Raw genomic sequence first — 144,179 nt, 5'->3', positions numbered from 1 at the left:
ATGTCAAAAAAATATATGAAAACATGAAAATAATATAATGGATGATTTATTAGTAAATGATTGCAACGCAGAATTAGCTTTGACAGACTATGTGACACAATTCGGATGAATTTGTGTGAATGACCTACACTTAACCCCGCCCCTAAACCTAACCGACACTGGGGTCTATACAAATCGTATAAAATTGAGGTTGTACAAATTTGTACGAATTAGCCACCTCATAAAATACGTAGATTAAAAATTGGTCGTGAGATAGCGTTGGAAAGCTAGAGCTATTTTGGCTTTATTGTGGTCATTTTGACCAGTTAGTTGCTGTCTTACATTCTTACATCTGTAATGTCAGTCTTTGTTTTGCATATGAACAATATGAAACCACTGGGTATACAGACTAAGCTTATGTTTATTTAGCACGTATAATAGCATAAAATGTTGTTTTCAAAAAGAATCAAGGTGAATCTCTGTAAACTGTCTGTGGCAAAAAAAAGGAAGCCAGAGACTAATAATTTACTATTCATTAAGGCACTGGCACGAGATGAGAGGCTATGCGGGAAGTTGAAAGGAAGTTGCTCTAGCTTTTAATTTCCTGCAGTGAGCTCCTGCTAACTCATGGTTAAAACGGATCCTGTAATTCATTCAGCTCCCACCACTGTACTGCATCAGACAGCAACAAACAGATCAAATCACCAGGCAACCTGCTATTCATCTGGAAATAAAACAGTACATATGATGTATGATGACTTCAGGTTATTTTTAAAAGTGAAAGTTGTAGGAAAAAGAATATGAACCATTGGATTTACATTGAATTTATGTATAAACTGGTCATAAAATTTGATCCAATCTTCAAGTCATAAAGACAAATACTGTCTGTTAAACAATATACACACAATGATACACTTCCATGTCTTTATTGAAAAAAAGGATGTATTGTTGATATGGCTGATAACCCACAAATAGGCTTTTTTTGTAAATCAGCATTATGTTAAATTAAAACTAAAACATTAAAGATTTTTTTATAGTAAGAAAAATTGACATTCATTTCTTGGATATTTTTATAAATACGAACAGTATTTGAGTGTTAAGTGGTAGCAAATGTCATCTAAATGTAAAAGCAGAAGAAATGAACATACAGAATTATCAAAATTATCCAAATATCTTCTGTCTGGTGTCATAAAATGGAGAATCTCTTAATATCAGCTGATAAGTATGTGATACCGATACATCCCAGTCAATTTTAGTATAAGTTTAGTACTCCAATTTAGACTTATTTCTTTTTGTTGCAGTCACCATTTTTAATTTTTGTTTAGTTTTCATCTAATAATTATATTTGATTTGATTTCATCTTCATTTATATTATAGCATAGGATTTTAATAGTTTCAGTTTTAGCAAACGATAACACTGGTTCAGATGTTTTCTTACAATTGAAATGTGGCATCCATTCCACAGAAATCAGATATTACCACCAATCATATCTATATGCAACAGTAACTTGAATACCTAGTTTAAGTTCTCTCATAGTTTGCCACAGATGATTTGACTTTGACAAACAGAGCATCTAAAAAATATACATAAAACGAGATGATGAATTTTTAGATCTAAATAGTTGCTGAGCAGTGAAAGGAAGACTTAGGCTTTAGCAAGGCAATGTTGTTACCGTTTACAGCCACACACTGCCCTCACAGATGTGTGAAATACCAGGCTCAACTGCCACATGCATACATCCCAGTCATCTTTTGTTTCAGGCCCAGGAAAAGCTGGGCAAAGCTGACAGGGTTGTGACATCATATGCTCGCTGTGTGACAGACAGCTGAGAAGTTATTACACGTGTGTAGAGATCGCCACTTTCAGTCACCTTGAGAAGAAATGCAAGTCATAAATGGACACATTCATTCTGGTCTGACAGAACAGATAAGCTCTCTGTATAACCGCTTTCCATAGCATAACACACTTTGGGGACTATATTATGACACACGTGTCCATATTAAAGTAAACGGCATCTCTTTAAACAATATCAGGTTTCACAGCTCGTATAAACACACAGTACTCACTACTCACTAAGTATGGGGAGATATTGTACAACACTGGCCATCAGATGCTCTGTACAAACGCTACTAAACAGTAATACTGAATAACTCACATGTTAGATAAAAAATATGGTTAGGTATTTTTGTTGATTTTGTTTCAGGCAGCAAAAATGGTTGAAAAAGATACCACAGAGATCAGCCGTCATGTCTCCGACAGACACATCATAGTGAATGAATCACTGTTCTTGAATGAATCGGTTGAGTGACAGATTCAATGACTCACTTCGTTCCTGAATAATCAGTGTTATTGACAAATTGGTTTAAGGACTGATTCAATAACTCATTTGTATGTTTTGAATCAGTTGAAAGAATGATTCAACCCACTCGTAAAGACAGTCATCTACTGGTGTACTGACATAACCTGCATGAAAAAAAAAATCTCTTACCACAACAGGCTTCAACTTTTAAAGTATAGATAATACCAATGAGTGTGGATCAAGATAGCAAATATATATCTGAGACATCACCCTAATATGACCCAGAAATGAACCCCTTACTAATCAACCCCAGTCTCCTCAGTTTTAACAATGAGTTTCTTTAAAGTCAAACAATTTAACTTGTCTAAACTGTCTTTCTGATGATCTAAATCACCTCAGATTCTGATTTCTGTTAACTAAGCCCTGAAGCCAGATCCTCTAGTGTTTGAACAGTGGGCAGAGCAGACTGTCCGGAGAAGATGGATGAACTGAGGTGCTTTGTTACATAAGGTCTGGCTAACTTACAGTGTGCACTTATCAGGGATCTGACAGCAGCTCATCTATTAGTGACCACCACAGACAGCTGAGAGATGCCTCTGTACCACAGTATTTACCATGCAAATGTTTCAGTTTCCATGTTTGCAACTGATAAAGAATTGCACTGTATACTGGTTTAAAGCTTTATTTCAAAACATGTTAATTAAAAGAGCTAAATGTGTGCCCTTGTTTTTCCTGATTTTATATTTTTTATTATTAAAATTATTATTATTGTCATTATTATTTTAACTTTTATTATATATAAGTATTTCTTTATATGTTTTTCCTATGTTATGTTTCAGTGCTTTTTAAATGTTTACTTTTTCAAAGCTTTAATGCAAAAAGTTAAATAAAAAATATATTTATTTTAATTATTATGTATGTATACCATGTGTATAGCATATTTAAAATAATAAAAAGTACTGTAATTCCAATTAAACTATATGTAAACGAACAGATATTGATTTATCTTTCTATATAAATCTAAAAAACTAATAATAATAAAAATAAAAAAGAATGGGCAAAAGTGCCCTGGAAATAGAGCTAGCATTAGGATGTATATTCCTATTAATTAAACAAGTTTATATATAAACCTGTTTAATTAATAGGAATATACATCCTAATGCTTGATCTATTTCCAGGGCACTTTTGCCCATTCTGGCAGAGATGATTTCAAAGAACAGAGGAGCAAGTGAACAAACATGGGGGCTAATATTGGGTTGCGCACATCCCTATTTCCCCAGCAGTCTCTGTGGGGCAGGACAAAAGGCCCACAGAAATGTGAGCCTGTTGAGTGCTGGTCTCTTTGCCTCAGATGCATGAATGAGCTCCTTTTGAGTGTGAGGATGGAGTGAACACCTCACAGCAACACATAGTGCTGAGGGAGATAAAAAACACTCACTCTCACACACATAATCCTCCTTAGGCTTGCACTTGAACAATGAACATTAGACCTACAACACTGCCAACACTTGCTGCTCTGCAGCTGTGCCCATCTCATTCAGTCGCTCAAAGAAGAACGCTGCATATCCTACTTTAATATGAAACCAGAGCTTTGTCTGTACAGTTACTTTTCTGAAACAAATACTTGTTGCTGTTGTAGCCACTGTTCAGATCAACACCACCTATTGATCCAGTTTCTCAAATACACTTAGCAGGAACAGGCACTGAAAGAGAATAGCATAGTCTTTGTCCACGCTGTGGGAAATTTCTGCTAATTTCACTAAACCCCAGAATGGTGCCAACCAGGTGAGAGCTCTATAAAAAATATGTCAGCAAACTCTTTGTTCGTGAACACCTGGTTTGAGCATGTTTAGACATTAAAATTCAGTGTTCATTTTACTATAATGTACTGACCTGAAGAACAGAGTATGACAGTTTTTCTTGACAGTGGAATTATTATTATTATTATTTTGTCTATTAATCTATACAAAAATAAATAATTTATACATAAAATGAATTGAATACACTTGTTCTATCACAAGCATTTTCTTTTCAAAGGCATTTGGTCATAAAAGTCCTAACGAAGAAATAAATGAAAAACTATTTTAAACTATATACAAACGGGGCAGTTCTAGGGTGAGTGGATATCTGGGGATTAGCCCAGAAACATCTATATATGTGTACACAGAAAAATTCTCTTTATAAAAAAATATGGCAGTTTTTCAACTATAGGGTGTTGCACAATATACTTATAAAACCCCAAAGAAAGAGGATACAATTTTGAGCCACACATTACCCCTTGTGGACTGAATTCAAACAATCGTTCGTGACACTCCAATAATTCACCTTTTGAAATTAAACCAACATTTTTGCAAAGTCTCCATCAAACCTGTCTGAGCTCAATTTACAGTCCCACATGAGCAATATCACACCTGGATCTGAAACATCTGCGCACATTCCTGCAGCTTTCTCCCAAATGGAAGTGTTTGAAAGGAACGAACTGATCGAAACAAGAGGCCCATATGGGCTTAAACATTAGCATAACATGAGAATTTGAATGCTGGGAATGTTATCACCAGCATTTCAAGTCCACTGCTGATCACCTGTACCTTCACCTGCAGAGCTTTGCTTATCGTCACCCCCCATCATCCAACCATCTTTCCAAACACAGCCAATCTCTACAGTAGATCTCATCCGCTCTCATCTCATCATATCTCACACCTGTGGAAGATAACACAATGTGGGATGACATAAAAAGGAGCAGAAAATTTGGATGTTTTCATTTAAACTGGATCAATATACTAAAATCTATTTATTATCACCTGGCTTTAAAATATCAGATGCAACACAGATATTGCATGCTCTGTATATGTTGTTAATTGCTAACCTGCTTTCAGTATCTAACCTTTTGTTTTGTTCATGTGGATTTACTGCCCAATATGGTCCTAATTTGTGGTCTATGCTATGATATTTACCACTGAGAACAAAAAGAAGACAGCTGCTGATCACACGTTAGAAAACCAACACAAACCACAAATAAAACCCTTTCACACAGAGATCAGCTGTGTATTTTTGCAGATTTTCCAAAGCCTGTGATTACAGAGCTAATTACCAGCATTCCTTGCGGGCTACTGCTTAGAGAGCAGCACAAACACTAGACACCCTTTTATGAGCCTTGAACTCATGCACTTTTGAATGCTTTATCTGCTGTGTAACAAACAAGGACAATTTTTTTAATTATTGTTATATATTATATTATTGCTTGCTATTAATTAATGATTTGCTATACTAGAAGAAGCTATATACTTCTATACTAAAGAAGCATCAAATAACATAGAACCTATACATATAACCATTGATACTTAGAAAGCAATAATGTAGTCCTATGGCCTCCATGAGTGGTTCTCCAGTCACTGAAGTGTGTTTGATGGCCTGTAATTTAACAGGTCACTAGCACAGTAGATACTAAAAACTAAAGATTACCTCATATAATAACAGTTTTCTTTCCATTTAGAAAGTTATTAGGGTCAAATACGACAAAAACTTCAAACTTCACTTCATTTTGAGGCCCAGATTATTTTTAGTTGCAATGCTGAGATTAATGAGAGAGGTGAATCACAAAAGCCTTTTCACAAAATACATCCGAAAACCCTGAATGGCCATAAAAACTCTCTATGACTGTTATGTTGTTGAGGTGATGAAGTCAAGGCTGGTGTTAACTGGTTAGTCAGTGGTAAGGTTCTGCTTGACAAAACCAACAGTCCCTGTAAAAGGGTCAGTATAGAATCACTGGCATCACAGCTGCATGCTAACAGTAACAACAGCAATTTACTTGAGTCTGCTTGATCCGTGAGCCAGACAGCACAAATACAAACTTGCATGCTTTCTATTTTTAAGTCTGGTGTTATAAATGGCATAAAAGCCCTCTAATTACACTGTTTATAATATTTCAAGTGTTCCACTTTAGTAGTGCAGCTTTTGTAGAATTATCTGCACATGCATTTTAAAATTAAAGAGGGTTTTTTTTTATCTTGCCAACCACAACACAGCATTTTTTTCTCTTTCTCTTTAAAACTGTGCTGAACACTCTTGCCATACAGCTTTAGTCAGACAAACACGCAGACAAAAAAAGTTTATGATTTTGTCTTTAGTTGCATCCCTAAGCAGTCAACAAAAGTTCAGATTAAGGCTAACACAAACATCTGTTAACCTTGTTAAAAACATAAATGCATTCTGAAACAAATCATATGATTTTTAGTTCCATTGAAATTTCCTGCTCACTTACATTAGAAAGATCATCTTGTGGGTGAGCAGATGATTTTCATTTTAAACAAAATATAGCCCAGCAGATCTATCTAATTCTAGACTCTTTTCTTGACTTTGCTGTTTATATGCTGTGAAGCATGTTCAAAACATGAGTTTATTCAAATTATAGTAATCTGAAAACCTCTGCGGCTTCTCCTTTGGTTGAATTTTGGTTCTTTACAGATCCCAAATTAAAATCATGGTTAGGTTTAGAGTAGGCTTAGGCTTAAGAAAAATGCAATGCTGGAACATAAAGAAAAAATTGTGTTAAATGTGTTGGTTTGTGTTGGTTAAATTATTTGTTGCATTGGGAATAACTTATAAAAGTCCACTATTAACTAAATTGATCTATATGGCATTAATTTTCCAACAATTTCAAGGATTTGTAAATCTAGTCATTTTAAATAAATTTGTCTTTCTCACCTACAGTTTCACAAGGGCTTAGTTTTTTTATTTTAATAAAATATTATAATTTAAGCTACAGCTGTATGTCAGAGGAGCTTAAGTTTTATTTAATGCACATTAGTAAGGACAGTGTACACAACACAGTCATTTTTTATTCATATCTTTGGTTGGAAAGTCGGGAAAGTTTACACTTTAAAAGAACTAACCATTGCCTTCCCCAAGTATGCCTAATGGCTGATGTTAAAATTGTCTTTAAACAATGACATTAAATGTTCTGTCATCAACAAAGCAGGATATGACATTTAAAATCAAATAATTCACAAAAACACACTCACAAAATGACATGTGCAACTAATACACAGTCTGAGAGCTCATTTGGAATGGAATTATTATTACTGGTTCCCAAAGGGAGCAGTTGATATTAGTGACAAAACATGAAGGAGGTTCCCAATTAAAGGGGAAAGGAAATGACATAAACAGGCAGAGTGCTTGAATGCTCCAGTGCAGCTAAACCTAGTGTGGCCTATGTCAATGTTTTTTTCCTCTAGCCTTCACGCTTATTTATACTTAAATGCACATGCAAGCCTTTGAGGGAAGCCCTTAATGCCCTGGACGATTGGTGTAATGACAGTCTGGTTAGAAAGCGAGCCAACACCATTTCAACAGTAAAGCCAGAGAGGCACATTTTGCTGTTCAAAACACAATAACATAGTTAAAAAGTACATTTAACATTTAAATAAATTAAAAGATAGTTATTGCATTAATCTATGACAAGATAATAAGTCCAGGCCAGAGAGTCACATCATGCTATGGGCCTGACAAAGTGGCTTATATATTTTTCACAGGGATTAATGTGGAGGTGATTGAGAGGTGACCTCTCACATCTCCTTATTAAGAATTATAAATATTTCTATTGGATCTGAGAGCTTATTTCAACAGGAAGCTTATGTGGCAACACGATTGTACCGACTGAACAGACTGTACAGACCAGTTAACTTACGTCTCAGCAAATGGTTCAGCCGTTCGTTATGTCAAAACTGAGCAATTACAAAAATCTATAAATCTTGGGTTTTTAACCACCACAACGTGTTCTGTGTGAATAGCCTGGACCTACACGTGTGATTTTTGCATCACGAAGACTATGTAAAGCCTAATTCTAGAAATTTCTAGATAGACATTTCAAGAAATATCCATGCATTTCATGATTTGAAAGCTGCTTCTTTGTTTTGCTCTTGAACGTTTTTGAACTGGCCAACAGAATCTCTTTAGCTCTCTTTACCATCCACCTTGGCATGCAATGGGATCATCACAATTGAAATTCAGCCTCTATATGTTCAGTGTTCTAAAAACATTCCTCATTTTGAATCTTGGCAACCAAGCCTTTTGGGAGCCACATCAATTGTGTCCAATCTCAATGTCACAGGGAGCAGCTTGGAGTAAGGCGGGGCTCGGCTCTTCCCAGGGGACCCCTGTCGGACGAATATTGTGTGAATACAAAAATAACTGATTTGACAGCTGATGAATGAGACTAATGAACCTGTGGATCATCCAATTAAAGGAATTTTAGGCCACAAAGGCAATGAAATGTAGAGGAAATGTGAATGCTACTTGAGAATTCAATTCAAAGATATGTATATATATACTATATTTACTATACTATACTCTTAGATATCTTCTAAGAGTTTATTTATAAACATAGAAAATAAAAAAGCCTTTTTGCTTTCATATTTTTTTTATTAGTTTTATTTGTAAAAAAAAAAAAAAAAAAATATATATATATATATATATATATATATATATATATATATATATATATATGTGTGTGTGTGTGTGTGTGTGTGTGTGTGTGTATTTTTACAATTTTATATGTATTTTATAAATATTTTATATTTACACTTTACAATTATAAATATAGATTTACAATTATCATTTTACTCTTTTCAGATATGTTTAATTTAAAATCTAAGGAGAGGGAAACTGAGCAAAAAAGTGTATTTTTCTTTTGGTTAACATAGCGTGTTACCGTGCAAGTTTCAAAAAGGCATGTTCATCCAAAACATCACATATGTTTGAGGCATTACAGTTTTTCACTGGTTTATTTTAGAAATAATAGCATATTCTAAATTGAAATGGTTGGATTTCTCAACCAGTGATTAGCACCACTGTTGTAACTATAGAAAAGGAATACTTGGGTTGATTACAGCCAGACATTATTTCATCTTGTTCTCCAGCATGCTATTTTTTACTCTTTTTGCCATGGAGCAAGGTTAAACCATTCCATTCAATCTAAGGGTCATATTTAGGTGACCACGATTATAGCCCTTATGATTTCATATAACTAGCTGATTTAAGCAAGAGGGCCTCACATCAGCCACAAATTTCCCCTTTATTTAGTGAAGCTTCCGTCTTGCATCTTGCTGACCCTCAATACAACCTTGCTGAATGGGCAGTTTTGGTTGTACTCTCTGGTAGTAACCACACTGCAAGAGGGTGTGTAGTTTGGCAAAACCTAGTTCCAACATATAAGACCACAAACACTCTCCTGCAAAAATATTATCGAACACCAGAAAAGAAGATTGTGATACGTTTCTACTTGGTCAACCACACTAAACCAGTACCTTTTCTTGCACATTGTGTACTACTCAAAATGTTACATTTGATAGCTTAAAGTGGAAAAATAAGTGGTACATCAGACATGTTTCATGTGGTTTCACTTTCCTGGAGCATGTGGCCTCCCTGCTGATTTATACCATCCAGGTTTCTCACTCTGCCAACTGGCTAATTGTTTCAGGCTTCCGATTATCATCTGTCAAAGAGAAAACTGAATAATGGAGAATGTAAGTCTCCTTCTACGTAGTATTTATATAGACAGTATGTAACACTAGTAAGGAAATACTTAGATCCTCATGTAAATAAATAATCTGCACTCATATTACAGGTTCATGCCAAGCTGTCCTTCAATCAGTAAACGCAGCCCAATGTTTTACTAAAACCAGGACAACCAGGACAACAGTCCAAGCCACATTAATACTGTTTATTAATATAAAGCAGAGAGTGAAAAACATACTGTAGTCCATTAACCAACACAGTAATATATTAATGCAAACCTATTCTGCTCAGCCACTTCCTGTGGAGAAATTACTGCAGCATACATAAATGGCAAAGCAAAGAAATGTAAACTTAAATGTCGCAAATATCTTCAGGACAGCATAGAATATGCTGAAAGCATATTTACTAGATCCATACTTCTGCCTCAGTCTTATTGAACATAATTGCTTGGGCAAAAAGAGTTTGGACCAGTGCCACTTTGCATCAGTAAGGCAAATGGTTTTGCTGTTTGCTGTAAATTATAGAAATCTACCTTAACCTTTAATAGTGTGTAAAAAATATCTTTAAAAAAAACTGTAATCAAAATCAAAACTTTGGAGCAATTTTTTGCTTCAGTGTAAAAAAAAAAATCTTTATTTTTCTTCATTTATTATTATCCTCAAGATTCCAAGCATATCATCAAAGCGTCACTTTTGGCTGCTATTGTGAAACAGTCATTCAGAAGGCATGTTTGCTGGAAAATGGCTCAGATACTATTCTAGAGTCTTAATATTTCTGAATGGTGGCAAAGAGAGGACTTCTCTGTGTGGGTTTTATCTGATCCCTGAGAGAATGTGGCCAGTCTGCAGTCTGCTTTATTCCAGAATGGAGGAAAGCTATAGCTTATCTGGGAACGCCTGGCATTTCCTCTGGTCTGGGCTCCATCAGAAACATTGCTACAGACAGGGATGACTTCCACAAATAGTTTTCACTGGCAGAAATAAAAAAAGAGTGAGAAAGCTGTGAAAGCAATTTTCCTAATAAGAATTTAAGGAACAACGAGTAAAGACTTCCTGGTCAGGAACATTGCGAATCCAAAGTGTGTGAATTCAAAGGAGTTTGAAGTAATGATGACTGTGAAAGAAAGACAGGACCCACTTTATATTGTTTCCTTAATACCGGCGTCCTTACATAGTAACTAAATGTGTACGTATGCATTCGTAAATAGGATCTACAGCTGTAATAGTTCTAGAACTACTGTACACACATGTAACAACCCTCAGGATGGTTTGTGTAAGTACAAAAGTGTAACAGGACATTGGTAGCAACACTGTAGTTGGAGTTGGAGTTGGTGCACATGATTACTCCTCAGCAACTCTCCATTAAATATAAAGTGTAACATTCTGGACACTAACCACAATTTAAATGTAAAGCCTATGCAAATCTATGGAAACTAGTTAAATGAATGAGGTTATAAATGTAACTGCACAAAGGAACTTGCTTGAGTACTTTCATAAACCTAAGTTAAACTAACTCCAAATCCTGCAAAAGAAAAGAAACAAACAACTAAAGCCACTGCAGACGCTATCATTCAACAAAAATGTGCTTTATTACTTTGGGGGGAAACTCCTCAGATAAGCATCAAGGCCTTCAGATATTAATTCAAACCATGATGCAAAACAGCAGCATAAGTGAAGGGTTATATACAGAAATGGTGACTGGTTATAAACTAGACACTCATCCTGATCATCTTTGGAAGCAAGTTTATGTGTCAGCTCAAAATTTCAGAGAGGAATCCTGTGCTGTGGAGGGAGAATCTCAGTCCCTTAGAGGGAAACAGTAAATCTCAGGGCCTATAAAAATGTAAAGAGGCATGGTAAACCTTCTCCATGACCTGCATTTCCACCCATTGAAAGTATTTCACATTTTGTTTGCACCTGGTCTGTATTCTCTCCTTACAATCTGATACCTGGGTCTGGTCAGGAGGGACTGTGGGAGGGTGTGTGAACCCTGAATGACTGACAATGGCATGAATGCACGAGCAACAGCTTTTTATACTAAAAGACTCACGTGCCCTTTCTAAGAGCTTAACACATTCAACAGGTCAAAAAAATAAAATAAAGAAATAAAGAAACAATACGTTTTTTTAAATGTCAAGGAGAACTGGGGTGTCATGCCTTAAAGTGTAAAAAAAATAAGTATTATGAAAGTGATTCATACTTGATTCATATACTTGAAACATACTAATTCTTTTTTCATATCATCTCATTTTAATAACTTTTTTTTTTCTTGTTATTTTGGAACTTGACAGTCTCTTATTCACTTTCATTGAATGGAAAAGGGCAGCATGGACATTCTCCAAAAATTCTCTTAGGTGTTTCACATAAGAAATATATTTAGGTTTGGAATAACATTAGGGTGAGTAAATAGCATTTTCACTTTTAGGGTGAACTATCCATTTAACCCTCAATATCTCAGATAAAATATAGTTCTAAATGCTGCATGAGCATGTTATTGTGTGATTTGCCCCAGACAGTGTAATGCTCAGGGGTGGTCTTCCAGGGTTCGCTGCATGGTGTACTTGTGCACTGAGGTTCTGGAGTTCAGCCTGGAGTCTGGCACAGGGGAAAGATGAGCATGAGGCGAATCTCAACACTATATACTTCAAACTAAAAGAAATCTGCTCTTAATGCCGCTTGCCACGTGGCAGAAGAGCGGCTGCCATGTATTAAGAATTGAGCAAGTTTGAGAATGCAGGATCTCAGAGCAAGCCAGATTGCACTGCTCATGCTTGACAAGTGTTCGGCCAATCCTGTGGTTTGTGCACCTCTGCGTCAGTTCAGAACCAGTTGAAGCACAAAAGAACTTGGAACAAACACTGCTTAAGACTGTCCAAATAACACTGAGTAAAATTATAGCGCTGGCACTCCTGATTAACTTGATGGATAGGGTTTTTTCAGGAACTGTTTAAATCAAGCCAGTAATAAAATAATGAATAATATGCCACCCAAAGTAAAATTCTTCTCAGAAACAATGTTGTTTTAATGACAAACTCACAGCATATGAGAGCCATAATTTCTCCACTCCAGAAATCCACTCAAAGTAATGCCTGGCACCAGATAAAATACCATGAGCTTTCGAAAAGACATTAATGTGACATAACAATGATTTACCTAAGAGGCTTTTCATACAACCTAAAACAGATTTAGTGTCAGAAGAAAGAGGAATGTCACATTCAGTAAAGCACAAAAAAATAAATCAGTAGACAAAAACAAGTTATTCGAAGATTCATCTTAAACAGCTGATAACAGAGCTGCCAGAATTGACAAGCACAATTCAGTTCAGAAATATAACCCCAAAATATTATTATGTGTATTTTTCGAAACCATTTTGATCAAACTCATATGTGCATAATTTTCAAGACATGTCAATCTGTATTATATTTGCAGACACACATTGTTGAAGCTTTACAGCATCTTTTCATTGATGAGCCATTACCTTTAACGGAGGAAATGAGATGACTTCACTCCCACAGAAGCCATTAAAGCAACAGTAATAAAGATATGGTAGATGCAGAGCCAGGTCTGCCTTATAATGACATTTAAGCCTTTTGGAAGTGATCTGGGGAACGCTTCAAACTAAATGACTGCATGCTTTTATGAGCAAGGGCAAGTGTCCCGATGTAACACAATTCTCCAAGAACTGTGAGAGAGACAAACGAAACGGCTCACGTGGACTCAAGAGAAACAAGCACTAACCTGTGACAGAGGCCTTTGGATCAAGTGAATGAATATTATTGTGACTTTCTAATGTTGGGCTGGAAATTAAGGGTTTTAGACATCTTTCTGACTCAAATTTGTCACAGACTAGGCAATTAATTAAGAGAAAAAAACATGGTTGACATGCCAAGTAAAGACTGGAGCAAAGAGCTGCTTAGACTTTAAAATGACTTTGCTGGAATCATTTGAAATGTCACAGGACTTAATGTGAGAGTTCAGTTTAAACCAGTACCCATCTGTGAAAACAGACAATTAAAAAAAGCTTACTGTAAAATTATTAGATCTGTCAATCAGGTAAAATGGTGACTTCAAATTGAACTTTTTTGTACTAGTTTGTACTTAATGTGTGTAAACTGACTGTGATGTTGTGGAAATGACAGTAATGAAAATATATGCGAATACTTGTTCTCTACATTTGCAGTTCCTGCTTCATTAAATTGGTCTAAACCAGAGTTTTACATGTAACTAGTAAATTAGCAAATAATGACCAAAATTCATACTAATGGTGGTCATCCGAGCACACTTTGGACAACTGATCAAAGCCACGGAGTCTAATCCATATTAACGTAAGACATTTAGAAACCATTAATACTTCTCTTGACCACTGAACCACTGGGTGATTCAAAGTACTAAAGTGGTCACATGGCATGATGTTCTCCTTCTTTGGGATTTTACAAAGCAGTATTTGTGCATTTACATTCTACCACTGAAACGTAATCCAAAGTTTCTTGGCCTGTCTCCATGTTTTGCTTTAGCAAGCATGCCAGCTGTGGCAAAAATGGTTCAACGGGATGACACATGCGCCTTGGGCTTTCCACATTGCTGGATGGATTATTTTTTAACCACAAAAGAAAACAAACAAACAGACAAGTTAATTCTGTTGTGAACACTAATTGGTTACTGCATAAGGTGCAGTCAGGTTCTGGGAGTAAAAATCCCCCTTCTTTTATCCATATGGGAACTAATTTTTAAATGTAAACCTTTTGAACACAGACAGAATGTGAGCTACGAGGATGTTAATCAATTTCATATGCTTTTGTTGAAGCCATTAGCTTGCAATATTTACATTTTTTATATATATAATTTGAAAAGGGTAATTGGACAGTGTAATTTTTGGTGCAAAACGACATAACAATGTCCACCAAACCGAGAGCAGAGTCTAGCAACTCACGCCAAAATATATTTTTTTATAATTTATCATTGACCCGCTATTATGAAGCACTGCAAATGATGTAATAAAGTTTCCCTAATAACTTAAATATTTATTTATATTTGCATATCTCACAATAAGATATTGTGTAAATTAATAGTCTATTTTCTATGAAAGATGACATATTGTCACAAATAATCACATGTATGCTGTTACAAGTTCAGAAAATCTGTCTGGAGGTGTGACATCACAGTCATCAGAACGTAATGGTTGGGTCCTCAGTGGGTTCTTCAGCTGAGGGCCCCAGGAGACAGATGCCACTGTGGATTTCCCCACACTTCTCTCTGCCAGGTTGACCCTAAGCAGCAGCACCCAAGCAAAAGAACACAACAAACCACCCAAATACTGGGTGAGTGAGTGAGAGAGAGACCACACTGACAGATGTTCCCCAACACAGCTTCTAAAGGCCTGGTCCTAGCTCAGTGTGTGTGGTTAATAAGCTCAGTAGGGCCTCTGCCTGTTTACTAAAGACCTACGATGGATAATTCAACATTTAAGCGATTTCTTTTGTGTTTCATTGATGCTTTCGACTAAGACAGCTTTAAGCTCAGCTTGCCCCATATCTCATAAAGTATTCTCTTTAAAATACTTCAATTTTTTTTTTCTTAACTATTAAAACAATTCAAACAAAGCAGCTTTTAACTTGTTCGTCAACTGTCAGTGACACAGCACGGTCACAAGTCAATAGGGTTTTGATAAAAGCGGCAGATGTTCTTTCAATCAAGTAACTAAAACCAAAGGTCTATATAGTGAGTCCAGATGATCATGAATACACTTTATTGCAACATGATCACAGCCTGGAATTTCAAGAAGGTGCGGGGTTTTTTGCTTAGACTTGAAATGAGTTAGTGATGTCAAAGACTTGATCTTGGGGGGCACTTCAAAGAAGAGCAGTATTACTTTTCTGAACTTCTTTATGGTGCTGGAATGCATGGGCTAAGAGCAAGAGCTTCTCTAGTTTAAATCAAAACCACAGAATATCTTCTAACAGGTTAAGCTGTTTTTGAATAGTGAGACTCTGATAGGCTTAAGACAGAATACAAATAACCCTTGACATGTTGTGTATGAGTCCATTTTACAGTAGATCTTTTTAACAGTCATTATTTATACGACTTTATAAATTACTTAAAAAATTATTAAATTAAAATGAGATAATGTCTACATATTCTCTCATCACCATCAAAACACACACAAAAAATCATGCATCTTTCCTGTGATAGAGCTCCAGAAGCTCCAGGCAAAAATAACTAGAGGAAAGTGTAACAATGCTTTAAAATCCACTCAGGAAAACATGTGCCTCCATGTGAGGTTAGCAGTTTAAATCGGACTTACCCAGCCACTGAATTGTTCAGGCCTGCGTTTCTCAAAAACATTGCAAGAAACCACAGATGCAAATGCTTTCAGGACACTGCTTTTGGGAAACAAAGCCCAGGGTCTCTAAACGCAAGCCTTTTTCAGGTGTGTTTGATTCAAAATAAACTGGGAACGTTTACTGCAATGCATGAAGAGAGCCAGGTGCTTCTACTGGTACATCTTGTCCATTTCAACAAGGAAGGAAATGCTTTGAAAAATAGTCATAGTCAAAGTACTCTTCCTGCTGTTAAGTGCAGGTCGGAATGTGTCATTACTTCAGCTGAACACAATTTTTTCCTTTTCACTCAATATAAAGCTATGGTAGCACGTACATTAGTTTAAAAATCCTGTCCAATCTTCCAGGGACCACTGGAAATAGTGAGTTAATCATTTAAGGGAAAAAGAGGCTAAAGCCTAGTCATATTGAAACTAATGTACAAAATCTGTGTATAGGAGAACTACAGAGAACAATAATAAGACTCGGAGTCAAGAAGCATGGATTCCTGGCCCTTGATTTAATACAATATATTCTTGTTCACCAATAAGCTTCTCATCATTGCTCTAAATCAATATACAGTGTTGGTACAGATAAAAAGGCTTATAATCATTCTCAACATGAACATTAGGCTGAAAATGTTATCCTTTGTGGTTCTTGAAGAAAACATTTTCACTAGTTCTGAACTTGTAGCAGCAGAAATAACACAGAAATGGAGAAGATAATAATGATGATAAATGCTTTCCCTTATGTATGAACTCTATGAGATGACAGATGGGCGTATTTCTGTGTACTGTATATTGATGGCTTTTTAGGTACCTGTTTTATGTTGCATTTAGATCCTCTGACTCACTTCTGTGACTGGTTATTGTCTGAACACCCATTGTCTCTTATTTAGCTCTGTTTGACTTTTACATCAATACATTCAACACAGCTTAACTAAAAAAAATGAATTTCTATAAAAAGCATGACCAGATTTTCAGAAATATGCTCCGGTCAAGTTCAAGCACTTAAACTAAAACCACAACATCACAGAATTAATCAAATGATTATGCTAATACTCACTGATGTCTGTGCTGATGTCGTTTTCCCATCAAACATAATGCCACTTCCCCGAGGATGGCGTCATCAAACTAAAACATAATCAAATTGTAAAAAATTAAAGTGAAAAAAAAAATGATAATATTTATAGCTATCACTCTTTAAAGAGTGAGACATCTAAGACATTAGATGGGGCCTATATATCCCTTAAATCTTATAGCATGTAAAAACAGGGACAGATGCATGTTTTTCAGGATTCATTGAGGCATTGATTGCATGATACCTAAACATCAGACTTTAAGTTAAGCCTTAAATTTTATATTGGGATTGCCAACGTTGTTGATCCACTGTAAACCTAGCATTCATACGGTAACTCTGCACTTAGCATATGCACCTGATAATACCCTTGAAGCTTAGAAACCTATTCCTGTTTTTGTGTTAAAGAGGGTCATTTCCAATCAAGAAAAAGGTTTGCTATCAGGTCAATGGCCTGACTGTACCCTACAACCTCAATCTGTTGCTCCATCTCTCCCCCTTCATTATTTGAGCTCATTCTTTCCGTAAACCATTCCTGCTAATTAAAAGAAAGCTGTTACCACCTATGAAATAATCATCTGTGGAACGACAGCTGTTTCATTGGGCTGTACAATGCTCAAAGTTGAGATGTGTGAACCCAAGTATGAACTCTGAGTAAACAGGATAACTCTTAGTTCTATAAGTTGCTTCCCTTCATAGAAACATAACCATTTGTATATCTTTAAATTAAAATTTTGAATCAGACTTTCACATATAGGCTCTATAGTTCCACTATGCTCATGTCACTGAACTGGAAAATGCTCAAAATGAACCCATACAAGAGGTTGTGGTGCAAAATACAGCGTATGTGTCGACAGCTTTGAACAATAATGTGTGTTTATTAAAATATGGACACTGTAGGAACATCAGCTGTCCCATGGCAGTGGCCCAGTACCTGAGTTTAAACAGACTCAGCAGAGCTGATCCCAAGCCAGACACCCAAAACAGATAAGGCTACTACAAAAGAAATATGAGGAGAGATGAAAGAAAGGTCTAAGCTTGTCTTCAAAATAAAAATATGAAAAAAACCTTATGGTGGTTTATTCTGACAACTCCATAGAAGAATGTTGTCAAAAGAAAATCAAACGGAAATAGTACATTCAATGTAACTGAATTTTGCTTCTGCAGTGTATAAAGACTATGAAAGTGCATCTTAAGTTTGCTGTGGTCAGTACATGCTTTGTTTGACCTAAAAAATAAACTTGCTGATGCCCAGTTGTCAGCTTTACAGGGGAATAAAATGGATGGTACGATGGCTGTTCTTGAAGCAGCTAAAGAAAAATCAGATGCTAGGTAACAGCACATCTTAAAAATTTAGGAAAAAAAGGTCTCTTTTGTTTTTCCAAGCAAGCCATAGTCAGGTGCTAAACCTTTGTCTTTTATTCCTTAAATGATCACTAGTACATAAAACAAACTAGCAATATACTACAACTAAATATAGCCTATTAGGTTTTATTGCACTGTAAATTTTGAATAAGCTGAATAAGGATATTTTATGCAACTTCACCTGAGTTTATCCAGTCAAGCTTGTCTGGGTTTGGGGGTTACTACTACTGTTGTTCAGTTGTTAAGGGTCTTTTGTGTAACATTTTATGTGTGAAACAGTAAATATAAAGTAAATGCAAATGATGCCTGACAGCATTTTAAAAGGAATTCACTTGGAGAGAGTGGCTGTGCGATTGGACCAGCAGGTTGGCTGAATGGAAGGTGTGACTCATCTTTTGTAGACAAAGTAATAATGTGGGAATGTTGGAGCTCTTTTGGAAAATGGGCTTTGTTTTATGAGAGGCTCAAGTACAGACAGTGAAAGAGCTCTTTAGGACAGCTTCTTCAGAGACAACACACGCTGCTACCTGCTAACTGTCTGCGTGACATGCACCACTGACTGCAGTGAACTTAAGCACTCTTCATTTGACTCAAACGGTAAGTAACAGACCAACTATACAATAAAACAGAAGATTAAAAAATAATAATAATAAAACTTTTTATGGTTACGTTTTTTTTGTATCAATGTATCAATTCCAATGAGGTCACACATTTTGTGTTATGACTCTTATTAGATGATTCCCATCTGTCAATAACAGCCACATACTGATTGGCTGATGACTGTGGACTGCTTAACAAAACTTGGCAAAAGAGATACACTTGGCAGTCTAATACACCATGACTTTTCACTTAGCCTTTTTTGTTGTTGTTGTCTTTCCCTAATCCAGAGCTCATTACATCTTATTGATACATCTTTCTTTTAACCTACTTTTGGATTTTGAGTTTTATTCGTAACTAGTGGACAGCATTTTGTATTGAAAAATAGAGTCATCCTTAGTTTGCTCTGCTCAAAACCTGCCAGGTCTTGTAGTGTGGATTGCAACACAACTGTGGTTCATATTCGGTAAATGACAGCTCTTGCCCTTGGTATGTTAAGATGAAAGGGTTATATTATCTCAGTAGGCTAATCTTCAAGTGCTTAATGTCCATCTTTAGTATACGTTTAATTTAGTTTAAGCCCTTTAAATGAATTTGCAAGACTTTCGATGGTAATCATAATTTGACACTGTAATATATGATCTTCAGTTCAAGCCAAAGGCCTGCTATTGATTTCCAGCTGAATGACAACCTGAAAGAAAGTGGACAACCTTCAGTTTGACAACAAAATCCATCATTTTGTATATATATTTGTGGCTAATTGTGATAATAATAATGTGAATTTATTCAATTAAGCTAAACTCAAAAACAGTTTTTTTTTTGTACTTCAGCACTAAAATGGTAAAATGTATGGTAATACCTTGATTATTTTGATTAGAAACTGATATGCTGTTTATTGGTGTGAGTCATGTGACAAGTTCGAGTTGTTTTATTTGAGGTCTATTAAGGATTTTGTGGGTTGACAGAGCCTTAAGCATGTAAATTATATATGAATCATTTTAAAATGCAGAGAAGTGGATACCTTAGGGCATACTTGGCCTGAAATAGGAAATATTATAATCCTAATTCATTTCACAACATGTCAGCCTAAACAAATCTACTTTTTCATATGACCAAATTTTCTTAGGTTGCACTGCCCTCTAATGCAAATAAATGGAAGTACTGGCTGACAGCAGCAACCTTTTATTATATTTTTCCCAAGTTTTGTCCTGTGTTCATGAATGAGACAAATTCTTAATTATTCTTGATTAAATCAGATGTATTTATCCAAATTCTATTTTACAAAGTCACTCAAGTCACTCAGAATAATTATTATTATTATTTTCATCAAATACGTGCCGAGCGACATAGAAAACTTTATCTCATTCATGCAACCCAGACATCTAAGCACTTGTAAAATAACTGTCAATGTAAAGAGAGGGGGTCATAAACAAATACATGAAATTAGCTTATGTCATTCAAACTGATTTATGTCAACAATATAGTGGTTATGAAAGACCCCGAACCAACAGATATAGAAAAGGAACTATACTTCCTCACAGAAAGAGCAAAAGATGCTGAATGCATCATAAAACGGTCCAATTTCCCCAGATATATGTTTCTGATTCCTGCAGCCACAGATATTCGAAGGTTTTTTCCCCTAAACTGTGTATGATATAAATAAAAAACACTTACATCATATATCCCCACATAAAGCAAAATGTTTATGTTGCTTCTGGTAATTGGTGTTGTTTTATGCCTGCTGTATGTGGTCCAGGTCTCTCAAGCCCTCATTGATTTATGACTCAAAGGGAGGCTGCCTCGGCAAATGTAATCTACAGAGTGGCCCTGGGTCAGCCATTTACACTGGATAATAGTGTTTACTTAACAGTCATGACTGGCTGAGGAGCCTTTTTAGGAGGACAGTCATTTTTCAAAACACCATAATCACAAGAAGAATATTGCCTATATTTTCGGATACGAACACAGTGCTCTGAAGGCTTTATTCTTCCCCTCTACCAATTTCAAAAGGGACATCCAGTGCATTTTTATTTTATTGAAATGTACTTGCAGTGGGTATAATTCATATAATTCATCTGGCTCTTTTTTGAGGAGGCAGGCTTAGGGTGTCATTGAGATCCACGTTTCCATTCACTGAAGTGAATTATGAGGATATGGCATCACATTCTCTTGTGTTTTTCCCAGACAAGATTAAAGTGAACCAATAAAACAGTGTTTTAAGTTCCTGTCTAGCCATATTGGTCACAGCATTGCATTTTAGAGATTATGCTAGACCCTGTAGATATTGTTGATGCAATATCTTCAATATCAGTTGTTCAAAAGAAAAAAGGACGGTTACTTCAGAAAGCCCAAATGCACATATTGGATCTTCTTTTTGTGTGCTAGTTTCGATGAGAGCCCTTTTGTCACCTTGTCCATGGATCCAGATACTTGAGATGTAATGATGATACTCCCTGCAATTGCCTTCAAGGATCATGCCGGTGGGTAGGCTGAATTGAGATGGGCTGTATTTACTCTGACAATACACTTGTCTAGGAGTCTAGCCGTGAGCCTCCATCAGATGAGGCCAATTCTGCTGCTGAGTTCTCATGTAAAGAGCTGACATCCTCAGGCCTAGCTCGTCAATGTGCGATTGATAACTCTGCAGAACGCTGCCAAGACCACTCATGCTGCCAAGACCATATTTTGATTTTGATATGCTATTAATCTCACAGTAAATACAAGATATTTTATATAATTAGGGTGATCATGTGTCCTCTTTTTCCCAGATATGTCCTGGCTGATATTTCTTATTTGCCTAAAATCTCAAGGTTTTGGCTTTGTTTTCCTATTGACGTGCTCGCTACAGTCCTCATACATTATGTTTATGCATATTTGTATTGCTTTGAGCATTCTCTGTAAATCCAACCTTCTTGAATGCCACTATTTGTCGATCATGTACACTGTAAAGAATTGCCAGGAATTTACAGAATTAAAGAGTATTATTTTACGATATATTATGGTAGTCAGAAATTTGCTGTGAAATCAATGCATCCTGGATCATTTTCTTACAAATGACTGTGAATGAATAGCAGAATGATGCTAACATCACAGGAATGTGACCTAGAAGTTGGAATTTAGAAATCCCAGCCAGGACAAGTCCATGAATGAGAGGACATATTGTCACCCTAATTAATATAAATATGTCTCCATCCTTATATAGAAGGGAGTTTCATAAGCAATTTGCCTAAACTGATTTACTGTATTTTCGACTTCAGCTTTAAGTATTCACTTAGAAACAATAAAGTCCATAAAATAAAAACATGTAGACTAAATGTTATTTGTCATTATGTTATTTTTTTTTTAAGAATCAGAAAGAGCTTTATCAACAGGTATTTTTACACATACAAGGAATTTGTTTTTGGAGACAGAAACTTCTACAGCACAAAAAGATTAAAGTGGCAAAAAATAGATAACAAAATAGAATAAGCAAGGAAATAGAGGAATAGGAAATAATAATATACAACAACTATTTTTCAAAAAAATACACAATATACAAATAGACAAATGGCATTTGTGTGTAGAGGTATAATATACAAATGAAGTATGGAGTTTTAAATAAATAAATGTATAAACTGTGTTGCACATTACATTTAATGCCAAGTTAACTGTTCATAAGGTGGACTGCCTGAGGTAAGAAACTGTTCTTGTGCCTGTCTGTTCTGGTGCTCAGTGCTCTGTAGTGCAGACCAGATGGCAATAGTTCAAAGAGGAAGTGGCCTGGGTGTGAAGGACCCAGAATGATTTTGCCAACCCTTTTACACACTCTCCAGGGTTTCCCACACATTGATTTATTTGTGGCGGGCCGCCACAATATCAAAACTGACTGCCACAAATAGATTTTCCAAAAGGCTTTGACTTCAATGAATAAACATAAGCACTGCACATTTCAAAATCAAAAACCAGTGTGGGTGTTTTCATAATACTTCAGAAGGAAACCGACTGTATTTAGATTTTTCAATTTATCTTGCATGAAATGCTTGATAAAGCAGCATTTGTGAACATGTTCAGCACCAGGTTGTTATAACTGCACCAGACAGTCAGCTCTTTAACCTCCTGTCTGTAAGCAGACTCGTCACCATCCTGGATGAGGCCAATAAATGTGTTGTTGTCTGCAAAGTTCAGGAGCTTGACAGAGGGATCCTTTGCTGTACAGTCGTCAGGAAGCTGGTAATCAGGTGGAGGTGGGCACAGAGAACTGGGTTAATTTGGATAGGAGGAGGTTTGGGATGATCGTGTTGAAGGCCAAGCTGAAGTCCACAAATAGTATCCTCACAAGAGTCCCTGGTCTGTCCAGATGTTGCAGGATGTAGTACAGTCCCATGTTGATCCACAGATCTGTTTGCTCGGTATGCAAACTGCAAGGGGTCCAGCAAGGGTCCAGTGATGTTCCTCAGATGGTCCAGCACTATTCTTTCAAATGACTTCATGACCACAGATGTTAGGGTTTTTTTATACCTGCAATAGAACTCATACAAACCGTCGGCCAGCTGTTGATTCAACACAGTGCTGGGGGATGGGGTCCTGTAAATGGTGATGTCTTTCAGTCCTTTCCACACTGAGGCAGAATCATTGGCTGAAAACTGATTTCTCAACTTTTCGGAGTAGTTTCTGTCTGATCTCCTTTGTCAATGTGACTTTGGCCTGTTTTTACAAGACTCTGTCCCCATTCCTGCAAGCATCTTCTTTAGTTCTTTTGGGTGTCTTGAGTTTTGCAGTGACCCATGGTTTGTCATTGTTATAAATTAAATGAGTTCTGGCAGGAATGCACAAATCCTCACAGAAACTAATGTCTGTTATTACAGTCTCTGTGAATTCATCCAGATCGGTGGCTACAACTTAAAAAAAAATCAAATTTGTGCAGTCGAACAAGCTTGTAAATTCTGCTATGCTTCACTGGTCCATCTTTTTACAGTCCTTGTTAAAGGTTTAGCTGACTTCAGTTTCTGTTTGCAGGTGCTATAACAGTGATCAGAGAGCCTCAAAGCTGCTTGTTGGACAAAGTGATTGTAACAATTCACAATTACGCCGGGGGGTACCCACGAGACTTGCGCTCTACTTCCCCTCCAGGGGATGCCTTCAAGGATGGCAGCAGGCTCCGGCTCCCTGGTTAACGGCCCGACTCCTCCGATTCCCTCATGGATGGCAGCTGCCCCTCCACACCACGGGCGGCCGGCAGCACGTTCATCTGTCCCCGGCAACTCACTCTAGCCCACCACCTCGAGTGTCCATGGCGGCACACTCCCTCGCCCTGCTCGATGGCACCGCGGGTTCAGCACAGTGGCGAGGGATCTTCGGCAGCGCGTCCCTCCTTATACAAATAAAAACACACCCAAAATAAACCCAGGGCAGGTCCTCTCTCGTCCTTCACTGTTGTCGCTCCTCTTTTGTATTCTTCCGATCTCCACCGTGGGACGCGAGACCGGCGAGTGGAGCAGGTGTCGCTCATTTCCCAATGAACTGATTTATAGTGTCTCATGGCCAAGAAAGTTGTCTCTGAATCCCTTGTCTGCCCTGTCATGGTCAAGAAGGCAGTATCTGAGCTCTTCACCTGCCATTTCATGGCCAAAGATACTGTTTCTGAACTGTCTGACTGTCCTATTATGGCCTCAGAAGCCATTGTTATGCCCTTTGTGCTCTCTTTTGCTTTCCTGCCTGATCCGCCTTGGTGGTCTCCTGCTTCAACTGTTCCACTTTGGTGGACATTTGCTGAGCCTGAGCAATCTTGGTAAACCATCAGCTCAGTTGAAATGGTCCTCAGCTCCATCAGCCCAACCCCAGTGGTCTTTTCCACCATTGTGGAGATCACTTTCATCCAGTCTGTTCCACCCTGGTGGTCTTCTGGTCTGGCAGCTCAATCCTGATAGTCTTTTGCTCTGCCTTTGTGGTGTTCCTGCTCCGCCGGCCCTGCCTTGGTCACCTGCTCCTTCAGCCCCACTCATGCTCCCTAATTCGCCTAATAGCTCTACTTCCTGTCCATGGGCCTGGCTCTCCATCCCTCCCCCTGTTCTGCTCACTCCACCCACTTTCTGGAAGCTGCTCCTTAAGGGGAGGCTTTGTCACAATCGCCATCTGGAGTGCCCTTGATAACCACCGGAGGGCACTCCATCCCATATCTCTGTCACGCTTACAAAAAAAGAAAACTTGAAAATACTTACATTTTTTATTTAATAAATAAATTTACATTTACATCTTTGCTTGTGTGTAATGTTACATCAGAGTCCCTTTAAGAATATTCTAAAGTCTTTGGTTATATCTGCCTGCCAGCCATTTTTTTTTTTAAATAAACGACCGTTGTTGTTACCGATGCAAAGAATTGTGGGTTATCTGTAGTAGCGAAGGATATGCCTCATGCATCCTCAGAATTTCTGTGAAAGAAGGTCAAATTTCAAGGTCGCATTCGGGGTGTACTACTTTGAGACAGCCTTGATGACATGTGTCACGGAGGCCAGCGAGTAGTGCTGTGCAGGTAAACCTCTCTCCGCGATCTCAAGAGACGCACTAGCGACAGACGCTAGTGGCTGTAGCCATTTAGCCTCCTTGCTAGTGCGTCCGCCTCCCATGCCGGAAGACCCGGGTTCGAGCCCCGCTCGGAGCGAGTGCGAGGAGCGTCAGAGAGGACCCGGGTGAGAGGGGTTACATTGGTGCCGTGACCCGGATGGGAGTGAGGTTTAGGGGGGTGAGTGTCACGGAGGCCAGTGAGTAGTGCTGTGCAGGTAAACCTCAAGAGATGCACTAGCGACAGACGTTAGTGGCTGTAGCCATTTAGCCTCCTTGTTAATGCATCCGCCTCCCATGCGGGAAGACCCTGGTTCGAGCCCCGCTCGTTGCGAGTGAGAGGAGTGTCAGAGAGGACCCGGGTGAGAGGGGTTACATATGCAGCCTTCAAAATGAAACACAGCTAGTGATTGTGAAGTCCTGTATGTGTTTAGTACTGCATTTCTGAGCTGTTATTTCCTGTTTTCCTTTGTCTTGGTTGTTTCTGCCCCTTGTTCTGGATTACTCTTCGTCTGTGTTTCTTGTTATTGTTTGGATCACGACTGTGGTTTATCCTCTGAATAATCACCGCATTTGGATCCTCAGCCTTCGTGTCTTAGAGCTATTTGTGACACTATGCAACTCTAATTTAATGAACCCTTGACTTCAATTTTGAGGTATTTAGTTTAACTGAATTTGAGAGACACATACTGCTTCTTTAAAAGTGCTGCTTTGCCATGTAAATGGATGACAATCAGTTTACTTCCAAAGAACACTTTTGCTTGACATTTTTTATACATTAAACCATTGTGGAAAAGATCACAAGTATTATGTTAATTCCACATACCAGTAGTGGTGTAGCTCAAGCAGGAATCCAAGCTAGTGGTTTCTGGATTTGGAAAACACATTAAACAACTTTAAAATCCATCAAAACTTTTAATTAATGGCACTAAAACTGGCATATGGAGAAAAACACGCAGCCTTCTTGAATACATTTTATTTCCCTTTCAGTCACATGCAAGTGCTTAATCTTTAGCTTTGCTTTTGCCATGAAAGGTGATTAACTGAGTGAAAATGTGTTTAATGAAGATAGATATTTGTATATACTGAATATTGGTCAAGAAGAGATTTAATGAACCAATGACATGAAATAGATGTGTCCCTTTATCGTCAGCATTTAAGAACCTTTTTAAATACCTAATATTTGTTTTACAATTGGACAGATAAGATTGAAAGAGAAGGGTTTTTTTTTCAAATAACTGTCATGTAAGAAATCTTTGCACACGCTTTGCATACATGTGAGATGCATTAGGACATTTTCAAAAACATTAAAAAAAACTTTCTAATGGTAGTGTACATGAAAGTTCATTTATAATTAATAATATTTTAATTTTGAGTGCAATACATTCGTTTTTTTAACTAGCTGTTCAAGCTATGTGAGATAGATTATGGTAAATAAAAGTTAAGCAGGGCACATTAGTCAAATTCAACACAGCAAACGTATCTACAAAAAATTGATTGTGATTGTAATTTTATTGACCATTCCAACAAAACAAATGTCATACAGTCCATGCCTACCTTATGTTTTTTCTTGAATTTCCTCTGAAAGATCAATTTCCTGTTGTCAGTAGATGAAGGGATATCTATTAAATTGTCCAAATAGACAGCATGAGAGCATGTAAACCCCTCCTACTTTCTACTGTAAACAAATACTCTCCATGTCCTTCATTGTTCTGCACTCACATAGAAGATCATGTCAAAATAACTTTAGATATAAAACACAACCAATCTTCATTTTTGGCTTTTTACGATTTGGTCTACTGCACTCTTTTTCATGGATCTACATTGGGGAAGGTACTAACTTTATTGTTTCTACTGATGCGTCTCTCGGGCCGAACTTTGGGCTGCTTGGTCTGGATCAGCTCCTCTGGTGTGTTACCCAGCGGAGGAAGGAGTCTTTTCTTACTGTTCCTGGTTTCAGGTAGCCACTGTGGAGGCAACTCAAATGGCCCAAAACCAAACTGTGTTGTATCCTCGGGGTCTGTGGGAGTCACCGGGGCGACCTGTGAAGAGGAATAGGCACATGACTGAATAGGAGAATGTTTTGGTAACACTAAGCCCTCTTCTTTTTTCACGTCCCCTGACTGCGGCTGACGCAGCTCTCTTGCCACCCCTCCATTTCCACCCTGTCCTTCATCTTTGGGTTGAATGTTGGCAGAGGCCACAGAGGAAATGTCATTCTCATCTTCTTCGTCCTCGTTTGGTCTGAAGATCTGTTGTTGGCCGATATTGAACATCTCCAGGAGTTGACTACCAGAGCGAACCCCAGTATCGCCCTCTAGTGGCCCTCCTTCAGCCAGACCCCCAATGCTGACCATGTTTCTTCGGCTATAGCGCCGATGCAAGCGTACTAGCATATCAAGAAGGCAACGCCGCACAGAGCGGTTTACTGTGAGAAGAAACAGTGGGTTGGTGAGAAGAGAGACCTTTGGCAGCCACACGGCGGTCAGTTGTAACCAAGACGAGGCTTTAGCAGCTCCAAGCACGGAACGGTATATGACCAGAGCAGCATAGGGAATGCTGCATAGTGCAAAGACTAGAACAATGGATAACAGAGTGGCATGAAGTTCAGCCTCGCGCTGAGACACATACGGGATGGAAATGCCGTTCTGTGGGGTGCGCAGTGCTGCAATGATGACTTTCTTCTTCTGGCTGGTGCTTAGTGCGCGGCGGATTAGTGCCATGGCTAGAAACACCACTGCTAGTGGCAAAATGAGTGTGGTGATACTGTATGTGATCATGTAAACCAGATGTCCAAGTGATTGGCCATCAGAACAGGAAGAGGTGGCGTAGACATCCGTCACATTGCTTATGGCAAAAACAGGGGCGCTGGCCACCACCGCATGTACCCAGATGTAGATAACCAGGTCTCTGGATTTGGCATCTGATATCTTTCTCTCCAGAGGATACAACACAGAGTAGTACCTGGAAGTGAAACAGGGAAGGCACCACTGTTAAGGTGCAGTCACATAAGCAACATTTTTATGAAATTTCAAAGGCAAAAAAGGTCCATTAACTATTGTTAAAATAGATAAACAACGCACAGCTCACACTGAAGTAATTTGCAAACCAAGCAGCTTTCTTTTGGCTAATGTTCAGGGACTGGACTGTACTAGTTGAGCTTAATGGCTTTGATTCACTATAAAGAGTCATTTATTTGGGAATCAGTTGGAATACATGCTAATAAGTCTGATTCATTTAAAAGAACTAGTTCATAAGTCATTTATAGATCAGACTATACAAGTTGCACTGAATGATACTGACTAAAAGGAAGCGAGTCATAAAAGTAATTTGTTTGGGAATCAGTAAGACTACACTGTTTTGCTTAGAGATCGGACTTATACTAGCTGAATGGTTTAGATACACAAAAATCTTTCTAAACAAATTGTGCTAAATGTTTTTTGTTTAAACATTTGCCAGCCCTATTTAAATCAGTTACATAACAATTACACTTTTTAGTGGACTAACTTGTTTATAGCACAATTAAACGCAAAAGAAAATGTTGTCAAATAAGAAAATCAGTATGTTTTATTATGTTCTTTGTGCCTGAAAGGTGCATTTTTTTCTGAAGTGAAACAAATGTCTCAAGAGAGTTTTCAGATTTTCTAAAGAGATCATTCACCATATTATTCTCTTACCAATTGTTTTAATTACTGTTTGGCTGAGACCTTTAGTGACCTCAAATCTGAAACAATTACACTTTCATTGTTAGCAAAAGATGGGTGAATTAGCATGCATAGCCTCTCACCTATCCAGGGCGATGACAGCAAAGCTGAGCACAGTGGCAGAACAGAAAAGCCTGTGTAGGAACTTGATGGCTTTGCACAGCAGGAGTGTATGGACCCATAGGCAGCATAGGGGACTGGCGCTCAAGGCTATGTCAAAGGGCACACACACCAACCCAGCACAAATCCCAGAACATGCCAGGTTCTTGATGAAGAGATTTGTGACAGATTTGAAGACATTGGTGTAACAAGTACACCACAGCACTGCAGCATTGCCTGGGGACGAAGAGATGGAAAGGAGAAAAGGTTGAGGAGTGTTACAAGCCTATGTCAGTGTTTAAGGAGACAACTGAATGTGAGTGGGACATGAGCAGCCCTCATCTTATTGTCTACAGCAGTTCCCATGGCAATGAGGTACCTGAAGATTGCACGCTAATTTGAAGGGGGAAACAAACATTTTTCCCTTTGTGGTTCCTGTAAGCAAGAGTATGGCATTCTTATGCTGCTGTTGAGGACAAATGAGGCTCACAGCACAGGGTATAAGATTTGAGAAGGAACCAAAGGCTTAGCATGCACAGACACAAAGAAACCAAGCGCTTCTACTACTGAGATGTTCACATGAGGGGTAACACTTTTGGGGTAATTCTTTTTAAGGAACATTCTGGGTTCAGTACAAGCTCAATTGAGAACAACTGTAGCATAATGTTGATTACCACAAAATTCAGTTTCCTCTTTTCTAAAAAAAAAAAAAAAAAACACAAAAAAATCACAAAAAGAGGGTTATTTTAAAGCACTTACAATTAAAGTATCACTGTTTTTTTATTTTTAACCAAATACAATTTATCATCTGAAACCCTAAAATTCCTATAAAAATTATGATTTAGCTTTACAGGTCTAATAACTCTTAACAGGAAAGTGTTCTAATATAGTCATAAACATACATTTCTGCTTTTATATACTCCAAACCTGGTCCTATTTACTTCCACAGTCCATGAGGGACAATTTGAAAGTCAAAAGCTGTCCATTGACCTTAACTTATACCAGGGATCCTCAAATCTGGCACACGAGATCCACTTTCCTACAGAGTTTAGCTCTAACCATAATCATAGCCCAATGTCTTAAGCATCATTAGAAAGTCACAAGTAGGTGAGTTTGATTAGGGTTGGACCTAAACTCTGCAGCACATTGGCCCTCCAGGGCAAGATTTTAGGAACCCTGATTTATACTTAACCAAGAATATTCTTTAATATGACATGACAACACAGCTGTAACTGATAAGCATTTCCATAGTTTGCTTCATTTCTTCACACCATAGTTAATGGTTTAAATAAGAGAAAGCATGTAGAAAAAGTATTAGTAAATGGAAATGCAGCATGTCACTTTAAGTGGAAATCTATGCCAGGTTCATTTACTTTGCAGAAATTATGCATGGACATGATGGAATTCACAAGGCTTGAATTGAAATGGAGCCTGAGGTGTATCTTTCCTTGGATGTTGATGTGAGCGGAGCACTTAGGTGACAGGTGCTCTCTACCCAGACCCATTATTACGCTTGACACACTTTTGGAAGGTGCATCTTTTCCACAATGACTGTGACTTTCATCTTTTCCCATTACCATGCAGGTGTAACGGGCAAAGCACAGTGGAATCTATCTGCAGCTGCCTCTGTGTTATTACTCTGGTGACATTTTGAGTGCACACTGACAGTGCTGGACAATTGTCAATTTGTTCCTAGAATTCTCCAGTATGCCCATGGCTAATAGTGTTATTTCACTCAGGCTGAAACCTGAGTGAAATAATGATTAACCAATTGCCACAATGACTTCCGTCACTAGTAATCACAATGAATGTCTGAAACACAAAATTCCCAACTTTTCTGAAATTTGAGCCCTAATCCAGTGCAGAAACAGATAATCAGATTACGGTCAAACTAAGCGTCTGTATGCTAATTAGTCATGTGATGGCTCGTTTGTTTGAGTCTTGACAAAACTGCCACCCTTTGACGTAGTTCAGAAAAAAAGAAAAAGAAAGAACAAAAGGACATTATACTATAAACAATGCTAAAATCTTATTTATTGTGAGGAGGCTCTGCATACCTCTCTTTCTCTAAATATTGTATAATTTCTATAAGATTATCAGTCATGTTCTACAGCATATATATGTAATCGGTGTAAACAAAATTCTGTCTTTTTTGTCGCAGGTATTATTGTCAGAGTAAGCAGCTGTCGTGAAAAAGCCTTCTTAGAAACATGGCATGTGACTGACTGGGGAAACATTTCATTTCTCTGTTTGTATCAGTTGAAGCATGAATGAACCAAGTTAAAACAACATCTCAACCCTTTTGTTTGTTTCTGATTTGTGGCATGATCACTGGCTTCTAGATGTGATAGTTATTTTGCTGCAATGTGTAAGAATTCACACAATCATCTTAACACATTTTCTTGGAAATATCTCTGGCATGGCAAATAATTAAAATAGCACTGCTCTCTAATATAGTGTCTGTTTTGATTTTAGAAAAAAAAAACAAGCTGTTTGTACAAAGTGTCAACGACAAGTTGTGATGTACTGTAAAAATCTAAAGTATGGACAGGGGTCCGCTAACTCTAAACATATAGTTGCAAGCAACTTGTGATTAAAATGCTGTTTTCTACTAATTTAGAAAGATATCATCATATAGAAAGGAAATGAACACTGAATTAAGGTCAATACTTGAATAAACATTTACAAAAGAAGTGAACATAAAGCTGCACTTATGCTCCCTAGAGAAAACTAATAACACAAAACAGCTATTCAACATCACTTCCTCCCATAAGTTCCATGCTTTGAACAAGCGTACATTTTTTATACTAAGACCTACAGTATGTATACAAATCTTCTTTTTTTTTATTTTAAGTAAAACAGATTCAAGTGTGAACTTGGCACATAATGTTTAAATATAACAACTTTTTTTGTTTGTTAATTGCTTGCATTGTACAGATTGGGAAACCAAAATATTTGCTGTAGAATGTCCAGTTACAACACCTTTGCGTCATTATTGTGTGAATGCTCAATAACTCTGTTTACAATTTCTCATCCCTCTATTGGTATGAACATAAAATGTAACATCTGCTAAAAATGTGATTCATAACGGAAAATATGTAGCTTGTGATCATGATTGTAAAATTTTCACATTCCAAATAAAATTTGTGCCCCAACTATAACCTTTAGAGTGGTTATCCATTCACAAGCACATTGCGATTCTCCATTAATTCATAATAGGATCAAAATGTAAGCCGTTTATCGCATCAATTAACCAGTTATATGTGATTGTTCGTTTAATTAAAATAGATTTAGAGATGAAGCCCGTACACATTTGATGATGAATAGCCAAACATTTAGAATCCTCTTTTTTGTCTACTTACTCAAAAGGGAGCCGATGAGGATGAAAACTTGAATGGTGGTAGTGAAATCTTTGTAGGCTCTTTCCTGCGCGTGCAGGATCTCCTCCAGTTGTGTCACCTCTTTATCCTGAGCATCACCCCACAGACCCACCGGAGACGACGCGTTTAGGAACCCCAGGTTAGATGCGTTTAAACTTGTGCTTCCGTTTTCTGGCAGAGGAAACCAGCTCTCCGCGTTATCCGCCTCCATCATCATTCATATCTGAGGCGCCACGCGAATCCTTCGGCTCTGGTCTCGCCGCGCGCACGTTATTGGTGAACAATGCTCGAGCGTTATGATGTTGCGTCCAACATGATTAACTCGCGAGTTTTCTCCAGTCCCTCAAAATGATCGAAAACGCAAAACATATTTTAAAAAACGCTGGACGGAGATCGTTCGCAATAATAAAATACCCCATGCAGGACTGCACATGGCAGATTTGGCATAATTTCGATTACACCGTACAGATCTCATATACGGTGTCATTGATGGAGCGATACGACAGTGACGGCGACTCATCTCGCGTCTCACAACTCAACTTCATTTCACTAGCCGTGTGAATAGACGAACATAAAATAATACGGGTTTTATACAATATTTCGCGAGCATTGGGTTATAAAATATGCAACTGAATTCTAATAATAATGTCTAAACAGTGTAGCTACGATAAGCCGTAGAGAGAGAAATTACCAGCATACCCGTATGAGATCGTTATGAATGATCATAGCCATATCCAAGACTCAAAAACGATTTTTGGTAAACGCATATCACGCTAAATATCGAGTCAGTGTGCGATCTGACAACTGGGCTTCAGCACGAGTGACAATAGCGCTTTATTTCTTCAAATGAACGGTGGGCGCTTACAATAAAACGTCACCGTGTCCGTCCGTCACGGCGTCTTCGAGATGCGCGTGAGATTTTGAAGCAGAGGTTTGGATTGAGTGTATTCAGACACGCACTGCAACGAATCCACGGGAGGAAAAAAACGTTGTTTGAGCACTTTTCATTATTGTGAAGTAAACAATTCATCCAGTGAGCAAAACGCCAGCATGTAGGCCTATATCACGTTAAACTAGTTCCTTGCAGTACGCTATATCTACTGAATGTGCAAACCTCACACTGTATTTGTCTACGTGTTGCATTTGTTTTCTTGTTCTGTAATAGTAAAGCTAGTGGTCATTGGTCAGAGGAGATTTTAGACAACACATGAGGAATCTCTAATGCCTGCATGAAATGAGACTGGGGCAAGTTGTCACACAAGGACACAGTACCTAACTAGAAGGTATTGAGTCAAAAGTCCAGTTAAAAAAGTGTGTGTTGTTTTCTAGGGCCGTTTTGGTTTCACCTAATTCTAAACTATACCCGCCTAAATAATCACAGCACAGACCACAATTGAGATTTAAATTATTCTGTGATTCCCCACTCAAGAACACAATCATCAGTTCATGGAAATGTGATGCACTGCAGATTATAGTAACAGCTCTTCTGCAAATATAAAAATAATCTTTTCCACTGAATCCACATGCAAGAACTCTTAAGAGCTTTATCTTAAGTAGTCCGGGTTAAACAGCACAGACCGCTGGAGGGTGTCCTTATCACAGTGCTCTCTAAAAGGTTAGCAATAAGTACCACTGGAGGTTTGCAAAGAGAGGATCTCAATGTTTAAACACACACACACACACACACACTGATGCATCAGAAAAAAAAAATCATCAGCACTCATCCAGTGTGATTCACTTTCATGTACTGGTTCATGTGAATTAATGGCAGCTATATAGCAGTAGCCAGGAAATGTTCTGCATTTATTTCGTCTTTGGTTTTAAAAGATGTGGTGCAGTCAATAGTTTTATCGCATCTTGAGTACTGCCCTATAATATGGTCAAGTGCATCAGAAAAGCACTTAAAAAAACTTCAGATTGTTCAGAATAGAGCAGCTAGGTTGGTGCTCCATTATCAATTTCAGGCCAGTGTTGCTGATATGCATAGAAAATTATCATGGCTTTTAGTGAAGGACAAATTACATTTACGAGTGTTGGTATATTTTTATAAGGTAATCAAGTATCACACACCATGTTTTTTCTTTGAAAGGCTTGTTTATGTTGGTTTTAGACACGATCATAAAACACGTCAAGTGAGTAAGTCTCAACTGTTTTTACCATGTCCACAATCAAATTTGCTGAAAAAGACTGTATTTTATCGTGGCTCTGCTGCTTGGAATGTTGTTCCTATAAATATACGTAAAAGTAATTCAACACATGTGTTTAAAAGAAATTGTGTAAACATGTTGTTAAAGGTATAGACGTACTTCTGCTTGTGCTACTACTATTAATATGTATGGGTATAGTTTTGTGATGTGACTGGATTAGCAATTGTATTTTTGTTATTATTTTATTTGTTTGAATGATTTTTTTGTATTGTGCAACTCTGTGGACCCCAGGAAGATTAGCAACCACTTTGTGGAAGCTAATGGGGATCCAAATTAACAATAAACAATAAACAATATACTGCAACGAACTTAAAGGGACAGTTCACTCAAAAAAACAAACAAATTTTTTTTTTTATTTTTGTAACACAAAAACAGATATTTTGTAAAACCTTTTGACTCTCATTGTATGGACAGTTGAAAAATGGTGAATCTTTTTTATTTATTTATTTATGGGTCAACTAAACCTTAAATCGTATAATATTGTTAAACACAATGGTAAGGTTTAGTGTTGTTGTGGCACAGAAAGATTTATTTGGTTTTCTGTCTTCCTAATGTCTGGTATTCCACTGACACATCTACATTATAACATATTTATATATAATAATTAAACTAACAATTAAACATACAAAATCATAATCTCAAGATATCAGTCATTTTATTGGAAGCTCCGGGTAATACATAAAAGTGTATGCTGCATACAGTATAACCAATCCCCATAGATGCATATCTCAATCACAAGTCTGTTTATCAAGTCAGTTTTTTATCTAGACATAAACATTCTTCAGGAAAGAAAAGATTGAGGAAAACAAACCAGTATTTGCCCACCTCTAAGGCTGAAGGTGTCATCAAGGCTTCTTTAAAATAAAGGCACCTGGGGCTGTACAAAATAAATTAATAAAAACAAACTTAATGTAGAGATACAGACAGAGAGAATGCTACAGAAATCCAGATAAACAAGTATTATCACCAATATAAGAATTTCAATCCACTTGATTTGATTTGACTTAAATTGAGTTTTAATGCACAGCAATGTGTGATTAAGAAACACACAAATATGAGTTTGATTTTCAAACAATTATTTCACACTCTGCATGAATTCTATGATTTTTAAGCAAATAATACATGTGCTTCATTCAGTTTGATCTTTTTTTTACATTCTTGATTACTTAAAGGCACAATATGTAAGATTTTTTATTAAAATCACTGTGTAATAACAGTGTAATATACATAACATATTTTTCTGACTTGTGTACTTAGATTACCCCAAATGTTTTGGAGAATTTTTTTTATCCAGAGAAATAAGCAATTTGTTATGCATTTCATTAGACAGGTGACGAATGCAGAGAATAGCATTATAACAGAACTTTCAAATGTATCTAGTATAAAACAGTGCTGTTTACATGACCGGTGGAAGTGGAAGAGGTCGACAGTGCCATAATAAAAGCTCTTCTATCGAGCCGTGTATCGTGCTCGTCCTTCATTAGCAATCACTCCAGCAACCTTGTTTCACTTCCACGGCTTTTAGCCCCACCTTGCTTCATACTACATTGACCTTAATAAGTCTTTAATACATTAGCTCATAAGTGTACATGATTTCTGCCCGAGTCCCATCAGACTGTGGGGATGAAGACGACAACTCCCATGATTCCACACACAATCACGGCATCATCAAACTATGCCTTTGTTTCTTGTTTTTTTTTGAATATGCGCCCTCTAGCTGCGAAAACGTACATATTGTGCCTTTAACTACATTGGAAATTAAAGTAATTCAAGTCAACACTAGTTGGATATTATGACTATAATTATGATTTTCCCTTTTTCCTTATAGTTTAGATATGCTGCTGTCATCATCAGCAGCTAAGTGTTTTTTGAAAAAATTCACGATCCTCTTCCATGCATCGAGCTGAGCCTCTGAATGGGCCTTAGGTTCGCCGCCAAAGTAAACCACTTGGTTAGCGGCAGCATGAAAATTGGCAAGACAAAACGGCATATAGGGCACCTCGATAAAGTGACCTGCTTTTTCATACCTTACCAGCTCGTAGTTATCCTTCCCATGTGCTTTAAGTCTTTCGCATGCTAGTTTTGCGTAATAGGCAGTTTGCCAATTCCTGTCAGCTTCTGACATTATAAACATGAAGTTACCTGAGGCACGTTCAATGGGAATGACGCTAGGAAGGCCTTCTTCTGACATTGGGTCATTCATAACATCCCCAATATCCAAAAAGCCTGATGGTGTCATTTTTCCTCTCTTAACATCAAACAAGAGGGGTGGAACACAAATGTCTTTGTAGTAGATGGGAACCAAAGTATTGGCATTGCATCCATTGATCGAAACAGTAGCCGATATACCAGGAAGAAATGTTGCCATCGACAAAGCGAGATCTCCACTCTTTGATATGGACACTAGGCCAATTTTTTGATCTTTGACCTTTGAAAGAAAATAAATAATAATAATAATAATAATATAACTATATGTATATTTATATGTGATGATTTTGGATCACAATTAACAAAAACCCACCAATTCACTATCTCAACAAATTAGAATACTTCATAAGACTAATTAAAAAAAAAAAACATTTTCAGTGAATAGTTGGCCTTCTGGAAAGTATGTTCATTTATTGTACATGTACTCAATACTTGGCAGGAGCTCCTTTTGCTTTAATTACTGCCTCAATTCGGCGTGGCATGGAGGTGATCAGTTTTTAACACTGCTGAGGTGGTACTGTATAAAAGCCCAGGTTTCTTTGACAGTGGCCTTCAGCTCATCTGCATTTTTTGGTCTCTTGTTTCTGATTTTCCTCTTGACAATACCCCATAGCTTCTCTAGTTCTTCTTCTCCTTAGCCCAAATAAGACGCATCTGATGTTGTCTGTGGTTCAGCAGATTCCTTGACACATCTGTGTGTGGTGGCTCTTGATGCCTTGACCCCAGCTTCAGTTCATTCCTTGTGAAGTTCACTCAAATTGTTGAATAGATTTTGCTTGACAATCCACATAAGGTGTTTTGAGTTGATTAGCTGATCGACATGTCACCATATTCTACTTTGTTGAGATAGTGAATTGGTGGGTTTTTTGTTAAATGTGAGCCAAAACTATCACAATTAAAAGAACCAAAGTCTTAAACTACTTAATTCTGTGTGCACTGAACTGATTTAATACACGAGTTTCACAATTTGAGTTGAATTACTTAAATTAACTTTTCCACAACATTATAATATATATATATATATATATATATATATATATATATATATATATATATATATATATACATATGAATGGGTGTACATACTAACCTCTGGTTGTTGCCGTAGAAAATCTATACCTTCTTCAAAGTACTCAAGGTGAAATCTGTCAGCTTTTTTGGGTAAATCTTGGTAGCCCTGGAAAGCCAAGGCAAAAACAGCAAAGCCTCTCTTTGCCAACAGAGCTGCCCTCAACTCAAAAGGACCTCCTCTAAATACATATGTATCCAAAATCCCAGGAAATGGTCCTTTACCTGAAAAATCATAATAGTACATCATTAACTTAGTAGAAAAATAGTAGAAATACACATAAGTGTATAGAGTACCTGAAAACCACTAAAAGTAAAGATACCTTAGAGTGAAAATAACTCCATTACAAGTTACCCTAAACCCCCCCCCCCCTAAAAAAAACAAACACCAAAAACACAAATAATCTATGAGGAATAAACCTTTAAAACACATTCTCAAGTATGTAAACTTGCAACAGATATATATATATATATATATATAATTTTTTTTTTTTTAATTGGATTATAATTATTACCAGTATTTGTTTACAGTTCTGCAACTGTTACTTGGATGGGATTAGTTTTTTTTTTTATTTTTAATTTGCTTAAATTAGGATTACATTATTATGTAATTATTTTGCCGATTTTTTTAAACTCTAAATAGCTTACCATTTTTTTTTAACATTTTCATTTACTTTTTATTTCATTTAGATATTTAGCAGACATTTTCATCCAAAGTGACTTACAAATGAGGACAATGGAAGTGATCAAAAATCAACAAAAGAGCAATGATCTGCAAGTGCTATAACATGTCTCAGTTACCTTAACACAGTAAATGTAGCAAGGTTTTTTTTTATTGTCTAATAAAAAAAATGAAAATAGAATAGAAAAAGAATAGAACAAGCTAGTGTTAGAGGCATGTTTTGCTTTTGTTAATTGCATAATAAATAAAAAGAAAACAAATAGACAGATACAAAAAGATTAGTATTCTGAAAGCTAGTGTTAGTTTTTTTTAAAGAAAACAAGCAATATGTGAATATGCAAAATTAATAGAGTGCAAGTCTAAAAGTGACAAGTTTTTTTTTAAAGAATAGAATTAGAATAGAGAATGCTAGAGTTAGAAAGAGGTAGTTAAAGAGTAGAGATGTAGTTTTAGCCAATTCTTGAAGATGGCTAAGGACTTTGAGTTGGGCAGGTCATTCCACCAGGAGGGAACAGTTACCTTACAAGTCTGTGAAATTTTTAAAATGTTAAATTATATGTGACATATACGATTATTTATCATGTATATATTTATGATTCATTATTATATTATATTAACAAATAGGGTCTAACATTAATTATGATCTATTAATTCATCTAATAATGTCTTAAAATATAGTAATTATGTATGGAACATTATATTAACAGACTATCCAAATTTTAATAACACAATAATAGTTCTTATGAGAACAGCATTGACAGCAGCAATGGTTGTCCCCTCCACCATGTTTAAAGTTTATGAGCCGCCCAACTCCGCAGCAATATGGCTGCTTACTGCTCCGGGTGTGTGTTCACGACTGTGTGTGTGTGTGCACTCGGATGGGTTATGCAGAGCACAAATTCTGAGTACGGGTCAGAATACTTAGATACACGTCACTTCACTTTTACTTTGAGAAATGTAAAAGGGCTCCCTATAGTTTAGACCAGAATTTGAGACAGATTTTTATCCCTAAGAAAATTCATTATAATTGGATTTATTTCAAAGAGAAATTTTTTCAGTAAAAGACTGTTAATTAATAATAATAAAAAGTTTATTTTATGTTTAAGTTATTTTTATGTTTGATTTTGAAATGTACAGAGCTCATGTTTATTCAACGAAGGCAAGATTTATTGCAAAATGTATTTTGTGGCGGTCAGTGTTGATATTGTGGCGGGCTGCCATAAATAAACCAATGTTAGGAAAAAGCGCCAATATTACCTCCTAAGTGAGAAATGTCAGCCTTTAACGTGCTAAAATATTTGAATGGAGACATGTTTCTGTGTGCATGAATGTTTACGTGGGAAGAGAATGTGTGCATTCCCTTCATAATAAAACACGGTTTTGACATTTTAATCTTATCGTTTAATATATTTATTTGCTTGGTCATTGTGGGTTTTGGTTATTTTCCATTTGGACAGGGAACTTTTGAAATATTGTTATACTTGACTTAAATATGTGACCTTGAAAGAATCCAAAAGTATTCAGATTACATTCCTTTAATATTGTTGTGGTGCTTGAATTTCGTTACTGAATTATTTTTTCGTTAAATAATTTGTAACTGTAGCAGAATACATTTTTAAAGTAGCCCTCCCAAGCCTGTTTACACAATGGAGCATGAATTTATAGTTGACAACAGAAGACCTTTTCAGTTGTGTCAAGCAGTAGCGTTAGACTATTTTCTACCACGAGGAGGCGCTACTACTACAGAATATTGATAACACATTTGGTATCTATTATCGAAGTTCATTTAATAGGTTTTATTAAAAAGCGACCCTGTAAATTGTCATTTTACATTTCAGACTTTATAAGAGTAGCATAACCTGCTGAATTGTAAAGACGGATTTAATTGCCTGTATTTACTGCTAATACATGGAGGGCTTCAATACAGCTTCATAACTGACCAGGTGGCATGAAAAGAGTTCCTCTGATCCTGCCCTCGGTTACAGGAATCCTCCGGACACCATCGGTCAAGCAATGTCTTTCGTTTGTCACTTTGGCGATGACTCTATTGTCACTGACAACCTCAATGTCGACGAGAGCAGGGCGAGTCACGTCTGTTAGAGCAAACTTCCAGCTTACGACCTCTCCTGTCAGAGCCCAGAATAAGCCCATTGGTTCAACTCCCGTAAAGGTGCCACCAAGAGAAGGGTCGCGGTTGAGGTCGATCTGACCGTTATTGTCTGCTTGGTAAGTGGCCCGAGCCTGGAAAACACGTCCGCTATCATCGGTGATTTTAGAGCGCAGATCCACGCGTTGTTGATGATTTAAGCCACTCACGGTCACGTGTACTGGGTCTTCAAAAGAGCACTTATAACTGGGCAAAAGCCTGATACTGACTCCTGAAGAGTAGTGCATTTTGGCAAGAGTGTTTCTTGCAAAAGGGGTAAACATGCACTTCAGTAATGAAGACATGTCGTCTGTGTGACTTCTGCTGCAAAGTACAGTGGTACTGCCTTCTAGTGTTCGGAGTACTACAGTCTAAAATCCGGAAGAGATTTTCATAAAAATAAATGTCATTAATGTGCCTTTTTGTTGTTGTTTATATTGCGTTTAATCCTCCTTTCCCTCTTATGTTTTTAGTTTAATTTGTTTCGTTGTTCTTTGTTACAATCTGTATATAGTCTTAAGCATAAATAATAATTTCCCAATGTAGATTTTTTTTTTTTTTTCCAGGGACGATTTTTTTTTTTGACATGAAGACTGGAAGACTCTATATAATTATTCTTATTACATTTTCTTATTATATTTATTAAATGTATGTCTCTGTATATTTATTTATTTATTTATAAACAAAATTGCTATATAATTTTTTTAAATGAATGTTTTGAAACGAATGAATTGTGAAATGTTTCCTCTTATAATGAATATAGCCACTGCTGCTGACTATTATCAACTAGAAATGATAATAGAAAAGACCATCCAGGGTAGTTAAAGACACAAAAAGGCAAATAAGGTACTTAATTCAAAATAATATTTTGCAACCTTCACAAAAAGACTTATTTAACGTCTAATGGTCTCCAAAACTATTTGTACTTTTTTTAATACTTTTTTTTAATAAAAAGTAAATATTTTATAAAGCAGGTCAAATCTTACTAATGATAATTTGTGAAGGCAAAATTAAAACCGATTCAGAAGAGATCAGATGTATCCGTGTAAATGACACAATATTAAGTAACAATTCGTTTATATTGCAGTGTGCTGTTATAAACAAGAATCTGTGTTGGCTCGCGTGATCCTCTCCCAAGTAACGAGACTTAGGTCTCTGCAGAGCAAAAGTGGGCGTTTATCACCATATGGGTGTTTTGAAACTGCTGGGTGTTTCTGAATCATGCAATCTAAATTATCCCCCTTACCCAACCCCACCCCTAAACCTAACGTCACTATTACATCAACTAATCAGGTATCATGGTGTAAAAACACCTTGATCTCGTAACTCCCATTACTTTCCTGCAGAGACCTATACTTGCAAGTAACAGCTGATTTCTCACGAACCAGCAGACCTCGGAAGCCCCGCCCCTTTCGCGTACAGTTCTCCGTGGTCATGGAGACGGTATGAGAGCGAGGCCACTGGTGGAGCTCGAAGCTCTTTCCTACAGTAGGGAGGTACTCCGATCTGTTCTCAACCTTCGCCGTAGACGGATGAGTAGATCGAAAAGGGCCGTCAGAATCTCCGAATACACTCGATAACAACATAAACCGCGTATACAGTTACCCTAGGATTTCCATCCATTCGACACAGCTCCATGGTGACCCGATACTGATTTTTAAAGAGGAGGGCATTCACTGGTAAGAACTCTATTCTTGCGCTGTGAAGGTTAGCTGAGCTAACACTGTTAGCCGAGCGCAGTCTTCACGATCTGAATCACCGGTTTGCGCAAAAGCTAACAAATATTGATAGCCAAATGATTCAAATGAGTACTTAAAAACATAATTAGTAGATCGGTGAGTTACTGATTGTTAAAGGACTTTCATATTCACAGTATTCCAGCTATAAAGCTAGCTAGCTAATCCAATCAAAACAACTATTAATTCCACTCATAGCGAAAGGTCTTTTAATCAGTGACGATGGCGGTTATTTGTTGTATATGTTGATCAAATCATCCTTACATTATTACCCATAGAGTTTCTTGTGGAAATGTGATTGTTTATTAGCATGTCATAACGCGATTACAAAAGTCCGGCGATGCGGACAAAGCCTGTTGTTAACTTTTTATTACACATAGGCTTCCATTTTAATTTACTACACTGGTAAATATACATTGTATGTGTATTATTTAACGAATGCTTTTGTTGTAGATGTACTGATGGGTATAAATGTTGTCAGAGTGTTACAGTATTATTTCAGTCAGCAGCGGACCTCAAATATCGTTGTAATTAGTATTTTGTACTTGCCTCAACCGGTTTCTTAAAAGAGTACATTCCCAGGGAGTTTAAGTCAATGCATACGTCTAATATACATCCAGTTTTATTTATACCCGTTGCAAAACGACATGTTGAAACATTGGACTTCTGCAAGCAGCACAAAACGCTGTGCTGTAAACGCTTTTACGTAGCAAGGGGACTTTAAAATACTTGTGACCAGGAAGTTAGAAACAGCCTCAAAGTTGATCATTTTAGGAAACTTAACCGCTATAATTACTGATGCATCTTTCTTTTTGATTGTTTTCATAGGTTAATATTGTTCCGTTCGCAGTAGTTTGAGAGCAGGACACACTCTGTTCTCTTGTTGTACTCTCGTAACAGTTGCACGTGTCAGCGCGTGTGACTTTAAATCCGGACATACTTGGGTTTATTTCTGATTAACGAAGAATAACTATATTATCATGTCCCTCAGCTCACCCCACTTCCAAATACCTAGCCTCTCCTCTCAGTCTCTCTGTCTCTCTCTCTCTCTCTCTCTCTCTCTCTCTCTCTCTCTCTCTCTCTCTCTCTCTCTCTCTCTCTCTTTTAATAAATAAAATGCTGCTCGTTTTTGCAGTGAGGCGATATAATTTCTTGTCTGAAAACAAGATTAGTGTCAACTGTCACCAGTGTCTCCAGTAATTGCTTTATATCTCTAAATTGGAACCAGCATTCACTGCTTGTTGCCTTGTTTTTGTACTACTTGTAACCCAACACCCCATATTCACTATTTTTTCCCAATAGCATATCTTTACAGGAGTTTGCTTGACTTAAATGCGAGGCTTCATGTTGAAACTTGATCAGGAAATTGTTTCAACATAATATCAGCTTCCCTTCACAAACATTTGTTGGTTCCTTATAGAAGGCCACTTCTTTCTCATTACCTTCTGTGTTCAAAGGTGCATAAAAGAGCTGTGTGAGCCACAATATGCTTAACACAATGCTCTTTCTTTACTGTCATGCAGCCTGGACTTGTAGCAAGTTGAACTCTGTATTTCCAGCTATGTATTTCTGTCTATTTAGTTTTTTTCTCTTTCATCTCTTACTAAACTCCCAACAGCTGAAAGGGCTTTGGATTTGCATATTTCACACTCAACCTCTTTTACATTTGAACCTGAAGGCAGATCTGGTATGAAAAGTGGAGGAACCACAATGCTACGTCTCTTTTGGCATCTGGCCTGTTTTGTCATTTTACGTCAAAGTAATGTGACTAGTGTGATAAGATTATGGTTTTCTAATATTTGGGGTGCCGGTGCTGTCACTCCACTGAAAGTCCATTCCACCGAAACTTTGATGTTTCAGAAAGTTCAGAAATAGATTGTAAAACAAATTCAAATGAATCAAGATGTTTAATCCAAGTTTAATCCAAATCCAACGTAAAATATAAACTTGGATTAAACTGCTTGATTCATAGGGATTTATTTATAATCTCTTTTTGAAGTGGCATAGTTGTGTATAATGGACTTTCAGAAATCCTGTAGCTTTTATTAAAATATCAAAAGTGTTTTGAATATTAACTAAAGTCTTATTGTTTTTGGAACAACTTAAGGGTGAGTAAATGGTGTCAAATTAAATTTTTGGATAAACTAGATCTTTACATTCACATTGGAGTTGTTTAGTGCACTTTATAAAGGCTATTTTCTAGCAAGTGTTGTTGAATATTTGTGCGAGGTGTCAGTCAGATGCGTTTACTCGGGACGCCATCTTTACAACACCTTAGTCACTTATAACGAATTCAGGCTGAATTGCAATTTTCCCATTCTGGGATCATGTTGGCACTGAGCAGTTTGTTGCAGAATGTTCTTCTGTGCCAGTCTGTTTGGTACATGAGGCAGCAAGCGATCTCTTCTCTGCCAGTGGGACGTGCGTCACACTTCTTGTGCTCCTTGGTCACCCCAGTGCTGGTCCCGTGTGAGGAGGGGAAAGGTGTGGCGGCAGTGGCAGATTGGCCTCATGTGGGAGCGGTAGTCGCACCCTCAGCATCCTGTTTGTTTCTGAGACTCGTGCACCCCGTGTTCTTTAGTTTAATCTTCCTTCAGCACACACATACCTATCTTGTTTTGGAGGAATCTTGACAAATGGCTTGTGCTTACTTAGCAGCACCATTGCACCTGCTCTCATTTGTGTAATGGTAACTAATAACTTGTTTTTTCCCTGAGTACAAAGTAATGTGATTCTAACTCATTCTCCATCGTCCTATTGCTAATAGACTTTGTATGTAATGTAAACACCACCATACGGCACATGGATACCCTGCAGCAGCTGTTCTGTGTTTTGTTGATCATCGTTATAAAGATAGGATGTATTGTGATATGAGCAATTTAGTTCCTCAAGGTTTCTCAGTTCTCTCGTCATTCATGAGTTTGTTTAGAGAAGAATGATGTTTTGAAACTTACTATTTGTTCCATTTGTCTTGAATTGAAAACACTGCTTATTAATCTGCTATATTCTCTGTTTTTTCACACATTGAAAACTATTGACTGGATAAAATTGTGGAACATTGTGAAATTCGTTTAAATATTAAAAAATGTAAAAGGAACTGAGACTCAAGACTCTCATAGAAATTCCCAGAAGTGCTCATCTTGTCAGAATCCTCTGTGCGTTAAAAATATTTTGCTGGATTATAATCCTTCTACTCTTTTTGAGAAATGGTCTTTTTTTTACCAAGTAAATCCATATTTAGTCTTAGGGTTTTTAGAAAAAAATTATTTATTTTTATTTTTGAATAACTAAACCTGGCTCTCGCCATGAACATAGCCACAGAAACTGGCATGACTTTAACAGGGAACTGAGAGTCCTACACTTTAAGAAGCTAAAAACATTACAAAATTAGCCAAATGTGAGTTAAACTGCCTTTAGCCATAATGACTGGTAACTGGAAACTCATCATTACCTGGACTAAATCATGTTTTAAGAATGATGATCTGATATTTGATAATGTGAGCTATGTGAAAGTCACTTTTGTAGAGTGGCTTGGAAAAAATGCAAGGAATAAATAAATAAAGGCTAAAGGACTGAATCTCATTTTAATTGGGTTTTAAAGTGTATATACTGTGGTGTATATACATTAAATATTCAACCATGTATTTTATTAAAATATGCTAAATGCTTTTTTTATTTTTTTAGGGTAAAGAATATTTATGGTCATAATATAGCCTTCTTGTGCCGTGTGAGAGTATTGATTATTAGAAATCAGAGATTGTGTTATAAGAAATCTGTTTGATTTTCAGTTAAATTCTATAAGCACAAATTCCATGTGAGTAAAACACTCATAAACAATGTTGTAGCTACCACTTAAGTTTTGTTTTAATATACTAACTACTGAGCTGCTTGTAATTATAAGCGTGCATTTCTGTCGCTAGGTTCAGCCGGAGAGGACTCTTGCTGCAAAAGTAGGGCTGAAAGATGTGCAATGGAATGGTAGCGTGTGAGACAAGAGCCTCGCTCGCTCACAGTGTGGCCACCACATCCCTGCTGCTCCTCCTCCTCGGCATACTCCCCACAGGCCAAGCTTCAGGTGAGATTATTCACAAAAACCATCTTCATATTCCTCCTACACCTAAATCTTCCAATGCCATCCACTCTGACACTCTTCGAGCATTGATATTTAAGATGCAGACAACTGCCTTGTTGATTTAGCAGGAAGTAAAATCTCCTTAGATTAGGAAATATGTAAAGTAAGTTGCAGGAATGGAGGTGTCAGGCATTATTATTTAATTTATCGTTCATTGTATTGTATTGAATTCGGTTTCTGCATAATTCTGAGTCACAGATGGTTTATATTGGGATGGTTTTTTTGTCTGTTGGCATGTATGATTCTTGACGTCAAAGACAATGGTGTTTGTTCTTTTGTTTGTGTCGCTCTCAGTGCTGTGATGACAGACATAACCGCTGGACTTAAGATACTGGATGGAATGAAATGAGCATCATTTCTTTGTTTTCAGTCGAGCATCTGGGAGGTGTTGATGGGGGATGGGCTTTCTCTTGTACGCCTGTTGCCCCTTTCTGTACGAGTCTCATCCAGTGTCTCCATCGCTAACATAGCTCCATTTCTTGCTCTGCATGACAAACTTAGCCTGAAAACAAAGACAGATGTCCATATTGACAGGCAGTTGAAGTGTTGTTTCAAATACCGAGGTGTGTGTATGTGTGACCTCAGTCACTTGGGTGTTGTGTGTTTGTTTTTATAATGCTCAAGTAATTCTTTATCCCTATTCAGATGGGGCTAGTTGTTTATATATATATCTGAGGAGGTCAGGTGAATGTGTGGGTCAGCATTTTGTGTTTGTAGGTTTTGTCTCTTTGTCATATTTCTGGGTAAAATAACAGTTGGTGCTTGAAGTACGTTTGCTACATAAATAACAAATGAAGTCAAATAGGAGAGTCAGATCACAGATGGTTCCGAATGGCCACTGCAGACTTATTTATATACATAATGTTATACATATAACACATATGTAAGTAGTGTTCTCACAATACTGGAATTTCTAACTTTGATAAAATGTCTTCAAAGATACAGATTTTCCACGTGGAAAAGTTGTGCATAAAACACAGTATCCAAATAAAGAAAATCCTTTGACTATGGTCAGATAGCCAAAAATAAATTATGAAATTAAATTGAAAAGATGCAATGTACAAATGCACTGTAAGAAAAAAAACCTTCACTTGCAAGCATTTGGCACTATTTCCCCGTAACAACACATGAACAAGCAAATGAGTGCTTCTAGCCTTATGTAATAAGTGAGTCATTGAGAACATTGCGCTTGGAAAATAACTGATAAAGATTGAGGGATGGTGGGATTGGGCTGGACCACTGGTTCCAAGCAGCCACATTCTCATTGATTCAGCACCACAAAGTCAAGCCAGGGACATAAGTGTCCCAAGTGATCCCAAGTAATGTGTGTGTGTGTGTGTGTGTGTGCGTGGATGTAAAGCTGCTCACATGTGTTTGGCATGGATCTAGTACATCGGCTGAATGCTACATATTCAGTCCTCCCACAGACTGAGCAGCGGACAGAAGGGATGATTTTTCAAGGTCATCTGATGAAAGTCTGTCAGTGATATTGCGCCTTATTTTGGCAGTTTCTTTCTGTCCATCCCCTCAGCATGCCTAAATGTAAAGTGTGCAATTTTTGTGCCACTAACAGCTTCAAAAATAATCAAAATGAACAGGATTAAAAATAAACAGTCCCTTTTTTTGGACAAACTAGAGGTTTGCCACAATTTTATACCATACGTTGGAACAGGTGTTGCTTTAACATATTTAAAATTGAATGCAGTTTGCATTTTATGCCAGCCGTAAAGCATAGACTGCGCATTCAATACTTAATTTAAGTTTATGCATTATCCAGGATATATTTTGATGAATAGTTTGCTTTATTTGAGAGTTTTAAGATGTAAAAATTACATTAGCTGGCCTCGAGACTTAAGGCTAAAGTATTCTTTGATTTTTGCACATACGAAAGTTCTGATATAATAATAACCTAATCTGAAGCAAAAACAGAATGTTCTGACTAGCTTTGTGAAATTATACTACATGCCTGAAGGAAACAAGCAACATAGATTGACAGAATGATACACAGATTAGCTCTCTGACAGAAGGAGGCGCTCATGGAACAGCAGAACCGCACTTAAATTAAAATTAAATTTAATTACATTTAAATGTATGCATTTAGCAGACGCTTTTATCCAAAGCGACTTACAGTGCATTCAGGCTATACATTTTTACCTATCGTGTGTTCCCGGGTAATCGAACCCCAAACAATGCTCTACCAATTTGAGCTTCAGGAACACATTTCCTTGGTTACCTCTGTAAACAAATCAGTGCTTTGCTGAAACATTGCTTTAATGTTAATTATACAGAGACGAGATTAAAATAAAATACCATCAAAACTCTTCTGAAGGCGGTCAGTTCCCCTCAAAAACACGTTCATAAAACCCCCAAATCAATATTTAGGCTTTTCTTCCAATAGCTTGTGCATCATGAACAGTGAGTGATCTGCCTGCTACAGTATTTTTCTCTGTGCATACATCTTCAGCATCTCTGGCCTCTGTTAATGGGCGTTTACAGACTTCATATTTTCACATAAATTACATTTTGGATAATAATTGCATTTCAACGCAGTTTGACGTGCTGCAATAAAACAATAAACGGCCGGATGCCGAGTTCCAGGGGTTCACCTCCTTCAGCCGTCATACACACATGTGACCAGCGCTGGCCTGGGACAAAAAAACACCACCACATAGATATGCCATATATATATATATAAGAAAAGAAGCTAAATGGTCAAGGTGTAATTTCCAGTTAATAAAAATAAATATACATTGGTATACAGCATAAAGGCTACTATAATTAAAAATGTTGTCATTAATCTTCACATTAAGGGAAAGCAATGACCTCATTAAAGAATGCAACCCTTATAAGATTAAGAGAGGAAGACGGAGAACAAGTTATTAAATTAGGATTTTTTAAACACAATGATAAAAGTATTTGTATCTTTAATATTAAAAGTTAAGTATTTTAATATATTGAAAACTCACAAAAAAAAAAATCTTGTTGTTTTGGATAAGTACCAAACTTTAGGTCATATTTAAATCTAGATTTATTTGCATTGGCCCATGGAAACCTGTGAACACACTTAACTTAAAAGGCTACATGTTCGAGCGTACGCATACAAAAACAAACTATACTTTGAGCTTTAGTGAGCATAAATGCATGAAATCGACACCTCAGTGGAAATCTAAGACCTGTGATCTGTATTGGTCTGGACTGTTGTAGAACTTATTGAAGGAATCATATGAGGCTTCTGAATGTTGAACTTGAATCAGATGCATGGACAGTGACAATGATAACATGGATCTATTGATAAATTTGTTGGCGCTTTACATAAGCTAATGACACAAAACAAAGAATCATGACAATGTATTCACCCATCTTCAATACTGGGTTTTGCTATTCCAGTGAAGACCATTGCCAAACATCAATGCATCTGAACAGGAGCGCATCCCTACAGAAATGTTCCATCAACAAGCAGAAGCTGTTATTTGTGGACTGCTGCATATAATTTGTGGTGTTTGGGTCTTTACATGCTAAAGGACCTGCAATTTGTGGCTTGCAACTTTATCAAGAACAGCATGAAACATTCACTGTTCTCAACAATGTCATTACAAGGCACCTAGATTGTGTCACATTAAATAATCCACAAAGCTTGGAGATACAAGGAGGGACCAGATCTTATCTTTATGAAATTCTGTTATTTGGAACAATTCTTTTTATCAAGCTTCGCTATTGCATTGCTTCACATGTGTAGTTCGTCAAAACAAATAAGAGGAAGTAGCACAGGAAGGCAACACAAAAAAAAAAGAAAAAGAAAGAAAGCCTTGCTGTGCTCAGAGGCTGATCTTAGGGTTTCTGGAGCTTGTGAGAATGAAAAGCAGCTCCTTGAAGGCACACAGCTGAAGTCGCTATGTTTTTTTTAGCACTATAGAGGAGTTTCCTATGTTACTCACTTCTTACTCTGATTTATCACTATACCACTTCTATATGTTTTCTAGTGTTAATTCTTACCTCAGCAAAGAACCATTATGACATTGGATGAGGTGCTTGCATAGTGAGCTAATGACAAATAGGCATTGTGAATAACCAAAAAGGAGAAATACATGGAATTTTCCAACACAAATTGTTTAATGGTGATTCTTTTCAGGTACTTTCATGTGCATGCTAAAACCATTAAAAGTATCACCTGACATAATGTTCATAGGTTTGGGGTCAGTAAGATGTAACCAAGGTCACCAAGGCTGCATTTATTTCATCCAAAGTAAAGTAAAAACAGTAATATTGTGCAATTTAAAATAGCTGTTTTCTATTTTGATGTATTTTAAAATTTAATGTATTCCTGGGATTACAAAGCTGAATTTTGAGCATCTGACATTCCAGTCCTTCAATAATCTAACAAGCTGATTTGTTGCTCGTGACACATTTCTTATTTTCATCAATGCTGAAAACAGTTGTGTTACTTAATATTTTGGTGGAAATTATTTTTTCAAGGATTTGTTGATGAATAGAATCGAACTTTCAAAAGAACAGTATTTATTTCAAATACAAATCCTTTGTAACAAATGCCTTGATGTGTCTTTTGATCTACTTAATGCATCCTTGTTGTATAAAAATATTAATTCCCTTCAAAAGAAGAAAAATAAATCTTGCTGACCTCAAACGTTTTGAACTGTAGTGACGACAGAAGAATGTCGAATGCTTCAGGAAGTGGTTTGTGTGGGTTTGAGAGATGTTTGCAAATCAGCCCTTGAAATCATTATTACCTGATGGTAAATTTCCCAGTAAAAGCAATGTTTGTTTGAGGCGCATAATATGACTAAAATGAGAACTGTGATTATAAACTTTACATTCCCCAAGTTTTGGTTCAGTTATGTTGTAATGCAGCTTTAAAGTTAATTTGCTGACCTGATTCTACTTCTTTGGAAAATCCATGTGAAACAGATGTGTAAATGTCTGCTCCCCTTCTTCAGCTAAGACTGGGTGTTTTGTTTTTCCCCTCAGGGTTTCATATGGTAGTCCTTCAGGCTCTCCTCAGTTTTCTCTCTTGTCGTATGTTATGCCGCGTTTCCACCGAAATTACCCGGAACATTTTTACCAGGAACTTTTTTTCCCAGGAACTTTTTTCCCCCCAGACCTGTTGCTTTCTGCGTTTCCACCGCGGTGTAAAGTACCGGGAAGATTAGGCAAATGACTGGTGACGTAGGTCCGAGCGCGTTTCTCAATACAAAGTACCGCTGATTAAAAAAAAAAAAAAAAGTACGCTGATTTTGGACGTGCATCATCGGTAGTTAGTTCAGACTTTGTGCATTCGACTGGTGAGTGTGATGTCCGCGACGACACAAGTCCGGTAAATCTATAAACAGCAGTGTACTTGATAACTTCAGTCAGCTCGTCTTGGCTACTGCAATTTTCCTTACTGTATATTTACAATAAAATGAAATAGGATATCAAATACCACTGCCTCCTTTGGTATTCATTTAAGCATAATAACAGCTGCAGAAATGTACTTAGTTCAGGGATATGTGTATATGCAGCCATTACAATGAAAATAAATATTATATAAATTTGCCTTTTTTATTTTCATTTTAACTTATAGATACATTGAATACAGACCAAAGAAAACCTGTTAGATTTACCCCGCAGCTGAATTATATTTTATGTTTAACCACTAAAGAGACATCAGAGCCAGCGGCACATATCAGGAGGTCTATCCGAGATGAGGCTGCTTCTCGGCGGATAGATGATCACTGAGCTCCCGCTGATTGCGTGGAGCTCACCGTCTCAGAGATCGGCGAAACACATTTTTAAATAGGTGCTGTCTTTATAAATAAACAACAGATTTGAGTTTTAAACAACTACATTCTCGCCTGAAATACTTTTAAAATTACATTTCATGACACAATAACAGTAATATTTTGAAAATGTTGATCCGAATAAATGGTGGTTGAACTCAACCAATGCTGCGTGGACTCAACCAATCAGAATGTTTAGCGCCAAAGTCCCGGCCCCGAAAGTTCCGGAACTTTGAAAAAGTACCACCTCGCCAGCAGGGACGTTCTGAGGGGCATTTTTTTACCCGGAACTTTATTTAGTTCCTGGTTCCTGCGGTGGAAACACACCAAGTACCAGGCCAAAGTCCCTAGTTCCTGGGTAAAGTTCCTGGGTGGAAATGCGGCTTAAGTGGTTAAACCCAAAGTTTGAAATGGCTTCTTGAGACATCTATACATTCTATCAAACGGCTGCAACCACTTTTGATAAACTTTGCCATTTCTAATCTTGTAACAAAATAGCATAATTGCTAATATGCCTTCTAGCCGGACTTGCTAATGCTAAAAGCGCTAGTATAGCAGATGTTGTGCTGTCTCCAAATTTTATATCACATGTTTAAGAGTAGCGAATGTTGGTGTGGGTGTCAAATCATTTAGGTTGTTTTCCTTATGCTAACTGTTTGTGAAATTACAGCTAGGAATTATATGAATCTCAGGGCTTATGTTATTTGTTTTCTCTGTGGAAAATAACATGGGACAGTCGGGTGTTCCAAAAGCGGTTTGTAAATGCCATTCTTCTGTCCGAAATGTCTGACTGTAAAGTAGTGTGGGCTAGTTAAGTCTATTTGCGTCACTCTGAAAACTGCTAAGAGCTGATGGTGCCATTTTTTTACATGTTCGAACACAACTAACTTAGCTGGAAGTTTAAGCTATGCATGTTTTCAAAATGGAAAGATTCTATTCCACTTCATGAAAGGAGTGATTTGTTTCGTATTTACCCTACGCGTCCATCCACGCCCTTGTCAAACATGATGGCACGAATAAGTTTAAAGATTAATGTCTGGTTTATCACGAGTAGAAAGGGACTACATTATGAAACTGTGAATCTAAAAATAACCTTTTCTCCCTGTTTTTTTTTATTTGATCTATACTTACGTTCACTTGTTTATAGCTCAGTAACTACCAGTCAATATTTTAGATTTCCATTACACATTAGGGAAATCACGGCTTATAAATATACATTTTCAACTTGTCGTCTTTAATGAGAAAACTCTTGCGTCCCAGGCACTAATGGTGATTCAGTTGTTAGAGAACCCACATCTTGCTTTTTATATAACTAGTTACTGATTTACATCAAATCATTATGAGGAAGTATGAGGAAACATATGACTAAAAGACAGACTGTTCCTCAAATGCGGAGTAGCCTAGATTCTTTCTCAGTACACATTTAAATCAAGTTGCATAAATGCGGAGAATACACTTTGTTGCTTAATTTGCTTCATTTCAAACCTGTATGTCTATTACTGTGGGAAAAAGTTCTGAAGATTGTACTAGGGCTTTTTCCCATGTAATTGCAATGAACAAAAGCTTCAAAAAGGTTACAAAAGCAGCATAGAAATGTTATATCATCCACCTTATCATCAGTGCTGCAAGCTGTTTCCTGTGAATGTGTGAAACGTTCAATTCTTTAACCGCTATAGTTACATAACTAGAAAAATAACAAAGTGTTAGTACACAGTAAAGCCATTTTAGCCACAAACCCTTGTTTATAATTACAAAAATTTATATACGATAACAAATACCATTTTGCAATATCAAGCAGACGCCTATAGAGTTCTGTTTTTATATATTAATACTAATATAACTGGAAGCAACTGATGCTGGAAACTGATGACCACACCTGTTCTTACGTTAAAAATAAGGTGAATATCTGCTAAAAGTCTGGTAACTGGTAGAAATAGACCCAAATGAAGTTGTTTTTCACTGAAAATCTGGTCATCTGGTGACTGAATGAGCAAATCATTCTCTTTAGTAAATTGTGTTGATCTGGTTCAAAGGACTAGTCTGAATGATTCGTTTGTGAATCAGACATTGCAACATCAACTAAATTTTTTGAGAGAATGTTTGATTTCATTTGGCCCAGTGTAAATCGTTTTAAGGAAGTTTATGTGAGATTGCAGTGACTAGTATTTTGCATGTTGAAGAACCGATCCCTTTGTGGTTTGGCTCGTGATGTGACTGTATTCCGCCACTGGCGTGAGATGTAAAAATGAAACTATTTACATAGATCCATCTGAGAAAACAATACACCACCCTCATTACCCCCCAAAAAACTCCCAGTCTTGCTTCAAAACTACAACTCACTGGACCATCTGTCTGTGTGGACCCTATGACCCTGATGACCCGAAGCCGTCTAGTCACGTTTAAACAGATGCTTTTTCGCACTCGTGTTCCTAGAAGCCATTACCCAGCACAATGGACGTCAGCACCTCTGAGTACAGCTGCTGGCCAAGGATCCAAGCGGCTGACTGGCAGCAGCTTTTGCTCCGACTGCTTGTGTGCTCCACAGAGGCTCCAGTCTGTCATTAGCTGTGGGCCGAGTGCATTCCTGGAGTGGGAGAGCCAAGACACAGCAGATCCCCAACACAAGAGCACTGTGTCTAGAGCCATCCGCTGATAGCAGACACAGTTGCTCTCTATCGCTTCCTTGTTTACCTCTTAGTACACAGAAGAGGAGTTACTTGTGCCTCACAACTGTCCGAAAAGAATCAGAAGGGTGCAAAACACCCATCTGCCACTTTTCACTGTGAGAAAGGCGAGAGGAACAATAGAGTCTTCCTCTGTGTCTTCTGTCAGATTGTGTCTCTCGGTTTTCCCTCCCAGTCGATTTGGTTCAGGACGACAGGCTGCTTAAATTAGTCATCTGCCGATCTCGGGCTGTAAAAGGGCGTAATAAAGAACATGTGGAGCTTCGGTTAATGGTTTTGTTTTGTCTTGCAGAAGACAGGCCTCATTTAAAGCCCCACTGCTGTCCATTTGTGACGGCTCTCAGGGTATGATAGGTATACATGTATATATTTGGGATGAATTGATTTAGACGTTATGGCTGATATTGACGGCTGCTGTTTAATTACTTCATTATAACAATAATTTATTTACTTATGGCCAGTGATCAATATTATCGATTATTTTAGCTAGATATATCAGTACTGTATTGGTTATGGGTTGATGTTAGACATTTTAAATGTATTTGTAATTTTATTTTATTTTTTTTGTGGATATTGAATTGTTCATGTTAATTTCCTTTTTTTTACATTTAGATTTCTTTTGCTGCTTTTTAATGCTTTCTGAAGTTAATCTTTAAAAATATTAGTTTAATAACACCGTTTCAATGTTATCTTTAGTACACTGTGATGCCTAAATTCACTTTATAGTAAAATGGTTGGTTTTGTTGAATTTATTTAGAAAAAACAATACCACATTTTAATATCAGCCATTTATTGCTTCACATTAAAATGATAGACTTTTAAAAAATATTTACTATAATTCACTGGATCTCTAATTATAAATTGTCATTATTGTTATAAATTTGTACTGATTTGTTGGCTGCTTTCTTCTCATGATTTCCAGTCTATGCTACTGTGTCTCTGTGATTTAAAAAAAATGCAAAAAGGAAGTGTTTAAAAGTTTTGAAAGGGTGGTCCTGAGAAATGATGTTTGTGTATTAAATCAATCAACGAGTCCGTAATGGTTTCGTTTCTGATGGATCAGTCTTTTATCCAGGGAGAGTCTCCTGGGTGTCTTGTCAGGGCTCGTTTTGCTCTAGCAGCCAAGTCTGTCTGCTTCTGCTGTGTTTTTTGGATTTTGTGTTATGAGACATATGCATGTGGAAACTCATTCCTCTCCTCCATCCCTGAAGGAATGACACCCCTTTCGCTGGAACTCACTTTCCTAACACCTCTTCCCGCTCGGCCGTGAGAGGCTGTGGGTGTGCTTTATCTCTAGCAGTCAGCTTTTCCCATCACAGATATGCGACACCCCTGCTGTGTTTCCCTTTAACCCATTGAGTCCACTTCAGAATATATGCGGACCCAGTAAATGCTCATTCATACACTCATACTCACATTTCGACTCAACCCTTCCTCCCGCCAGAAGCAGGACTTATGTTATCCAAATCATGTTTTGTACACAGAAACATGAGACACTGGTATCTCACGGTCTTCTGTCTCTCGTGTAGGGTTTTTTTACAAGAAGGAAACCACATATTGTTATTAGCCCTTTGAGAGCCATTCAAGATATGTTATGTCACGAGTGGGTCTGATATCTCAGCAGCTGTGGTGTGCTTGTTTCATCAACAACATCAGTTTACAAAATTAACATTTCTGAACTAAATGTAGGCAAGGTTGTAAATTTTAGTTTTAGTTTGGTATCAAGGAATTGTTTTTTAGCTTCGTTTAAGTTTTTCACGGTGATGGTTTTTGTTCTTATTTCATGTAACAAAAATAAAAAAGAAAGAACTGAAAAAGTATTTCATAAATTGAAATGATGTACTGACGCCAGACTTATTTTAAGTCACTTGAGGATCAGAAATAGGCATTTGCACACGGTTATGTAATCATGAAATATTTTGGTGTTTCCAGTAAAAAGAAGTCATGATATACGGTTATTGTTATTTATAAAATTCATCATCTTGTAAGGTTTTGGTCATTCTGCCCGTTCCTAATTTAGATTCACATCCACGAGAGATGTGCTTACATGTACCCTCCTCCATTTCTACAAATTCCATAAATGGGAGAGAGGAACAAATCCACCCTCCTGCCGTTTTCTGACAGCTTGCTTACGATCTCAGGGATTTGAATTAGGAGAGATAAGGAAAAGACAATAGAGATGGAAAAAAGCTTCACCCCATGTATTAAGGAGACCTCAAACAAAAACATATTTACAAAGAATGATTTTTTGAGACGGCAATGTCCAATCCACGGCTGGTCCGCTGGCTTTTTGTCTCACTGAGCTCCTGCACACTTCAGTGGTCAGCAATGTGATCCGCTTTAGACCACAGCCATTTATAATGAAGGATAATTAGAACTTCATTCTGCTGAAAATCCCTTTTTTTGGGTGCTGCATTGTGGATAATTGGAGGGCATAGGCTGTTCAGGACCATGTGTTTGACATTGTTTCATTGTTGCGATCTCTTTCCAAATGTTGGTCAAGGTCAAGGAACCAGTTTAGGGCGCATTAGGTAATTGTTTGTGGTAAATTTGATCTGCTGTTTGAGGTTGACAAAATTAACCTAGTTTCTAATTAAACCTCTGCCAGCCTAACAGGTTAATTGGAATTTCAGTCTAAACATATTCTTGGACGTTATGTTTTCTGACACATAACCCATCCCATGTGGTACTCCTAATATAGGTATCTATTGTCAAGTGTGCAATCAGTTTTAGATTATGTGAAAGCCCAGTCTAACTTGTCATAGCAGGTCTAGGCAGCTGTTATTCCCAAATGTTCTTCCGCAAGTCTGCGATTCTTTCATTTTTCTGATGAATCCTACCTTTTAGTGACGCACGAGCTAACCATAAAATGACAAGGAAGAAAAACATGCTCCAGTTTCATTTAGACCTAAGGCAAAACAATGTCATTGAGTCATCTTTATTGTTGTCACCTCATGACTTCATGAGAATCAGAACATTCCATTTTAAAAAGTGCATTGAAATACCAATCATAGACTCCAACCAAATATATCAGCTGCTCAGATGTTGCACGTTTGATATAATGGATTGTGAAGCTCTGCATCTGTGGTTCATATCCTGACTGTTTGTCTGGTGTCAAAACAGAAGTCCATAATCTGCTGATGGCAGTTTAAGAGCATATTAGAAACTCAGATTAGAGAACCCAGTGATCGAGGGGGTCGTTTTTCTTTCTGCTGGATAATTGTAATGAGGTGATAGACATGTTTATGTGTTTCAAGTGACGTGTTGTGTGAATGAAACTCAGGAAAGGGTTTTCTTTTGTTCCCCCACATGAGAAAAAAGAAGAATCTGAGAGGGGAAAGAGACACCACTGGCTTTATGCCATAAAACCCCAGGGACAGAAATGTAGTATTCTGTTATCCATCTCAAGGCTGGACATTATGTGTGTGATCTGCGTGACGTTTTTGTTAAATTGAGGAGGAATTTAATACCAGACAGCAATATGAGAATAAGATCTGCTTGTGTCCCCTTTTTCTCTTTGACACACCATGAATTTTAGAGTTAGGGCACTTTCACACTGAAACTTTTGTTTGAGTTTATCTAATGGTAGTTCCCAAGTAATCAAAGGTGAGAGATATGATCAACCAGGAAAGTACAGGGTAGTTTTTATTTTTTACTTCCAAACATTTTGAACCAGCCTCAATGTGCGATGTCACAATTACTGTTGCTCGTTGAAAGTTCAAAGGGCATGTGATCAGGAGTTTTGTGTGAGGGCGAAAAAGTTCCCCATGCTGATTTCGCTCATGTTCAGTACGCCCACGTCCAGAACTCTCTTTGTTTGTACGTGTCAGTGTTTATGAATATGTTAAATGAAATGGGACAAAATTAATCTTGAAAAACTATATATCATTATAAAGATCTAAGCCTCAAACATCGACAACGGATCGCTGTTTTTCAATGGAAAGCTTATAAAGACTGTATTTGTTAAATTTGTGTAAGCAGTACACATCAAAACATCAAGAATCAAAACGCAGTACATACCAGATTCGTCGTCATAAACACATATACTCATTTTTCATGATACCTTCTTCAGATTTGAAATAGAAACTCGTGAGACATGTGACTTTCATACCATTACTTTTCTAGATTGCTCCAGGACTGGTTTCATGTATTTTTATATCAAATGAAAAAAAATCAGTGTGGTACAATTTTTTTCAAGGCACTTCAATGCCTTTAGCTTTTAATATTTTTGAGCATTATCAACTCTGGTTGATAAAAAGTAAAGCCCAAAGGGTCTTCTTTCCAAAGACACCAAAATTATGTGTGTAACACACTGAAGTAAGGAACTGTTGGTAGGGCACTTTCAGCTGTGAGTCCCATAATGGGGGGTCAGGTTAACAGGTTAAGTTGGATGCACAAATTTGCTGTGATGACTAACAGAGAGCTGATTGGTTTAAAAATGACTTCTGTATGAAGTGCTTTATACATTTCTATGTCGGTTATTATTAACGATAGGCAATGGACTTTTTTTCCTGACATTTAGCCAATCTGATCACACTTGTCATCAATGTACATTTTGATTGAAATCCAAGATTTATATTAAATAACTTTGATTATGTTTCAGTACGCTGCTTTCATCATCATTAAATAACTAGTTTTCAGAGTTGTTTTGAAGGACACTATAAAAGTAACAGAAAATTTAAACTAATTCGCTTTTTTATGCTAACATCTACTCTTTCTGCACCTGTAGGTTGTCCCAGACCCTCAGTTGTGCCTCATGGCCGTGGGAACCTGACGGAAACAAACCGCGGCTCCTTCCCCGTCAGCACGCAGCTACAGTACAGCTGTGATCCAGGATACATGCTGGATGGCGACAGCATCATAACATGTACCGTCTCAGGACACTGGTCCTCTGACCCACCTCGCTGCATCAAAAATGATGGTATGCTCAAATGAACCCTCTCATCGTCCACACTTCCTGTTTTCTCATGAGTTGTATTTGGTTCTAAGAAGGTTGGATGTCATTGCTATTCACATCATGAGACTGACTTTTAACTTTTTCCCCAACAGTTTGTCAACCACCGAGTGAGCCAGAGAACGGAGGATATAACTGCCACCCCCCACCGTGCCACAGACTGACCCAGGGTACTGTGATTGAGTACTTCTGTGATGAGGGTTACATTCTGAAAGGAGGGTACCAGTTCCGAACCTGTGACAACGGAGAGTGGAAGTCGCCCATGCAGATCAGTTGTCACCCTGTGCAAGGTACTTCTTGATCCACAAGCTCGGGTCATTTGGATATTCTGCCGTCTTGTCACATATGGACAGTTTTCCTTCTTCTTGACAAACATCAGAAGTTTCCCAGAAAGCAGCTGTTAGACAATCATATTTCAGTGTTTTGGATACCCAGTGGATGCGAGTTAAAAGTTTAGGGAGATTTGAAAATTGATGGTGATTTGTGTAGCTTTTCTTCACAAAACTTGAGTACTCTTTATCATTTAAATCTGATTGTTGGGTTTCATCTGAAGTTATTTCTCTTCCAGGGGAGGAGCAGCAATCCCAGCTGCCCATGCCAGCTCTGCCTATCGTGGCCTCCACTGCCAGCTCTGTGGCCTTCATCCTGCTGTTGGTGGTGCTGTTTGTTTTGCTTCAGCCCAAACTCAAGTCCTTCCACCACAGCCGGTGAGGTTCTGTCTCATTCTTACTAAGCATAGCTTCTTCACAGACGCTTGTTTTATTCTCATAAAGTGGGAGTTTACGTAGCTCTTAAAGGAACAGCAGCAATTTATTTGTTTTTTAAAATGTAATTCTTTAGTCTATGTAAAGTTTTGTGATTTGCTGCTCACGAAACATTTCTTGTTGGTTGAGGTAGTTAATATTTTTTTGGGGAAACCATGAAACCTTTTTCCAATAATTTGCTGTTGCATAATCAGCTCACTGTGATGTAAGCCGCAGATCAGGCCGGTCAGGATTTGATACCGTTTAAGCCTTGTTTTTGATTTCCATATCTCTCCTTCTCTCTTTCAAAGCAGCCGGGAGCAGGTTGTGTCAGAACAGCCTACCTTCATTATTGATGGCGTTCAGGTGTCACTGCCCTCCTACGAAGAGGCAGTGTATGGCGCAGGCGGCAGTTCTGTGCCCCCTCCTGAGTCCCGGGTTCAGATCGTGCTGTCGGAGGGCCCTCAGGCTGAACCTCTGGAACAGGCTCATGCGAGTTACAGTTTTCCCTCCACCTCGACTGCTGTGTCTTCGTGTCACGCAGAGACTGTATTGGTCCACCAGGTGCCCTCTGCCTCCTCTCCGTCCTCCTCATCCTCTCCCTCCTGGGCTGCTGAGCAGCCTGGTGCCGCTGCACCTCTCCACCGCAGGCAGAGCAGCGAGAGCAGCGATCAGCACAGCTTGCTTTCAGTCACCTCTGCCGAAGATTATGGTGATGGTGAGTCACTTGCAAATCTGGAAGTGATGTGTGGTTTAATGACATGTAACATTAAGTGTCTATGATAAATAAAGTCATTTTCAAACTTGTGGCAAATGCATATTATAATTTTAATAATATATATATATATATATATATATATATATTTATATATTCATAGCATCATACTTTCTTCATCTCTTTTGTCCAGATATTCCATTGCTAAAGGAGGCCTGAGTTTGTCTGCATTCACCCCTCTCTCTGTCATCGCTGGCCAAGACTGTAACCCCTAAAGATTCTCCCCGAACGCTTACCCAAGCCACCCGACAGAACGCAGCAGTAAAAAAGTCTTTCAGCTGTCCCTCTGCCAACAAATCACCCACTCCTGGGGTCTACAAGCTGCAAGGCCCCCTAGGAGTCCAGCAGCTCACATCACAGGAAGAACCTTTGACTGAATGTCCCCTCAAAGGGATGTGCAAATGATCGAGTTTAACACGTCGCACCTTTTGTTGCAGGTGCGTTAATAATCAGATGCATTAACTGGCTTACCTCGTCACGGCAAGGATTCACTATTTACAAAGGAATGCATTCAGATCACGTTGTGGACCTCTGCTCCGTCAATGACTGTGACCTCTTGTGAAGGGGAGAGTTCAGCAAGGATTTGCTAAGCCAGGCCCTTTTCCCTTTGATGCTGCATGTTCTGTGTAATTTCTTTTTTCGGTTTCATTCTATGCGCATACACACAGGAGCGCGGCACAGTCGAAGCATGACGCATAACACCATCTCCACACTCGTCAGGGTTGAACCAATTTACATTGTACTGAATTCAAATACATGCTTGCCTTTTTATTTGTCAAGAAGTACCTGTGCTGTGCAGTGCTCTGCGTGTGTGTGTGTATGTGTGTGTGTGTGATGCCTGTGTGACATGTGGCTGATTCAAAGAGGGCTGAGGTATCATCTAGGCTTCTTTTTCCCAAAATAGAGAACATTTTCAATACCTCCATTTTCTAACTGAGATGTTATTTAAGTTGAATGGATGTTCCTTGTCTACATGTCTGTTTGTCCAAAGTGAGGGAGATATACTTTGTGTTAGCGTCTGTGAGATTACTGTTCTCATTCAGAGAAATGATTCCACTTTATTTCTTCCTTAAAATGCGAGTGTATCTCTCTCATGTTTGTGTTACACGCACAAGTAAACAAGTTTTCTCACCTGTATGTACTTTTTCCAAAAGGACTTTTTTTTTTGAGTGTGGACTAATTTCATTACTGGGCTATCTATACCTTATCAACTTTGACTCGGACTACCGGTAATAATATTTGGAGTTGAGCAAGTTTAATTCACTTTTAGTTAATGAAACTCAACAGCATAAATTGCATTTGAATGTTTTGCAAAGCCATGGCTAACATTTTGAAGATGACTATCGATGATAGGAGATCCTTTTATTTTGTTTTTCTTAATAAATCATTTCAGCCATGTGCCATTAAAATGGTATTTGTAAGGAGAATGAATCAAAAAACCTGTAAGATCTCAACTAGGTTGTGCGTTGTATTAATAGCTCCAGAAAATGGCCTTGCTCTTCACTCATCATGTTCTTTTGACAAATGGGCATTTAAGAAACCAATGAATCTTTTGTTTGAGTTTGCATTTCACATCCTTGCCCATTGCCACCTTGTGTATATCCAACGTGGTTGACTCTTAATTCTGTTAGTCAACATGCATCAAATAGGCCTATGTATATTTTTGCGTCTGATTTTGGAAAGAGAGGTCAGCACATCCTCAGTTTTGTGTTCCTGACTTTTTTATTTCTTCATGCAAACTGAAGGCGAAATATTACTGCTGCCTTAATTTGTACATTTCATACATTTCTCACTTTGTAATCATGTGTTTCTTCCATCTCACTGGCTTTGTCTTCAGTTTCCTTATGGCCTTACTTTTTCTTTTCAATGCATTGTCTTGTAGATTTTCAGACATTGGCTTTTACTCTGGAGGATGTGACATAAGATTATACATCCGTACGTCCTCAGAAGTGTTTTTTTTTTCCTTTCAGTGAACATGAAACATGAACTTTTGAGAATGTTTTTGTTTGTTTAATTCAAAGGATGTTTTAAAGTTTAAAAAAGAAAGGACGCAAATACAAAAAGGATATCTAGGATGTGTGTGAAACACTGTTGTACGGTGTTTTTCTGCAAGTGTAATTTAAGTTGATTCATCCATCCAGCTCCCATTACACTTCTTTTGGTTTTCCTCTGTACATTGATGTGGGTATGAAGATAGTATTTTAATATTTGTATAAAGTTTAATTTAATTCTACAGTGTGTATATAACTATTTCTAATTAAAGCTTTCATTTGAAGTGCTCAAGTGGTGTGTTTACTTTAATGTGTTTGATGCTTGTCATGTTGTGGTTCACTGTAATTTATTTTATAGTTATATAATAGCCATAATGTCATATGATATGATGGATTCCATTGTAATAAGGGTAAAGTGCAGATAACATTGGTTAGTAATTAATGTTGTGCGTTAACGCCATCTAGTGTTCGAGCCCTGTACTTCTAGGGGACAGTAGTAAAGGAAGTCCGGCTCATTTCCGCGTTTCGGTTCTTTTGAACAGTTCTTTCAAAGAACCGATTCTAAAGAACGATGCAGCTATTTACCTCATTACATGATTACTGTATATTGCAGCCGTAATGCATCATATTTAAAAGATAAATAGCAGTAAACTATCATGAACAGTTCAGTATGGTTTTTCGTTGAGTCGGACCAAAAAAGACGGTCTCTGAGAGATCTAATTCGCGATTCTAGTTGAGACTCACTTTGTGAGCCGGTTCAATTGATTCAGGACAATTCGGTGCAGTAACATTACATACGTGCCGTTTTGTCCAAACAAAGTATTTTACGGTCGGAATAAATGTGGAAAATCTGATTTAAGTTACCACATACACTACAAATTGTGTCTTTTCCACCATTTTCTTAATATGTAGATAGCTAAAATGGTTCAAATTATTGAGTAATCGATGTATCATTCATATCTTATCTGCGAGTAGCGCAGCGGTTGTGGTGTCCTGAACTGATCTCAGATCAGCGCTGACGTCGAGCCTCGCTGCTCTGACTCCATTTTGTGTGAGGGGACTGTTTCAACGGGCACGACACATCCAAAGGAAAAACACCAGGTTGAGGTACGTACATAAGACAGTATGTACTTAAGACATCTTCATAACTGCCTGACTTCATCTTATAATGGATGTGTTGTTTAAACGATTGTATTTTGTGGAGCGATGCAGCACTTAATGATTTCACTCTGGATGTGGGTCGTGGCCTCGAGCCATTGTTGCAGAGATTTGTATGTGTTTGACAATTGCAGAAAGACAGTATAATCATATGATGGTTGTTTTAACATGTTTGCTCATGTTTTGAAGAGAATGAGCGGTTGTCGTATTTTCATCGGTCGATTAAACCCCTCTGCTCGGGAGAAGGACGTCGAGCGGTTCTTCAAGGGTTACGGAAGAATCAGGGACATCGACCTGAAAAGAGGCTTCGGATTTGTAGTACGTTTTGCCTTTTTACAGTTGAACAGTATTGTAAAAACATGTTATATGCATGTTCAATTGACTATTAATAAAACAAGGGCTGCGTTTCAAAGCCCAGTGAGCTAACGTTACCTAATTAGTGTTATTTGACAGTATTCACCTATGGTGATAGACGGCTCTCATTTATATATTTCTATAAAGTGTGTTGTGCACACACACACACACACACACACACAATTCAATTATATATTATTACTATATATTTTTTAATAAACCACCGTTTGGAGGAAGTCTCTTAGAATAACTAGAAGGTTGCCTTTTTTGCACACAGTTAAAAAACGTAATATTATATTTTTACTATTTTAACTTTCTGTTTTCATATGCTTCAAACTAATTTCAGCAGCCATCATTACCCCAGTGTTCAGTGTCACGTGATTCTTCAGAATTCATTATAATGTAAAGATTTGGGGCTTAAAGGGATATTTCACCCCCCCCCAAAAAATGTCATTAATTACTCACCCTCATGTCGTCCAAATGCCTTCGCTTAAAGACTTTCGTTTATCTTCGGGACACCAATTAAGATATTTTGGATGAAATCCGAGAGCTTTCTGACCCTGCATAGACAGCAATGCAACTGAAATGCTCCCAGGCCCAGAAAGGTAATAAGGACATTGTTAAAATATTTTGTGACATCAGTGGTTCAACTGTAACATTGAGAAGCTACCATTTTTTTTGTGCACAAAAAAAAAACTACTTTATTCAAAAAATTCTCTTCCAGATGAGTCTCCGCCGCCATTCACAAGTGTTTTTCTTTACGCTCAAAAACTATTCTCGTAGCTTCTCAATGTTATGGTTGAACCTGTGATGTCACAGAATATTTTAACTATGTCCTTATTACCTTTCTGGGCCTGGGAGCGTTTCAGTTGCATTGCTGTCTATGCAGGGTCAGAAAGCTCTCCATTTTAATCAAAAATATCTTAATTAGTGTTCCGAAGATGAACGACGCTCTTAAGGAGTTGGAACGACATGAGAATGAGTAATAAATGACAGTATTTTCACTTTTGGGCGAACAATCGCTTTAAGAAACATTTCTGACTTATCCATTTTTGTAGAAACCGTGATTCTTTTGTTGTTGTTTTTTTCAGGATTTATTGATGAATAGAAAGTTTAAAAGTTAAAAAGAACCATTTTACTGACCCCAAACTTTGGAACCGTAGTGTATATAATAATATTATAAAATTCCAAACTTGTAAATATATATATTAAATAAGTAATATTAATTGAAAAAATAATTAGGGATTACCTCTGCAGTATATAATATTCAGATGTAAATCTCGAGTTCTTTCTTTACAGGAATTTGATGATCCGAGAGATGCAGAAGATGCTGTTTATGAGCTTGATGGTAAAGAGCTCTGCAATGAGAGGTATGAATAGTGATTTTTTTCTATCTTACTTTCCTCGGTACATATAGTTTCAAAACAGCCTTCATTTCCTCAGTGAGCAGGCTAAAAGCAACAGGGATAAGGAAAGTCTGTCTAAGAATGATTAGAGAGAGGAAAAGGAAGATTGAGACTTGTGTCTAAGGGATGTTTTGATTTTAGGGTGACCATTGAACATGCCCGTGTCCGTCTGCGTGGAGGCCGAGGCCGTGGTGGTGCTGGTGGTGGAGGTGGAGGTGGAGGTCGTTTTCCTGGTCGGTATAGTCGTGGCTCCCAGGACAGCCGGAGGTAGGGGTCAATTCTGGTTGAATTTTCAAGTTGTGGTTTAGAAATATTTTTTATTTTTGTGAGAAATTACGTTTTGTTCAGCAAGAATGCATTCAATTGATCAAAATTGCCAGTAAAGGCTTTTACATTCTTACCAAAGAAATAGTAAAATTACAAATAAATGCTGTTGTTTTGAAGTGTCTTTTCCTCACTGAAGTAATGGCTGAAAATTTTGCTTTGCCATAACAGGAATAAATTGTTTAAAAAATATATTCAAATTGAATTTAATAATATTACACAATATTACTGGTTTTACTGTATTTTTGATAATATAAATCCAGTCTTGGTAAGAAACTTTTTAAAATCTTTTTTAAAAACAATCTCATTGACCCCAAAACTATTAAACAACAGTGTATATAAATCCAAAAGGTGTGGCATGTTTGCCCATATAGGGTTGTTCAGTTTAGTCTTATTTCTACATTAGAAATCAAGCCAATAACTTGTGTTTCACCTGTCAGGAATCCTCCACCAATGCGCACAGAGAATCGCCTCATTGTGGAGAATCTGTCATCGAGAGTCAGCTGGCAGGTGAGTCTTCAACAATTTCTTCAACACCAAGTTTTGGTGAGGCAGTTATATTCCCAGTCATTGCAAATGACAAAAAAAGTAAGGCTTTCCTAGATAAATGAATAGAATATGAGAGTTATTTAGATAGTTATGTTGATTTAGTAGTTTTTAATTACCCAATTAAATGTAAATCAGTGACAAAAAGTGTCATTCTGAGATTAATTTCAAATTCAAGGTCATATGATAAATACTTCTTTAGTGCTAGAGAAGAGGAAATGGTAAGGTTAAGTCACTTTGCCTCTGTTTTAACCAATTGTTCACCCCTCTATTTGCCAGCCTGACTGTTGTGTCGTATGGAAGAGCTCGCTAATGGTGGAGTTAACCCCTACAGGGCCCCTCTCTCTGCTTAAGCCACTCCCATTGTGTCCCACGCCTAGTTGACCTCCGTCGATCGCATGAGAGCTGTCTGTGAGTGATGCCTTCTCGCTCTAGACGCAGCGGCTGCCGCTACAAAGCACAGTTTGTGACGGTGCCGAGCTGAAAGAGAGAGACAGAGAGTGAGAGAGAGGGGCAGAAAGAGAGCGAGAGAAACAGAGAAACAGAGCCAATCTCTGGTATACACAGTCAATCGAGGGGTTCGGTAATTTGAGAGGCTTCGATCGGTATACTCACCCACCCTGGTCCCAGGTATTAGTCTATAATCTCTTCCTCGCTGTTTACGCTCAAGGGGATGGCACAAGTAGGGTACGATCGATGGAGTAAAGCCATGTGCTCTACCACACTCTATACACTTTTGTTTTGGTAAGAATGCATCTGCAATGTAAATGTTTTTGACATTTTATCAAATGTGGGGCCCTTTTTTAACGAGCTGCTCCAGATATTTCCTCTGCTAGTCTTGTATTTCGGGGGTCTGGGAATGTTACAGCATTGCAAGCCAAAATACCCTTGATTATACGCCACTCTTCTTTTGTTTCAGTGCTTGTTAATTTGGTCTGACAAGACAGAAGTCTTTGTGTTTAGACCGTGTTTAGAAGCCAGGGATGGCCTCACAAAGCTTTGAATAGAGATTTCTAAGACCATGAAATGGGGCTGATTCACTCCTCCACAACACACGTTGTGATTTCAAAGGTGTCAGGTGCTTTTTGCAGTTCTTTTCTGTCTGATTACTAATTCAAAATGTTACCCTACACAGACCCTGTACCTTTTGTTGGTATCCGTGCGCTGAAATGTTCTTCAGCCTAATTTGATCGTTTGTATTGAAGCATATTGAACATGGTCCAGGCTTGAGCATGAGCTGAGAGATTCTCGGACCCCAACTGTGATAGTTCAGTTACTGTGATACTGCATGAAACGTATACTTAGCTAACTCTAAATGCTGGTGTACTGTGTGTAGGATTTGAAGGATTTCATGAGACAGGCTGGAGAGGTTACTTTTGCAGATGCCCATCGGCCAAAGCTTAATGAGGGGTGAGCTGGCTCTTTTCTTTCCCGTCACTCTCCCTGCAGAATTATTTTAGCTTGAATCTCAGTTGATACTGTACTGCTGTTTTGTGTAATGCTTTTATCTTTCTACAGTGTGGTTGAGTTTGCTTCTCATAGTGATCTAAAAAATGCCCTTGAGAAGTTGTCTGGGAAGGAGATCAATGGAAGGAAAATCAAGCTTGTTGAGGCAACCAGGAAAAAGTGAGTTATTCTTGTTTTTGGCTGTCTGTTAAGGTTTAAAGTTTTTAATTTGATTACGTGTTGTTCATGACAAATGTGAAATATACAGTAGGGTTGTGCCGATAGACGATAGTATAGTGTATCGATGATAGTCCGAGATATCGAGGATAGCAGATTTCTCTGTCGCTAGTCAAGACGATATTAGGCTCATTCTGCTATTAATGTATTAAATTATAATAATAACTATTATTTTTATTAGGGCAGCCTATTAGAATTTGGCTATCAAACTGCCCAGCTATTTCACTTCAGCACCGCATTTCACACACACACACATGTGTGTAACGATTTGACTGATCACTTGTTAAATCCATGAAATGAAAGCGATTGAAAATGAGGAGTTGGTGTCCCACACATTTAATGGCTGGTACACGACAACATGCTCTTCTCATACACGAGAGATTAACTCTTTTCTTGGCATTACAAATAAAGACAGAATAAAATCAAGGCGGCAGAGTTAATTTCTCATCCATAGTGCCTCTCACGTAGTCCTTCTCTTAAAGGCTGATCATTTAACTTATAACACACACTATGTGGTGATGATATCACACGAACTGTAGGCTAAGTGCAAGTATGATTCTCATCTTATACAACAGTTCATGAAGTTAATATGGTTATATTTTAGACACAGTGTTGTCTGTTTTGCTCAATTTTGCCCACCAGAAGATAAAGACAAAGCAGAACTGCCATTTAATTTTTTTAATCCACATTTTGAATGAATTTGGTGAATCATTTGGCTTTTGAACCATTGGCCATAGTCGTGTTGACTTTGACGTGGCGCTGCACAGACCGTTTGGCATCAAAGTAACGCGAGAGCGATTCAAAAGCACAAGGAGTCGTCTGCTCTCTAAGCTCTTGCGGTACGTTGATGTCACACACCGATGGGTCTGATGGTGATGAACAACATGAAGTTGAAAAATCCTAGTAATTTAATGAACTATTCATAATGAACCATTTACTGCACTCCTGAATGAATCAGCCATTTGACCGAATCAAACGAATGAATAAATGACTCGATGACTTAATCATTAAGACATTTACCACCACCTACTGGCAGTTTTAGTTTATTTTTTAGAGTATAATTTCATTAACAAAATAATTTAATATTTTCCTGGTAATAATAATAAAATTTAAGAAAATAAGTTAAGTTATAGTTCACCCAAACAAAAATGACAATTCTGTCATCATTTACTCACATGGTCTAAAAGAGTAGGCTATATTTAACTTGATCAAACAAAAATATTTCTCGATGAACCTACTTTTTTGTAATCTGTTTGATGCTTTACACAAAAATGACTTATTACTATTTATTACTAATACTAATTTGATGAGCGATTTAATATGATTAATTAATCATCACATCATGTAATTAATTAGATTAAAAATCTCTTACCAGCCCTAATAAATATATATACTTTTTTTTTTTTTTTCATCTTTATAAGTCACAGTTAAAACATAGAAATTCTACATATAAATAATTTTCTTATGGACTTTCTAATCACCAAAAAAACCTGGAAAAAAAGTTAATAAGAAATTAAAAGATAATAATAAGAAATGCTTCTTGGGCAACAAATTGGCATATTTGAATGATATCTGAAGGATCATGTGACTCTGAAGACCATCACATATTAAATCTTAAAATAGAAATATTTTAATTGTTTAATAGTTTAAATTGTGATGACTATTTCACAATATTACAGTTTTACTATATTTTTTGAGCATAAAAAACTACTTTCAACCCTTAAGTTTTGATTGTTAATATTAACAGATGATTGATTGATTGATTGATTGATTTATTGATTGATTTTTCTCTTGTCCTGTAGATCCAGAACTCGGTCTCGTTCAAATAGCTCATCCCGTTCTCGTTCCAGAGGGCGCTCCACATCACGTTCTCGCAGCCGTAGCCGTTCCCGTTCCCGTTCTCGTTCCCGTTCCCGTTCCCACAGCCCCAAATCACATAACCGCTCCAGAAGTCGGTCCCGTTCGACCAGTGCTTCTCCTGTGAAGCCCAAAGAAGCACCTCGTGCTGAATCAGCGTCACCACCGGCTCCAGCGCAGCGCCCCCCACCGTCCCGTTCCCCGTCCCGTTCCCCGTCTGCTGACAGTCGTCATTAGCCGACGATGCTCTGTTTGCTGAGGGATGCGTCTGTAGTCAAGCACTGCAAGGGGCTGAAGTTAGCAATATTGTCCCATCTTTGACCAGTTTCGGTTCCGAAAGTGGAGGAACAGCCTCTCTCCATGCCATGAGTTTCACAGCACAGCCTCTCTGTTGCTAGTTTGAAGGTATTTGACAGGAGAGTGATCTAAATCAGGAATATACTACTATTTTGGGTGTTTTGTTGAAGTTCATATCTCAAATGGGTATTTTGTGGTTATTTTTATCAACACGTAAAGAGTGAAGTTTGATGTTGAGGCAGTCTTTAATTGTTTAAATATATTCATGGACAAGCCAGTAAATGTGATTTGTTTTCAGAAAGTTTGACTCTTTGTTTTGTGTTAAAAAGATTTTACTAGGGCTTATTGAATAATACATAGAATGAATAATGGCAGACAACAAATGAGTGTTTATTGCTTCATGAAAGGCTGATGATAACATGAATTTCAAATGCAAGAACTGCCACAAATGTGCACAAACAAAGTGAGGCCAGAACAGCCATTTCATATCCAACAAATAAAGTAAAATTAAGTTTCTAATACTTTGTAGTCATTTTACAAAACATTTTTTTTTTTTTGTTACTTCATGAATGTATGTGTGAATTGTTTGTAATGTGGATGCTTGAATTATAATCCAATAAATATCAGAGTTCCCTCCACACTGCATGAAAACAAATTAGATCTTTGTCACATTTGTGAACCCTACATCATATACAAACCTATTCATATGTATGCGTTTAATTTCTCGTTCTGGAGACATGTTTCAATGTTGCATTTGTATGAGTAAACTATGCTTTTTTTTGCAATGGATATTTTCTTTTATTTAACAAAAACAAGATGAGATTTTAATAGTGCGCATTTCTGATCATCCTTTTTAGTATTCCGGTATTTTGAGTATGTAAAAAATCAGACAATGTCAGGTTTTGACTGGATATGTTTTGATGCAAATGCTACCTTTCTGTACCATGACACTGTTAAAAATGAATAAATAAATGAACAGCTGTTAGAAATGAGGTCGGCCATTTTCCAAAATAAAAATCGTATAATCTGAAACCGTAATGACAATATTGCAAAACTAGCCTAAAACAAAAATGCATTACAATGCATTACTCAGTGTTCAAATAAGACCGTAATGGTTTCTTTATGCAGTGTCTAATTGTATGTGGTTGCACAACAGCATAAAAGTGACTGCCTTTTCAGTAGCCTTAAAACTGGAGTCGGTTGCATAAAGTTAAAATAGCCACTAATGTTATGACTGTGTATCTTAAAGGAATAGTTCACGCAAACATTAAAATTCTGTCATCATTCACTCACTCTCATGTTCCAAACCTGTATGAGTTGCTTTCTTATGTTGAACATAAAAGAAGATATTTTGAAGATTGCTGGAAATCAAACAGTTGGTGGTTCCTAATGACTTTTTTTTTTCTACTGTGGAAATTATATTTTATTTTTCTTATTTAAACTGGGCCGATCTACCTTTTTGTAAATTACTTTAAAAAGTCTTGACCAGTGTTATCAGATTACTAACTTTTTAAGATCAGTCTTTTATGCAACCAACCCCAGGTGCCATATTTTTTTATCTAATTTTCTTGATTATATAAAACTAATCAATGTGTTTCTAAGCCATAAAAAAAAACTTATTTAACAGAATACATTTTAAAAAATGTAAAAAAAAAAAACTAAGTTAATTCCTTTATTCAAACAATACATTTGTACAGTACAGTTAAAGGTTTTTATACTCTGTACTGACTATTCAGCATTATGCATATGTTATTTTTTGTCAAGGAGGAACAACAAAATATATAGTTGTTCCTGTGTTATTAATCATTCCCTATGGTCACAGGATCCATGGTACTTTGGTCCCATACTCCTTGAGTCCATTTTGAGCTTTCTAAGCACTATGGGGTCCTCAGATATCACTGTTAGAGGGACCATTAGTTTCTTCAGCTGCTCTTTCCACTGCTCTGTACTCTTTAATTTCTATGTAAATTGAGAAAAAAAAAATTATATATATATATATATATATATTAATCACTTAAAAATATAAAATACTTATTTAGGTTTTTAGGTAGAATTTTACAAAATGGAAATTTGCTGAAATTGATTAATTATTAGGCCTCTCAAGAACAAATTTGGAAAAATTTTGCATTCCATTGCTTGTTCACTGTCAGAATGGGAGTTTAAACAGCTGATAAAAAACATCGCAATAATCCATCACTCGGCTATCAATTAACATCTTATGGAGTAAAAAAGTGTGTTTGTAATAAACAAATTAAATTTAAATTAAAATTGTCGCGTCCAATACAAGTTCTATATCTATATTCCTTTCTCCAAAAACATATGTACAGATCTACCATCACTTACAAGTGAAAGCAGCCCAAAAGAGTTCTAAAAAAATACATATTTGAGGCATTAATCGGATTACTTGTGGAATATTTGTGAATGTTTTTATTGGCTGTTTGAACTCTCATTCGGACAGCAACTCATTCACTGCAGAGGAGGTGAGCACATTATGTACTGCCAAATTTCTCCAAATTTGTTTTGATAAAGATAGTAAAACTCTACATCTTGGATGGCTTGAGTGCAAGTCCATTTTTAGCATTTCAAAACAGTTTATAGAGTTCATGTACCTTGTTGGGATGGTCTCAGTCTCTTATAGCATCTGAACAGGACTATGAAGATAAGGGCCTCGACTATCTGGAACACAATGTAGATGACCGGGAAGAAATACAGCTGACCAATGAGATCAGCAGAAAAGGCCACCTTCAGGATTGTGGTACACAGCTGGATGTTCTGGCAACCCACCTCCATAGAAACAGTCCGTCTGCAACTGAGGACCAAAGGACACAAGTGAACATGATAACCAAAACTGCACAGTGACTGAACAAGAAATCAATTTGGTTGATTATCTTCTGAATGGATTTGCATCTCAGACAGATATACACTACACTACAGCGGACATACATACGGTGCATTCATCCTGAACAGAGTGGACAGGATATATCCACATATGAATCCAGTCAATGGCATCAATGCGGCTGTGGCTATAAGTTGAGGAGACAGCACTGTGAAAATCTTTCCTCCATCAGATAAACCAGCAAGAACCCCAATGACAACACATGAGACCAGCAGGAGCGATAACCCAACCTACAAAACAGCGGAAAAATAAATGCAGAACATGCTTACAATTGTTGGCATGTAGCCAGAGCATTTATACTTTACATTAAACAGTTTGCTTTGCGTGGCTGAGCAGCTTTCCAGAGTGTTGATATAATATTAGATTCACAACATGGCAGAATTAACAGATTAATTTTTTACTCAAGAAATTCACACTTACAGTCGTTCTGTACTTTACACTGCTTACATTGTCTATAACTGAATCATTTACTCAAGTGATTTTTCAAAGACACTGATTCATTCAAAAACTAAACACCACTATTCTGGAGAGCATTTCCTAAAAGCAACTATTATTGCAATCTGTCATTACCAATGTTTTTGGGAAGCGCACCCCTGGTCTGAGTCATGGTTTTGTTTTGGCTTTGCTTAAAAAATTGAATCAAACAGAACCTGAAATGATGTCTATTTACATCTAAGTCAGAGGTCACGTTTACCACTGTTCAGCAGATTTCACAACAGGTTCGATTTGGTCACGCAGATTTGCTCTGTTAACTAACAGAAAGCTGCTTGTTAGTGACTTCTGTGTAAGCTGTGATTCATACATCGCTACACTATGATTGGGTACATGGTCAAGTCTGAACAAGTTTTCACAGGCAAAATATTGCGGGTTTATTGTCCATGGAGTTTCGGTGTATGTCGCACAACGAGAGCACACAACTCACACAAAACTCATTTGTGTAAAACCAAGCAGCTTACTGTTAACTAGAACAAGAGTGGAATTTGCACGGGGAACTTGTTTGCCCTCACACAAAATCATCACATAGAAATGACTTTGCAGAGTAATCGTATATGTGTCGTCGCCTTTACTCTGCTAAAGTCATTATTGAACTGTTGAATAAAAGCAGTAACATATATTCCATGCATGAATTTACACACACCTTGGTGATGATCTTAGAATACTGGGGCACTCGGTAGTTGATCAAGATCCCAATACCGCAGGGCACCAGGATCATAATCAGGGAAAAAATGATGTAAGTGAAAGGAACAAACTGTGCCAGGTTTGAGAAACCCTGGCTGTAGAGGAAGAGCAGGAGTGGCATCATACCCAATCCCAGTGCCGTGGAACAAGCAGTCATCACAATACTAAGGGGAAAAAAATAGATAAAAATAATTAGATACTCTATGTAACCATATTTTCATTAGTGCCCTGTGTTAGAGAAATGCAGATAAAGCACTAGACAAACTTGAATATATATTTAACTCATGTATCACATCAGGTGGGTCTTGGTCTAAACATTGTGCATTAAAATGTAAAGCTAGCCATGAATCATCCCACTTTACCCATAAATATGTATAGGTAGATGCCTCATTCAACAGCTCCAGGCACATAGACATGTCCACCATCTTGCAACGGTCATCTTGATGTCATTCACCATAATAAACAATACATTTTCAAAGATGCCACAATCTTGTATAGCCGATAGATGTAAAAACCACCGGGATTTAAATTCCCGAAGAAACGGGATAAGATTTTACAGGAGAAAATGCGAGAGTGGGGTGGAACCATACATGTAAGGATTGTGGCATCTTTGAATATTCATTGATAATTATGGTGAATGATGTCAAGTTGACCCTTCCAATATGGAGGACACCTTGCGTATAGCGGCCCATGGAAACAGTTGCTTATGAGGAATCTACGTATACATATCAATGCTTATACCATGGTCATTTGCCACTCTTGACCAGTTAAAGTTGTTAATGACTGACGAACGTTCTGAGGTGTGCAATTATTTTCTGGGAAACGCATGACGAACGTAGTTCAAGACAGCTCTCCTGACTGCATTACAGTTTCATACCTCTTCGCATAGTAAAGTTGTAAGAACGTTCACGCATTTTGCACAAAAGGTGTTGTTGTCAGTGCTGCCCTGACGATTTTATCAGTTAGCCTATATAGTGTATCAACTTAAAGGCCACACATGACATTTCTCACTAGCAGTTTAGAGATACAAAGAGGTAAGTTAGCCTAATTCACACACGCTTACTCTCTCTTTGTGTGTCTCTGTCTCTCTCGCTCTCTTTCTAATAACTTCATTAATAACTAAATTAATAGCTTAAAAAAATTAATAGCTTTAAAATTATGTTTTGGAACTAACAAAAAAAGGCATTGGATGAGATGCGGAAGAAATAATCCTACTCACAATTGCGATTTAAGTACAAAAAACAGACGAATCTCTTTAAATATATCTTCTGATCTATGTCTTGAGGACTGGGTTGAAACTCTAGTATAAGCGGAATAATTTACTCTGTGCCGTTGAATTATTCGAAAAATAACACATACTCGAGGTGGTGATGTGGCCACAATGTAAAGTGGAGTCAATTATTACTTTATAATGCACACAAGTACTCAAATTACTGAATTGATTCAATGTTCACGGTTGAACAAAGATATTCTGCGATAACCGATCTAGGATTTTCTTTAATTTAATAATTTAAGATTTTTTCTTATTAAAGTTACCATTATTACCATATCACATCATTACATATATTATTAATAGATTATGCATATAGCATAGATAGAGGGCTATTGTTTACATTTTTCTCAAAAAGCAATTTAATACGTTTTAACTAGAGGAAATAATGAAATCAACTGCAATTATTTAGTTTTTCGAGTTTTCCACAAAAAAAAAAAATACTGTAGACTATAGTTTTAACAAATCAAACTCAACTTTGCTGATCTTTAGTGATTTGTAATGGACCTTTTTCACATTTCAGGGTTCTCAGCAGCAGAAGCCCTCATAGTAGGGGAAACTTCTATAGCAGTGCTTGGGAGACAACCACTAATATATAATTTTTTTTATATTCTCATTTGCTCAAAAAAAAAAACAACAACTCCATGATAGTGTTTTCATGACTTTCAAAAATAGAGAAAAGAGAGAGACTGATTACAGCAGTCAGTAGAGAGAACAATGTCAAATTTATAGTCAGTCCCATAGATGCTGTATTAGAAATACCCTTGCATCAGTGTTAACTTAATTTGATGCAGAGGTAATATGATACAAAGTAGGCTTATAGTGTAATAAATTTACTTTTTTTTATGAACATACAAAATCCTTTGGAGGATTTGCAATGCTGATGACGCTGAAATGCGTCATCACAGTATTGTGAAAAGGGTCCATTTCCCCGGCTATTCAAAAGGAAATCCATAGATCGTGAAATGTTCTTGCATTGTTTGCAACATCATTTTCTTTATTAGTCTACTATTGGTCAGTATTAACTGGCTAAAGAATTACCTGAGGTTTATGTCTCCCTGGAGAGCCAGAGCAAAGATGTTGGAGAGGCTTCCTCCCGGACAGCACCCACAAATTAACACTGATATGCTCTCCATAGGACCCAACTGAAACAGCTTTGCAAAGCAGAAGGCTGTGAGGGGCATTATACCATATTGAGCCCCAACTGCAATTGCCACCCCTTTGGGTTTGATGAGATAACTTTTGATTTTTGAGATTTCCATTGTGCATCCAAGAGACACCATGGTGATAAAAAGAATAACAATTAACACAAAGCGGATAACCAGGTCCGCATTGACACTGAATGCAGAGTCATTTGAGGTGGTGTTGTTTATATTCCTTTCAAAGCTTGAAAAATTGGATTCGATGGTTGAATTTGCAGTGACCACCATTTTCGATTTCGAAATGTTTTCAGAAACTGTGAGATAAAAGAGAGTGTCAGAAACGTTCATGTAATCCAATAAATAACAACAAATGCTTAAGTTGTTTTAAGTATATTTGTTTTTGTAGAAAAATCAATCTCAAGCCTACCTTTGCTTCATGCAGTCTTTCGGTGACTGTGTGGAATGTTTTCAGAAAGCCAGTGAACAAGTCAGAGAAAAATAGAGGTTTCCTATCGGTCCTCTAATCTGGCACAGGTTTTGTGTCTGTGTATGTGTGTGTGTGTGTGTGTTTCAGATGGTTGGTTCCTTAACCCTTTAAGGGGCTAAGTATAACTTCTACATGTTTTAAACACATTTACATTTAATATCACAGTGTAGTCATTTCTGAATACAGACAGTTGTACACACCTCAAAACAATGTAGGAACATAACAGCATAACAACAGAATTCTGTTTCTTCACACAGTTGTTTACAAACAAAACCGAAGATAATTGAACATTTTCTCATTTCTAACACAAATATGCTTTTTTGGTCATTTTTCGGACATGTCGCCTTTCATATGTTTTTCCTACGCTAAGAAATTAATCATAACAATTTAATTCATTAATACTAATTTGAATATTTCCATATGTATCACAACCATTGGAAGAATTTCAGCACATGTAATGCAAATTGATAATTTCCTTTATAAGTTACTAAATAGAAATGTACGAAAGTTATAGGTTTCATTGCCATGTTTCAGAGCTGAAATTTGTGCAAGCTGTGATTCTCATGTTCTTTGCAACACACTTCAGTTAACCACATCCTACCCAACACAACACTCACGAAATGCCAATGGAAGAATCATGTTTTCAGATTTACAATAACATGTCTTGACATTTCCAATAATCATCCAGTTAGTCAACATCTAACAACTAAACAACACAAGTTTTTACGTAAGTTTATTTTTTCTAGACAAAAGGCTAGGCTATCTCAGCATGATATCAGTGTTTCTACTCTAAAAAACACTGAGTTCAAAACAACCCAATTTAATGTGGTTTAAGGTACAAAAAGGCAATTAAAACAGAGAAAGTCTGTAAATGCTTTAAAATTTTTATATAAATCTGTATTAGTATAAATCCACTCTATATGTATGTTTATTATATACAGGTAACATGTTCTTGCTAATAATAATAAAAAAAGAAAAGTGAGGTGTATGCTGATTGGCTAGCTATCCAGTGCATTGTGATTGGCCAAATACATCAAGAGTGTGACGGAAATGTTACGCCCCTCAACATACTGTGATGCAGTGTCCCAGCGCCATGAGTCAAAACCAATAAAACTCCTTACAAACGAGGCATTGTTGCATCCAGTGGGGACATAATTACTGATTATAATGACTTATACTGTCTTTTTACACACTGTGTTGCATATTGCGACACATAAACTTAAAACCATGTCTGCATTTGTGATCGAAGAAATGACAAACAACAAGTGCTGCTCTAAACTGCTCAAAACTGGCGTTTGAATCATCGGTTGGCAAGTCTTTTACATATGAAAATGTACTTACAGACTATGTGTCAGAAGTGCCAGACTGTCCTTGCAAAGTTGGAACTGCCCCACTTCATAGAAACAGCCTTCCCAGGTTCAGGAAACAGTCCTCCATAAAATACTCTGCACACATCTGAATATTTGTGTTGACCTGTTCTGGAACAGTGTTGTAAATAGAATTTATTCACTGATTACTAGTTATGTCCTCTTTTGGAAGGCCAAACAAAGTATTTTTGCTTTCCCCTACGATACAGCATTTTCACAACATGGCACCGGTGCAACACCTTCTTTCTTTGCATGTTCTCTGGACAACATTATGCAAATCTTCCCACATCGTGACGTAGATGTGGGGACGTGTTTAAATGAGGTGTTTTAGTGGGGTGTGGACGAGTCTTAACTTTTATAAAGAATATCTCTTTGGGTTTGACACTTTATTCTTTGCAATTTTATGGATCTTATCTATGCACAAACAGCTTGTTACACTCCAAAAAGAAAAGAAAACTTGAAATTGCAACATATGTCCCCTTTAATACGTAGGCCATACATATTACCTATATTTAAACTTAATTTAAACTTTAACAAACATAAGATATAAACATTAAACATTTAGAAGTTATTCATTACACAGTACTAGTAATGAAGCAAAGTCAGATATTTTCTTTAAAATAGGTTATTATCAACAGTACTACTAATGACTCAAGATCAGTTAGACATTTTAATGCATTACTACACTATATTATTTTGAATAACACTACAAACTAATTTTGATTAGTCAACTGTTTTTTAAACAATTGAACATAATCTTAATCTGATAAGATTGCTCTCATAAAGAATAAGTATATTGCCATCTAGTGTTGACTATTAAATATTATAAACATTATGTGTCTGAAACAGAAAAGTATCCGAAAATTGCAGCTATCTTTAATGCTCCGACAAAATTGAATGACTAACATCATCCATGTTATGAACTGTCTGAGCTTTTATCTAACATAATAGTATTTACTACATTATGCACTGTTATGAGAGTACACATATTTTTATACTTGACTGATATAAGGTGTGCATTTATGTACATACGCTGGTATTGCACTTATCAGAAATTGAACAGGAAGGGAGATTTAATCCTGCAGTGAAGCAGAGCCCCCCTGAGGAGTTTGGGGGAAGGGTGCTGGACTGGTGGGTAATGCAGATTGTCTGAGCTCATAGTTGCAAACAAATGCTTTACAACATTGCGTTTTGGCTGGTCACTCTTCAACCCAGCATCAGTTTCCTGTAGTCTGTTTCCTTCTCCACAGCCAGTACTAGAAAACAGACATTTGGGAGTGCAAAAATTATTATTTTTTTTGTTCTATTTCTATTTATGTATTTTTATCTCATTTAAAGGGTATTTTTTGTTCTGGTATAAAGTGTGTCAGAGTAAAGACTTGAGTGAAGTAAAGGGTGAGTATTTTTGTGTTTGCACGAGTCCTCAGATTTGGTCTCTGACATTATGGGGAAGTGAACACTACTATGTGTTTGTTTTCACCCTTTTACTGATCCAGCAGCTCCTTTAATCCACCTTTAAGCTCCTTATCTGTAGCACTATTTTGAGGAGAGAGGGGAAAAATACACTGTCTTGCTTTTGGGAAGTTTGACAGTTGAGTTTTATTGATTTAAATCATATAATTAAGATATATAAAAGTTCTGTGGTCTCATGAAATTTATGCAATTTGATTAGAGTCTATTTTACATATGTATGTGATAAGATTTGTGGCCTTTTTGGTCATTAAACAAAGTGTTTTTTTTGTGTGTTTTTTATTGGTAACAAATGCATTTTTATAGTATGACAGACTATGAACAATATTATTTAGACATGTCCCTTATAAAGTAATTTCAAAGTTTAAAACTATTTAACAATTTTAATTAAATAGACAATCACCGTCCCAACAGCAAAAACAATGTTGTTACTTTCAGAGATTTTTAAAAGAATTGTCAGTGTATTTTTCACTGACCTCTGGACATGTAGTCAATATTTATTTTTTATTTTTTTATCTGCTAATTTATTTTCCGAAACTTGTGATTAATAAAAAAAGAAACCCACAAATGATCTTTTTACAACTTGCTTTGTTTATGTAAATATATTAATAAGTAATCAGAATGTAGCTATTTCAAAAAAAATTACCTAAATATGTGTGTAGGAATTAAGTTTATTTCGATTTTTGTAGTTGTTTTAAACTGTAACCCATATTGATCTATATCACAGTAGCTTATATACGTCTGTGGTTTGTATTGTTATTGATCTAATAATAATAAAATAAGAATGTTAACAATGCTTTAAATATTTATCGTGTAGTATTACTCACAAATATCTGTAGTATTAGTAATCACCATATTAGTCACAAAAAGCACTGAGCACTTTCCACGTGTCTTGATAATAGCAAGACAAAAAAATAAACTACAATTTCCATGAAGCATTCTCATTAAAAGAGCTTTCCTTCGACTTGAAGTAGACGCAACTCAGAACTGCTGCTTGGGTGTTGTAGTTGTACATAATAGATTCGCTGTTACATATCCCAACCACTTCGTTCTAAAAAAACAACAAATCCCACAATGCCTTGCGCCATAATCGAAGGCGTGACACGCCACGGTAAATGTCCGTGTGTAGGCGAGTCACGTGTGGAGAGTCCGTTGATCTCGTTTCGTGTAAGCAGTGCATCTCTCCTGCCTGTTCATTTGACTTGGGCCCCATTTCATGTTGTTTTCAAAACAACATTTAGTGTAGATTTGTCTATCTTCACCGAAGAATGAGCGACAACGATGATATCGAAGTGGACAGTGATGTAAGTATAGTTATTAGTGTTTGTACTTTTCATGTATGAGAACGAAACCTCTTGTATTTTCGATACTTGAGTCTCAATACGAAGCTAGCCTGTTAGCTTGTTAGCCATCCTGGCGTTTAAAATCATTTTCCAGTCAGTTAAATGAGAATATCAAGCCAGATGAGCAATTACACACGGGGGTCGAGTTTATACTCGTCTCCGTGTATTTACATTTGCGATTCTGTGTACTAAAACCATGCAATGCACCCATCAATAGCCAGTTAACGTTAAGTATCTCACTTACAGCTTTAGCTACATTTGTACTTTTCTGTTCTTTTTTTTTTTACAGGAATAATCACCGACATTTCACTCTTTGGTGCGTAATAAACGGGCCGATTGATCCAGTTTAGCGTTTAATGTCAAAAATTGCATCTCTTTTTGAGATTAGCCACCATTTATTTCCGGGTAGGTACTGAACGGTCGTGACTTATTTGCATCAGTGGACGACAAAACAAGATAGAATCAAGCCAAAAAGAGTGTAGACTGAGAATTGAACGAGGAAGAGCAGAGAAGCACACGGTCTGCTCGTTTTGAGTGGGTTCAGGGAGCTCAGTGCTCGACAGCAGGGCACTTGCTGCAGGAGGGAGGGACGGGCGCGAGCCGCATCTAAACTGCGAGTGCGCAATGCTAGCGCTGTAACGTTAGATAATTGCGCATTAGTTGAACGATGTCAATACGTCGACAGAGTGATCCCTCGTAATGTTTGCATTTCACCCAAATTAGATCTTGTTCTTGATACATTAGACGGTGTATGAATAAATAAGCAACTTTTTTTGCAATTTGTTTTCCATTACCAAATGATTAATGAACAGACAATACAGTGATAGAAAAGAGGGATAAATAAAATTAACAATACATTTTTTTTTTTTGTGAAATGCAAAAAAATTAGAAAAGATGCAATGAAGATCTATCAGTTCCTAATGTTCTGTATCAAATGTTCTATTTTCAGTATTAAAGTCACACAGATCTGAAACAACATGAAAATGCGATTTAATGTTTTGAATTAACTTTAAATATACTGTAAAATTTCTAGGCCGGGCAGTGACAGTGATGTTTTAAGGCAGTTGATTTCTTAGGGTTTCATATTACATTACTATACATTTGTGATGGTCCTTTTATTAAAGCGTATTGCTTATGTTTATACCATTATCCATCACGATAAACCAGGGCCCTGATCAAGTGCATGAACCTGCTGCTTAACAAGTAATGCTAACAAACATAAATCCGTTCCCCACCTGTATGGCTTTCAAACAAAAAGATATGTTTCTAGTGCTTTTATCAATTCGATGGAGGTTAATGCAATCCAAAGGGACATTGGTCCTCACTGACTTTCATTCTACAAATTAAACGCATTTTTTGTGTTCCACAGTCCTTCAGATATGGAATGACACGAGGGTCAGTAAATGATGTCAAAAGCTTTATTTTTGAGTGAGCTATCACTTTAAGTAGTGACCGGTCAGTGTGAAAGGTGTGTCAGTTCTAGTACATAGCAAGATGTTAAAAATGGCACTCATCACAAAGCAGGCTTGTTTTTACTAGCCTTGAGATTTCATTGGCTAGACTGGAGACACTAGGTATGCACTGCAGTGTCCCCAAAGTCCTGTTTATCCCCCTTCTTTTTGTGCTGGAAGGAAATACTTTTTCTTATCAGGATGTTGTGATCATAGAACAACAAGAGGGCAGATTGTAGACTATATTCCGAGAAAGCTTTCATCTGCAGTAGTGCTTATCATTTTGCTTTCTTTTATGTAAGTTGCAGCCCTTTATACCTTTAATTTCGTGGAGACGTTGTGCTTTTTTATGATAGAATTGTGGAGAAACCACATGCATAGTTTTCACTATACTTGAGTGCAGAATAGCCCTGGTCATGTTGAGCACTTGGCCACTTCACGTGCATGTAATTCAATCCTGACATTGGCAGTGTACAGCTTAATCTTCTAGACATTAGACAGACGGACTGGATCTGCCAGTAGCACTATGGCCACATGTAGCTCTTCAGGTGCAGCATTGACACTGGAATGTCTTTGTGCTGCCCGGTGGCACTTCAGCATTCGGATAACTGCTTTCGCTTTTGTTTCTTTTTTCCAAGGAATGCAAAAAGGGCACTTGTTAATGAGTCACTGGAATCGAAACCGGTTTTACAGCTGTGCTTTTATATAATAGCAGTGTGTTGGCCAACCCCAGTGACATTGGACTCCAGTGGCCATGTTGTCTGAGGGATAGTACAGTTGCAGTCTTTGTTCTATAAAAGCAGATACGTCACATATTAGTGTGTCTTAAATTAAAAATAAAATAAAAACTAATAAAAAACATAGTCCACAAGAATAATCTCCAAAGAAAAGACCATATGCAAGTTCTATTACAACACTCAATTGTCATGATCACTTAGTCAAAAAAAATAGAATCTAGTTTTTGAGAGTTGAAGGTCTGATTTACTACATAGTTTGCTAGTCAAACTATAAGTGTTTCCTTATAACTAACACTATTAGCCAAAGGCACCATGACCAGTGAAGACGCTGACGCCGCTGTGGTTCTCTCTTTGCAGGCAGACAAACGGGCACATCACAATGCGCTGGAGCGCAAACGTAGGGACCACATCAAAGACAGCTTTCACAGCCTTCGGGATTCCGTTCCCGCCTTGCAAGGGGAAAAGGTTAGTGAATGTCACTATGAGGAACTCAAGTAGGCATAAAGGATGTTTTGATTAGTACGCTTTTTGTTAATGAAATGTCAGCTGTTACACTGAATGTGATGACTTAAAATGTTATAATGAGGAGTTTAGCATGGGATTCCTGTGTGGAGGTGTGAATGAAAAGCGTAATGAGAATTGGGAGCAGAGTGAGATCCCAGTATAGGCGTGATGCCAGGAAGCCATTACAAGGGGAAATGTGGTTTCTCCTTCCTCTAGTGTTTCATACTTGGAATAGAACTTTCAAGAATGTAATGGAAATCATTTTTGATAGAGATATATTTCTAGCCATATGACTTGGGTTGCACAATATTCTGGTACCATATTGGTTCTTGGCTGATGTAAGTTTATGTATCTATTGGTATCGCTTAGTATTAGATATTTTTGCTCTGTTTTTACATTTATATCAAGTTAGTGTTTGATGACGGCAAAGGTCAAGTTAATCTTTAAAAACCATTAAATGTAGTATTTAGCTAATCTCAAAATGAATGTTTCTCATACTGTACATTATAATGTCATGATGCCTATGTACACTTGAAGCATTTAAAACAAATGATTTTAGTTCAGTGTTATTTTTCATTAATTTGGCTAAATTAGTATAGAAATGTAATATTGGTCATAAAATAATTAATGCTTCCCTAAGCATTTTACTCTAGTGAATTTATGGCTTTTTCCACCATCCAGCACTCACTTAGTAATCTTTGATAGCATGATTAGGAATTTAATAATGCAGTTATTAGAATGAATGTGTATTTTTATACTGTAAATTGTAATGTTGTGATGCTGAATTTTTTATTGAATATTTGATCGTGTTTCAATCAGTTTTCAGCCATTTATTGGGTATTTGCTCTTATAACATAAAAATTCTTGGCTTATCAGTATCGATCAGAATTTTCCAAATGTGTAGCTATTTAACTAGGAGGTTTTTAAGCTATTTGGGTTTTTATTGGGGTTGTTTGGGGTTCAAATGTGTGCAATGTAACTGCATTCCTTGCGTCAAATTCTAGTTTTTAATTTGTTGCTGACAGCAATCTATCAAACAGGCATCCCGAGCTCAAATCTTAGACAAGGCCACAGAGTACATCCAGTACATGCGACGGAAAAACCACACACACCAGCAGGACATCGATGACCTGAAGAGACAGAACGCTCTGCTGGAGCAACAAGGTGCGTGACGCTGCATTACTCCTCGCTTTTGTCATCTGGTCTTGTAGGTTTCTGTGCAGAATTTAGATTTTAATTCAGAATCTAATTTGGCTGTAGTAATGCCTCATACAACATATGATTTTAGGCAAAAAAAAAAAAAAAAAAGAATAATGTTTCGTCCTTTGTTTTTAATCTTCAGTACGGGCACTGGAGAAAGTCAATGGGACCACGCAGCTGCAGGCCAACTACTCCTCTTCAGACAGCAGCCTGTACACCAACCCCAAGGGCAGCGCTGTGTCGGCCTTCGACGGTGGTTCCGACTCAAGCTCGGAGTCTGAGCCGGAGGAACAGCGTTCCCGGAAGAAGCATCGCGGAGAGGACAGCTAAACAGCGGCTCCTCGGCCCGCACCACAAAGTTCTCCTCTGAGGGGAGGGAGAGTCACAGCAATGGCCTGTTTCTTGTTGTTTTTTGTGTACCTCAGTCGCCCCAAACTACCTTGATCTATCTCTTTCAGTGAATGTCAACCCTCGATTCCACACCTGAAGAAACCTCCGCCAGGTTTACGAGAGAGGGACGCCTGCTACGGGAAGAACACTCGCGGAAAACACAACTTGTTTTTACTCTCCCTCCCTCTCCGACTCTGTTCGTCCTTCTTGTGTCCTGGCACACGCAACAACAAACGATGATTTAAACCCAAATTGAGGCAGCTTTGCAACTTAAGGACTTGATGCTTTGTATGTTTGTTTTTATTTTGTACCCTTGTCTTCAATCCCTCCAGATGGAAATCCAAAGGGGTGAATGAGGCGTACAGCTCCTAGCACTGCTAAAAATATCCTTTTTTTTTTAATTTAATTTTGTTGAATAACTCCAAGCCTGCTTAGAACTTACCCTTAGCCGATTTGTCCCAGGTGGTTTGCCTTTCTAAATATTTGTTACATTTCCATAAAGGAATGTTTTAATAGTATCTATCAATGTACCCCTTGTTAGACCTATGGGATGAGTGAGCGATAAAATCCCTTATTTAAAAAAGAAAAAAAAGATTCTTCATGGGAAGGCTGCTGAGCTTGTGTTGTATTTGTTGTTTTAGCCTGATGTAGTAAAGTTTACGGGTTGGGGTAAAAGAGATTTTGTTTAAAAAGGGGTTAAAGTAAACCGTGATTAAACCTATATTTTGCATCTGTCACCTGAGCCTCCCAAACATGTTTTTCACTTGGGAATATAAATGTTACGAATGATGTTCCCCCCACAAAGCTAGTCAATATTGAAAGAGTAGGTTCATGTCGTGACTTTTAAAGGTAATTGTTCATTGGAAACTGCTGCACACTGCAAAAGTTGCATTTTAAGTATCTAGGAGTGCGTGTGTGAATCTTTTACCATGTTTTCCACTTAGTACATTAGTAAACTGAGTAGGTCTGATACCATACATGGAAATTACTGGTATGTTGTACATACTGCCAGCAGCTGAGGCCTACCTTTACAATGAGAAGATTAATAAACTATTTTATCCTTTACATATACTGAGTGGTTCCTTTGGTTCTCTATATATGTTTGACTCCAAGGTCCCAGTTGTCCACAACAAAAAGTCTTTATAACTTTAAGATGTTTGGGATTTACCGATTAAGGAAATTTAATATTTTTGATCTTTGCTTAACTATAATATTGCACATGTAAACTAATCTATGATCTCCATTTTTATACATGATCCTTTTCAGGTCTAAAAAATAGACAGTGTAATAGATAGTGGAAACCCTGGCTCTTCAAAAGAAAAGAATACAAATTATTTTAATGCTTTTGTCTTCTTTTAAATAAATTTATGCCATCGCAAAGAAAAAAAAACGGCTGCAGTTTTATACTACACTAATATTTTATTACATTTAATTTGATCCATTTACTCGCTCTCATGTTTCAAACCTGTATGACTTCGCTACATTGTTTTAAATGGTAAGCTTCAATACAAAACTCAAAAACTGAAAAACAAATCATAACATTTGTATTATATTTGTGCCTTAATCCAAGCTTTCTAAACCATATGTGTGAAGCTTTGTGTGAGCAACAAGTAAAACATCCATCGAATTAGTTCCCCTCCATCCTAGTTCTCAGATTTCATTTATACTTGGCACATTCATACATACACATCTGGAGATGCACTCAAACTTTTTGAATAAACGTGGACAAATTGTATGGATTACCTGAATATTCATTTTTTTTTTTTTTTTTTTTTTTGAAAAAGTGTCCACATTTATCCAAGCTCATTCAGGTTTGGAATGACATGAGAGTAAATAATGACAGAACTTACATTTGAGGATGAACTGTTCCTTTACTGTTCTCTGATAAAATGTTATTCTGTTTTGATACTTCATACGAACATAGTAAGATTAAAAGCATGCTGACTGAATTGTTGAATACAGTTAAAAAGCTCACTGAACAGCACAGATGATATTTTTAAAATTGCACCCAAAGATTACAAAATGTAAACAATGTACTCGTGGGCTGAGTAGTAGCCAGACTATATTGGGAGTTAACATAATCGTTTCAGTTGTACCCTTCAAACAGCAATCATTAATTAGAGATGACAGAAATTAAAGTCAAATAATGTACTGCCTACAGAGAGTATAGATCATCCCTAATACACCAACCAGGAAATAAACACACACTTCCATCCAAGTCTTTATTTCTGTCCAGAACCTACTGCCACGTGCACTCTGGGAAACATTTGCCAAAGCTCAAAATAAGCTGGTATGTGCAGTAAAATATCAATCAATGACTGGTGCATGAAAACACCTCGCCTAGTCAGTCTCTACTGTTTTCCCTGGCTTAAACCCACACTGAAGCTGTAGTGGATCAGACCCTCAGAGGGTTTCTCCATCTGTAGATGCTGTTCAGACCAGCAAAGGACGTCTGAATGCAGCATTTACAGAGGATGCCTCTACGTAAGGTCAAGCTAACTCAAACCCCAAATACGTTTATAATAGAAAAAGAAGAAAGGTCTATGACTGGTCCATTGCACTTGGCGTAGGTCCTGTCTGAAATGGAACAGGCAACCGGTGGAAATGTTCAATCGCCTGGGCGACCTTCTCTGGGCAGATGTTGTAAACTGGATGAGTTGGTGCCTGGGTGGAAGAAATATGAAAACATTAAGTTATATTAGTACATTCATCTCAGTGTGGGTGAGCTCAACTGAGTTTTCAGTATCCCTCACCAGTCTGTTCTCGTCCCGACCGAGGATCAGCTCGTTATGGAGGTCTAGGTTTCCGAAATGCTGTGCTATCGAGAGTCCACTCAGACAATAGCATGTGTGGTAGAAATCTCTAGACCTGTGGGGAATCAATGATCAATAGATTATGAAAGTCTGGTTTGGTCTTTAGTAAAATTAGTAAATAAATAAATAAAACCAAGACAATTGCATTTTTCTCATTTTTAAGTTCACGTTTTATTTTAGCTTGATCCACAAAGTTAAAAAAGGCATGTTATGGCCTACAAGAAGCCAATGGTTTTTCAATGACCTTTCCAGCTAGATGTTTGTGGTTTTGTTCGTTACTGGAAAAGGATATTTGCAAATCATTAAAAATCCTGTTTGTGATTCACTGAAAAGAATAATTAAATCACAAATTTGACATCACTACAGAAAGTTTTGCTCCATACAAACTCTAGAAGAGCATTACCTAGCTGATAGAATGTTTAAGAGCAGAAAAGAACTAGAAAATGCATATTCATGATAAAAACTTTTTTTTGCAATTCAATTCTTTTACAGTTCTGGAAATTATGAAACATTTTCAAGCTATGCCAAGCTTTAAAGATAATTTTTTGGTAGAAATTGAGTAAAAAAAAATATACATTTCAGTATTCTGTACCAACACCTGTGAAAATCAATGTTGGTAAGCAAAACACAATAACATGCTAATTTTAAAAAATTGCCTATACTTTCGTTTCCGAACTGTGTTAATATTTCATTTTAAAGGGATTTTAATTTTAAAGCCAAGAATAACAACTAAGTTAGCTAATATTAAAAAAAGCCCGAACTGCTTTTCTGACTGATATGACACAAACAATGTTAACCATTTGTACATTCTCTAACACACATATTTTAGATTCACAATTCATTTAAAAGCCTTTGGTGTGTAAAAACAGTAAGCATCATCATGTCCGCCTGGTTTTACCTTAAGAAAAGTAATAGGAGCATTAAATAGTAAACTTCATTCTAATGATATTAGCTTTAGCCGCGCTTATGCTAATGATTACCTACTTTAATAACAGCGTTCATTTCAATCCACATTCAAATTAAAATATTTTATAATATTCTTAACAGAATGTGCTGTTTTCCACAGCCTTGCATTCTATTTGTGGTTGCATATATTTATACGCATATTCATTCTCTGCCAGCAGGAAGCGCTTGTAGAGCGGGAAAGATATGAGTTTCCCTGGTAACGGCTGTGGCCTGTAAATAAATAAGCACTGAGCGTGTGCTCATAAACGCTGCTCAGGCGTTAAGGGCAAGATGAAATGAAAATGACATCCATCATTTTCTGAAGACTGGTTTTGATATTGTGGCGGGCCCCACAAATAAATCAGTATATGGGAAACACAATGAAACTCACCTGCTTGAACTCTTTCATTTGATCTGGGTGTCTGTCTTTAAAGTGTTTTGTTAGTTTGGTATGTTTCCTCCTTTTGATGGTGCCCCATCTAAGTGCTTTTATGAAGAAAGCGTGTTTGTGCACCTTTCGGATAGCGCATCAGGAACCGGGTTGACCCAGGTACTCGGTACCACCAGTAACCGTAACACTTTCATTTTTTTGGTACCGAAGTAGCCGGTCTTTTGACAAAACTAGTGGTTGTGCAGTGGAAGAGCTGTACTCACTTGCCCGGTTTGTCCAGAAGGCCTCCACCAGGATTCTGGCAGCAGAGAAGGATGTATTCCTGCAAGGCCTTTCTCTCAAACATCCAGCTACTCACGCTCAGTGTTGAGTCTCCTACACACACAGTCATATCTTCATAGGTTAATCTACTAGATCTGACACTGGACCTCATGTGTTTTAGATCCATGCCGCGTTTAAATGAAGACAAAAAGTACATCAGAAAAAAACACAGACAAAAATGTGGCGAAGTAAATGAATGTATGGTTACTGTAACCTTATGAACCTTGCAGTATTTTAATCACTCGATTTACCACTAAATGTTTCTTATAAAAGCAAAAGTGTTGTTTTTCTAGGATGACTGCTTACCTTCTTTAAAAAGAGCCCTGTGGAGTAACGGTAATAGTCCTGCTTGCCAGAAGGAGTAACACCCATCCACCAGCTTGTTACAGCGGCCTTGAAATCCACCTTCAAAACGCATTTGTCTACTGGTTACCCAACGCTAATGAAGGAAAAAGAGAGAAAATCCTCCATTTTACAGGTTTACAAGTATCAGCAAAGACCCTGGAGATCTGCTGATCTAAGCATCTACGACATTGCAGCACACACTGATGTTAATATTTCCAAGCAAGTTTAGTGTCACTGAGGAACCTGTAATGAGGCGCTTCTCCTCCAACGTTCAGGATACACGCAACTGACCTTTAATGCATCTTATATACTTCAGTTTATTCACTCTAATGGACAGGAAGTCAGGTTAAGTAAAAGGTGGAATTGCAGAAAAGGGAAAACAAGGCAAGATACTTACTAACAAGGCTTTGAGATCCAGCATATGTTCTTTGCCCAGTATGACCAGGGCAGCAGTACCACAGAAGGTATAGCCGCCATGGGCTTCAAGTCCTGGTACTCCACCTAAACCGCCCTCCCAGTTCTGACAGCTAAACGCCGAAGGAAAGCACAACATCGGTCAAAGAGTTGTGTCCTTCTGTGTGCTGTGTGAGACGTAATTCATTTAGGGACAGAACACGGTTTTGTGTTTAAACCGTGAAACAGTGCAATGAGAAAAAATGTTTTTTACAAGGTGAACTTCTTTCAACTTGAAGTCATTTTTAGGATGTGTCATGCACAAAAAGATGTGAATATAAGGGTCTAATGCATCTGTCTAGAGCTTGTTTACATAGAAAAGCAGATCAGTGGAATGCAAAACATGTTCTCTGTGAATTAGGAAGGATATTGCATAAAGTGACTGACTGATTGATCAATGGAGGTAATCGCTAAAAGCAGCTGCCGATCCGATAGATCCATGTGAACAAACAGTGTAACCAAGGTCTCCTTCAATTCAGAGCATGGGATACCATGCCTGGCTACACGTCACGTCACGTCACTTGCTGGGTTTCCATCACCCTACTTTTATGAGCATTTTGAAGTATCGCATCAGAATCGAGTGATGAAAACGCTGAATTTTGAATAAAATATTTTTCCGTAACTCGTAAGACATGGTTAATGCTCTTGAGAATGGACTTTGCTTTTCCACTTGAAATTTGGCAGTCACTGTGCATTTGCCAAAGCGAAAACATTAATGCAAGATTTGCAATTGTTTTTGGACTATGTCACAATTTATGCATCCAAATATGGAAAACGCAATTGAAAATACAATTCGCAATTCCTTTTGAAAATAGTCCAGAAAATCCTTCCACAGTGAATGGCCCTTTAAAGTGTAATAAATAAATATTTTTATTGGACAAGCTCATTACTTCAAGCTCATAACTTGTCTACATTGGCTCCACTATGAAATGTTGGCTAGGCAATTTGAATGTAACTGAATTGTAATAGAATTTGGAAGTAGTTACCTGAGAATCCAATTGTGCGTCCCATCAAACAGGGTAGGGGTAATTATATTGGTGAGTGAAGCCACAGAAGCAGCACAATATGCACTCCTATCAGATTAGACACACAATAGCAACCATGAGTCAACAGGCAGACAATAATCACCATCTACGCATGCTAATAACCACAAGAGTAAGACTAAAAGCCTGTAGGAACCAAGTCGTTTTCAAAGTGACTTTCTTTTTTTAGCACTGATCTATGGTGAACATGATGACTTTTTCTAGCACTAATCTGTCTGTTGGGAACAGAAAAAGGTCACTCTTGAAAAATGCTTCAGCAAAGTAACACCAGAACATAGGGAATAGAGAGATGTATGGGTGCTGTGAAGATGGGTATGCTGAGATAACGGGGACAGAACTCACCTGACGTCCACCTCGCCACCCACATGCATCACAAAGGAGCCATCTGGCTGCTTCACAGAGTACAGGAAATCCAGAAGCTTCTCTCTGATGGGGGAGGGGGGAAAACAAGAATGCGTTTCCATGGTACAATGATCAATGCAACATCTGTAGGTAAGCAGGAGATAATACGAAGCCAATGTGAGACCTGTTGATGACTTTGTAGGCCTCCTCTGAGCCCAGGATGCAAAGGGCATTTACAGCTGCGTAGGTGGGAGCCAGGTGAGCGTGCTGACTCGGACCTCCACCGAACCCACCTGTCGGACTCTGACATCTGGCCAGAAACTGACACACGCTAGCAGACAACAGTTAACATTGGGATACATTTACAACAACATACATATATATATGTGATACATATACACGTCATAGGAACTTAAAGTGACTTTATTATGCCACTTTGAATATTGCCTTTTTTAATGCAGTGTGCAATTGCTGTATGTGAATATAAACAATCTTGTAAAGCTGAAAGTGCACGATTTAATAAAGTTATTGTCTCCCAAAAGAAAGAAACAACTCTGAACAGCATAAACGAGTCATCATCGAATCCCACTTCCGAAATGGCTACATGGGGTAACAGATTTGCATAATTCCCGCCTATGTTCTATGTTGGCCGGCTCTGAACACTTTAGCTTGTTCGTGTGGTTAACATCATGTTGAGAAGAACCTACACTGTGAAAGTAAATTCATTTTATTTTCACTTTCGAAAAGGTGAGGCTGCAAAGAATCAGTGGTTAAAATTCACAGCAGTACAACCCCAATCTTTTTTGCGTTCCTTACATTTAACTGAATTACTGACATGTCTTTTCAGGTTTTCATTGATAACAGAGGAATTACAGATACGGAAACTCTAGATTATCTTGTCTAATTAAATTAAAAATAACAAAAAAGTAATAATTTGACATGCTGCAAATGAACGTAAGCATCACAACATTATATTGTACAGCATAAAAAATGGATATTCAGTTTGAGATTTGCTCAAGATTCATTTTAAAAGTGTTTATTATTAGTGTTTTTAAAAATAACTGAGTATTCGATGATAGTAAACATGATCGAAATGTAAAAATATGCTAAATTAATATGCTCAATTAGAAATGCAATATTACTGACATATATCAATAGATTTAAAAACAATCTATTATGGCAAAGTCAACACAGGAAAATAATGCAGATATAATTCCAACTATATAATATGATTCCCTAAACATATTCCAATCTCTAATTTGGCTTTGCCATTATAGTCAAATTTGCTATCAATGCGATATAAACCTGATCATTCATTTTGGCTAAATTATCGCTTTCAGAAAAAGCATTAAAGTAACTATCAAAAGCAATTATATGACTCTTTTAATAAATTTACCTTTATGTTACAGTCATTTTTATTCAAAATATATATATATTTTTTTATTTCTGTCTGTTTGAAAGTCATAACCACATAAGATGTCTTCAACCATGCAGTTATAGAGTGATCCAAGCAAAGTCTGCACGTGGAAACAATGCATCTGCGTCACGGCTACTAATTAAATGCAACTTTGACTTGATCTGTAGTGGTCATGTTAAGACCAGGATTGTAACTGGGTAAGGGGTCCTAACGCCACGTGTACTCTGAATTGCAGAGAAGGGCTGCTACTCACTCTGAGGCAACTGCTGCTGGCACAGGCTCCTCTAGCAGCTCCAGACTGTGCAGGATCCAGTAGCAGAGCCAAGGCCGGCTGGCATCCAAACACTGAAGCCACACAACATGCAGATTTAGTAGCCATCACCCACTGAAGTACTAAAATAACTCAAACTACATTTACAAAATAAAACTTCATAAAAACATACGATTAAAAACCACAGAATCTAACTCAAAATATTAGCAAAAACTATAATAGTATATCAGTGATACTGCAATAACACTGCTTTAAGTTTTTTCAGAAGACACCGTTTACCTCATATGCATCAGAGAGATGGCGTAAACCTTTCTTCAGATAATGATAGTGTTGTTCCCTCAGTAAAGTGGGCCTGAAAAAAAAAAAGTGTAGTAAATCAGCTTATTAGAATCTAGCTACTGCAAACTATAAATCATTTTTGAACTAGAAAATATCACTCTATTCATATACTCATGTGATCAAGATTTATAATAGCTTAGTACAAGGCAACAACTTATTTGTACAAAGTAAGTTCAACAACTGAGCTGACATCCTCCAATTATCCCCGTCAAAGGAAGTGGCAGTGTTAAAATGATAGTCTGTGAGTCAGAACAGCCTACACCCACAGTACGCCTGAGCCACAGAGGTGCTGGGGCTTGTCTAATTTAAGGGGAACTCAGCTGAGAGAACAGAGCATTAACCCCTGTCCTCTCTCTCTGCATTTCCAGCAGCCATTAGTCCAGTTTTTAATGTTATCAGTTTAACCACAGCTGGGTTTCTCATTTCATCTACAGGTACAAGTGTTCTGAGTATAGAAGCAAGTTCTGAAATGCACAGACCTCTGCTGTGGTGGAAGAAGGTGAAAATGTGATGTGCCAGGGGCTAGGGCTGGGCAATATATAATAGAAAATATATAATATATACATTGTATATTAGAGATGTTATCGCAATAATTGAATAATCATTATTTTGTGGCATCGAGTATTGTCGAAAACAAGATTCATGTGCTAAAGAGGGCAACAAATTTCACTCCTCAGCATCTCTTAAACCACAAACCATTGATAGACTGTCTTTAGCTAAAAACTTGTGACACTTGCATAATTTATCCTAGTTGCACAGTGAAAAATATGCAAAAAAGTAGAGAAATTTTTTTTCTCTCTTTACATACTGTTAGATTATTATGTGTTAACTGAATAAAAAGATAATAAGTGGTCATTAGGTAGGTATACATTTTTTTTTAACTGTGTCTAAGCACTAAACATTTTGAAAGTGCTTAGAAACAATAGCTGTTCTATCCGAATCATGTTTTCTTTTGTGTCGGGAAACAGAAGAAAACCAACTTTTTAATTATTCTACAGCAAATGCAAAAACACTGAGATATCATATCTTAAGTATATAGCCCAGCCCGACCAGAGGCATATTTCTGAAGTATATTATTTTGAGTTTCCCTCATATCCTGTGATGCTGCAAAATAATAACAATGAAAAGACTGCCTACAAAACATATGTAGCAGACACAAGCAGGGGACAATCTAATGACGGTTTTGCTGGCAAAGACATTTTCATGAACAAAATATGTACTTTTACAGAATAACAGTGATTTATGTCCAAATGCAGCACACTGAAACTCAATGAACTTAAATAATAGTATTGTGGAGATCCTGCTTTGTGTTAATGTCCAGAGAAGGCTAAACTTTACTTACTGTGGTGAGGTGTGAATTTGCTGGTAAACACTGTACACCTCTTGAATACTGCATTCAACTTTTCTCTAAATATAATGGTAAAACAGGAAACAACAACAAATAAAAAAATGTGGAAGTGAGATAACCAAATAGAAATGTGACAACAAGCCAAATGACATGCAGACAGAAAGATGCACTGTGGCTGATGCTGCCTGTATGTTGTGTATATGGGTGGCTGACATTGTTTTGAATGTTTCTAACAAAGCCACAAAAATACTGGCTTATGTATTTATTATGAATATCATAGTATGACGTAATAGTGCACACTGGAATGTCAAGTGCTTGATTTTTTCTTAAATTCAGAACTATAATAGTCACACTTTATTTTTAAAATAAAGCAAAATGAAAATTCCACAGTGCCAAATATCTTTGAAACAAATTAACTACGTTTTCTATGTCTTGCTAGCTAAAAATTATTATTTCTAAATATACAATTTAATAGCATAGGCTTTCACTTAATAACTTATCATGGTTATGTGTCAACCACCCTTATAATAATACAGGTCATACACGACAGTGCAACACGGCATAAACCAGTGAAGTATGAGAAGATTCTCCAACTATTACAGACGTTCATTCATAAATGAAAAGTCTGTCATCATTTACACGTTTAATTTCCCTTAAATCCCCTTTTAGTGTCCACAACATGAGGTTGAGTAAATGTTGACAGAATTTCAATTTATGGTGAACTATCCTTTTAAAATAACCTACACTATTTACAGAAATGCGAAAAAAAAAAAAAAAAAAAAAAAAAAAAACTAGAGGAACAAGCTAAGTACTAGATGAGCTGTATGCAATGGTATTATAATAATTATACCCAGCATGATTTTCAGTATGCACTACTGTACGCCTCAGCAAAGTGATGAAGCGCAGAACCACAGTAAATGGACAGTTAGCTTCGCGCTAATGCCAATTAGCTAACTAAAACTAAGAGTTGAGCTCACCTGTTCTTTTGAGGTCACTGTTTGCACACCGTCATCGCTGAAAAGCTCAAAAGAGTGTGATTCACGAAAGCATCGCAGAGGAGGAGACGCCTCTTCCATGATGAGACTTGAAAACACATGCACCGAAGCAGCTTTCCAGCAGAGCAAGTGTCAGGACAGTGTGTGGTGGGGGGAGTTTCCTCAATGGAGTCATGTGACTTACAGCTCAAGTACGGAAAGCCTGAAGGCACATAAAGCGGTAAAAGCGATGGGACGATCTGCGAAATGGCTCTCTCAAACAAGTCGTTTCAAAGAAAATGTAAAAAATAAAAATAAAAAAGATTCAGTGATTCGTGACGCGATAACGTCCTTGCATAGCTTTAATATATTATTTTTAGATTTATATATTTGTTGTAATCATGTCTATATATATATATATATAATGTATTTTTATTTATTTATTTTTTCATTTTATTCATTCATCTATATATTTTGCTTATGTATTTTTTTTTCTTGGCGTGTAGCAGCGAGCGGTTGAAATGGGTACAGCAGTCCTGGCAACAGGTGTCACAATCCTATTGGGTAAACTGGCAGGGCTGAAATTCTGAAATATACAGCAAAAACAGTCATTCAGACACGGAACACAATTTTTCTAAGCAGAATAACAGGTTGTAGAACTGTTTCTCGGAGAAACATAGGCCTATGTTGAACTTAGCATGTTTCCTAAATATCTGCAAACATGTTATGGAATTTTTATGATTAAGTTTTCATTTTTTTTAAATAAATAAATAAATAGAAATCCTATAGTGGTATATTATGTCCTAAAACGTTTTAATAAAGTCGAAAAGACACATATCACTGTTTTTTTATTTATTTATTTTTTATTAATAATGGCATTTATTTTAATTCCCTTTGTCCTAGTTCACCCATGATTCAGCTCATATAAACAGTCATTTAGAACAGGGTCAGAAATTAACTTTTCCATTAAGGGGCTATATTTAATTTTAAGTATTTTAAATTTGAAAACACTTAAATTTATAACCTGATTTAATACCTAAATATAACCTGTGTTTACTTTAAACAATGCTAAATGCAATTTGCAATTTACATGTTTTGGCTGAAAACACGTTTGCACGTTTTAATAAAATCCCACATATAAAAGCGAATTCTCGAACATGTCTCAAATCACGGTTCTCGGTTCAAGTGATTCAAGCATTCGATTCGATTCGTTAACGAATCATTCGGCCCGGGGTCTTGAACCGATTCAACGGATTCATCAAAAAGATTCGACACAAAATAACGATTCGGTCACGAGTCGGTCTAATTACGACAATCCCATGTATATTTATACATTTGACTCGGTCTAAATTATTTTAGTTTGTAAACAGGCAAAAACTGATCTACTATGAATTTATAACGGTCTAGAATGATAATATTGTGGATTTAATGTCTTCTTCCCCAATTTTATATTTTGACGCTACTGATAGTCTATTCGACTGTAAACAACTATACATTAGTTTTATCCACGCAGCCCAGTATATATACAATTATTATCAGTATCAAAATGATGATGCTGCGTGCCCTTAATCTCCACCCATTTCCTGAGGAGTGAAGGATGTCGGCGCCACGCACAGAAAGCGTTCAGTAGCCCACCGCACCCACCGCATCAGCGGTCCTCACTGATTTCTGCTTACATCGACTCCTGCTTTATCTACACAGTCATTCGAGGAATCGGCACGGAGCACGGACCGGTCGATGGAAAAAGCGAGAAGATGATACTGTGAAGAGGGTGGACATGGAAACCCGACGCTGAGTTCCTTTAATTGTGACCATGGCCAAACAGTATGATGTGCTGTTTAGACTCCTGCTCCTCGGAGACTCCGGTGTCGGCAAAACCTGTTTGTTATGCAGATTCACGGATAATGAATTTCATCCCTCTCACATTTCCACCATCGGTAAGAGTGTTATTCATGCATCCGTTCAAAGAGTTACAAAACAAACAGCACATACCAATATGAAAACCCATAGCGCTGGGCCATTGTAGTCTATGAGCCGTGAAAAAAATGGCTTGAGAATTACACCACATAGTGAGATGCATTCACACAGCCTCTTCTAGTTCTTTCTGAGATAGCTGACTGTATCTGTGTGTGAAGTCTTAAAATGTTGTATTTTATACACAGCTGTCACAAACCCAGTAGTGTTTGTTGTAGATCGTCCTGTTATAAATAATACAAATAAAGTAAGATAAAAATATATATAGGTTGCATGAATGGCAGTGAAGACACAGAAAGTACAGGTGTATGTTATTGCATTCATTTTCAATAAAAGATGCATAAAAGTGTTCTGTCAGCCATTCCAACTCAAACATGCTGTTTTATACAAGTACTATATTGATATGAAATGGAAATCAGGTTTAACTCCGTTGTAAGTTTTTGTCTCAGCTGGAAGAAATATGGAAATATTTTTTATTGCAATCTCTAAAAACTGTTTTCTCTAAAAGGACCATTTTTATCACTTAGGCGTCCAAGCAATCCCAGCATAGGGATCTTTTTTTATTATTATTATTATTTTGGTTGATTGGATGTTATGAAAAACAAAATTTGGATCTTAAAAGGCTTTTCATAAACCTCTCATTTCAGTGTTCATAAAGTGTGCTCTTAGTCTAGTGGGACATTTTCCCTGAGAGCTGACATTTCTTTACTTACAACAGCCTATTTACTCACTTGAAGAGGATGAACAGAGAGATTATTTTACAAGAGTTTCCAGAAATACATAATTTTATATTTTTCATATGTAAGAATGTATAAGGACACTAACTTATTTTTAACCATAAACCCATTCTTAATACTTCACTTATTAATTTGACCTATTTTGTGATGTTTATCGTGTATAGAGATAAACTAGATTCTTATAAATGTATAAAGGGATTTAAAAAGGATAGTACACCCAAAAAATAAAAATAAATAGTCTCTGTTTACTTGCCTTTCCAAACCATTTTGCTGCCTTGGAAACCATGAAAGTAGCTATCTAGCAAAATGTCTTAGCTGCCTCTTTAGTCTTTTCTATACAATCAACATAAATGATGATCACAACTGTCCCCATGCAATTTCACTGTATGGAAACTAGCAGCTTGGACATTTTGCTAAATATCTAAGTTTGTGTTTCACAGAAGGAAGAAAGTCAAATGGGTTTGGAATGATACTAGGGTGAGTAAATAATGATTAAATAGTTATTTTTGTCTAAACTGTGAAATCTATGTCATTGTTTATAATCTTCGTCTCTGTCCCACACAGTAAAAAATGTATTTTTCAAAAGATCTGAGGATAAATAAATGCTTGGTAAACTATTCCTTTAATGAAGCATTTGAGCTGCTGAACCCGTACCAAAAATGTTATCCCTCAATTAAATCACATGCTTCATTAGGTGTGGAGTGAATGTCAGGCTGTTATTTTGGAAAAATTCAGGGTATGCTCTGTTGTGTAGCGTTCTTGGTGTTTTCAGGGGAGCAAATAATATCAAGAAATCAGGCATAGGGTTCATAACTCCCTCCTATTGTTCCTGATGATTATGATTATGATCATACCCCCCCACCCAAATCAATAAAGAGTTTGGAGCCCTGACTCATTCCTGCAGCCTGCTGTCTGTCCTGCTACTGTTTATTTAATATGCTGCAATGAATCTCTTTCGGTTAAGTGGTAATGTGAACAGTCTTTAACTACAGGAGATAAAAGCTTTAGTCTGACTGTCTTGAGAGATGGCTGGTGTCTTGCACTAAACAATGGTTCAGTACGCTCTTGTCCGAAGGGCTATGACCCATATATATTATGATACTTGGCTATCAAGGACCTTATTTCTGTACTGAAACACTATTCACAGTGGAACAGATGTCTGACAGTTCATTCGAAGCCTTAGCTAATGGTTATCTATTTGCCTCGAGGCAACATACTGTTATGCTAAATTATTCTTGCTATAGAAAGCAGCTGTTGATTGATTAGTTAAAGGATAACATGAGCTCCATTTCTATTTCATTGCTTTCTCTAGTCAGCTGTTTATGATGCTGTCAACACTAGAGAAATTTAATTTGTGTCTAAATTTGTACGTGATAATCACCATAGCATATCTGTATGTTGTCCTGTTCAAATTATTTCCATTGCCAATTAGGCTCCGTCTCGGAAGGAAAGTGTCAAAGTGATGATTCAATTGTTCAGTTCTGGCACACTGTGACAAGTTTAATACTCTCATTACCGTCTGGCCACTCAAGGTCTGCTTTAATTGTCTTTATATTTTTGGTGCTCGGAAGCCTTACATTATTAGAGTTATACATTATTTCACTACTATGCTTTAATATGTTTTTGGGGAATCTGTACTTGCGTTCTGTTAAAACCAAATGCTTTTACTTTTACCCAGGCGGCATTTACATGCCACTAACATCAACAGAAAATATATTTTGGACTTTAATTTACAAAACAATAGTGTTTTGGGGGCATGAAAACCCAAATGTTTGAAAACGAGAAAGTTTTTCTCAACTATTCTAGTGTTTCTTTACATAGTGACATCGCCAACTACTGGCACGGCTTGCATAATACAGCATATATAGTCTTTTTCACAGGTCCGTGTGGGATAGTTTTGACAACGTTTTCTGTACATGAAACTGAAAAAATGCAAATGAAAACCTTTTTCCATTTGTAGTACATTGTTTTCATGTAAACAAACCAAAAGTTAAATTTACAATGTTAAAAAAAAAGCTTTTTACTTGAAAAAAAGAGTTAATAAAAAATAAAAGTAATGTTTTTCTTTATCCTAATGTGACTTTGAAAGACCAGGGTGATTAAATGATGTCAGAATATTCATTTTAGGGTGAATTATCCCTTCAGGTACAGACTTTGATGTATATAATAACCACCTGTGTAGATGGACGCTATTCATAAGTAGTCTAAAAATTGCTATAGGCCTATTCTAATGACAAGCAAGGCAAGTTTATTTGTATAGCACATTTCATACACAATGGTAATTCAAAGTGCTTTACATAAAAGTAAAAAAAAAAGAGATTACAATAATAAAAGCAAGGAAATAAAATCTAAAATTATTTAAAATTAAATTAAAACAATGAAGAATAGAAAATGATGATGAATACACAGTAACAGTAAAATCAGTAAAATCACAGTAAAAGTCGTGGCCTAATGGTTAGAGGGTTGGACTCCCAATCGAAGGGTTGTGAGTTCTAGTCTCGGGCCGGACGGAATTGTGGGTGGGGGGAGTGCATGAACAGCTCTCTCTCCACCTTCAATACCACGACTTAGTTGCCCTTGAGCAAGGCATCGAACCCCCAACTGCTCCCCGGGCGCCGCGGCATTAATGGCTGCCCACTGCTCCGGGTGTGTGCACACAGTGTGTGTGTGTGTGTGTTCACTGCTCTGTGTGTGTGCATTTCGGATGGGTTAAATGCAGAGCACAAATTCAGAGTATGGGTCACCATACTTGGCTGAATGTCACTTCACTTTCACTTTTTCAAAATCAGTTCGGACATAGCACAGTGCTCAATCAGTAAAAGTTTTGAGTCTAGATTTAAATGTAGCTGTAACCACTGTAAAATCAGAGTTCGGTTAAAGCTGCAGTAGATAACTTTTTTGTAAAAATATATTTTTTACATATTTGTTAAACCTGTCATTATGTCCTGACAGTAGAATATGAGACAGATAATCAGTGAAAAAATCAAGCTCCTCTGGCTCCTCCCAGCGGCCATTTGCAGAAAGTCATCCGCTCCCGGTAAAAAACAACCAATCAGAGCTGCGGTCCGTAACTTTGTTTGCGTTCAAAATGTAGAAAAATTTATATAATAAGCGAGTACACCATGAATCCATTTTCCAAACCGTGTCTTTAGCTTGTCCTGAATCACTAGGGTGCACCTATAATAAGTGTTTATATTCAGACTATTTTAGATTGCTTCGGGGGTACCGTGGCGGAGTAACCCAGTACCTTTGTGATTCTTCATAGACATAAACAGAGAGAAGTAGTTCCGGCTACAATGTTCTTCTGAAAGACGCAAGCAGTTCTGTTTATTAACCGCTAGAGCGTCAAAAGTTCCCTACCGCAGCTTTAACAGGTTTCAGGATATTGGTTTACTTTAACTTCTGCTTTATGAGTTTTACATAAGCAGAACAATGAGAAAACAATACAAAAATTAGAAAATCTCCAAAAAATGTCTTCGAAATGTTTCATTTTAAATTTACTTTCACCAAGTGTTTGTGTGTGTATATATATATATAGATAGATAGATAGATAGATAGATAGATAGTGTAGTATCTGTACTGTTCTCAGTAATTTTTACACCCCTCCATAGTATTGATTCAAATAAAAGGGTTTTGGATGAAAGCTGGTTTATCAAATCAAAAAGCCATCAGAAGAGCCCTTGAGAATATGGAAAATATCTGACCTAGAAGTTCTTGAAGGTGCTCTCATTGATTTTTGATTTATATCACACTGACTGATATGAGATCTTGCGGTATCACAAAAAAAGCTATATTTTTAGAATGATGATAATATTGAAATGTGCTATCTGCAGTCAGCCATGATTAATTTATTGGGTGAGCTTAAGTTTCAAATAACAGGGGGGTTACCATGGTACAATGAGTAGCTTGTCATGTGATCCAACATGGCGTTCCAATGAAGAGACGCACTCTTCTGTTTCACTGTTTTGCGATTTCACTGGTGTCTTCATCTCATTTGAGTGCTATTTTTTTCCTACGAGAAGAAAGATTATAATTATTTACATGTGAGGTTGGTTTGGTTTCTCTTTTATTTTTGTAGTATTTCACAGCATTGTTGTTGTCCTTTCACTGCCTGTGATCCTGGGACAGGACAGGAAGGACAGCTCTTTCATTATTTAGCTTTGCCCCAGGCCAACCAATTCAATGGCTGTAGTGATGACCTTTGTGTGTGTCCCTGTGTGAAAGCTGAGGGCACTAACATTGTTGCTTTAATGCACTTTAATAAAGAAAAGGCTGTGGATGGCATGTTTTTTTTACTCATGTCTTATTTTAGTATTTCTTGTGCTTGCATTTTGTTGTGCGTGACAAGCCATCTGGTTCCAAACATTGAATCGAATCTTTAGGGAAGAAACAAATGTGTTTTGATATGAAGACCTGTATACAAGCTGTCAAAGTTGTCTTTCTAAGAAAGAAATTTGGTAATTAATCATTTTCTTAAATCACGTTGCTGACAGGGCATGTTAAAAAATTCCAGAGACACCCGACTACTGTTGTTTTGGAGCTATAATTGTTATTGAGTATGGAACTTCCTAGAAGAACAGCTCTTCCGGAAGCTGGAATGTCTCACAGTGGACCTTATTGACAGATACTCATTTATCATTGCAGTTTTGCTGTGGTTTTATTTTCTTGCCTGCCTCATGTTTAATAGAGAGAGGTGCTTTCTTTCAGGGCTCAAGATCTCGTTATGGTTTCACACCTTACAAGAACACGTCATTCCTACTATGTTCACTTCATTTGGCTCTAAATAAGCTGAATAAAATATTAAACTCATCATTTTTAATTGAGGAAATCATGTGAAATAGTTTTTCGTAATCACAATATCAAAACGAGGCGGACAGAGATCAAGTATTAAGAATTAATTTGAATTTAAATAGGAATAAAAAAAGTAAACTCCATATTACCTAATTCCTTATTTCTACACTCCTGTAAATGTTCTTGCCAGTGATGTAATGAATAAATCTAGCAAGTTCTGAAGCTTGACCTAAGAATAATTATAAAATAATTATAAAATATTTTATATATATTTATTAAATTGCAATGCAAGCAAATTTTTTTCAAAATGTAGATCTTGTAGTTCTCACCATTTCTGCTTCTTTCCTGTTCTTTATTACTTCACTGCCTTTTTATGAGTCTGATTTGAATGGTTCAGTAAACTTCATGAGAGCAATGATTCTACCAAACAATTTCATTAGCATCACTTGCTGACCATTGCAGTGAATGGGTGCCGTCAGAATGAGAGTCCAAACAGCAGATAAAAACATCACAATAATCTACAATTAGACTCCATTCCATTAATTAATGTCTTGTGAAGTGAAAAGATGCGTTTATAAGAAACCAATACATCATTAATGTATTTAAACTTTAAACTAAAGGTCCATAATCCATACTAAAAGTCTATCTGCTGTTGTCTTCTTCAATCCACCAACACATATGTTTAGAACAGTTTTGGACTGTTTTCCCTTGTGAACAGTGACTGATCTGTGCAGATTTCTCTCTTGATTCAGAGAAAGCAATAGTATGGATGTTTCTAAATTCGTCATTTGATATCTTTTTATTTATTTATTTATTTTTTACACCCCAGGTGTCGATTTCAAAATGAAGACCTTGGAGATAGATGGCATTAAAGTACGAATACAGATATGGTAAGTATAATTTTACTATGATGATATAATGGCGTTTGATCCGTTTGTTGTGCTAATCAGTTGTGTGTGTGTACGCAGGGACACAGCAGGCCAGGAGAGATATCAGACCATCACTAAACAGTACTACAGAAGAGCACAGGTGATATTCACTCATCTCAATAACTCATATGCTTATATAATAAAGGAGTCAAGTCTAATAGAGATGCCTTTTTGTGCCCGTTGATTGGTAATTCACTGATAAATGCTCATTCTGTATCAACAGGGCATTTTTCTGGTGTATGACATCACAAGCGAGCACTCGTTCCAGCACATCATGAAGTGGGCAAGTGATGTAGATGAGGTGAAGCATATCTGCCTAACTGTAACTAAATATAACCTGCTTCTTATTAATATCTCTTCATTTAAATTCCACCTCCCCTCATTCTCTCTTTAACTCTGCATCCACAGTAGTTCTAACAGAGTCACAGTCACACTGCAAATCTGGGGTATTTTGTATTTTATTTTTTATTTCAGAGCACCAAAACAGTTTTATTTGCATTATTATTAATAATATATATTATATTTAGCCTTATTTATGGTACAGTTATTTTTATATATTATCATCAATAAAACACTGAAATACATTTTTGAATCTCAAAAATTTATTGTGGACTTTTGGACCTCACTGTATGATTTGTATATTATGTTTAAAACATTGCCCCCGTGACAAAAGAAAACTTGATATAAAAACAGAAATTGTACCAAACCAATATTGGTGATAATTGTTTTTCCTTGAACCAGAGCACTTCTGTTATATGAATACTATGTCTCATATCATATTTGTCTGTTTCTGCTCTGTTCCATCCGTTCGCCTCTTTTGAGTCTCTCTTCTCGTCTGCTCTGTACATCTGTTTCTCAGTATGCCCCCGAGAAAGTGCAGAAGATACTTGTTGGGAATAAGTCTGATGAAGAACAGAAGAGACAAGTAGCTACAGAACAGGGAAATAAGGTAAATACAGAATACTTCCCTGATGTGTACTACATCTTTCATTCATAGTGCCATTTGCTCCACATCAAATCTGTCCTATGACAAACTGATATCTGAGGTTAAAGACTTTCTTCAGACATCATAATATGTTTTGCTCCAGCTTGCCAAGGCTTATGGAATGGACTTTTTTGAGACAAGTGCCTTTACCAACCACAATATTACAGAGGTACAATGTTGTCTGTGTGATTTTATATATATATATATATATATATGTATGTGTGTGTGTGTGTGTGTGTGTGTGTGTGTGTGTGTGTGTGTGTGTGTGTGTGTGTATACAGAAGAATGGTGAATCTGTGCAAATGTCTGATCATTTTGTTTGTACATTTTTATTATCCATAGCTAATCAGGTTATTTTCCCTTCCATGTTTTTTTCAATTACAGTCTTTCACCCGATTGGCTGAATTAGTCTTACAAGCCAATAAGAAGGATCTTGATTTGTTGGGAGGATCCATGAATGACCAGTTAAATCTTGCTATTTTGGAGGAGCAGGAAGGATTGTGTAATGTTAGCGACGGCATCCATGAGTCCTGCTGGTGCTGAGAACAGGATGTGACATTACTACTTTTTCAGTTGTTTTCCATGTATATATTACATGTACATTTTGAATGACCATTTTGCAAAGTTGAACGTTATTGTTAATCAGTTTTTGGTGCCTTTAAAGGCTTATTTCCTGCTGATATACTCATGGATATTATTATTTGTTATTTATTTTATAGTTACTATAAATTAAGATGGAACATTACAGAGTGCTTGTATATAAAGAATATTTTCCAGTTTTTTTTTCTTAGTTTGAAAAACGAGATCTAAAGGGCACTGCAGTGTACATTATTAAGTTATGCTCATTCAAGCCACACATTCAGAGTCAGTCAGTTATATTCAGTTTTACAAATATAAAAAACAAGTTGATTACAGGGTAAGACAACATTGACGAAATGGTTTATTCAAATGAATAGTACACCCAAAAATTTAATTTTGCTGAATATTTACCCTTAGGCCATCCAGTATGTAGACGACTTTCTTTCTTCATCAAAATAGTCTACATCTTGAATGACATGAGTGTAAATTTTAAGCAAATTTTCAATTTAGGGTGAACTGTTCCTTCACCGTGGTTGTATGGCTGGAGCGCCCATGTTAACATATATTCTTTCTTGTTTTTTGCTTATGGGACTTTGTGAATAATTCAGATCGGATTTGGCTTTCTATAAAAAAATTTTTTTGAATATTAAAACCTTGAATGCACCTACTTGACTAATGAATGCTCTTTTAAGGTAATACATTTATTCTTGAGTGATGAATTGATGAATCTTCACATGTCAGTCTAGGAATACATGCTTCTTTTCTGTAAAAGCACTGTGTAAAAAAATCACTATACTTGTAAATGCTGTTTAACAGTTCTGGTCCACTGTGATTGTAAAAGAATGCAGTGTTTTTTTATTTAATTCATCTGAGGTTATTGCTGAAAAAACGACTTAAATGTTATCATTTAATGTGGTATTTTACACCAATTTTACATTAAGCTCTCTTTTTCAATCAGTAATCACCATTTACCTGATTAGAATAGTTGGAATGTTTCAACATTTACTCTATAAGGGATTCTGGAATTTATATGGTTTAACTTTCATCACAGCACACCGAATAATATTTTCTCATGCTAAAATCAACATCTTACCCATATGAACTTGAGTGAAGTTTATGCAGCAGACTGAACAGTTGTGATTCCCAGCATTTGATGCCGATGTGCATCGCTGCAATGACATGGGTTGTATTGCTAAAGATTCAATGTATATTACACTATTGCAGCATTTATATGTGCAAGTGGTATTGTACTATGTTGACTTAAATTAACTCTTGAATAATGCTGATATGTTTACCTGTCTTATCTGAGAAGTTGTTTCTTGAAATACATCCATGACAAAAAATCTGAGAACTTTATTATGCATATGTGGTTATTTATATATAAACTATAATAATGTGGTTTTGTTTAGGGGTTCAAGTAGTTACGAATAAACACCTGATTGTGAAAAGGTGATTTATTTTTATTTTTATAAGGAATTTGGAGATACAAGTCTCTGTAAGTGCAACACCACAACTGGACACTAGGAGGCAGATGTGCAAAGCTGAAATCAGTGAACTGAAATGTAGTTCTGCATCATAAAAACACATTTGGGAGAAACAACAGGGGAAGAAGAATGTGTTTGCGCTTTACGTAATGCTCAGAACTGGGAAATATCATTCAGCATTTATTAAGTATTTTGGTAATGAAGTCAGCTCATTTGCTTAATTCCATCGAGGCCATGATGATTGTTTTCTCAGTACAAAGAATGTATGCCTTGATAGAGCTGGTTGTTAATGGTACTTAATGAGAGATCTCTCTCTCTCTCTCAAGGTCATCCACAGCTGGATGAAGCTTGAACTGAAAAAGCACTGATTTAAATAAATTTGTGGCACAAGCTCATGTTTGCAGCTAATTTGTAAGTAATATGCATAAATCAATGCAACAATCACAGTGTGTGTGTGTGTGTGTATATATATATATATATATATATATATATATATATATATATATATATATATATATATATATATATATATATGTTATGATTAACTACATTCCCTATTCTATTTCTTCGGTTTAATATATTGGGAACACTTTACAAGTCAAGTCAAGTCACCTTTATTTGTATAGTGCTTTTTACAATACTGATTGTGTCAAAGCAGCTTTACAGTGTCAAACAGGAAAATAGTTTGTCAATAATGCAAGAAGGAACCAAAACTCCATCGGTGACAGAAATGGAAAAAAAAAAACCTTGGAAGAAATCAGGCTCAGTCGGGGGACCGGTTCTCCTCTGGCCAGACGGAAATAAGTTTGCATTCGGTAACACATTAGCTAAAATAAAAAATAACAATGAAATATACTTCCAAAGTATCTATTAATCTTAGTTAATGTTTATTTTGGCATTTACAATAGATTATGTAAATCAATAGTTTTATTTTTAATATTATCTAATGGGCCTGAGCTAAAATGAACTAATTGTTATCAAGTGTCCATACTATGAATCTAACTTTAAATGCATAGACACTTCAATATATTTTCTATTATGTTCTACAGAAGAGAGTAGTCATAAAATAAATGTTTAATAGTCATACAAAACGTAACATGTATGTACATCTACTATTACAATAGAAAACATTTATCTACGTTAATATTGCTGGAGACTGTTTGGCTCACATGAACACACAAATGTTTTCATATTCTATTAAAAGTCTCGTTGATCTGCCTAACTCTGCTATTTGCCTTTTACACAAATATTTCATTTAAATGTGCATTGTGTGCAGAGGATGAATTTGTAAAGTTAGTAACTCTATTCAGGTGTCCCAATGTGTTCTGTTGACGATGGCTCTATATTATGTGTTATCTCTGACAGACAGTGTGGGCCAAGTGAAAGAGATCCATATAGTGTTGTAAATAAAAATAAAAAATAAAAAGTCTGAACTGAATAATCTCACATCTCAACCGGGAACTCAAGCCCTGACACTTGATGAAGGGCTAACTTAGATAACATAACAACAGTTATCATGTAAGAACAGCCAAAGTCTGAAGATTACATGAGAACACTTTTGGCTCACATTCATGAGCAGAAATTTAACCCAGCTACTGTAGATTTGATCTTTTTTTCTCCATCCCCATTGTCGGTATTATGAGGAAGTCAGGGAGAGCTTCAAAAACAGCCCTTAGCTTCCCTCAGATTTCATTTCCTAGATAATCCTGTAATGACATAACCAAATACTTCCATACAATTGGCTCTCACCTGTCCTCTTTTAATCAGTGATTTGCTCAGAACAAAAACATGCCAGGCATTGAGAAAATTAAACCAATGCATCCTTAGGAGAGAGAAAAAGAGAGAAACAAGATGTTCATCAGTATTATTTTTGGGGTGCATGCGCATACAGCGGGGGCGTGTAGTTTGGGGGGGGGGGGGGGGGGTTCCAGCTTCAGGACACTTCTGCTAAGCACTGTGTTGTCATCCTCCCACCTCGCCACACTGTGCTTTCACACCAGACTGAGTCACGCTGGCTCTCTGAGCTCTGAAGGTGCGCAATGTGGAATGCTAAGCACCCCGAGAGAACTTCACAGCATTCAGACTCTTTCTACTCTGCCTTCTCATCCCTCCTTTATACTGGCTTGGACATGATGAAAAAGACTGTATATATATATATATATATATATATATATAAATTCAAATATTTTAAACATGTAATGTGGAGTATATACTGTAATATAATTTATTGTCATAAATATTGTTCATTAGATATATGCTATAGATAGACAGATACAAATATAAATGTATTTATATATTCAGTAAATAATATTATATGATAATATATTTACCTGTCTATATATCTGTCTGTCTAACATTTTTATGATGCAAAATATATTACAATAAATAATCTGAATATTGTTAAAATATAGAACACACACACACACACACACATACACACACATACATAATTAATTCAAAATATGCATATTTTGTTTAATAATTAATATGATAATTCAAATACGATTTACGTGAGCTGTCAAACATTATATGAAATATCATTTGAAATCCTATTATGTACAATTATGTACTTTTTGATAACTCCACAGATGAAGAAATAAAACAAATGTACTTTTTCAGTGGGTAAAACCAGGAAGTGCTTTAGGATATTGACTGAGCCGTTGTGAATCGCAGAGCACCAGAAGCAATGATCAATTTCATACTCAACACCGCATTATGTGCGCTGTGCACCTATGAAAAGATAATCATGATTTCTTAATGCGACTGCAATTACTAACTTGCATAAGGACTTTATGCTTCTCTGAGGGAAATGCTAATTGGAACTCACATAGTGAATATAAGTGACAGTCATTAATCTCTCTCTGTGGGCATTTGGTAATTACTTTGCAGATTCTATCAATATAATAACACAAATATGAACAATAAACAACATGGGCTATCTTAATTGTATGCTAAATTATGTTAATCTCTTAGACTAACTAGCGCATCAACCATTTTGAAGGCCTCACACTCTTCTCATTGGCTCACACAAAGACCCTGTGTGCTCAGCAACAACTTGTCACCTTTCTGCATGTCATTCTGTATTAGTGTATCCACATCGCTTGAGTGGACCTAAATGAATGGGACCATTCTTCCTGTTCCCCTTAGCATCTATGACAAGACATTCTTATGTGAGGTCACACATGCGATTGTGTGGTCAACATTTAGGGGGCATCAAGTATTGATCGCACAAATGGGACAAAGACATTCCTAAATAATTTAGAAGGAATGGTCAGATGGTAGCAACCTGTTCAACATTATGATTTCTGTTTGTGCATTGTGATAATCATCCATGCTCCTTTCCTTTTTTTTTCTCTCTGTCTTTTCCTGAAATATAGCAACTGTGTTATTTCTCAAGAATAGCATGTTGTTTGTTAATGGAGTTTCTCACAAAAGAGTATGCAGGGAAACTAGTGCACTCATTTCAAAGAGATTAACCTCCTCTCATGTGGTCAATGAGGACATTAGATTTTGGATTGTATGTGCTCTTTATTTCTCTTGGATTAAAACATCTGTCGTCAAACATGGACAGGGTGTGCTGCAGTGGTAGTAGCTTTTCTAAAATCTGCAGCATTGTGTTTGCAAGCCAGTTGTCATGGTAACAAACGACATTATTTTAACACTGAAATATATTTACTAACAATCTTCTGTGGTTTAATTCCATGTGATAACTCGATTTTCTTTGGGAATATTTCTGAGACATGAGTATACACGGAATTCCAGAATGAGGAATTATATTTGAACAATGTTTAAATTTAATCTTGCACAAAAGTTTGGACAAACTTACTTAATTAATACTTTGCATCTTATATCATTTATATAACGCCTGTCAGTGGCCACTGACAACAAAATAAAAAGATATAAACCATAAACAATAGCTAGCGTATTGTCATATAAATTCATATTTGTCAATCTCTAATTATTTGACAACTAGTTTTTAAGGTTTCACTGGAATATATTTACATTTGCATTTAGTCATTCAGCAGACACTTGTTTCCAAATTTACTTACAGGAAGTTTTTTTTTTTTTCTTAAATAAAATCAGTAGATAGAACAGAAAAATTCCAGGGGATGCTAGAGTTAAAGGGACATTTTTTTTTAATAACAAATAATAAGAAAACAGAACAGAACAGAAAAGAACAGAGAATGAAAGTGTTAAAGGGTCTTGTTTTTCACACACTACTTTCTGCTGGTGTTTACAGTTATTAGGCACTATTTGGTTACAAATAGCAAAGAACATTTAAAAATATTAAATTGGTTAAACTGAAAAAGGTTTGGCAAATGAGGTAGGTTTCTACTAGTAATCAAGTGTTAACCATTATGCTTAGAATAAAACGTCACAAATGCTACCCAAATAACAAGACAGCAGAGCACATGTTGTAGCCTACAGGTCCACCCTGCTACTCTTGTCCAAGAAAACAGTCGCGTGAAAACCGTGCAGCACATAAATTGCGCTGTTGCCACGGCAACCCAGTCAGTGGGGGGCCCATTCCCAGAGATCCAAATAAGCTTCCAAATCACGCTCCCCTCTAGCAGCGCTCAGCTATCGCGAGAACCCTGTAAGCTAAGCTTGAAGTGACTTCATCAGCAGCTGCAGCGCGAGGCGGAGCTGCAACTTTTGTATGAACTTCGAAGTTGAATAATTGTGAACGAGACGCTGGGGCCAACGGTACTGCTGCATGGAGTAGATACAGCAATACAGTGAAAATTCTCCCGCGACACACGGGAAAACAGCAGGAATAACGGCCGCACATAGACTGCACTCGGCTGGCGGAGAGACGCTCGTGTCGGACTTTTATCAGAAGATTTTGTGGGAGAAGAGACCGCACGAGAGCAGCGAGAGCTGGAGAAGGGAAGAAGGTGAGTTCGTGAGATGTCTGTGATTTAACTGTGCATGCCAACTCCGGACCGTGCTTGCATATCTCTAAAAGGGTCCACGGATGTGTTTCTTCGAAGAAAACGTGTCTGTGTACGCGCTAAAATTCCTTGTTGTAACGTTACCTCTCGTGCGAGTTGCGACGGTTAACGAATGATCTAGTTTCACCTGATGATCAGATCAAAACAAGATTTGATCAGAAAGTTGCAGTGAACGTGACCAGATTTTTATAACTGATAGCAGTCGGAATGTAAACCCATAGTCCTATGTGTGTCGTGTTTATTTGATCTCAGTCTGATAAACAAGACAGCGCCAGCAAGGTGAAAATGGTGCGGTTATAGTTGAAGAGTTTTGGTCTTAACTCCAGATGTGGGAAGATTTTAGAAACAGCCGATTACAGCTGACAGCCGAGCAACTTCATCAACATGGATTGTGCATGGCACATGCACATTTATTCATTATTGCATCAGTCAAGAAGAGAATTCAATAATATGGTTTGTAACTCATGAAAATACATATCCTACTCCTGTGTTTTCATTACTAGCGGGGAGTGACTTGGTTAAGGTCCACTGGTAAATAATAGCCTATATCTTTTCAGTTTTGTGAAAATTTAAAGTGTAATTTCGAGCCCTGGAAAAGAAATGTATCTATGTAGTTGATCCTTTTTTTGAGTACAATCTCTACAGAATGAATGAATAAAAAAAATCCTTATTAATCACAAATAATCTGAACAGTTTTGCACATTAATTGATATCTATCTATCTATCTATCTATCTATCTATCTATCTATCTATCTATCTATCTTTCTCTCTCTCTCTCTCTCTCGATCTATCTATCTATCTATCGATTGATCTATCATATTTGAGAACAAAGGCTTTCTAAAAACTAGACAGCTGCCTACCCATCACAGGCTCATTCCGGATGCAATTTATGGAACTGAATATCTATGGAATCTGCTGCATTAGCTGAGATTCATATCAGGTGTCCAACTGGAGGAGTCACTGGGCTGTAGATTGCATTGAATTTGTTATGCATAACATTTTGTCACGTCGGAATTGTGACTTCTGTATTGTAGGTTGACTAATGGCACTTCACTCTCCCTGTAAGGGCTTCACTGATTTGTCATTTGCATGTCTTTTCTTCGTTGTGTGGGTGGTGTGGGCTCACTGTGTATTGGCCAGACTCTAAATTCAGTTTGTGTGGGGGTGGATTTGAAGAGCAGGTCCCTGATCGAGGTGCTTTCGCGCATTCCCTTTTTAACTTTAGATGTATGGAAGATGCAGACCATCAGATCTTAAAGATGGTCAAGATGGAACTTTGTGTTGGACTCATCATGTCCTTGAGATATTGATGTTGCCGTGTCCTTTGAAAGGCCTGCAGCTATTTTTGTGTTGTCTTGAGCCCCTTTCACACTGCATGTCGGACCCGCAATATTTCCGGAACATTGCCGGGTCGCCTTCTGTGTGAAAGCAACCACGTCCCGGAATTGATTACCGAATTGAACCCGGGTCGGGGACCTAGTAACATTGCGGGGTTCGACCCGGTACGAGCGCTGTGAACAAAAGCCAGATCTAATTCCGTGTCGAAGTGATGACGCGCGTTATCGTGCGACTCTTTTACCGGCTGTTTTGAAGGAAGATCAACATTCGTGATGAAAACATATGTGCAAACTGTAATGAAGCAGAGATCAGTTACTTTCTGCGCTGACGCCGAGATCGTTTGCTTGCTTCAGTGAAAGTATAACGTGCCTAGCGTTGTCGACTCGTACATTACACGTCACGCGCTGATGTCACGTGTCGTTACGGGATCTTCAAGGGTTGTGTGTGAAAGCACGCACATATACCGGGTCATCACTGGCAGTGTGAAAGTGCCAAATCTAGTGATCAGGGACCAATTGCAGGAACACTTTACCCCTGTATTGCCGGAATGGTAGTGTGAAAGGGGCTTTGGTGTGGCTGATTAAAAGTAAACAATCTGTCCACTTTTAGGCTTTTTCCCCCCCTCAGTTGACCACCTTCAGACGTTCACTTTGCTGTTGTTAAATCTGTGGAACAGCATGGATCCCATTTTCTTTTTTGTTATTTGGACATCACCTGTTACAGATCTTTTTTAGATGTAAACAATGCTGCATTAATAACCTGATTTTGATTAAGTCAGTAGCAAGCAAATATTCCTACTGTTCAAAACCTTACTTAGATTTAGTGTTTTCTGTCCCCAGCCTCTATCTAAGAATGCCAAGGATGCAGTTATCTGCAGGCAGTGTCGCATTTCCAATATTAAGTAAGTAGCCTATTGAAAGGGAGTGTGTAGGTGGGCACGCACATGCTGTGAAACATGTAGAAAAGGAAATGTGCGAGGGGAAAAAGACGCTTGGGTGGATGATTGGCAGCTGTGGGATTATCAAAAGTTTTTAACATGTAGAGTGGCTCAAGATTCTATAGGTACTGCTGAATTAAGGTTAGGCAAATGCGTTTTAATCATTGCCTCAGGTTTAACAAATATGTGTGAGTTTGAGCGCTTAAAAGCCTCTCCTGTTGTTGTTATATGCTGTTGCTATGGAAGTTTGGTTTATGTAAAATCATGTCCATTGTTCGGTTATGCAAGTGTATTTTTTAAGATTTGGCAACAGACAACATCCAAATCTAATTCTGTAACAAGTCTTCATCAGATGTGATCCAATACATCAGACAGTATCTAATGGTCCTTCTTTTTGATGTTTAAGACTTAATTTTCACTGGAATATAATATTATAAGATATAGATAGAGGCTCAGCTTTTGGGTTTGTCCAGTCCAACTTATATTATCTGAAACAATTAGCTACTGGACACATCCAAATGAACTTTTTAAAGAGTTGGTTACTCAAAAGAAAATTCTGTAATCATTTCTCACTCCACATTCTTTCATCTTTCATTTTTGACCATCCATTGAAAATCCAACCAAATTTTCCATGTTTGTTTTTTATGAGTAACAGATTTAATTTAGGCTTTTATTCACATATAAACATTGATTAATACACATGCACAGTGCACACATAGGGATTATTTTTTACTATGTTAAAATAACTTTTTGATGGGTGAAAGTTTTGGTTGGATTTTCAATGAGTGTACAAAAGTGATTAGAATATTAGAAATTCAAATTTGTATTCTGAAGATGAACAAAATGTTTATGGGTTTATAGTGGGATAAAGGTGTGTAATTGAACTGACATTTTTTTGTTTGGGTGGAAAATCCAAATAAGTGCCCATGGGTTACAATGAAATAAGTGAAGTCACAAACAGGAAAAGGAAAGAAAATGATCTTTTCCCACCCAACTTGCTATAGTTAGTCCTGAAAGTTGGTAGAAAACATTATTATTATTATTATTATTATTTTTTTTTTTTTAATTATTTTTTTTAATCAGCCACAGGTGGTTTTAAACCATACTTATTTCCAGCATATTGTTTTGCCACCTCATTTAATCTCACATCTTCCTGGAAGCAGCAGCTGCTGATCTGATGAATGGCAAAGAAACAGTTGAAGGTTCACAATGTATCTGCATTATCGCTGATATTCCCACCAACTGTCTCGCCATCTGCCTAACAGCGCTTGTTCTGTTCCGTACAGGAGAACAGAGATTTTCAGCATCTTGCTCTAGAGAGGAAGGGTGTTAACATGAAATCCAAATGCTGAAATTAGTTTTGAAGGCACCTATCTTACTTTTGGACTCCTTAATTACTGTCCTGTTTCCTCTACCACTCTGGACTCCGTCTTAATGCAGGCTGTAGCCTCAGATTTATGTAGCCATTAGTTATGTAGACAGTTTGTTGAAAATTGAAGGTGAGAAATGAGCGCTGTGGAATTTGAGATGCAGGATTCATACTATGTTTTTGATTCATGCAGCTTATTCAAGACTCTCAATATTGAACTTTTCAGAAGTAATGTAATTGTTTCCTTTCAAAAAGTAAACTAAAAGCCTAATGCCTTTTGGCAGACTGAAACATTATAGGGGTCATATGATGTTGCCAAAAAGAACATTTATGTTCTGTATTTGGTTTAATGCAATGTGTTAATGCGGTATAAGGTTAAAAAAAAAATCATTATTGTTGCTCCTCTATGTCCCGCCTTTCTGAAACACATCGATTTTTACAGAGCTCTTCATTCTGAAAAGCGGGGTGTACGCTGATTGGCCAGCTATCCAGCGTGTTGTGATTGGCTGAATACTTCAAGCGTGTGATGGAAATGTTACGCCATTAACACACCGTGATGGCAAAAAAAAACAAAAAAACAAAAAAACTATAAAGCCCATTACAAACGAGGCATTTGTTGCATCCAGTGGGGACATAATTACTGATTATAATGATTTATAATGTGTTTTTACGTGTTGCGTTGCGTATCGCACCGCGTAAACAAAACCATTTTCTGCATTTGTGATCGAAGAAATGACAAACAAGCACTACTCTATGCTGCTTAAAACTCATATATATAGTCTGGCGTAGCCAGACCTTCAGATTGATGGCTGAAGGTCTGCAATCCATGGCAGCTTTCATTGGCCAACATGTCAAACAACCAATCACAGTTTGTTTCAGTCATCGTCATGTTTCAGAGCATGGAAATGTCGGCACAATAACTTGCGGCAATCACATGTGACGACCCTGGGGCTGGACTCCGCTTCATCCACGATGAAAGCCGATCTGGTGTTTCACAGCGCAAAGTTGATGTATTTACTCAGTGACCAGCATGGATCAGTTCTAAGCATGATGAAGCGGATATTGTCCTCTTTTGGTAGGCCAAACAAAGTGGTTTAGCTTTAACAACGATACACACAGCATCTCCGCAACATGGAGGCGGTGGCAACAACAATACTACAGCATGAATAAAAGTTACACCACCTTTCTTTGCATGAACATTTTGCCGGTGTTATGCAAATCTTCCCACACAATGACGTAGACATGGTGGGGGGTGTTTAAACAAGGCATTTTAGGATTGCGTGGACAAGTCTTAACTTTTATAAAGAATATCTCTTTGGATTTTAAATTTTAGTCTTTTCAACTTTACAGATCTTCTTCATGCACCAAGAGCTTGTAACACTCCAAAGAGAAAGGACAAATTTAAATCGTGTCATATGACCACTTTAAGTTAGGATTGCATGGATGCGTTATCAGTGGTGTTTCACCTTCCAATAAAGGAATATATGATTGTATATTTTTACTTTTTTAGGGACTGACACAATGTCTTGAGCAAACATATTTAGGAGAGTAACTTATCCACTTTCATGATGAAATAACTGGGGGCTTAATAAACGGGAGCTTGTCAATGTCATATTCTCCAAGCCTTTCAAGATTCCTTTTGATCTATTTTAAACCTAATCTCATTTTGAATACTGTGTCTTTTGGAACATGTTATTTTTATGGCATGTTCACTTCCCTTAATCATAGTGTGGTTTCTTAACAGCTTTCTGGTTAGTTAAACTGCACTTCTTTGGAATATTTTGTAATGGAGTGGAAAGTGTCAGGCAGTTCTTCCTATGCATTATGTTCTTCTCAGTGTGGCTTGCATCCACACTGTGGTTGTGGTGGTTACAGTGATTTATAAAATATTAAGTTTCCATGTTGACTAAATGACATAATCACTAGCTTCAGAATAGAATTCTGGTAAATCTTTACTGCAAATGGATAGATAATAAGATCTGACATTCATTGATGAGGATGTGATGGCTGTGATGGTGAAATTAATAAAACAATTAGTTTGTTTAATTTATTTGTTTTGTCTCGTTACGTTATGCAACATTAAACATTTTGTGGATTATACATTGCATTGACTGAACATTCACATGGAAAAGCATGTTTTTATAAACTTATTTTATAGTTTGAATAAATTGTAATAATATTTGTTACAAAAAATTAGGAAATTATTTATTAAAGCTGCATGAAAAATCACATGCAATGTTTAATGTGAACCTTGGCAGTAATGCCGGTTCTGTAATAAGCAGTAAATCACTATCATCAACACTTTCACATGGAGCAGCATTAACTACACAGCCGTTGTTCACTGACAAGTAGGGCTGTGCAATATGGACAAAAAAATCTATCACCATTCTATTTTAATCAGTTAATGAATAACAGATCAACTACGACAGCCTACATTGCACATCCTGCGATGTGACTATCGATGTTAAACGACACATCGTGCAGCCCTAGTCATAAATGCATTCAGTATAAATTTGAAATATATTTCCGAAAGAAAACCAATAAGAGCTTTATTAAAAAGTTACAAGTAACATGTCTCTAGAACAGACATGTCAAAATAATAATTTAATAAAGGTGTGACAAAATGTTTAGACATATGACAAAATAAATAAATCCCATGTCCAGGGATTTTTTTTTCTTTCTTTGCCATGCATGCACAAACAGTGTAGGGCTGTAGCTATCGAATATTTTAGTAATCGAGTATTCTACCCAGAATTCCATCGATTAATCGAGTAATCGGATAAAATGTGTTTTTGCTTAAAGTGCAATATTAATTATTCAGGAGAAAATTAGACTCCTGGGTCTCTTAAAATTAACAACTAACTATTTTTAAATGCATAGAATGCAATGCATACATCAAAAATAAACATTTAATTATTACCCATTGTTTCTCTGTCTGTACTTGTACTGTGAACAATGACAATAAAGTTGACAGATGAATTAAGTGCTTTTAAGTGCCAATTGGTTGGGGTTTTAAATAAAGCCGTTTCTGAGATGCACATTAAACATTAAACGCAAAACATTACTTTAATTTATTTTTTAATTATTAAAAATTAAGCAAACTTAACTTTTTGGTAAACAAAGGGGATTTACTATTAAAAATAAAACATGGAAGAAATGTGTGATTAAACCTTAAAAAAAATAATGTTGGAATTTGTTTTTTTTTTTTTTTTTAGTAGTAGGCTATGTACATTGTGCTGAACAATAGTTTTTAACCAGACTTTTATTTTGACGGGTTAGCGTACCTTTACAGTTCTGTGTATCTGATGTGACGCTAGTTTTACTCTAATCAAACTGTCAAATGCTCATGAAGTGACTGTCAGAGCAGTTCTGGAGATGTTGTTCATGTGTCCACGTACTTATTTAGTGAGACGCTGAAATCACTGGAGCATCACGCTCGCTTCAGTGTGTTTAATGAATGAAGATGTGCTTCTGCTCCATTCATTAACAGAGACACGCAGAACATGCAGGATTCATATTTAAATAGACTGTTCCGGCTTAATATTTACAGATATAAGTCCATATCGTGATTTGATGTAAGTGCAATGACCTATTTTTGATGAATTCATTAAAATTTGGCAAATTCCGCGCCAATCTGCGTTAAACTGTAAATTCCGTTTTTATGACTGGATTCCGCGATTCCATCCGCGTTTTCTGCATCGCGGAATCATAGGGCCTTAGTTGTGGTATGCCAGCTCTATCTTGAAATGAACACACGTCACGACGTTCTCTTTACGTTTGCCCTCGCACTCAAATCAAAACACTGCTGACTCCTGGCAGTATGCGGCTTCGGACGCAGCGCTTGTGTCTCTTTCCGCTTTGTGGGTGACGTAAACGCATTTTGTCACATAAAAAAATAATTGCGAAAGAACCTGAGAGATTTAAAATAAATTAAAAGAGGCTTCGAGGCAGAGGAATTTGCCTCGATAATTTTTTGTAATCGAGATACTCGAGGAATCGTTTCAGCCCTAAAACAGTGTGTGTAAACCTGCCGTTATGTAGGCATATGCCCGGTCTTTTCTGTTCTCGTGTGCCATTTAGGCACGCTGCATTTGGATTGGTTTGGATAGCAAACTGCGAGAGGTCAGGGCCACAGAAAATCGTGCACGTTAAATCATGCTCAAAATATGATTGTGGTTTTGCGCAGCTTGTCAGTGAATTTATACAACATGCATATAATCTGTCTCTTCAGGCAGTTAAAAAAAAACACAGGGTGAGGCAGCTTTGAAACCATTAGCAGGGTTGTTAAAAGTACCAAATTCTGGACCAGTTAGTAGTGAATTGTAAAAAATTAGATGGTTCCAGCATTTCCCACTAAAATTATCAGCACTGTTGAGCCGATTCTTAAAAATTGCTGGTATTATCACAAGTTCAGGAGTGAGTTCAGCTTCCTGACAGCCTGGTGGATGAAGCTGTCCTTCAGTCTGCTGGTCCTGGCCTGGAGACTCCGCAGTCTCCTCCCTGATGACAGCAGGCTGAAGAAGCTGTGTGACGGGTGGGTGGGATCACCTGTGATGTAGAGGGCTTTACGGGCGAGGTGGTTTCCATAAATGTCCTGGAGGGAGGGGAGAGAGACACCAATGACCTTCTCAGCTGCTCTCACTATGCATTGCAGTCTTTCGGAAGGACGCGTTGCAGGCGCCATACCACACAGTGATGCAGCTCGTCAGGATGCTCTCAATGGTGCCTTTGTAGAAGGTATACATGATGGGGGGTGGGGCTCTGGCTCTCCTCAGTTTGCGGAGGAAGTAGAGACACTGTTGTGATTTCTTGGCAAGTGCTGCTGTGTTTTCAGTCCAGGAGAGGTCCTCTGTGATGTGCACACCCAGGAACTTGGTGCTGCTCACTCTCTCCACAGTCGCACCGTTGATGGTCAGTCTGGAATTGAAAAAAAGACATTGGCTTTAGAAACCTTTTTGCCACTCGAGAAGGGAATTGGTTTAAATTAGAATTTTCAATTCCAGACTCAGATTTTTGTTCCATAAATTGTTCCATTATGGGTACAACATCTTTTCATTGGGGTATAATTGTATGTTTTTTCCCCACTCCTCAATTGTTAGTATTTTATTTTATGCACATGACCTCGCATTTTTTTTTATATGTGGTTGTGATAGTTTTTCTTTTGCGTGGTATAGAGTAAAATGAGGCATGCTCAGAGGAAACAGCAGCAGACTCTGTGGTTATTAGATGGTCATTAATGGTTAGGTGAAGTAACATGTGAGCTTGCAATTTGTGTTGTGTTTTGGTTGACCTCACTTGTAGCAGTGTTTTCACTGCTTCGTCAAGTAGATAAAGGTCCACTTGAGTTATAATTTGATTTAGGTTACTGAGATTTACTAAGGTCCTCCTTCAAACACCATTATATAAGATTATTGTATTTAGTGTTAATCTGCTTTTAATGATCTCCAGCCTATTGTGATATTGTTACTGTTTAATCCACTTTCAGCAGCAGTGTTAATGTCAATGATAAATCTGTAATGGATTTGCACCAGGGCTAAGTGGTTTTGTGGCTAAAGATGTAGCTGTGCGAATAGACTACTAAACTTTGTGTTGGCAACAGTCTATTTTCAGTACTTTTTCTTGTTCTGTGTGTATGGACATTACTCTTTATCTTTGATATGCTGATTTCAGCAGAACTTCTGGCTGAACTGGCGAGTTCTTCCTGGCTGAATGTATTGAAGTGAATGTATTGCCAGGAAACCGAATATCTCCATGTGAAATAAATTCAATGTCATATGCAACACTGCTTTCGTGGCAGTCTGGTAGTAACGTTGTGTTCTTTAGCCCCTCATTTAATTGCTTAAATCAGAATATGCCAGATCTTTCTTATTCCGTCCAAACTGAAAACATTTTAATTTCTCTAGACATTGAAATGTTTTGAGAAGCACTTTTTTATATGCACAAATACATTTTGTGGATGATGCATTGTAATGATTGAAAATTCATTTTTTTATAACCCATTTATTAGCCTACAACAAAATGTAAAAAAAGTGAATACTTTAAATGTAAACGATATCTTTAAATGCACGTTTACATCTGGAATCTGACCTGAATATAAATGACTAGTGGTTCAGTGAGTCAGTTGTTAAATTGATTCAAACTGAAAACCTCAATTTGAGAACTGCCTCATATGAGTCATTTCTTATTGTTTCATACGTCATAGGTTTGTTGTTGTGTAGGATGCTGAATAGCTGTGAAGGAAATGCTGGAATGCACTGTAGAGATACAGTCTGATAAAGTGGATATCGATTCAAATCAAATTTTCTCATTTGCTGCTGACGACAATTCGATTTTCTCAAATTGTTCTTTTTGTTGCCTTTGCAACTATTTTAAACCCTGTAACTCTTCCAGCAGGAAGTCTGCTATGCTGTTTTAAAAAGGTGTGAGCAGAGGGTCATGGGCGAGGCTGGTCATGTGGAATGAGTGAGAGGGATCTGGACTCAATAGAGGTGAGGTCATCATTTTGAGCTGTAGCAAAGGCCAGCAAACACTGGAACAATTAAATGTGCATGCACCAGTACCCTTTGCATCCCCTAGCCACACTTTTGTGTACGTGTGAATTTAGGTTTTCTGTGACTCAAAGCAAATATTGTCACCAGGAAGTGTAGGTTAATGATTATTTGGGGAGGGTAGAATGAAACGCTATGCATCTTTGTTGTTGGACACACTTTAGATCTAACTGGGACATGCTGTTTAGAGATGTGCCCATATTGCTGAGAGTAAGATTGTAGGCTTTATAAAGCTTGGTTAGTCTAATTTTGAGCATTTGACTGTATTCTTGGTATCTTGGTGTTATGCCTTTTACATAATTTGACTATTGTTGACAATTAAACAGGGATATTTTGGTGCAAATCACATGGATAAATAATACACATTGTAAAAGTAGTACATACTTGTACTACTGACATTACAATAAAACAATAAAAATACATTTTAAAGGAGAGTAGGTGATTTGGTTCAAAAATTATTTTTGTTACGCTTGTTGAAAGTCTTTCGTTCATTATCAGCTTGGATCTTCGCAGCTTATCAGTTAACAACGGTTCAGTGTAGTAACAATTGCTCCGTGTTAAATCATGCACCTGATGGTATTTACCTCTGATTAGTTAACCGGCTTAACTGATGAGATGCGCATTAATCATCGGCCGATATACGGTATATCGTGCACCCCTAATCTCTTCATATCCTAAGAACAATCGCTATTTTAAAAGTTAAGTGGCCTAAATGTATGCATCTGTGGAAGGCGTAGGACCATAAAATGTTCATCCAATCAAAATGTTCGGTCAGAAGGCTGAGATAGGCTGTCCGTACTGCCTGTCAAAATATGTATTTGCATACCTCTGTACACCCTTTGCATAGACTGATACATCTTCAGCACGTTCCAGCGAGAATGAAAGGCGTTATTATTGTAATATTATGCACTTTGTACTGTAATGTATTTTCACCGGTGAATGAGATATCGGGTAATCTGACTGCATTGCATTCAACCCTCCATCAACGCCGTCTCTTATCATGACGCTGGTTAGCGTTTGGTCTGCTGTGCACGTTCATGTGTTTTGGAGGAGGTGTGGCTTTGCAGACTTGATCTAGCTTGCGATTGCCAGCCTTTACAAAAGCGGCCTACCTTACCTTTAATGTTGGTAAATTTACCCACTAGTAACAGTCTTTCTGTAGCTAATGCAGCCATATTCATGAAGAATATGATGTGATCTGTGATCACTTCCTCTGGGATTTTATTCTAGGAGCAACTGTTTTTTTCCATTGTCATTCAGATGTTTTGAAAAGAGTGATTCACTCTGATGACAAGCTGCGTTTGGTGCACACTCATTCAAAACAAGTGGGCCATTTTCATTGGGCTCTAGTGAATGATTTGAACCTGCTTTGATCAGAGAATTGGAAAGGTGTCTAGAAAGCTGCCATTTTGGAAGAGCACTCAGATCTTGTGATCAGCTGTTGTGGTTGTGATGCTACTACTTCTATTGTTACTTCAAAGAAGATCTGTCATGCAAACAATTGTAACCAGTACCTGAACCATGAAACAATGCCCTACAAGAGCCACTTTTAGGATAATTGCTAGAAAAGTGGCTGTGAGGCACGTCAAACTCATGGAGCACTTGTCATTGCCAAAGGTAGCACAGATTTGAAAACAATAGAAAGTTATGCAGTGTAATAGCAGAGTACAGTAGTTTTTTCCAGGTAATAAGTTAATTTTTTTTAATACATTTCATTAGATATTATTGATTGATTTTTATTTGATATATAAATTAAATTCAATAATTAATTGAAAATATTTTGTTGAATACATTGATAGTTTTTTTGTTTGTTTGTTTAATATCTGATAACTGATAACTGAACTGAATAACTGAAAATTGGTCTAGTTCAAGTTCACAAATTAACATCTGCTAAACTGCTTGTTTGTTTAATGGCCAGTCAATTAAAACTCAGAGCAGCAATTGACCAAATTTCATTTGTTTACTTCCCTTGGGTGATTTTAAGTGTGTTTGCTCTCTGTGGAATACATTTACTTGTGGCTTTGTTGCTTTGCCCCAGAGTTGTGAACAGATGTGTTTGTGGTTCTGGCTATGTGGTTACTGTAATTCAGAAACCAAAGACAGCAATAAAAGGGATCTCACAGACAACTCATTGTCAGCTGTAAGGGTGATGCCTTCAGGAAAGTTTAGTTTAGGGCATTTTCTCAGAAAATGAGAGCCACTTAAAAACCCAATGGTTCCTGGAATCCTAAAACTGCTAGGTGAAATAGCACCTTTTTTTTTTTTTTTTAATAAAACATTACTTGAATCAAATCAGTAATGAAAGCAAGTGATATTGATTTAGTAAGTGTGCTTTGAAAGTATCCTGTATCTCAATACCAGCACAATTTATGAAATGCAGATTAAACTCCTTGATCTTGTATGAAAATTTTTAGTGAACCTATGATTCTTTTAAAGAGCCACACAGATGGGAAATCAAAAATTAGCTGTATTACAGTGTATGATGTAGATGTCTATCAGTGTAAATAATGTGCAAAGTAATTAAACCAAAAAGTACACGATTTATAAAGTTATTGGCTTCTAAAGTAAGGAGTCGACTCTGAATCACTGAAACGAGTCGTTATAGATTTCAAATCTTTTGCCCATCTCTATGTACGTCACTAGGAGCACTTTGCATAATAATCTCCGGCTACCGTGTTGGGAGAAACGGAACTCTGACCTGCCCCCCCCCCCCCCCCACACAGACGCTCTGTTTGGTGTGATAGCATCATGTCCAGGAGACAGTGTGTTTTTAATTGTAAAGGCAAGTTTGTTTTATTTTCACTGCCAAAGAATGAAGATCAGAAGAACCAATGGCTAAAACTAATTCTTACCACAATACCAGAGCAGTACAACAAATCCTTGTTGTGTTCACAACATTTCAATGATGACTTCTTTTCTAATCTCGGTGAGTACAAGGCGGGATTTTCAAAGCGTTTGGCCATAAAAGAGGGTTCATTACCAACTTTATTTAGACCAACGAGCATCTCCGAATCACAACGCGAAGTATGATTATGAAGTTATGTGTTCATTTTCTCCCGAGCATCTTATCAGTATGTGTGCTGTCTGCGCTGATCTTCATTTACAAACACGTCATTAAAATGAAGTGTAACTCCGTGAATACTCAACGAAGAGACATGAGAGAGATATCTATAGAAAACTTGACATGTGTACTTTAAAACTAAACAAGTGCTGCCGAAAACAGATATTCTGTGATAGTAATCCATATGAAAACAACGCGATGTCTGTTTTTCATGTCTCCCTTCGTTATATCTAATGTGACCACACCCCCGCGTTGAATGCACTATTCAGATTCAAACTGATGCACGCGGTTTGAATACACCCACACAGAAGAAAAAGCTGCGAAACTGTTCAAGTTTTTTATTTTACTGTTTGCTTCGCGGTAAGAGGAATAAGACATAATTCACCCCAAACAGATGCTGATGCATTGTTTACCGTGAAGTTGTGTGCGGAACAACTAATCAAAACTATGTCAGTTGACCACTCAGAACACAGTATGCTACCGAAAGGTGGGGTTTAAGGAAACTGAATCTTTTGAACAGCTTCGCGCGAACCGTTTGGGAATCTCTGAGAATTGAGATAATTTTAAAATGATATTTTGACAAAATGACAATGTTTTTTAACCTTGGATGGATTTAAACCTAATGTAGAGGACTTATAAACAGTGATAGGAAGCTTAGAATTTTCATCTTACTGGCTCTTTAATGGAAACCGAGTGTGCAGGTATAATTGATGAGTTATCAAATTAAAAGTACAGGATTGACTGCACTGGCTCACTTGAGAGAGAAGCAGATTACCATGACAGGTTAAGTACAGGTTCAGCTCAGATGAGCATAAAGTTCCTTGCATTCTGATATCTTTTGTACTGCTTAATATAGATAATGAACCTTATACAAGCTACTTCTTGAAATACTAAATCACTATCTGAGTTTTCCTTCATATTTAATCTCAGATGTTGATAAATGGAGACACATTCCTCTCTGGATTAAAATTCTTACTCTCTTTGAACTCCTGGCATCATTCTCATCATTACCTCACAATGCCTGTCTTTTCATACAGAGTTGAAATCACCATGTCAACTAGCAAGGCTGCAAATAACAAGTTTAACTCAGTTCTGGGAAAATGGAAGTGTTACCTAATACTAGTTTGTTGAGACTATTACAAAGTATCCTGTTAAATTTCCAGTTTAAAAAAAAAGGCAGCTGTGGTTGCCAGAAAATCCCTATAAAAACACAATAACAATATTTCAGCTATTACTGGATGGCATATTAGTGCCTGTAAATTTGACAAGTTCTAACCATATATTTTAAGCAATAATATGTTAATATCCTGATTTACTTGAGCACTCAAAATCTGTATCGATTTAGGTGCTGTACTGATTTAAAAAAGAAAGCCACATAAGTTCATTGTAAGGGGTCTGTCAATAAAATATGGCCAATGCATAGATGTTATTGCAGAAAGAACACATATGATGTAACACTGTAATGCACATTACTATAACAAAAATGAGAATAAACACCATTATGTAAAATATGATCATATGTGAAGTGTCACACAGGGACTTCTGTGAGATTTTACTTGCAAAAATCATTAATTTGATTGTATTTTATTGTACAGTTACATACAATGTGTTTGTGATTATGAAACCTTTTTGAAGGTTTTCACTGTTTTAGGTAACCTACCATTGACCAGTGTAGGCTTAGGGGTTTGAACAAACTTAGAAACTTGTCCTGTACTGTTTGTGCTTACAGACATGAACGCTGCATTAAATTGTGCAGCTTGAGCTGTGGAGAGGTGAGCTATTACTCTGTGATTGAGCTTAATATTTTTGCCTGGTTCACCTGGTACCCACATAGCAGTAACAGTCCGTTAGGGAGTGAGTTTGTAATACGGCCTATTAAATGGGTTTTTGTTAGAGTGCCTATAATGTAAAATCACTGTGAGCAGGTCTGTGGTATAACATCTGGTGACAAACGTTCAAAACTTTGTTTCTCCTTCACTGGCTTGATTCCTAATTTCACAACACCTGCCTGACTTTTGCTCAGGTGGCTGAAAACTGCGCGGCAGCATCCTCTGCTTGTCTTGTTGCCGTAGAAACGAGGATGCAGTGGCGGTAACGGCCTTGCTGTGTAATGATGGTAATTAGCAGTCATTTTCTCCTGTGTGCCTGCAACATTACTCTGATCTCAGTATAGACAGTGCTAGATGAGAAAATGTCTGTTGCTGAGCCTTCTGTAGGATTTGTTGGCAACTTGGAGGAACGTGAGCTGTGTTCCTCACATGATGCGTCACTAATGATGCCATTGAGTATTTCCCTAATCAAAGCAACAGATTTGCATATAGAGATTTCAGGAAGAGGAAATACATGTAGTACCACTTGAACCATCATTTGGTTATTTTTATCTCTGAGCTGTGCTTCAGATCTCATTTTTGCTGTCCCTAGCTGACTGAAAGAGTATAGGAAATGCATTAGTGGGAAATGAAGCAGCACCCAAGACTTCTCACCTAGACACACACACACACACACACACACACGCTGAGACGTTTAAGTGCATCTACCCTGCTGCTCTCTGAACTTCACTCACATCGACCTGGGCTTGAAAACACTGTATTAAAAGACCATATGTGCTGCTTTGACCCTAATGGTATTGACATCTGAGAGCTGGAGTTATGTAACAGTCTTTATAAAACTGATGGATGGTGGTTTAATCAATACAGTCTTGCTAAAAAATTTCACCAGTACTGATAAAAAAAATCTTTTTCAATTTACTCAAATTCATGGAGCTAAACTCTACAGGACACCGGCCCTCCAGGACTGAGTTTGGAGACCCTTGATCTACACTCTCTGAAAAAAAGGTACTAAAAAAGGCTGTCACTGTGGTGGTAAAATTTCAAAGGGTACACTTTTTATAATATTATTTACCCCTAAATTGTGCATATTACTACCTTTAAAGTACATATTATTACCTAAAGTGTACAAATAGTACCTAAATGGTAGATATTAATGCATTTTTAAGGGGACTGCCATAATGACAACTTTTGTATCTTTTGCAAAAGTATGACTTCCAAAACAACATTTAGATCTCAATGACGTACAGAATATTTCTATATAATTAAAAATATCATCCTTTGTGATGAACAGAAATAAATTCATTCAGGTTTGGAATGACTCTGAAATAGTTAGGAAAATAATCATAATAGCAAAATGGCTGATTTCAGATCACCCACTTTTCACGATCCAATCCATTCCTGATGGATACAATCAAGTCTTGGTCATTTTCTTTTGTCATTATGTCCTTGTTTATGTGTTTGTATGTACTTGTGCTGGTAAATGGAAACAAATACTATTTCACTTTCTGTGTTAAATTCTTTTCTTGTATGCAAGTTCAGAACATTACTGTTTATTTGAGCAACCTGACATAGCAATATGGTTAGGTACTTTTGGCAAACCAATTTTGTAGCTACCAGTAAACAGTCATTATTGTTGCAATTTTGGGCTGTTAGTGCCATGGAAATTGTATGTTTCACCTTTGAATCCCCTTGCTCTGAAATGGATGTCCTCAGCAGCATAGTCATTTTGTCAGCATCCCTCCTGCCAAGTCAGCTCACGGAAACAGCCATCTATTCAGATGAACTTCTTGTTCCTTGAGGCAGGGTGTGCTTCTGAGCTGCCTCGTGTTCCTTCACTGCAGACATGTATTGAGAAGTGCCTGCCTCTGCAGTTAATTGTTTTGTTTAGCATGGAGCAGCCCAGATGTCTGAAGTCAGGGAATGACTTGACCCTTTCTTAGGATGTTAGCTGCATGGATGAAGGCATTTGAGGAAAGGCTTAGTCCTTTCTTTTAGGGCTTTTTTTTTGGCACAAAGCTGTACATCTGTCAAAGAATCACATGGCTTATGCCCCGTGGACCTGCACTGCACTGGGATTACCCAAGAGCCCAACTATAACATTTCTCACAGTCATTAACCATGGACTTGTCAGTCTCATTTTAATTGCCTTGGAAACGGGAGGATACAGATCATGTCACTGAAGGTTTTAATGATTCGTCTTGCCTGCCAAACAAATATTAATGTATTGGCTTGTTATGAAAACTGCTTGCATTTTGTGGTCTGAATTTGTTAGCATTGTATTGATTTTTGTTTTGTTTACTTTTTCCTTTCTGAATAATAATACCTATGTATAAATGCGAAGATGTTAAGTTAATGCAAGCAGTATTTTAAAATGAGGATTTCTGCAGAAGGTGACAATGATATCTTGAAATGCAATAATAATGAACCAGTTTTTGAGCCTGACATAACTGGCATTCAAATGGTGGCAGTTTGAAATTAGGGGGGAAAAATTAATAAGCTTGCATCATATATTAAAAACCACATTAATTTATCTCATTATATTGTATTGATCATGTAGATCCTTGAACTGATATTTATATTTATTTGTGCATTGAAACAGTTTGCCTAAATAATAAAGTCTAGTATTTCAGTGCACTTAAAGACTGAAATAAAAGCCAAACCTGCAAACACGTTGAGTCTCAGTCGCACAATCCAATTATGGTATTGTGATGCATTGCAAAGTATTGAATCATGATGTGTCACAAGTATGATTGTCAAAAGTACCAACTTCGGTACCAGTTGGTACTGAAAATGGAAAAATGAGATGATACCAGCATTTCCCGCTAGCAATTTGAGTGCTGTTGAGTGGATTCTTAAACACCTCTGATTGGCCAACAGATATGTCTGTGATTGGCTACAATGATCATCATTTAATGCTCTTCACTGCGAGGTGCTTAAGAATCTGCTCATCAGCACTCAAAATGATAGTGGCAAATGCTGGTGTCATCTCATTTTTTACATTTCAGTACAAACTGGTACCGAAGTCGGTACTTTTGACAACCATAATCACAATGTGTGTTGTATCATGAGATACTTGAAAGCCTGAGCTCTTGTCACTGTCTGTTATAAACTATTGCAAATTAGCCATTTTAGTCAATGTTGAACAGACTTTGTTTGGCTCTTAAACTCTAAAGGTTATTTTGTCATGCCAAGCTTATTAAAATTGTGGTTTGTGTGCCTTACACAATCATGCAAATGAAGCAAAAAGCACTCTAGGTAGTGAACTCTCTTGTAAATGAGTATCCACTGGGTGCTGTGGCATCACCCCTGCAGCTCCACTTGTTTGTCACAGAGGACATCATGAAAACAATAGCAGCTAAGTGAAACAGCAGCAGGACTTCAGGCCTGGATGAAGGCTGAGCTTTAATTAGGCCCAGTCCATGGTTAATGGAATGACCTAAAGCTTTCATTAGCATGGCTCCCCCTCTCCTCAGGGTTCCTCAGGGGGTCTCCATCACACCGCAACGGTATTGACCACCACAGCATCTAGCCAACAAAAAATTCTAACCCCATGCAAATGCATCATATGGCAATTACCTTAAATTCTGGATGTGTCCAATTAATCCTAATCAGAAGACTGTATGAATAGTGAGTGCAAGAGTGCTTTAAGTGCACTCTGATAATGAAGGATCGCACCTGTCGTTTCTACTGCTACAGCTGGGATTATATATAATATCAGATGTAAAGAAATAATGAGTTAAAGCTAATTCTTTCCAAAACAACGTTTAATCTGTGGCTTAAACAATCATCTATTAAGATGCTTATCCTGGAAAGAAAACCCAGCTCAATCTTTCTGGTAGGAGTGGTGCAATATTTCAGTAGCTGTGTTTATGAGAATGTAATAGGAAGAGTTTTTGTATAGAGAATGAGTCAAACTCCCTGAGGACCTCGAGGCCGCTGTGGGAGTTGTAAGTACGCTACTCATGCATCGGCAGTCCACTTTGTTTTGTGGCTGGGCTGATTTATTCCATACTGGCTGAGTCTCGCATTCACTGCTCTTCCAGATATAACAGCTTCCTCCTCAACACGTACAGTCGGTTCCCAGGCATGCAGTGAAAAACAGCTGAATGTCTGTTCGTCTTTTAAGCCTCACCTTCAAATGAGATAGACACATCGATTTCTTCACCTCAAAGAATTTCTCAAATGTCTTTTGGTGTTTGCACCTGCTATTGAGTTAAAGGGACAGCTCAGCCCAAATAGAAAATCTGCCATTTACTCACCCTCGAGAATGTCATGCAGGCTTGGAACAACCTGAGGGTGAGTAATTGATGACATACTGAGTGATCACTTTAAGACCAGAGATAAATACCCAAACAAAGCAAAACTAAAGTATAGTTTTGATGTGAATAATTGTCATACAACATGCAGGTGGACACATAGCTGTACATAACCTAGATCACATCAGTTTTTTTAGCAAATCATTTAATCTTTGTGTTTTCTTCTGCATAAGTAAGAGGTGGTTCTAGAGTCGAGCGTGGGTATTACAGTAATTTACATATGACACATCAAATTAAATGTATTCTTTTAAACTTGACAGGGGAAGGTGAATTCGTGGTTCGAGAGTTAGAGAGTTTGACTCCTCACCCTAAGGTTGTGGGTTCGAGACTCGGGGCTGCAATACCACGACTGCGATGCCTTTGAGCAAGGCAGTGAACTCCCAACTACTTCCTGATTGCCGCTGCATAGATAGTTGCCCATGCACTGCTCCGGGTGTGTGTTCACGGTGTGTGTGTGTGTGCGTGTGTGTGTGCACTTTGGATGGGTTTAATGCAAAGCACGAATTCTGAGTATGGGCCACCATACTTGGCTGTATGGCACATCACTTTCAATTTCACTTTTCTTTTCAGTTAGTCTCCCCAGGAAGGCCCACTAAGGTGCTGAGTGTACAGAGGTCCCATGTCTGTGCTCCTACCACAGGTCCTCAGTTGATTTTATGTTAAATGCTTTGTGTTTTCTTCTCCATAAGTAAGAGGTTGTTCTAGAGTCGAGCATGGGTATTACAGTAATTTACATATGGCACATCAAATTAAATGTATTCTTTTTAAACATGCAATTAATTCCTTTCCACCTTCTGGCATATTACAACTTCAAATAGTTTCATGGGGCATATCAGGGAGGGATGCTTATGTAAGAGGTATAAAAAGATGATGATTACTTCCAGGGTTTTGGGATTTTGTGTGTCCTGTAGGAAATTGTGAGGGCATGACGTCCCATTCTGTTTGTCTGGGTGTTGTCTTGTCTTGGTGCTTTGTATCGTTTTGCATGTTATCACTCAGTCTGACTCATTGTGTAGTGAACTTCAGGAACTGTTGAATGTGTTGGGCTTCTCTGGTTGTTTTCTGAGTCCTATCACTGACATTACATGAAAGAACTAAACGGAGACAGATGAACAGTCTGGGCACTGAATATCCTGTTATTGAGAGCTGGCAGTCAGTTTCACTTGGCAGATATTTAGACCTCACAGAAGAGCATGTAGAGTTTATCTTTTTTATGACTTGTATTTGGGCAGAGGTTCGACATTCCGGTAACGTTTGGAATTCTGCCGCAAAAGAAGCTGGCTCTATCCCTTTTTGTTTAATGTGGGAAAAGTGTTCCTCAGATCCAGATTCTTTCAGAATGCTCTCAAAAGTAACTTCATGTCGAGTTTGAGTGTGTTCATATGGTGCAGTATTAAACAATGCTATGCCTTTTCACTGCACCAGGCTGAAATGTAGCATTACTGTGTTTGATTTGATTCGGGACAGGCGAGCTAAGGCAATCCTTAAAAATATTCTTGTTTGCCTTAACCCGACCGACCCTGTCAATTTAGCACCGACTAAATTGTTTTTTGTTTTGTTTTTGCTTTTAGTCCGACCGACTTGCCGATTGTAAATTTGTGTTAAGACCGACCAATTTTTTTTTTACTCTTCAAACAACGAATACAAATGCATTAAAATACTATTAATTATATTTAAGTAAGTATTGTAAATATGTAAATTGCCTTGGCCTACATACAAATGAAGGCTATCTTCTTTAATAAAAAAAAAAAAAAAAACGCAGTGACGTTATCTATGTTTACACGGATGTCACACTATGGCCTGTGTGTTCGCTTCGTCTCCTCTCATTCACTGTCAGAGTCAACGGTTCGCGCTTAGTAATGATGGCTGCGGCTGCAGTAATCCAAATGTTCGCGGTCACTGTTCAAAGTCATACGGGTTCGGGCACCATAATACATACAAAAAAAAATCATTAAAACAGCTCGACACCGCTTTAACTTGGCACGAAGTTCTGGAAAAACTGTGCCCAGATCTTTTCCCATACCTTCTCCTCTCTAGTCTAAAACCGTGACCATGTCGACTGTCACTTTATGTTCGAAAATCTATTGTACAAATCAAGCACGAATCAACCAACACAAGTTTAGAAAACGAAAATAAGAAATTTATTTTAACAACCTTCTCTCGGAGCGCGTCCAGGTGTTTTTTTTTTTTTTTTTTTTTTTTTTTGAACAGGCGTCACACAGCAACTGCAGCTTCGGCATACTTCTGCACACTGTTTCTCTTTTTACAACAGAAATGTGAATTCTGCCGGTATTCATACAGTCTCATGCATACAGATAGGCTACAGATTCGGGTTAGAATCGCCTAGGGCTGTCAAAATAGCTGAAAAACTACATTCGAATTTTTTACTTAAATATGATCAAAATTCGAATTGTATTCAAATTTTAAATGCATAATTTCAGTTAGGTTGAAGAAAAGCTTTTTGATTCTCTTCTGAGGCTCAATAATTTTTTTGACAGCCTAAAAAAATCGCCAATCGATTCAATTAAAATTCGTCACTCAAATAAAACTTTTTTTTTTCACAAAAGTGACAACACAAGAAAGCAAAGTAAACATTCTCTCATTTGTAGGTTGCATTGATACGTAGTGGTGGATGCAAGTAAAACAGTACCTTATTTTTTCTCACCTGAAATTCATGCAATAAACATGTTTTTGACAAAGATTTAAATTTGTTTGTGGTCTATATAGCCTATACAAAATTAGGTTTGCAAAGATGCGCCCGAAGGCACGGGTTGAAGACCCAGTCAGTGACGTCACGATATGCTAATTTGTTTAAATTCATACCGACGTCATCACCATCAAAAAAATTCTTCTTTTTTGTTTTTTACATTGAAACTTGAAAAAATTACTGTTACTGCTAACCAAAATATTTTTAAGGATGGCCTAATCGTGGGTAGCTTCAGCTAAATTACTTCAGTGGTGCACATAGTAATGGAGCACCTGCTGATTTCAGGTTAATGCTAGGGACTAGATTTGGATCAATTGACCGGCTGGCCAATTGATTGGCCCATTCTTGGCATTTTTTTTAATAATCTGCAGATTAGGCCAATTTACAGTCCCCCTGAGACTGCGTGAGAGACGGAGCAGCTCACACTCTGCAGCAGCGGCTTGTTCACTCACAGCTTTAGCTAATGGCAGGGCTACACAGTCCATTTCGAAAACATAATTAAGTTTTACCCTACTAGAATTGATTCCAGAAAGTTATCTTATTCATACTGTAATAAGTCATTTGCATGTGAAAGTAGAAACACATTCAATTCAGATGAAACTTCTGGGCTGATTGTAACGTGCACGTTAACTTTCCTCATGAAATGTGTTTATAGATCCGACAATATCCTCCACGATGTCATGGCTCGTGGTCATCACACTCTTAAGCTGTTATTAGCAGCAGGCTGTGTAATATGTGTGAAATCTTTTCATTTTTGTTGTCACTATGGCCATTTGACTTATAGCAGTGTCCAGTGTTTCCTATACATTTGAGTTATTTGTGATGGCTCTTCACTATATCAAAACTGACCGCCACAAATGGAGATTCCAAAAGGCTTATACTTAGGTTAATAAAATGATGCTTGTTCAGTGTGAACGCTGTAATCTGTTAACGTGGGCATTGAAAAAATACACACCACATAAACACGGCAAACAGAGTATGTGTAAACCTGGTGTTATGTGTCACTGTCTCCAGGAGGTTACTTGAGCACTGAATGGTTTAAACACTAGCAAGAATTAAAATGAAATGCAACTTATAAACTTTAGTAATAATGTGACACTGCCTCGATTGTGCAAGTGACAATTCCTCTGTAAACTGTGCAGCATGCAGCCTGCTTATAGTGCAGAAACAATCACGTGATTGAAGACATTTGTGCATTTTTAGAGAGAAAGAGAGAGTGTGCGGTGATTCACTTACGCTGTTTGTGAAATTATGTCTCACAGAATGTTTTCAATTTACTTTAGAAGTTATTTAATGAAGAAATATGAATTGTACCTCACCTTCACCATTTATTATTTTAGCTGCGTAATAGAGACTGAGACGGTGCCACTGCATGTTGTGCCAAACCTCAGCTTGAGATCGTTTTTTTTTTAGATTGGCCTTTTTAGAGACCGCCGATCAAACATCCCAAAGCAATTATAGAATCGGTAGCCGATCAATCAGAGCAACTCTACTCATGAGCAACCTTCTGAAAGCTAAAATGACGAATGGGACACCCTACAGCCTTTTGGTACCGGACTACTGTGCTAGGTACAAAAAAGGACCCAAAAAAGTGGTATGATATGGCTCGCTATTTTGGTATCATTCACAACTTCTGTCAATAGAAATAGTTACTTAGTGTACGGTACTGTATTGTACTGAACTATATCACTGAACGCGCCATTAAGTGTAAGCAGTTAATTTAACATGTAGGTTTCAGGTATTTCTAAAAGTAAACATGGCTTTCCAGTGTTTTATTTAATAATTCAAGTAAACAGAACTGTAATATCTGTAATAAAGAACACCGAAATAAATTAAGTGCAGTAAGTGGATTTCTGTTTTACTAGTCATTATTGTTGTTGATTTATAATTAATCTTAATATCAGGGCATTAATCAGTGGCATGTCTATTAGTCTGCATTGCACTGCAATGCCTCTTTTACAGCTCCCATATTTTCATTAAAAAATCAGTGTTTTACTTACCCAAATCACTTAAGACCTAACTTAATGAAATACCAGGTGATTTCACCATGAACCAATGCATTAATGCATGAGCATTCAACAGCAGGTACCTGTCAATCTGACAACACTGAAGGTGGCAAAGTGAGTTGGTTCTTTGGTTTTACTGTAGGGGTCTTGTATCTTTTTTCATTTTACTATGGTCTTGATAGTGAAACTAGGGCTGGGCGATATATATATATAAAAAAAAAAGATATCTCGATATTGTAACAATTTTTACGATATTCGATATATATCTCGATATGTTTGCATTTGCATTTAAATAATACAAAAAACATGATTTTCATTTGCCCATAAAAAAAACACAAAAAAACAATTTAGATTAAACAGCTTATTTAAGCAGTTAAAAAAATCTAGACCAAGTGATCACTTACTGCTTTTTATTAAATGAATACATGTAGGCCTATATGTAACTGAAGCAGTGCAAATTAAGTACAGAAAGTGCATTCTACTTTGTACTACTTTTTAGTGGATGTAATTCACAATTTATACTATGCAACTGGGATAAGTATTTTATTTTAATTTTTTTAACAAGTTTTTAAGATAAGAACACAAGTCTGTCAACTGTCTGTGGTTTTAAGAGAAGCTCTGTGGCATGAAACTATGTTCCTACTGACATTAAAAACCCTCTTAGATGGGGAGCTAGTTGCTGAAGCACATAGCTATTTCTTATATATAAATATATATAAATGAATACCAAAGACTTTTGCATTCTCTGTCTTATGGAAATTATGGAAACTGGTATTATGGAAACAGGTAAACATATCAGTGAAATTCCCCAATAGTAATTCCAATTGGCCATAGCCTATGTTTCTCTATTCAAACATAGACCAACGCTACTTTTGCGTCATCGAAGGGTAACGCCCCTTTTTGGGGGTAAACAAACGGATTCCTGATACAGAACTCGCTCCAGGGACCTTTTGTTTTTCATTGTTTCTGATGTGTACAGGCCTGTCAGACACAATTTCAAACAGATATTGTTTAGTCCTAGCCTGCAAATATTTCAAACTTAAAATCAGTTAACAGCCAAGGTAGCATGCCTAATGAGAGCTAACATTAATCACGTAGCTGCTAGCAGCTTCGTATTTCTAACTACAACAAAACTGTCAATAGCTTAAATCAAGTGAAATATGATCCAAGTAAACCACCAACTCCTCTTGACATGGCCTCATCGTCTAGTTTATCATTCTGTGAGTATGTTAATGACAAAAATAGGCTACTTGGTGATTCCACGAGATAATGGTAATGTTAGATGTCCATATTTGGCCACTGCGTGGGGTTATTAATCCATTTTTCGACCATTTCAAAGGAAAACCTCTGTAAACACCATATCCAGTAGCTTCATTAAATACCTCTCACCGTCCTCGGTTGGCTAAGAGAGTGTGTATGTTTCTGCCATTTTTGCTATCAATAAATTAGAGCGAGTTCTGTATCAGGGGAATCCGTTTGTTTTCCCCCAAAAAGGGGCATTAACCTTCGATGACGCAAAAGTAGCATTGGTCTATCAGCGGTCGAGTAAGTGCATTTATTTTGCGATCACAAATGCAAACAATACAGTTGAGATCTCACGTCAGAACACAGACCAGCTGAACGACGCTTTCATTAGATCGCTCAATTCCAGCTTGTTAGTGTTTTCAGATTATCGACGGCGGCTCTTCCGCAATGAGGAGTGAGCATGTGCGCATGGTTGCCAGATTGCTTAAAATAAGCAAACAACGGGCAGAAAATGTATCCTTGTAACAGTGGAGCTCTGATTCTGAGATTTAAACTCTTGTTATCTGGCAACCGCTATCATTAAGCTGTCGTAGTAGAGGGGCGTAGAGCAGTTACAGGTTGCTTTTTTGGACATTCAGCGCGTTCTTTTGGGAAAGTATGCTTGAATTTGAAATACTCGATATTCCCGATATATTCAAATTTTACATCATCGTCAAAATTATTCCGATATTATCGCTAATATTCGATATATCGCCCAGCTCTAAGTGAAACACTCGTGGATTTGACATTCCTGTTTATTTCAGTATCTGTCTGATTCAGCGGTGCAGCGTGGCATATGGAATTTAGAGTGGAAACCAGAAACCTCCTTGTGGTCCGCCAAAGAATATTGGATCCTCATGCACGCTTTTCAAGCTTCTTTCTGTGTAATGGTTTTCAGATTTAATCTGACATGCTCAAAAGACAGGTTTCCTCAATCCCCATCATTGCGAGGAGCTTGAAAACCTGATGAAAATACTCCGGAAAACAAATACGACATCAGGGGCCAGAGAACACAAACCCCCTTGGTATGTGAACACCATCCAAAGGCTGAAATAAATAAATCCCAGACTGAAGGAATTTGTCGTCTTTTTTTCTTTTTTGGAGAAGGGCTTGGCCAAGATGCTGTGAAAGCAGCTGTAGGATAGTGTGGCTTTGGCTCGACCACTGTTATGGTTTTAACAGGGTTCTTCCTCTTCCCACTCGTCATTGCTTACCCTGCTCTAGAGGAATGCAGACAGGGCCTTTCTCAGGCTAATCTGTCTCTAATGTGAGGAGCAGCTCTGCAGCTAAATCTCAGGTCCCACACTTGACCCCCTTCTGGGCATGGACTTGTCTTTTACACTAGGTTTCATTTCTGAATTAAACTTCTACAAATTCAGTTTTTGTCCTTCGGGTCAGACTTTTCACATTTATTAACACCGTTATATATAGTAGTGGTTCAGCAGATCACAAAACTTTTTTTTGAAAACCATTAAAAAACAATTCAATGTAATTTTGCTGTATAAACCTTTTCCATTGATTTCTTAAAGCGAAGTACTTCAAAACCACAACAAAAACTACTAGCCTAACTAAGGAAGTTAAAAAAATGATTAAAGACTAGTGAACAGCCAGTAAATACATAACAAATACATAAATTGCAAGCATAGATCAATACAACAGAACAGAAGTCTGCAGATCTCACACGTGCTGAACCGTGTTGCCTGGTCCGTACAGATCACGGATCATCTACGATATCTTCAGTCCCTAATATATAGGCCCAAGACGCTAAAATATGCACCAACATCCAGCAACCTTACATGCACTCCTAAAAATAAAAAGGTACAGAAGCTCTGACTGGGGCGGTACCCTTTAAGAAGTTACTAATATGTACACTATAGGTACTAATTTGCATCTTAAAGGTGGTGAATGTAAGATTCAGTCTCTACTAAAGCATAAAAATACCATAATATTTTTGCATATATTTAAGAAATATGCTAAGTTAACATATTTATCTGAAAAACAATGCTACAGTCACTTATTCTCCTTTGAAAATGTTCCGGGCCGGAATGTCGGTCTTTGTTTTGGTTTGTGAAACCCGCCCACTGCCAGTTTACCCTATTGTATTGCACCCTGGGTTGCCAGTTGGTGGAAAACACAGCATATTTAATTTCATTTATCGGCAAGTGCAGTCGTTCCTGTTTGTATCATCAATCTGGCAACCTATGTGTGCTCAAGTCTGAGGAAGAGGTGCCGGGTTGAAAAAAAAAAACCCTTTCCAGTATTTTGAATTTGGAGTGCAATACCTAGTTCAACCACTCAGTGTCAATCCTACGTACAGCACCCTTACTCTGTGTTCACACCAAATGCAAATGGAGCGTCAAATTCGCATCTACCGCTTCTAGTTTCCATTTGAACATTTTGAATGCATTCGTGCGTCTTGAGCGAAATAGATGCGCGTAGAAAGCAAGAGTTTGAAGGGAAATTGATGCGCGTCCGAGGTGAAATACGCTTCTTATGGGAGGGGCCAGTGCTAGGCGGTTGTCTGTTTGCAAGATGGCTGATGTTGATCGAACATTCGGGGCTTTTCCACTTTTTCCTGCACATGTCCTCTGAATAAACCAGACCTCCAGACGTGCTTAGACGCGTCTTTACATTGACTTATCATTGAAATAATTCGTGCCAAAAGGTACTACTTTGCACACTTTAGGGGTAAATGAAGAACAAAGGCGTACTTTTTGAAAAGGTACTGCCCCATTGACAGCTTTTGTTCCTTTTTTCTTTCTGAGAGAAATAGGTCAAGCAGTTTGGAAAATGGATAGATGGAAAAATTTTATTCACAGGTATGAGATGTAGTGTTTTTTTTATTGTTTTTGTTTTTTAACTTATCAGCTTTCAAATATTTAATTGGTTATTTTTTGAGTGCGCTCTCTATAAAATATATACATTTTTTTTTTTTTTTTTCTCAAACATCTAGAAAAATCAATGGAACTCATTGGTCAGTAGAATATCAAAAGCAATTTAAATGTACATTTGAATGTACAATAGATGTTTTTTTTTTTCTACAGTAAGCACCTATGGACCAATACTGAATGGATTTTCAAGACATGCCCTCATAACCTGAAGGAATTCCTCCCTCTCAGTGTTTATGTAACTGATCCCGAGCTTCATCTGTCCCAGCTTGAGGCTCATTATAGGTAATGGGCTCTCTGACAATTGAGGTCCTCCCCCTGTTGGTGGAGATCTCCAGTGCAGCTTCATATGTACACAATTTTAAACTGGTCAGCAGCAGAAAGCTAGATGGGGCGGATGATTGGCATTTAGTGGGCGAGCAAGTGGTAAAGCGTTGGATGTAGTGTGGGGGATTTGATGGGGCTCCCTGTGGATTCACAGTAAGGAAAAATAAAGGAGATGGAAGCAAGTATACTCAAGAAAAATTGGTCTCAGCAAGCATATTAAAAGTTGGCTTTCGTTCATCACTTGTACTTGCTTATCGTGGGAAGCGTTTCAACACCCCAGACAGGTTTCTCTGGTTAGTGAGCAGTATCCATGGATACATGATAAAGCAGGTTTTTACTCTTTATTTTATTTATTTATTTATGGAAACATTGAGAGAGAGAAAAAACAATAGAGGGAAAAAATGCAGAATGGGTTCAGGAAATGTTATCTGTGTTCCTGAAAGCTAACAAACATGTTATGCAAACGTTACATTCGGGTGACTGAGGTTTTCAGATTTTGGATACGTCACCTATGAGTGGCACCACTCAATGGGTTGGAGCACATCCGCTAACCACTTGTGTCTGGGTAACTGTTCATGAACACAAGCACATTATTTTTACAAAGCTAAAAAGAGCATTATGTGTATATCTCACAGTGCCGCTCTATGATGTGTTTGCGTCACAGGGGTGGTCTGAGCTGCTGAAAGAGATTCCACAGGAAAGAAAGGCACACAATAGAGAGGAAATGAAGGGGTGTGTGATAATGGCTGCTAGCGCTTCAGTCCTCACACACTAAGTGAGATCTCGGAGTATAAGATCTGCTTCAGTCCTCAGCAGATGGAACGCTCTGACTGAAGATCAGTTGACTGACTCCATGACTAATAATTCCTTGCAACATCTAGACTTTACTTGCTCTCTACTAAAACGATGTGTAATTTTCTATATTAGATTTTATTAGGTAATATAGTCCAATTAGTACATCTCTGCTTCTAGATTGGTTACTGGCCAGAGTACTTCCAATGCATTGTGTCTTTTTCACTTGTTCTGAAGTTCATAGCACCCTGTGGGGGTCACAGTGACACACTATAAATCAGTGGTGATCAAGTGTGCTCTATTGTAGA

The 144,179-nt window shown here is 37.2% G+C and overlaps 9 protein-coding genes across 16 annotated transcripts in view; 5 read left to right on the top strand and 4 right to left on the bottom strand.

The window, feature by feature from the left end:
* Positions 1 to 27,010: 27,010 nt before the first annotated feature.
* Positions 27,011 to 33,777, bottom strand: LOC127938821 (G-protein coupled receptor 176-like). The gene is made up of 3 exons (XM_052535715.1): positions 32,855 to 33,777; positions 29,477 to 29,729; positions 27,011 to 28,653 (listed from the first exon to the last, which is right to left on the bottom strand). Exons 1-3 carry the CDS (start codon positions 33,087 to 33,089, stop codon positions 27,501 to 27,503), a joined length of 1,641 nt encoding a protein of 546 aa, XP_052391675.1. The 5' UTR covers positions 33,090 to 33,777; the 3' UTR covers positions 27,011 to 27,500.
* Positions 33,778 to 35,717: 1,940 nt separating this feature from the next.
* acot20 (acyl-CoA thioesterase 20) lies at positions 35,718 to 41,518 on the bottom strand. The gene is made up of 3 exons (XM_052535714.1): positions 40,978 to 41,518; positions 38,378 to 38,580; positions 35,718 to 37,507 (listed from the first exon to the last, which is right to left on the bottom strand). Exons 1-3 carry the CDS (start codon positions 41,486 to 41,488, stop codon positions 36,902 to 36,904), a joined length of 1,320 nt encoding a protein of 439 aa, XP_052391674.1. The 5' UTR covers positions 41,489 to 41,518; the 3' UTR covers positions 35,718 to 36,901.
* Positions 41,519 to 42,617: 1,099 nt separating this feature from the next.
* LOC127938489 (sushi domain-containing protein 6) lies at positions 42,618 to 64,013 on the top strand. 2 transcript variants are annotated; one of them, XM_052535139.1, is made up of 7 exons: positions 42,618 to 42,862; positions 46,840 to 46,994; positions 60,239 to 60,430; positions 60,559 to 60,753; positions 61,032 to 61,170; positions 61,518 to 61,924; positions 62,115 to 64,013. In XM_052535139.1, exons 2-7 carry the CDS (start codon positions 46,883 to 46,885, stop codon positions 62,138 to 62,140), a joined length of 1,071 nt encoding a protein of 356 aa, XP_052391099.1. In that variant the 5' UTR covers positions 42,618 to 42,862; positions 46,840 to 46,882; the 3' UTR covers positions 62,141 to 64,013. The 2 variants fall into 2 exon arrangements, with proteins under 2 accessions (XP_052391099.1, XP_052391100.1); XM_052535140.1 differs by having other exon boundaries at positions 42,619 to 42,862; positions 61,521 to 61,924.
* An 898-nt stretch (positions 64,014 to 64,911) lies between these two features.
* LOC127938563 (serine/arginine-rich splicing factor 5) lies at positions 64,912 to 72,586 on the top strand. Of its 2 annotated transcripts, none has more exons than XM_052535259.1 (8): positions 64,912 to 65,079; positions 65,320 to 65,448; positions 66,784 to 66,854; positions 67,032 to 67,157; positions 67,655 to 67,724; positions 69,097 to 69,170; positions 69,279 to 69,386; positions 71,246 to 72,586. In XM_052535259.1, the coding sequence occupies exons 2-8, from the start codon at positions 65,323 to 65,325 to the stop codon at positions 71,535 to 71,537; spliced, it is 867 nt and encodes a 288-aa protein (XP_052391219.1). In that variant the 5' UTR covers positions 64,912 to 65,079; positions 65,320 to 65,322; the 3' UTR covers positions 71,538 to 72,586. The 2 variants fall into 2 exon arrangements, with proteins under 2 accessions (XP_052391219.1, XP_052391220.1); XM_052535260.1 differs by having other exon boundaries at positions 64,961 to 65,095.
* A 669-nt stretch (positions 72,587 to 73,255) lies between these two features.
* LOC127938561 (hepatic sodium/bile acid cotransporter-like) lies at positions 73,256 to 78,679 on the bottom strand. Its single transcript, XM_052535258.1, has 6 exons — positions 78,512 to 78,679; positions 77,984 to 78,398; positions 75,632 to 75,836; positions 74,545 to 74,723; positions 74,207 to 74,406; positions 73,256 to 73,556 (listed from the first exon to the last, which is right to left on the bottom strand). Exons 2-6 carry the CDS (start codon positions 78,370 to 78,372, stop codon positions 73,486 to 73,488), a joined length of 1,044 nt encoding a protein of 347 aa, XP_052391218.1. The 5' UTR covers positions 78,373 to 78,398; positions 78,512 to 78,679; the 3' UTR covers positions 73,256 to 73,485.
* A 3,852-nt stretch (positions 78,680 to 82,531) lies between these two features.
* On the top strand, positions 82,532 to 88,098 carry LOC127938484 (protein max-like). 2 transcript variants are annotated; one of them, XM_052535134.1, is made up of 4 exons: positions 82,532 to 82,712; positions 85,297 to 85,404; positions 86,484 to 86,607; positions 86,786 to 88,098. In XM_052535134.1, exons 1-4 carry the CDS (start codon positions 82,677 to 82,679, stop codon positions 86,971 to 86,973), a joined length of 456 nt encoding a protein of 151 aa, XP_052391094.1. In that variant the 5' UTR covers positions 82,532 to 82,676; the 3' UTR covers positions 86,974 to 88,098. The 2 variants fall into 2 exon arrangements, with proteins under 2 accessions (XP_052391094.1, XP_052391093.1); XM_052535133.1 differs by having other exon boundaries at positions 86,469 to 86,607.
* Positions 88,099 to 88,884: 786 nt separating this feature from the next.
* Positions 88,885 to 98,317, bottom strand: LOC127938482 (protein farnesyltransferase subunit beta-like). Its single transcript, XM_052535130.1, has 12 exons — positions 98,039 to 98,317; positions 97,056 to 97,120; positions 95,654 to 95,726; positions 95,357 to 95,448; positions 93,871 to 94,017; positions 93,687 to 93,770; positions 93,288 to 93,374; positions 92,246 to 92,375; positions 91,810 to 91,942; positions 91,446 to 91,557; positions 89,787 to 89,901; positions 88,885 to 89,697 (listed from the first exon to the last, which is right to left on the bottom strand). Exons 1-12 carry the CDS (start codon positions 98,135 to 98,137, stop codon positions 89,575 to 89,577), a joined length of 1,260 nt encoding a protein of 419 aa, XP_052391090.1. The 5' UTR covers positions 98,138 to 98,317; the 3' UTR covers positions 88,885 to 89,574.
* Positions 98,199 to 109,478, top strand: LOC127938483 (ras-related protein Rab-15). 2 transcript variants are annotated; one of them, XM_052535132.1, is made up of 8 exons: positions 98,199 to 98,336; positions 99,737 to 99,972; positions 106,367 to 106,427; positions 106,506 to 106,566; positions 106,690 to 106,767; positions 107,326 to 107,415; positions 107,555 to 107,620; positions 107,836 to 109,478. In XM_052535132.1, the coding sequence occupies exons 2-8, from the start codon at positions 99,849 to 99,851 to the stop codon at positions 107,992 to 107,994; spliced, it is 639 nt and encodes a 212-aa protein (XP_052391092.1). In that variant the 5' UTR covers positions 98,199 to 98,336; positions 99,737 to 99,848; the 3' UTR covers positions 107,995 to 109,478. The 2 variants fall into 2 exon arrangements, with proteins under 2 accessions (XP_052391092.1, XP_052391091.1); XM_052535131.1 differs by lacking the exon at positions 98,199 to 98,336 and having other exon boundaries at positions 99,554 to 99,972.
* A 4,608-nt stretch (positions 109,479 to 114,086) lies between these two features.
* LOC127938756 (signal-induced proliferation-associated 1-like protein 1) overlaps positions 114,087 to 144,179 on the top strand; it is a 79,564-nt gene continuing 49,471 nt past the window's right edge. Inside the window, exon 1 of one of the 4 annotated variants that reach the window (XM_052535597.1) lies at positions 114,087 to 114,412. The gene's annotated coding sequence lies outside the window, so the exon portion shown is untranslated. Of the gene's footprint in view, positions 114,413 to 124,506; positions 124,602 to 144,179 lie in introns of those variants that run through there. The other 3 variants (XM_052535599.1, XM_052535600.1, XM_052535598.1) reach the window with 3 other exon arrangements.

This window comes from Carassius gibelio, chromosome A20 (assembly GCF_023724105.1).
Source record: "Carassius gibelio isolate Cgi1373 ecotype wild population from Czech Republic chromosome A20, carGib1.2-hapl.c, whole genome shotgun sequence".
In the NCBI taxonomy this organism is placed as follows: Eukaryota; Metazoa; Chordata; class Actinopteri; order Cypriniformes; family Cyprinidae; genus Carassius; species Carassius gibelio.
This window is presented reverse-complemented; position numbering and strand designations above follow the sequence as displayed.

Bases quoted from the DNA above. Each gene is read 5' to 3' on its own strand.
- LOC127938821 (XM_052535715.1), bottom strand. From the start codon at position 33,089: ATGATGATGGAGGCGGATAACGCGGAGAGCTGGTTTCCTCTGCCAGAA. The intron at 29,730-32,854 runs GTAAGTAGACAA...CTTCGTCCCCAG, and splicing joins CCTCATCGGCTCCCTTTTGA to GCAATGCTGCAGTGCTGTGG. The intron at 28,654-29,476 runs GTGAGAGGCTAT...TTTCACTTCCAG, and splicing joins GCTGTCATCGCCCTGGATAG to GTACTACTCTGTGTTGTATC.
- acot20 (XM_052535714.1), bottom strand. From the start codon at position 41,488: ATGTCTTCATTACTGAAGTGCATGTTTACCCCTTTTGCAAGAAACACT. The intron at 38,581-40,977 runs GTCAGTTATGAA...ATGATTTTTCAG, and splicing joins AACTCTTTTCATGCCACCTG to GTAAAGGACCATTTCCTGGG. The intron at 37,508-38,377 runs GTTAGTATGTAC...TTTCTTTCAAAG, and splicing joins TTCTACGGCAACAACCAGAG to GTCAAAGATCAAAAAATTGG.
- LOC127938489 (XM_052535139.1), top strand. From the start codon at position 46,883: ATGTGCAATGGAATGGTAGCGTGTGAGACAAGAGCCTCGCTCGCTCAC. The intron at 60,431-60,558 runs GTATGCTCAAAT...TTTCCCCAACAG, and splicing joins TCGCTGCATCAAAAATGATG to TTTGTCAACCACCGAGTGAG. The intron at 61,171-61,517 runs GTGAGGTTCTGT...TCTCTTTCAAAG, and splicing joins AAGTCCTTCCACCACAGCCG to CAGCCGGGAGCAGGTTGTGT.
- LOC127938563 (XM_052535259.1), top strand. From the start codon at position 65,323: ATGAGCGGTTGTCGTATTTTCATCGGTCGATTAAACCCCTCTGCTCGG. The intron at 66,855-67,031 runs GTATGAATAGTG...TTTTGATTTTAG, and splicing joins AAAGAGCTCTGCAATGAGAG to GGTGACCATTGAACATGCCC. The intron at 69,387-71,245 runs GTGAGTTATTCT...CTTGTCCTGTAG, and splicing joins GTTGAGGCAACCAGGAAAAA to ATCCAGAACTCGGTCTCGTT.
- LOC127938561 (XM_052535258.1), bottom strand. From the start codon at position 78,372: ATGGTGGTCACTGCAAATTCAACCATCGAATCCAATTTTTCAAGCTTT. The intron at 75,837-77,983 runs GTAATTCTTTAG...TTTTCCCCTTAG, and splicing joins CAGGGAGACATAAACCTCAG to TATTGTGATGACTGCTTGTT. The intron at 73,557-74,206 runs GTACATGAACTC...CAATTTACATAG, and splicing joins ACTGAGACCATCCCAACAAG to AAATTAAAGAGTACAGAGCA.
- LOC127938484 (XM_052535133.1), top strand. From the start codon at position 82,677: ATGAGCGACAACGATGATATCGAAGTGGACAGTGAT. The intron at 82,713-85,296 runs GTAAGTATAGTT...CTCTCTTTGCAG, and splicing joins ATATCGAAGTGGACAGTGAT to GCAGACAAACGGGCACATCA. The intron at 86,608-86,785 runs GTGCGTGACGCT...TTTAATCTTCAG, and splicing joins CGCTCTGCTGGAGCAACAAG to TACGGGCACTGGAGAAAGTC.
- LOC127938482 (XM_052535130.1), bottom strand. From the start codon at position 98,137: ATGGAAGAGGCGTCTCCTCCTCTGCGATGCTTTCGTGAATCACACTCT. The intron at 93,771-93,870 runs GTCTCACATTGG...CTCCCCCATCAG, and splicing joins GCCTACAAAGTCATCAACAG to AGAGAAGCTTCTGGATTTCC. The intron at 91,943-92,245 runs GTAAGTATCTTG...TTCCTTCATTAG, and splicing joins TGGATCTCAAAGCCTTGTTA to CGTTGGGTAACCAGTAGACA.
- LOC127938483 (XM_052535132.1), top strand. From the start codon at position 99,849: ATGGCCAAACAGTATGATGTGCTGTTTAGACTCCTGCTCCTCGGAGAC. The intron at 106,567-106,689 runs GTGATATTCACT...CTGTATCAACAG, and splicing joins AGTACTACAGAAGAGCACAG to GGCATTTTTCTGGTGTATGA. The intron at 106,768-107,325 runs GTGAAGCATATC...TCTGTTTCTCAG, and splicing joins GGGCAAGTGATGTAGATGAG to TATGCCCCCGAGAAAGTGCA.